The sequence below is a fragment of the Petaurus breviceps genome, unplaced genomic scaffold, assembly GCF_028583685.1.
Source record: "Petaurus breviceps papuanus isolate PSGF00001 unplaced genomic scaffold, PetGlider_PUasm1.0 91133, whole genome shotgun sequence".
Taxonomy (NCBI): Eukaryota; Metazoa; Chordata; class Mammalia; order Diprotodontia; family Petauridae; genus Petaurus; species Petaurus breviceps.
In genome coordinates, this window is record NW_027187419.1 from 10,689,109 (window position 1) to 10,821,304 (window position 132,196).

The 132,196-nt window shown below is 37.8% G+C and overlaps 1 protein-coding gene, 1 long non-coding RNA gene and 1 pseudogene across 2 annotated transcripts; 1 reads left to right on the plus strand and 2 right to left on the minus strand.

Moving 5' to 3' along the window:
• Positions 1–20,894: 20,894 nt before the first annotated feature.
• On the minus strand, positions 20,895–121,669 carry LOC138155371 (uncharacterized). The gene is made up of 4 exons (XR_011166813.1): positions 121,333–121,669; positions 67,649–67,838; positions 21,647–21,824; positions 20,895–21,018 (listed from the first exon to the last, which is right to left on the minus strand). It is a non-coding gene; the product is annotated as an uncharacterized lncRNA (long non-coding RNA).
• Positions 77,107–77,759, minus strand: LOC138155043 (large ribosomal subunit protein eL6-like). Its single transcript, XM_069080071.1, has one exon. It carries the CDS (start codon positions 77,629–77,631, stop codon positions 77,131–77,133), a length of 501 nt encoding a protein of 166 aa, XP_068936172.1. The 5' UTR covers positions 77,632–77,759; the 3' UTR covers positions 77,107–77,130.
• On the plus strand, positions 85,142–85,943 carry LOC138155032 (PRELI domain containing protein 3B-like; annotated as a pseudogene).
• Positions 121,670–132,196: the final 10,527 nt, after the last annotated feature.

Here is a 132,196-nt window from a genome sequence, read left to right on the forward strand (position 1 = left end):
TATTGGACCTTACTTTCACATCTCCTGCTGGACATATCAAACTGAATGTCCTATAGATTTCTTTTTTTTTTCTGGTGTATGTAAATATTATTTTATTTTTTCCAAGTACATGTAAATATAATTTTCACCATTCATTTTTATAAGATTTTGAATTCAAAATTTTTCTCCCTTCCTCCTTTCCCCCTTCCTCAAGATGGAAAGCAATCTGATAAAGGTTACACATGTGCAATCTTATAAAACATATTTCCACATTAGTTATTTTGTGACAGAAGAAACACAACAAAAGAAAAAAAAACACGAAAAACCAAAGTAAAAATAGTATGTTTTGATCTGCATTCAGACTCTATGAGTTCTTTTTCTGGATGTAGATATCATTTTCCATCATGGGTCTTGGATCATTTTTCTACATGGTCGATCCTTCCCCCCTTTTAAACCCATAGACATCTTAAACACATGTGCAGAACTGAACTCATTATCTTTTCCCCCAAATCGCAGATTATTACCTTTAAGGGAATCACCATTTTCCCAGTTATCTAGGCTCATAACCTCCCTCTCCTTGTTGATTCCTCACTCTCTCTCACTTCCATACCCATATCCAATCTGATGCCAAGTTCTTTTAAATTTACTTTTTAACATCATTCTTTTTCTTCTCTGAAATTACCATCCCCTGATGCAGGCCCTCATCACCTCATGTCTGGACTATTGTAATAGCCTGTTGATAGGTATACTTACCAAAAATCTATCCCCAATCTAGTCTATCATTTACTCAGCTGTCAAAGTGATCTTTCTAAAGTGCAAGTCTGATAATGTCACTTGGCTATTGAATCAACTCCAATGATTTCCTATAACCTCTAGGATCAAATATAAAATCCTCTTTGCAAAGGCCTTCATAACCTGGCCCCCTCTTACCTTTCCAGTCTTCGTACACCTTAGCTACCCCTTTCCCCATACTCTACAACCCAGTAACACGAGTCTCCTTGATCCTCTTGCTACAAGAAAATCCATTTGCTGACTCCATGTATTTACATTTGCTGTTCTCTCTGCCTGGAACTTTCTTGATCCTCATCTCAACCTCCCTGCTTCCCTAACTAACTTCAGATCTTAGATAAAATCCCACCTCCTACAGGAAGCCTTTCCCTATGTCCCTGTATGCTAGTGCCTTTCTTCCCTCTATAGGTTATCTCCAGTTTATTTACATATCTTATTTGCACATTGTCGTTTGCATGTTGTTTCTGCCATTAAATTGTCAAGTCCTGGAGAGCAATGACTGTTTTTGCTTTTCTTTGAATCTTCAGTGCAAAGAGCGCTTAATAAATGCTTAATGACTTGTTGACTTGACCTGTAGGATTTTAGACCATGAAATGAGGGAATGAATAAATGAAAAATCTTTAGTGAGCATTTAAGTTCCAAGTCCTGTGATAAGTGCTGGGGACACAAATATAAAATCAAGACTACCTCTGTCCTCAAGAAACTTATATTCTAAGGAAAGAAACAGCACAAATAGGAGAATGAGGGCCAGGGAAGAGATATATAGTCTTGGGAGTCACAAAGATGATGGCCAATCCATTAATGCATCTTTTCTATGGTGGTGGTATTCTGATCACATTTTTCAAAGAAGTAGCTGGACGGAGGGTTTGGTTTGAAGAGGAAGTAAAGTACACACACAAAATCACTGGGTAGAAAATGCCCAGAGTGAAGAGGAGGATGCATGGCTCCAGGGAGCTAAACTGATGTATTCATTGTTAGTCACACCAGTCTCTTTAGACAGTTGCCATTTTCCTTTCATATTTAACTAATTTGCGTGTGGGTATTCTGAATTTCCTTTTTTGAGAAATTTATACTTTGGGGAGCAAATATCTCCTTTGCTGGATCATCCTACAGGTCACAACTGTAGGTCTCCCTGATGGCTCTCTTCTGAAGCCTTTCCTCTTCTCCCTCCATACTATTTCACTTGGTAATCTCATGAGATCAAGTGGCCTAACTTCTCCTAAGCGTAGCCTGTGATGGTCTAGTTTAGATTGGGGAGCACAACAGTGGACTAGACTTCCTAATTCCTTTGTCTAAATTATCTGAAATTTACTGTCCCCAAATCCAGGGCATCACACTTTCTCCTCCTTGCCTATCGTGAACTCTATGATGGCCCTATCACTTCTCTACTCCACTCTCCCCTCCCCACAGTTCTTACCATTTCTATTTTGATAAACATTTTTCCCTTTATGGTCAATCATGAATTTATGAGGCACTTGAGTTTTATCAGAGCGAAGCCTCCAGCAGATGTCCAGATAGATGACATCCTCTATCACTACATTATCATCTTTACTGTCCCACAGCATAAGCCTTTGATTACCATGTTCCATATTAAATAGCAGCAAAAAACTGCTCACTTCTCAGTTTGAATATTAAGGCTCCACAAGTGATGTCCAAATGAGTGAAGTATTAATACATGCTGAAAGAATGATTGGAAAAGTAAAACAGTTGCTGGTAAGGGCATTCATATTGCCATTTGAAATTTGCCAAATAAGGAACAAGGGTTGTTGTTATGTGTAGGTTATATCCAGGAGTATACGAGGGCCAGTTCATGGTGATTAGAGAGAGCTGATTGTTAAATTCCCAGTGTGAGCATTTATGCTTTGGAAATTGCCAAATACTACAAATTAGGGCTTGATTTATTATTTTATTAATTATCTAGACAAGAAATGATGGAGAAAATGTTAAAAATGCAGATTACACTTAAAAGTGTTCTTGTGCATATATTTTTTTCCCTTCTGGAGAGCTGCTTCTTAAATACCAGAAAACCACTTGTCATAACTTTCCTGACCATGTGACCTATCACAGTTGGCCACTGAATGTCTTGGAATGTGGCTCAAGTTAAGCTATATTCAGTTGAGCCTCAAATGGATCCTGCCAAGAATTTTTCTTTCTGACAATGCAAAAATCCAGGAGACACTTAGGACAGTCAATGTCGTTGAAATTCATCTATCCACATTTTGTTACCTGTTAACCAGTAGCTCACAACATTGTTATTTTGTAACTTCACTCATATTAAAAACTTGGAGTGCTTGGTGAATAGCATAAAGTACCTACTGCCTTCTATGGGTATAATTGTGTAAATCATTACTGCTTACTTTTTGAGGAACTGTATGAGGCTGTTCAAGTGTTTCTCCATGGATACCAGAAGCCATAATTTCCTGGGGATCCTAACATGGGGAAAGGGGAAGCTTTAAACGCAGGCTTACACTAAGAAACAAGGCTGTCACTTATAAGTGGGTGGTGAATGTGATTGCTTAAGTATTGTTATTTGGGGCTACCCAAGCACCCCTCCTCTCTTCTTGCCTCTTTTTTTTTTCATTACCAATTGGCTGGGGCCTGAAATTCCACCACTTGGAATTTGATCTTTTTGTGTTCCATTAAAATGCAAATGCCCCTTGAAGGGTTAACCCAAGGTAACATATTTACCATTTAGGACCCCCGGCCTCTGAAATTGGAAAAGGAACAATTTTCAGGTTCTTTGACTTCCAAGTCCACCAGGGGTTTTCCTTGACAATATGAAAATATGACTAATTTTCTCACCTTGGAAACGGTTCTCATATCACCTGCAAGTGTTCAAGTTAGCAACTTTTATTTTATGGAAGATGGACTCATACACAAACTCTTAAACAGTCAGAATTCAATATAAGAATTGTCAGTTATGATCAGATATCAGTTATATATATATCAGTTATGACTGAAAGTTATGATAAAAAATATCTGGATACAATAGCGTAAGAAATTATTAAGGAAAATGGAACAACAAGGTAAAGTAGAAATAGAAAGAATCTACCAATCACAACCTGAAAGAGGTCTTAGGAAGAAAACTTACAGCAATGTCATAGCCAAGTTTCAAAATTCCCAGATTAAACAGAAAAATATTGCAAACAACAAGAAAAAAATTTAAATACTATGGAAAAACCATCAGGATTTCATAAGGCCTAGCAGCTTTTACAGTAAAAGACCATAGGTCTTGGAATAATGGAACAAAGTAAGCTGAGGTGGCATCCAAGAACAACTTATCCAGAAAAGTTGAGTATAATCCTGAATGAAAAAAAAAAAAGTATTCAACAAACTGAAAAGACTTTTGGTAGTTGTAACAAAGAGCAAAACTCAAAGGAAAATTCGATATGAAAGATCCAGAATAAATGTTAAGGAAATCGTTAAAGACCAATGATAAGGCACTGATTAAGATCACACAATTTATTTATGATATATGAAGATGTTATTAATATTAATAATTATTAATTATCATTAGTAGTATTCTAAAAATTCTTTTCATCGCTAAGGTTTGCAAGAAAGCTTGAGACTGAGTTGTATATAATGAGGTGATTCTATAAAACAAAATTAGTTAGGAAAAGTAAAAAGAGAAATTATCTCAAAAACAAGGCATGAAATGAAGAACTAATATGGAGGAAGCATATTGGGGTGAGGGGCTGGTAATATTGGAACCTTACTCTCATCTGGGTTGAAGAGGAAACAAAACATATACATTATGTATATGTATATATATATATGTATATGATTTGACCACTAATCTGTTATAACTTGCATTTTGTGTGTTTATTTGGAAAATAATGCTATCACTACAATTTTAAGTCTGTTATACAGCAGATGAAACATGTATGAATGGTTTTTCAAAATTTTCTTCTCTTCTTTTCTTATGTTTCCATCTCTCCCTTATTTTTATTCAATGCCCCTCATTTGCAACCAAGGTTAACACTACCCCCCTGGATCATTCCAGGAGCCCCTGGAAGTGGTATTAACCTTTGTGTCATGGACCTCTTTGTTGAATCCTCTGTACCCCTTCTCAGAATAATGTTTTCAAATGCATAAAATAAAATGTATAGGATTATAAATTATATGGAAATATCAATTACATAGAAATAAAGCTACCAAAATATTTTTGGAGGGCACTTGGGATTAAGTGACTTGCCCAAGGTCACATGGCTAGTTTGTGTGTGTGTGTGTGTGTGTGTGTGTGTGAAATGTCTGAGGCCGGATTTGAACTCAGGTACTACTGACTCCAGGGCCGGTGCTCTATTCACTGCACCACCTAACCACCCCTACCAAAATATAAAAAAAAAATAATACCAAGTTCATGCATCCCATGTTAAGAACCCTTACTTTAACAGGTCAAAGGAGCTAGTATTAAAACCAAGAATCACCTACCCAGCAAACCTGAGTATAATACTTCATGGGAAAATATGGATATTCAATGAAAGAGAGGACTTTTAAGAATTCTTGATGAGAAGTTCAGAGCTGAACAGAATATTTGACTTTCAATTACAAGAAACAAGAACATGAAAAGGTAAATAGGGAAGAGAAATCATAAGGAACTTATGAAAGTTGAACTGTTTACATTCCTATATGGAAAGATGATATTTATAACTCATCACCCTTTTCTTAGCGTTAGGATAATTGAAGGGAATAGACACATATGTATGCATAGGTAGGTATATATATATATATATATATATATATATATATATATATGTATGTGTGTGTGTGTATACATAGACAGAGGGCACAAGGTGAGTTGAATATGAAGAGATGATATCTAAAAAATAAAATTAAGAGGTGAGAGAGGACTAAATTGGGAGAAGGAGAAAGGGAAAGATAGAATAGGGTATATTATCTCACATGAAAGAGGCAAGAGAAAGTTATTACAATGGAGGGGAAGAACAGGAATGTGAAAGAAAATGAGTCAACCTTACTCTCATTGCACTTGGCTTGAGGAGGGAATAACATACACACTCGATTGGGTATCTTACCCTGAAGGAAAGTTAGGGGGGGAGAGGATAAGAGGGGGGATAATAGAAGGGAGGGCAGATTGGGGGAGAGGGTAGTCAGAGCAAACACTTTTAAAAAGGGACAGGGTCAAAGGAGAAAACAGAATAAATGAGGGGTGGGATATAGTCTTACAACATGAGTACTATGGGAATGTTTTGCATAACTACACTACACATGTATAACCTATGTTGAATTGCTTTTCTTCCCAGTGGAGGTGGGTGAGGAAGGAACAAGGGAGAGAATCTGGAACTCAAAGCTTTAAAAACAAATGTTAAAAAATTGTTTTAACATGCAACTGGGAAATAAGATATGCAGACAATGGGGTATAGATATCCATCTTTCCCTACAAGAAAGTAAGGGGGAAGGTGTTTAGGGGAGATAGGGAGTGATATGAGAGAGGGCAGACTCGGGGAAGGGGTATTCGGCATACTTGCCATCTTGGGGTGTGGGGTAGGGGAGAGATGGGAAGAAAATTTGTATCTCAAAATATTGTGGAAATGAATGTTGAAAACTAAAAATAAATAAATGAGTGAATAAATTCTGAAAAAAAGAACTTTTGCTTTCAAGTATGAAAGAATACAATAAGGTCCTTTTGCAGTTCAACTTCTCTCTGTGGGCTTCATTTTCTTTTGTGTCAGGTAATCTAGATCAGGGATTCTTATACCTTATCATCTCACAACCCCTTTTTTGCTTGATAAATTTTTATGCAACCCCAGCTATTTAGGTGTATAAAATAGGTAAACAAATTAAACATTTACTAGTAATAAATGATAAAGAAATTTATTTAAAAATTCTTTAGTATACATATAAATTTTTACCATTTATTAAAAATTAAAGCAAATTTGCATATTAATGAAATGAATGTTTGTTTGTTTTTACATAAATAATTAAATCTTGTTGGAATATTTGATACTGCAGGATGTAGAACATCTTCAGTGTTTTTCAGAATTGATCAATACTTTGATTTTATATTTGTCAGTACTGAGAATCTTACTTCACATAAATATGTAGTACAAAATGGCAGAAATATCTTTAGGACCATTTCAGAAATTGCTGGAAATTCTGTCTTAATTCCAAACCAAAATTATTTTAACAATTTTTAAAAGAAACTCAAATTATAAACCTGTGTCACTTGATAACTTGACAAATTCTTTGTGAACTTTTAATGGCAGATGACTGGTGTTGTTTTTTTTAACTTCAATTGAGTATGGCTTATGAACCCAACTTAGCTTTTTAGAATCAAAATTTGAAAGGAAGTATTTCTGAAACTGTATCTCCAGGCACCTCAGATGATTAATTATAACTCTTACAACTAAATCTTTGGGAAGTTTTTCTTCAATTATAAAATAATCTGTAGCTGTAAACATTTCTAAAGAACCATTTCCCACACTATTCTTCCATATGTTAACTTTTTAAGTAAAACTTTCAGTTTTAACTTTTAACATAAATATGTTACAACTTTTCCTTGAAGTGATATGTTTAAATCATTGAGTTTTTAAAAAGTATCCTACAATTAACAGAGTTTTGAAAGCCATAAGTCATTATGAAAAAAATGAACAAAATTGAATTTCTGCTCAGACAAAAATATAACTTCATCTTCCAATGTCGATAATCTGCCTAAACTTTGCCCCCATTGAGAGCCTTCTTACCACTGCATATAGTAATAAGCTTTTATAATTTGACACCATGTCTTTCAAAAGGTGTGAAAACAAACAAGTATTAAGGGCATGGCTTTTAATGAAGTTAATGATTTTGATTGTATGGTGGACAGCCTCTAACTCTGGTGATTTATATATATATATATATATATATATATATATATTTGGTTATGAGTGCCTCCAAATGGATCATGCACTGAGTAAAAGTGATATGTTCATTGCCACCAGCTTTAAAATTTTTGCTACAAATCCAACATTCTCATCCATAATTACTCCAGCATTGTTTGTAAGATTCCAATGCAATTTTTTCCTTCATTTATGAAAACTTCATTTATGAAAAATTCATCATCTTTAAAATACATCTTCCCCTCTTTTATGCCATTCCAAAGGGCAACAAAACAATAATCACTTATGTATGCTTCCTTCATAAATATATCTTACATAAAGTAGCAACTGTTAGAAATATCAGTTGTTTCATCTATCTGAATTGAGTGCTTGGACTGCCTGTAAGCCTGGTAATAAGCTGCTGGAATTGGTCATCACTTTCAGAAATTCTTTTTAAACAGTATCATTTGATAAAGGGATCTTATGAATTTCATCCCCATACTTTTTCCCATGAACTATTTTTGACATTATAACAGCAGCAAGTAATACTAGATCTTCTCCTATCATACAGAGCTTTTTAAATTTTTGCAATTAAATAAGAAGTCATGTAAGATGCAAATAAGTGCTTTTCTTTAACAGTAACAAATGTCCCAAAATGTTTTTCTTTGAAGATTTTAAAAATAATTCAAAATATTCCTTTGGTTTATTGCAGTATGCTGCATGCTTGGTATTAAGATGTTATTTTAGGTTGGTTGATTTCATGCTCTCTGAAGCCAAAGCTTCATTACAATTTAAGCAAAGTCGTTTTTCTACACCATCATTATTATTAGAAGTAAATCCATATCACAAAAATGATTTGACATACTGTCTTTTTCTTGTCAATTTAGGTGTATGTTATGGGAATGGGAATCTAAGATCTTCCTTGCCCCTAGGCCCTTTGATAGGCTTAGGTGACTCTGAGAATCTTCCTTGATTTGAAAATATACTCTCCACCCCCTCCCCGCCCCCAATAGACTGAATGTGGTCACATGGAACCTGTGGGGAGGCTTATTTTTCAGGAATGCCCACACCTTGTTGCTTTTTAATTGGGCAGTGAGTCAAGAGGGTTGTGACATTCTCTGAGCCAGGAGAAGGCTATATATACCCTAATGTGAGGTTTTGTTTTGGGGCTCACTTTGAGAAGAGTTGTGTTATTTGACCAGAGACTGTGGGCAGCCATTGAGCCCCCCAGTTTCGAAAGCCCAGATGTCTTCTTCCCTCTCTCGTAACTGACTAGGTATGGATGTAATGGTCATAGAGTTGGAAGCCTGTCTGCTGATGTTTCTCTGTATTTGTTGTCTGCTTATAACTTATTTGTATTCTCTGAAGTTGCTGACCTTTTTCCCCTGAACTAGGTAAATGACATATGCTTGATTAAAGTAAGATTGTTAACCTGAGTTGCTTTCCTTTAGAAAAGCAGGTCTAAGAACCTGTGTTGGCATCCACCCTGGGTATGCTAGGGTGCTTGCTGCTACAGTGTACTACAACCTGGTAGCAAACACTGCCACATTGTCATCAGTATTTTTACCTCCTTTTTCTAAACTTGGCTACTTATCCATAACCAAAATATATTTTGTCCTAAAATATAAAAATAATACTAATAATTTCCCAATACGAGTTTATGAAATTATATTTATGCTTAATTTTAAAAATTGGTGTTCACAGTTACATATATACATACAGCAGTGATGGTGGAGAAATATTATTAAAGGACTTTTGTCTTTACTTGCTGCAATTAAACACATTTCTGTAGAAGGAGATAACAGCAATTTTGATACTCAAACATTCTAACACAATACAATCCAAAGATATACTAATAATTTGATGCTTACATGCTGAGGAATGATGGTAGGAAAATATTAAAAGTTTTATTTTCCATAATTAAAGTGATATGTTTCTGTAATAACAGAAAACTTTGTATGTATAGTAAAAACTCTGAAATTCATAACATATAATAATCTCAAATCTGAGGCAAGGTTTTTTTTTTTGCTGCGTTTGGTGATTGCTATGTCACATAAAGGCATGCTCAGTACACAGTGTGCATGCTGTGCGTTCACAACCAAGACTACAGTGAAGCTGTGTGATGCAACATGGGCAAGCACTGCCAGGAACACCTTGGATTCATTACATATTTGATTTTGAATTAATTTTTGGTTGTTGAGCATTCAGAAACCTTTTACGGTTGCCAAATTTTTCTCAACTCCCACATTCAGTTTTATGTGACCCGATATGGGGTTGTGACCCACAGTTTAAGAAGCACCAGTCAAGATTTCTTTTCCTGTAGCTCAGATCCCCGATAGTCTTCTCCTGGTCTTGCAGAGCTCATTTCTCTGTCTCTGAGTTTTCTTATCCTGAGGGCTTCTCTGCTCATTCTGACATCCTCTCTCATAGGAGGGCCTCTTCTTTGGAAATTTTTCTGCTTTTAGGTCAAATTTCCATCTCTGTTTAAAAGCCAAGTCTAAGGACCAAATAAAGTGTGTGCTAAAGTCTATTGTACTTGGTGTCATGTTAGCATACTCTTAGCTGCTGTGATGAGTGGGTGAGGACTTGAGTAAGAGAAAATATAAAGGACAATGAAGACCTAATATAGAGGGAATTCATGCTTTGTCAAATGAATTCACACTTTGTCCCAGAGGACAGGAGGTGGGTGGAAGCTTATCTAACTCTTTTTGGGCTTCTCCCATCCACAGTAAGGATTATTAGTCATTAAATCCTCATTAAGAGAGATATAATGTCTAGAACAAGGAGAGTAATTGGTCCATCTACTTGTTGTTGTTATTTGTTATTGTTTTCAAAAAAGACCAATGACATCAGAAGGCAATGTCTCGACTTGCCAGTGAATTGGATTTAAGTGAGTCAGAACTGCACAGAGTCATCAGCCCCACTATCTCCTCCAGAGTCATCAGAGTTCAGTGGCAAGACCTAAGTCAAGATAACTGGTGATTGCTACCCCATCTACTTGACCCTCTCTGGACAGACCACATTCAGAGTATTGGGTATAACTCTAGAAACCACATTTTAGGAGGACCATTAATAACCTAAAATACTTTCAGAAAATGGTGACCAGTATGGTAAGTGGACTTCAAATGTAATTCTTTGAGAACTACTTGAAGGAAATCAATACCTTTACCCTGAAAAAAAACAGGGAGAAATATGATAGTTCTTGAGGACTGGATGGACATCATGTAGAAGAAGCATTATGCTGGCTCTGGTGAGGCTGTGTAATATAGAGCTGGATGTGGAATAAGGAGAAATGGGGGTAAAAGTCCTCTTTTTACACTTATTTGCAGTGTGCAGTTCAGCAAGTCAATTCAACTTTCAAATCCTGTTTCCTCAACTACAAAATGAGAATAAAAATAGTTGCATTCTGTACCTCTCAGAGTTGTAAGTAAAATGCTTTATGAAATTGAAAGCTCTATACAAATGTGAACTGTTGCTATTAATGTTATCATCATTATCTTCATCACCACCATCATCATCATCATACTTTATAGTGAGTAGGTTTAAATACTGGGAAGTATGACTAAATCTGAGACACTGGATTCCTAAGGGAAGCAGGGGGTCTGTTGGAAAGGGGAAAATAGTTAAAGAAAAGAGATTGTTTCTAAGCTAAGCTCTGTTTATTTCACAATTTTGCCTTTGGCTAATTCTGATAAGAAACATTGTTATTAGAAAATATGCTAGATGCTAAATTTCACAAAATATGTTCTTTTTCTCTCATTTGCAGTTAGTTATTAGGTATAGTTTTTTTTCCAAATTCTTTAGTCACTTCCTAATTGCATACTATAAAATGTTTGAAAATAAATTTGTCTATTGCTATGCTTAGAATGAAATATACTCAGCTTATTGATTTTGACATATGCAACAGATTCAGACAATCAATCACTATTAATGGGCAAGATAATTTTACATGTGCAATAATGGCATTATGTCCAACCACATATTTATGTATTCCTTTATTAGAATCACTAAGGGCAATTATACATTTATCTATTCAGAAACCTTGGCTGCTCTTGAGTTTGATATTAAATCACTTGAAGGCAATTTCTAGTTTTAAGCCAGGAAGGGATGGATCCAAACTCGGGGGTTTGTCAGATGTTGAATGATTTGGTCAGCATTAAATTCCTTCTCACTTTCTTTGGAGAGGGTAGACTGTTGACCTAAGCAGAGAGGGCAAATAAAGAAAGTAGGTAATGGCAAAAGAGGTATGCAGAAAATTAAGGAAGGTCATAGATTGGGGAAAATATGTGTTAAAGACAAGGTGGACAGATAGACTTTTGAGAGAGATTAGGCCTAGGTTACAGGTGGATGAAAGACAAAGGATGTAGGTACAGTTTGGGAGGAAACAATAAAGGCTGATTGGACAAAGCAATGGTAGAAGGTATTAAAGAGAGGCTATGGATTATAATGGGCAGCTAGTGTAGCAGCAAGCACCCCAAGCATCCTCAGGGTTTGCTGCCAACACAGGTTCTTAGATCTGCTTTGTTAAAGGAAAGCAACTCAAAATGGGTTAACAAGCTTACTTTAATCAGTCAAACATATATCGTTTACCTCGTTCAGGCGAAAAAGGTCAGCACCCTGAACTTCAAAGTATACAGGCAGAATTATCAAGACAGAAACAGATCAAGTAGACAGCTTTCCAAACTGTCCAAACATTACATCCATACCAAATCACCATCTGGGTTTCAACATCTGGGTTTTTCAAAGCTGGGGGGCTCTGGACAACAGCTTCCCATAATCCAGATCAAATCACAGAACACTTCTCAAAGTGAGCCCCAAAACAAAGCTGCACATCAGGGCTTACATAGCCTTCTCCTGGCTCAGAGAATGTAACAACCTTATTGACTCACTGGCCAATCAAGAAGTATCTACTGAAAAACAAGCCTCTTACCCCAGGCTCCAGGTGCACTTTAGCCTAGGGGCAGGGAAGATCTTTAAATTTACATTCCCATTACAGCTAGGTGGTGCAGTGGATGGAATGCCTGGCCTGGAGTCAGGAAGACTCCTTTCCATGAGTTTATATCTGGCTTCAGACATATACTTACTGTGTCCCATGGCCTCTCCTTGAGCCTGTACCTCTACTAGTCTACCAGGTACTGGAAGTTTGATTGACATCTCCTTGGGTCAAGGGTGACCTGAACAATTTATTCCTCCTCTTCCACAATTAGTAAAGGTGGGAGAGGGCAGATAGAGTTGCGAATCATCTTTAACCTATCATAGAAAAGTACAATGGAACATGGATGAGGTAGGTTGAAGATATGGAGGGCTTTTGTGGTTATGTTGATGATGAAAATGACCATCTGAGGGAAGAGGAAGAGGAATACTTTTTTCCTGCCAGAAAAGTCCTACTGGTATTAAGACTGCAAGAGGCTGGTGAGATCTGGTTGCCTATGAGTCCTGTGAGCCCTGGTGCCCATGGGGCCCATGGGAATGCAATGCTAGTTGGCTTTCCCTTGGCATGCCACTTTCGCTATTCCAATGGTACTACTGCAAATAAGTATGTGCTACCTCTAATTCTCTGAAGTAATCATTGGATGAGGGAACTGCAATGGAGACAGTTAGTAAAGGAAAACAATAGGTTAAAAAACTTAAGAAGGGAATGTTCTGGGAAGATTGATTTTTTATTATTTATATCCTGACCAATTTACTATAGTTTTGCTATAGCCAATAGGACGTCTTTCTGAGAGTAGAAGGTGCAGTGCTGAAGGTAATAATGTTCTACCGCTTTGTCACCTTAGTCTGTCTGCTGCATTTGTGACACTATGTCACGGAAAGAATGAAGGAAGGAAGGAAAGGAAGAAACAATCATTTATTAAGCACTGACTATGGTCTAGGCACTGTGCTAAGTGTTTTACAAATCTTATCTCATTTGATCCCTACAACAACCCCGTGAGGCAGGGGCTGCTACCCCCATTTTACAGACAAGGAAACTGAGACAGACAGAAGTCAAGTAATTTGCCCAGGGTCACACAGTTAGTAAGTATCTTAGGACAGACTTGAACTCAATTATCTCTAATTTACTGTGATTCTTTTTGCTGAAAAATCCATTAATAGAGCAGATGAGAAATGTGAGATTAACTAGGTACTTAAACTGGAGGTGATATGAGAAAGCAACCCTCCAGTATGAGTATTGTGCCCATTTAACATTGGGAAGCAGCAAAGTAGAGTGTATGGGGTGCTGGATTCAGAGTCATAAAGGCCAGAGTTTGAATCCCTCCCTAAGTAGCTATGTGACCCTGGGCAAGGTACTTCCCTCAGTCTCAGTTACCTCGTTAGTAAAATGAGAATAATAATAGCACCTATTATGTATAGTTGATAAGAGGATCAAATGAGAAAACATATGTGAAGCACTTTGCAAAACTTTAATTGCTGTATGAATGTAAGCCATCTTGGGTGGAGAACTTGGCCCTGTGGTGAATGTCCTACACTTGCCAGTGGTGGGAAGGCTCTTCTCGAGCTTTCATAGCTGTCAAGTTTGTAGCCCGATGCTATATGAGTGTCTGTTCTTTGAGGATGAGGTTAGATAAGTTTTCAGTCTCTCTTCACCATTAGGGTAGCTGGGTGATGAATTTTTCTACCATGGTAGCACTAAAAGACCATCTAATAAGTCATAGATGGTTTGAAATCTGTACTGGTGAGAAGGTATATCCATATTGACAAAATCACAGATGCTTAAAGTTTTAGAGGAAAGTGTGTGGTTTTATGGAAGGGTTTATCAGAGTTATTCACCCAATACATGTCCAAATATGGCTTTTCATTACAGTGTATCTGCCCAGAGATTGTGACATCTAGGAATATAGGTGATAATGGAGTCAAACGTGATGCACAGCACACCTGAAATTGATTGAGCTTGCAGATAGTATATAAGAACTTTTCCTTCTTAAGTTCTGTTTAGATAGTGCTGGGATATTCTGTTCCCTGACCTCAAATACAAATCTGACTGCAAATAGGTCCATCTCCAGGGCAGTCAGGTGGCACAGAGTGTGGGGCCCAGTCAGGAAGACTCATCTTGCTGAGTTCAAATCCGGCCTCAGACCCTTACTAGCTGTGTGATCTGGGTAAGTCATTTAATTCTGTTTGCCTCAGTTTCCTCATCTGTAAATTTGAGCTGCAGAAGGACATGGCAAACCACTCTGGTATCTCTGCCAAGAAGACCCCAAATGGTGTCATAAAGAGTGATACAACTGAGCAAAAACAACAAAGGTCCATCTCCAAGACTGGTTAGCTCTTTTCTCCACCAGTCAATTTACAAGATAAGTATGTGTAGGGCCAGGATGCAGAGGAGGGTGTTGTGGCCTCCAAGAGGCGACTCCTATGGGAATGTTGCAGGTATCATCTTAGTCTCTGAGAAATTTCTGTTTCTCTGGGGATCTTGTGGACCTCTTTCTTACGGTGTCAGAAAGGCCAGTCCATTTTTGCCAAGTCTTTTTAACTAATTAACTAAGAGTCAATCGGCTGATAGGCAATTGTGTGTATGTATGTGTATGTGTGTGTGTGTGTGCAAATGAGCACACATAACCTCTTCCTACAGACAGGTTGGTAATTAGCCACATTTTCAGTGAGGGAAAGGGTAGGCATTCAGCAGGCCTGTATTATTCCAGTGGATATCCCAAAGGGCTCCTGTTCCTGATCCATGGGGAATCTGTGAGGTAAAGGTTTGTAAACATCTTGGACTGGGCCAGTAACCTTAGGAGGTCATCTGGTAATATTTTAGGGGTTGCTAAGTTTGTAGTTTATGGTCTTCAGAACTCCTAGCCATGCCTTGTAGGTTTTCTACTTCCTCAAAGTTCTGAGACAACTGGTGCCACAATACCATTATGTTCTTTCAGTAGAGATGCTTTACCTATTTCTTGGCTAGATACCTGCCCGACCTGGGCAATATAAACGTTATGTTGGCGGATCATAGCCCAGTCAGTGTTAGCAGAGCACATGCCAATAACCTTTGTGTTGGGTCATGTCTGGGAGCACAGAAGATGGTGTCCCATGCATGTCATGAGGCAATTCAGGAAACTGGGTCTCTGGAGCCTCCTACTTGTGGCTTTAAGTGGAAAAAACAACTCTATCCTTCAATTTTAATCAGTCTCTTTTTGGGGTTAAACTATCTAGGAGTGGGGAAATTGTGGCCTCAAGGTCACATGTGGCTTTCTAGCTCTTCAAGTGCTGCTCTTTGACTGAATCCAAACTTAACAGAACAAATTCCCTTTATAAAAGGATTTGTTCGGTAAACTTGCATTCAGTCAAAAGGCTTTATCTGAGAACCTAGAAGGCCACACGTGGCCTTGAAGCCACAGTTTCCCTTGAACTATACTGTCATCTTGTCTGAGTGAGGACAAAATTGGCCAGTGAATAGGAAAAGCCCTATATGGGGAAAGAGCTTTCCCTGCCTGGGGATAAGGAATTGAGTTTGTTGGAAGAGAGCAAGGTATGTGAATGGATAAGCTAGTCTGGACAGTTATCAGGATGCCTCTGAATCATCAGGATTCAAGAACTGCAGTGAGTAGAAATATCAGTTGCAGGGCAGTGTTGAGGACTAGGGGATTCTATATAAGATGGGGAACACAAGATGCAAGGCCTGGCAGGGAGCTGATCATTTTTATGATGCAACCTGATTCTCTAATACTAAGTCTTCTTATTGTAGTTACTTTCATTTTCCATACCTGGTTGGTCATGATGTTTCAATGGAATTACGGTCAGGATGTGCCAAGCCTCCTGAGTTGGCCACCTCCCCTCCCCCAAGCCCTGAATTTGTACAAGGAACAGCATAGCTTAGTCATGAAAAATATTAAGGAATAATAATACCTCAGTATTGCCATAGTTGGGGAAGAGTATAAATTGAAGAGGATTTCATGGTTGTTGTGTTTCTTATTGTCTTTTCTTTCAGTCCTGTCTGACTCTTCATGACCCTATTACCCCATTTAGGGTTTTCTTGGCAGAGATTCTAGAGTGTGTTTCGCCATTTCCTTCTCCAGTTTATTTAACAGACGAGGAAACTGAGGCAAACAGAGTTAAGTAACTTGGTCAGGGTCACACAGCTAGTAAGTTTCTGAGACCAGATATGAACTCAGAAAGATGAATCTTTCTCAGACTCCAGGTCTGGGCACTCTATCCATTGGACCACCTGGCTGTTCATGAGTATATCATTCAAGATCAGAAATTCAGGACCATTTGAAAAAATGCTCAACATCACTTTTGTGTGTAATTCAGATCTAATGAAATTGGTGTCTCTTCCAGAGTCCTCTTGATCACGCTTCCTTTAAAATACAGCTCTCAGTTGTTTCAGGCATGAGAATTTCCCCATGGCATTTGATCTGTGAACTCTTAGTTATTCACAAATCACATTAACATTTCATTTTTTCTGGGTTGCTCCCCTCCTCCAACATCACGCATAGGTCACAATTCTCTATGATCTTAGACCTGACCCAAGACAAAGGTTATTGACATGTGAGCTGATAAGTGCAATTATGTGTGCTGCTAACAATGGCTGGGCTAAAATTTAACCTGAATTATGATCTTTAGACAGAATGTTTATATTGTCCAGGTCAGGCAGCCATCAGATCAAGAAAAAGGTCAAGCACCTTCTTGGAAAAGTCAATTACATAGGGTCAGCTTAGTCACCTCCAATGACTTTATTTAGTTTTTGTAAGCCCAGTGCTACATTGCTAAGTGTCAGCTGCTGTTAGGATGTAGCCTTGAGCAATATAAAAGCCAAGCTATCATTCTCCTTGTTTCCTGTCTACCTGATAGCCAGCACAATTTAATTTGATTCCTGGTCACATCAGGTAGTAATGAAAGTATACTCATAATGGTTAGAAAGGATGGAGCAGAGCCCAATTGGGAGAGCCAGGAACCATTCCAGGAATACCATTTTATGTTCACTTTTGACTCTGAAAAGGCTAAGAACTCTTATAAACACTGGAAATTAAGTCTGAAAAAAAAAATCCATAGGAACCGACCTCCAGCTCCTTTCTAGAAGATGCGGCAACTTTTTCCAATAATCACCACAGCTGCCCACATCAAATGCATTATTAATCAGGCCTATAAGTGTGTTGGTGGCTTCAGGAGTTGGCTGTTTGTGCTAATGACCAGGCAAACTCCAAAGATGTGACAGGCAGAATTCTTGTAACAGCTTCAGTTTGCAGCCCCAAAAGTTGAAACGCTGCTTCATAATCTGCTGCTGGCCTGCTATCACTCTTGGAGACATGGCCCTATCTCTTTGCCTGTTGGAGTGAGTATATCACACTCCAGCTCCAGGGGGCAAATCTAATGATTTAATGTTGTAAGACTACTATAAACAATCCTTCCCCATGCACACCAAATTCAGTCACAGTTTTTTTTTTTAAATAGTGTTTTATCCCCCCCCCTCCATTATATGTAAAAAACAATTTTACACATTTTTTTTTTTAGATTTTGAGTTTCAAATTCAATCCCTTCCTCATTTTTCTCCCCCATCCCTGAAATAGTAAGCAATCTGATATAGGTTATAGATGTGCAGTCATGCAAAACACATTTCTATATTAGTCATTTTGAACCACAGAACTGGTTGGATTTGGATTTTGTATTTGATACCATCTTGAATTTGATACCATCAGTTTCTAATCTCAATGGAAGTTTCTTTGTCAAATGATCCAAGTAGAGGATTACATTAGGCATCAAGAGAAAAATAACATTCTTGACATCCTGATGAACAACTCAAACTTGGCAAACTTATGAATTGGGCCCTGCTAGAAGAATTCTCTAGCATGGGGTTGCCAGTAAAAGAGATAAACAAATCAGGCAGAAACATCAGCTCATTTAAGACAGGTCATATAGTACTGATACATTGCCACATCAACATTAGCCTCAAGAGAAATTCCTATGGAGCTAGAATTCAGTCCTATTTATAAGTATTATTTTTTTTAAATGAGGTTTCAATTTTTTAAAAAAAGAAGCTTGTTTCAGGGGCGGCCAGGTGGCTCAGCGAGTAAGAGCACTGGTTCCAGTGTTGGGATGACCTGGAGATTGAATCCCGGGCTCAGACACTCAGCACCACACCCAGAAATAACTGGCTGTGTAACCTTGAGCAAGTTACTTAACCCCGATTGCTTTAAAAAAAAAAAAAAAAGAAGAAGCTTGTTTCCTTTGACATTTATTAGATGAATGACCATGGGTAAATCACTTAAGATCTCTGAGTCTCAGTTATCCCATGTGTAGCACAAGGTTTGCCTTGCGAAGTTGCTATGAAGTACCAGTGAGGTAATGTACAGAAAGTTCTTTAGAAGTCTTAAAGTGTTCTATAAATATCATCTCAGTCATTGCTGTGGTAGTCATCACCATTATCCTCCCTGTCCCCCTCCCCCAGTCCCCAAAGGAGATGGGTAGTAAAGTGAATGAAATTCTCTTCTTTTGCTCTCCACCAGATTTAAATAGTTATATATGTCTGCTCGATGGACAAGTGCTGCTTGTGAGACAGTTTACAGTTTCAAGGTTTCATGGCATTGATTTTCAGAGCTGATGCTACAAAAAACCACCACAAAGAAAGGATGGTAAAAGTCGGAAAACAAAAGAAAGCTATTCTGTTTCCTGAAATGTCTATAGCAAATGAATGTGGTTATTGACTGTGTGTGTGAAAATATTAGCATCCAAAAAGTGAAATGATCCCTTACCCATCACTACATTAAAATGGTACACTGTATGTAAAAATATCATCATCATGACTAGGTCATGCCCTAAGGAAATCACCCTTTGGTTAGATATAAACAGAGGCAGGTATCAGTGGACATAGTAGCAGAAGCAGTGATTTATAGATGGACATCCAACCCTTCTGGCTCAGAAGGATCCATGTTTTAACTGCAGTGGGGAGATGCAAGGATCGCTTGCTTGGGTATCAGTTCATACTTTGAATGGCAGGGCATCTCTCTCTCTGCCATTTCATAGTGAGAGGGATCTTTTTTATCCCTTTGATTTCTCCATGGGGCATCTAGCCACCAACCATCCCCTGCAGAGTAAGAGCTGACCAACAACAAGGGAGAAGATCCTGAGGCAGGAGAGAGGGAAGGAGTTGGTATTCTTCATTTGACCATTTTGGTCACTATTTGTTTGGGGTGTGTACATTGGTCTTTGTAGCAAGTGTGTTAAACTTCTAAAGGACAGACAGTGTCTTACCTATTTTTGTATCGATTTTTTTTTTACTTGATTAATTAATGTAAATTATGTAAATGTAATATTTGATTTTTAGACCCAAGGATATCACAGTATAAGAGAAAGTATACTGTATTAGGGGATAGGAGACATAGGACTTAGTCCCTCCTCATCCTAAGTGTCTTGGCTGAGTCACAATATCTCTGACTCAGTTTCCTTGTCCATAGAAAAGGATATAGTAATACTCCCATTACCTACTCCATAGGGTTGATTGCAAACCTTAAAGTACTATATAATGTAAGCTACTTTGATTCCTCCTCTCTGGATCTCAATTGCTTGTGAAATTGAGACACAAACACTTTATTTGTGTCAGGATATTGGACCAGATAGTCAAGTTCCCTTCAAGCTGAAAAGCAGATGTATCAGTCACAATGGGCTTAATCTTGCTTCTTTCTTGTTAACTGCAGAGGAAGTCATGGGTTGCCAAAGGCAGCCAAATTTTCTTCTCTCTAAGAAGGAAGGAAGGAAGGAAGAAAAGGAGGGAAGGAAATAAACATTTATTATGTGCTTACTATATGCCAAGGTACAGTGTTTAGTGCTCTACAAATATTATTCCATTTGATCTTCACAACCACCTTGTGAAATAGAAGCTATAATTATGCCCATTTTATCACTGGGGAAATTGAGGCAGATAATGTTTAAACAATTTGCTGATGGTTACATAGCTAGTAAGTATCTAAAGTCAAATTTGAATTTAGATCTTCTGGGACTCTAGGTCCAGCACTCTGTGCCATTTAGATAAGTCTAAGGACTCTAGGTACAGCTTTGGTGTCAGACCCAAGGACAGAACAAAGTCCTGCGATAGATAAGTACCAAGAGAGCCAAGTCAACTTGCCAGGAGATCCCATTTGAAGTTAAATTGAGAGGCTGAAGTTATAAATTATCATCTGATTTCTTTTTTCTCCAGGTGTATTTCTGGTCAAATGTGTATGCTGCATCTGTATGGGTTGAGAGAGGCAAGCAGCATTGTTTGACCATTACATAGCCAATCCATATTTATCAGCAGCTTCCCACCTGGCTCTGGACATGGCAGCCAAAGTGATTCTGGGCACACAGAGTATGAGGAGTTACGAACATCCAAAAGCTCACCTTGCCAGACTAAGATGTTGCCCTTCTCTTGTTAGTCTGAGATTGGCCACTGAAGCTCCTTGATATTATTCTAAGTTCCTGTAACCAGTGATGCTTGGGTTACAACCACATGATTAGGGGGGTTTCCCATCTGGGTGATTAACAGATAGAGTAGGTTAGTATGATTCCAGTTAACTGTGCTTATGATCCCTTTCACCATCAAATGCAAACCCCCTCAACAAAGCCTTAATGCAAATTACTCATAGATTCCTAATGTAGTGAGACTTTGGAACAACTCCCATTTGCACTAGAACATTGGGTCCCTAGGGAATGAGGTTCTCAGGGAATGTGAGGGGAAAGAGGGAGTATTCCAATGCGCCCTAATTTATGTGCTTCAACCTATGATTATCAGTTGATATCAATTAGCCAACCAGACATAATTAACTTTTAGAAATGGGCATTTATTATGTTGGCTTAATAAGAACAGCTGGTATAAACATCTTCAAAAGTCTGTGACATGGGCGGCTAGGTGGCGCAGTGAATAGAGCACCAGCCCTGGGGTTAGGAGGACCTGAGTTCAAATCCGTCCTCAGATACTTGACACAATTACTAGCCATGTGACTTTGGGCAAGTCACTTAACCCCAATTGCCCTCCCCCCAAAACAAACAAATAAACAAATAAACAAAAGTCTGTGACATGGTCTCTCAAAAGCACATGCAAAGGTCAATGGAAAATGGGTTCAAATTTAGAAAGCACACATTGAAGAGAAGTAACTCACAGTTCCTTGTTGCCAGAAGTCCTCTTCTCCTCTTTGTGGGGAGAAGTTCCCCTTAGGAATGGTGAAGCTTTCTGCTGGTCTTCTTGTAGAGTCTCAAAACTGGCTTTTGATATGTGGTCTAGTTTATTCTTGACTCCCAAAGCAGTCACTGCTTCCAGCCATTGTAATCCTGGGGATGCTGCTAACATGCAAATTGGAAGTCCAAAGTTCGTAAGGTCTTTTTTTGGTCAAAGGAAATGAGAGGAGAGGATACAGAAGTTCTCCACCCCACAGTGATGCCCTCTCAGGGAATCATACCAGAGTGCTTCTGCCAATCACTGGCCAGACATTGCAATGTTCAAAGATAAATTAAATTGATAGTTTTATACAAGCTTCACAGGAGGTGACTGAGGTTCTCAGCCAATCTGAATATATCTCTTGTTACATTTAGTTAAAATGTCTTTGATTGATTGAATAAGGGTGTTTTCACCTGGCTGATGGATTAGGGTGATTGATTCAGTTAAAACCCATACTTACACTAGTATTAGCCTTATATTTATAGAATAATTCAGTTAGAAATACTGCTCCCAGGTAAAATCATGTGTGGTCTCATTAATCTCTGTTGTTAACCTTTTCTCAGAGTAAAAAATCTTCTGGAAGGTGTGCAATACACGTGTATATATGTGTGTATGTGCATATGTGCACACATATGGGACATGTCCATGCACATATGCATATATGCACCTGTGTGTATACACATACAAATACATTTATGTGTATACACATGTATAAATGCACATATGAATACCTAGATGTAGGTGTGTATGTGTGTGTTTATATCTATGTATGTTTTTGACTTTGGGATTTCAAGACAATTTGAAATGAAAAGTCCTCATAAGTAACTTTCTTTTGGTCTTTGATCTCACATACTTGATAAACATTCAGATGCTTTCATAGGACCCCACTAAAAATAAAATCTATATTTGTTCTTCCAAGGTCTTAGGTCCCAGGCTCTGCTGCATCCTCTTTTCCTCATGACAAGCAGAACAGAGAAAAAAGAAAAGGAAAAGTTTGGCTTTAGTATATTCCGCGTCTCCTCCAGTAACAGCTGTAACTACTTGCGTGGAATGAGGAGGTGTAGTTGCTGTCAAGCCTGCCAGCTAAAAAGTGGCCCCACTCCTGTGGCAGATGACTTGAAGCATAACTCTAAAGATCACAAGAACTCAAGAATTTCTGTGAAGGTTTTATGGATGAACATGAAAAAGATTCACACAGGAATGAGTGAACTGTGATCCCTGATGCAGAGTCTACCCATATTGATTAGATTGTGGATACATTGGAGTATAAGGCCACTTATTATTAGCACCTGAAAATTATTCTCTCCATGGTAGGCAGGCATTTATTTTGTGAAGACTCAGTCAACTAGCATTTATTAATTGCTTACTTTGTGTGGGGCACTGTGCTAAATGCTGAGATTACAAAGAAAGGCAAAAGATAGTTCCTATTCTCAAGGAGCCCATAGTCTAATCATGGAGAAGTCAAAAGGCATGTGCTATAATGAAGGCCCAAAACTTCTGCTGGATTTGAGTAATAAAGAGGGAACATAATTTTTTTTAACATAGGAGAAGAAATTTGAAAATTTTGCAAAGGTTGCACAGATGTCCTTTCCTTGCTCTGCACCTAACTGACCTTTTCTGACCCATGTAAATACCTGTCAACAAACACTGTTTAAGTACTTTATATGTGCAAGGACCAGGGTTAAATACTAGGGATGAAATGATGGAAAATGACAGTCTCTGCTCTCAAAGAACTTCTAGTCATTTGGGGAGAACATGCATTTGCATAAATGAATTTTGCACTTTTATCTTTGATCCTCACAAGCTGGATAAACTTTTAGGTCCTGTATGTGACTTCACTTTATTTGCCCTTCCAAGAGCTGAGGTCCTACGCCTTGAATCTTTCACAGGAATACTGACAAGAACAAATGAGGAATCCAGGTAAAGTTCTGTAAGGAGTCTTATGACCTCAGGCCACCCATCACACTTTTGGACAGCTCTGTCATGGGATGAAATATTAGTTTTATTGAGGAAGGTCCCCCATGAAGGTGGAAAGCTGAAGCAGGCACCATCCCTTCCCCACTTCATGCCTATTCTCTGAAGGGTTGTGGGGATCAAAAACCTTGGTGCCTTTCTCTATTCTTTTTTGTATCTGCTCCATTTCATTATAAGATAAGAAATAGAGCCTGTCTCCACTGCAAAAATGGGCAGCACAAAATCAACCCCAACTCACCCAGTATACACTGGGAAACCTAGGGCATGACTCTGCCAGGGGTTACTGGTTGTTACTGATAGCAAAGCAAGAAGGAGATGCAAAATGGATTTTTTTCATTTGTTCTGACAGGTGTGATTGAGTTTTAATTATGATAATACTTAATAGTACACAGATAAAATTGCTGTAGTACATCATGTTAAATTAATCGAATCCCTATAATGAAAGATCTCACTGCAACATTTGGCAGTTTTATCTTTGCAGAAGCACAACAAAAGATGATCAGGTTTTATGTGTGTTTGGGTAATGTGATGATTGCTTGGCAAGGCATCTGCAGCATGGTGTCCTCTCCCTCCTTTGTTCCTAAGGCTGTTGACTTTTAGATATTTGAGTGTGTTCTTCCTCACTCTGTGAGACACATTATCCCATTGGCATCCCAAATTCAGCATGTCCAAAACAGAATCTCCCATACCTCCCAGCTCAATCTGTCCCTCCTCCAAAGCTCCCTGTTTCTACTGAGGATCCCCCTATTCTTCCAGTTACTCAGGGGCACATTCCCTTCTCTCTCCTTGAGTCTTTATAACTGAGCAGCTGCTAAGTCATATCTATTCAATGCTCATACCACCTCTTGCATTTGTCCTCCTTTTTCCTTTCATATGGCCATCGACATAGTTCAGGTCCCTGTCCCCTCTTGCCTAGATTATTGTTCGAGACTGCTAATTGGTTGCTCTGCTTTTGATTTCTCCCGTTTTTAATCCACTATCCACATAACTGCAAGCATAATTTTCCTAAGGCGCAGATCTGACCATATCACTTCCTAGATCTATAATAACACTAATAATAGCTAGTATTTTTAAGGCACTTTATTATTATTTATTAAAACACTTTAAGTGCTTTTTGCAAAGCACTTTACATATTTTGTCTCATTTTATCCTCACAATAACCCTGGAAGGTGGGTGCTATTATTATTATTACCCTCATTTTATAGAGAGGAAACTGAGGCAGATAGTGGTTATGTGACTTGCTCAGAGTCACAGGCCAGATTTTGACTTGACTCTTCCTAACTCCAAGACCAGCATTTTATCCCCTATCTCAGAGTGGGGAACCTACAGCCTCGAGGCCAGATGTGGTCCTCTAGGTCCTCAAGTGTGGTCCTCTGACTGAATCCATATCCAAGCCATCATTTGTTCTGTGAAGTCTGCATTCAGTCACAGGGTCACACCTGAGGACCTAGAGGGCCACAGGTGGCCTTTTGGCCACAGGTTCAACACCCCTGCTTTGTGTCATCTAGCTGCACTGTCAAAAAACTTTTGGTGGTTCCCAATCACCTAGAGAATAAAAGATGAACACTTGACGATTTTTATGCTATTTAAAGAACATCACAATTTTGCTTCAATCTACTTTTTCTACTTCACTTTCTATTATTTCATTTTTACTTTCTACTTCCTAGTAAATCTGTTCTCTGAATTTGAAATGTCATATTCTACTACTTTGCACTGGTTAAAGCCATTGCCCTGTGACAGGAAAGCACTTTCTCTTCATTTCTCATCTTCAATTCCCAACTCAAGTGCCAGCTCCTCTCTGTAGCTGCCTGTGGTTTCCACCTTTAGCCTTCTCTCCCTCCTTGGATTACCTTGTGCTCATTTAGCTGTGCATGTACAATTGGAGTCTCTTGAAGTTTCAGGCTATTTCCTTTTTGACTTTATATCCCCAGAACCTAGCACAGGGCCTTGCATATGGTAGACATTTCATAAATATCTGTTCATTTGGTGAATTGAATGTTAGAACATACAGATCCCAAATCCTTGCATCACAAAATCTGAATTTTTAGGGTCTTAAGAAACAATTACCAAGTTTGAATCATACCTGAACAAGAACTACAAAATCCCTTCTAGTTGGTATCCAGCCTATGTTCAAATATGGAGGATTCACTACATTCCTTTTTTTTTTCTTTTTGGAAAGGGGAAGGCATGGTAATTGGGGTTAAGTGACTGCTTAACAACTAGTAAGTGTTATATGTCTGAGGCTGGATTTGAACTCAGGTCCTCCCGAATCCAGGGCTGGTGCTCGATTCACTGTGCCACCTAACCTCCCCAATTAACTACATTCCTAAAAGAGTTTATTCTGATTTTGGAAAGATAGCTGTATGATTATTGATTGAGCTGAATGAAATCTGTTTCCATGCAGCTTATACCCACTGCTCCTATTTCTTTCTTATGCAGCCAACCTGAATAAGTCTCATTTATCTTTTTTGTGACAATGCTTTAATTAATTGAAGACTGTTCTTGTGTTATGGGGTCTTCTCTACTCCAGGCTAAACATACCCCAAATTCTTTCAAATGATCTTCATAGGGTTTGTTCTCTAGTCCCCTCACTATCCTATCTGAAGTTCCCTGAATGAACCCTGGCACCGGTACCTTTAATACAAGAAATTGAAAAACTGGGGGAGGGTATAGGAGGGTAACTAATATGTTGAGAGGCTTGGGACCAGGCCATTTCTAGATCTGGAGATCTTCAGCCTGGGCAAGTGAAGACTCAGAGAGAGCATAATTGATGTTATAAAGTACATGAAGGCCTGTCATAGAGAAGAAGAAATAAATTCATCCTTCTTGGTCTACTGGCACATAGTAGGAATTGATAAATGTTTAGTAATTGATCAATTGATTGCTGCTTGTGGAAAGAACTAGGAATAATTGGTGGAAGTTGCAGAATATAAGCAGGTAGGTTGCTCAGTGGGTAGAGCTCTGAACCTAAATTCAGGAATACCCAAGTTCAAATTCAGCCTCAGACACTATCTGTGTGACCCTGGGCAAGTCACTATGCCCTTTTGTCTCTGTTTCCTCATCTGTAAAATGAGCTGGAGACAGAAATGGCAAAGTTCTCCAATATTATTACCAAGAAGACCCTACACGGAGTCACAGAGTCAGACGCAACTGAAACAACTGAACAATAACAGTAGAGTATAAAGGAAAAAAAATCCTAACAGTTATAAAAATGGAATGGATTTCCTTGGTTGATACTTAAGTGAAGGCTGACTATTCAGTTAGTATAGTGGAGAGATATCAGATTTAAAGTCAGGAAGACCTGAGTTCAAATTCAGCCTCCGACATTTATTAGCTGTATGACCCTGGGAAAAATCACTTAAATTTTCTATTTCTCAGTTTCCTTATCTGTAAAATGGGGATAATAATAACTCCCACCTTACAGTTCTATAAATTCTAGATATTAGTTTTGGGAATATTTCAAAGTGACTTATTGACTGAATACAAATGGAAGGGCCCTCAAAACTCCACGGAATCTATATGCTCCTCATCTCAAGGAGGTCAGTCAGGGTGAAAAGAAAACTTTGGTGCTATTGGTTAACGTGGTTGAAATGGGAAAACCTGGGGAGACAAAATGAATGTGGAAGTCTGGCAGAAGTATTGTCAAGATAGCAATCTGGGAGTTGAGAGACCAGGGGAGTGGAGCTGGGTACTGCCATAAATCAAGACCAATGGAGTGAACAATAACAACAACAAAAAGAGGTCTGAGGAGGTGGAAAGTCTGAGTCAGAATCATAGTTAAACCTGAAACACAGACAAACAGCCTGAAGAAAAACAACTACAAGGAACAGCCCGGGAGTGCAAGAACCCTTGACCAGCCCATATGGGGTGGCTTCCATGCCTCTTTCAGGGTCTCAAAGGGCAAATGCCTCAGAAGACTCTAGACTTGGTATTTTCCCAAGTAGTTTTGAAAGTGCTGTAGGTTCAGGCTTTCCTTATTTGTCTCTCTAGACAGACACCACAAATGCCTTGCTTATTATAAACAATGGATTTAATCTAGAGCTTGAAGGTATCTTCGAAATTAGCCTTGGTCCAGATTGGTTAAGGTTCAAGGTCGCATGGCTCAGTAGAGTTGGCATTCAAACTCACGTCCTTTGTCATAACTCTAAGTCCAATGATCTCTACCATATATGATGTATTATGCCATGCTTTCTTCATCCCTGAAGCCCCTCGTTCTATCTCTCCACTTCTTTACCACCTCCTAACCTACTGCTCATCATGTTACCTACTACCAGTGCTTTGCACACAGTGCAAGTGATTGTTGACTGATGAACTTTCTTGTTACTGGATGTTATGATTGTGGGTGTTGAAGGCAAGAGAGGAGATGGAGTGAGATACAAAGGTTTGAAAGTGATCCCACTATGCCAGAATGGTGACTGCAAAGAACAGCTGGGAGTCAGTGTTCTTTGTGGGGTTAGGGACTTCTTGTCTTTAAGGTTGGGGAGACAGTTAAATATTAGAAATGGGGGGAAGAGAGACAGCAGCTCTAAGTTTTTCCAGATAGGAGGTCTCAGAGATGGCATTAAGATGATGACAAAAAGAACGAAGCCTGCTGACCTTTGCTTCTATCAACCTCAGAAGGAACCCTGGAGTAGTGGAATCAATTCCAAAATGGATTTAATGGCTTACAATGGAATTAAGCTGAGCTCCTTTGAGCTCTCTGGCATTCCTTTATGCTGAGGTTTCCCATAGAAATAAGGAAGTAAGTTGGCTTATCCAAAGGCTCAAATATAACTCTAAAAGATATCAGAGGGGTGACTGGCCCTCCTGAAAGAAGTGGGATTTCATACTAACACAACCCTTCCTATTTTGACCTCTCAAAAAAATAAAAGAAAGGTTCAAAATTATTGTAATTATTTTGAATTATGGCTAAGATATAATTTTCCATAAAAATACAGCTTTTACTAGGTTGTATTTAAAAGATTGGTGGCTTTCCTCCTTTTCTTCTCTCTTTGTCCTTACTCTTGCCTGTTGCCTAGTAAATAGTTCAAGCTTCTTTGCCTACCATTCAATGTCCTCATGGCTCCAATCATACCTTTCTAGCCTTATTCCATACTTTTCTACTCTACATATTTTAGTTTAGCTAAACCTGATTATTCTCTACCTCATAAAAATGTCCACTGATTTCATGCCTCTGTGTCTTTATTCAAGTCTTTATTCATTGTCCACGTGACCTATGAAACTTGTCCTTGAAAGACTAATTCAGATGTCAACTCCTTCAGACTTCCATTACCTCCCCAGCAGTAAGGTTCATTGTCCCCTCAGCTCTCACAGAATACAAAAAGCAGAACTTTTAGGGCTAAGGAGGTGATGGTCCTGTTCTCTGCCCTGCACAAATCACAACTGTAATTTTGTTTCCAGTGATGGGTGCTGCGTCTTGTGGGGGGCAGGAATTTTAAAAAGGGAGAAAGACAGGCACAATGATAAAGCATCTTGAATTCATGCCATATAGGAATTGTTTCAAAGAAATGGGAATGGCCTGGCAGAGAGAGAAGACTTCTGGTAGGGGAGGAGAGGCATGATTGTTGTCTTCAAGGATTTGAAAGAACTTCTCATAGAAGAGGTATTTAGCCTTGTTCTGTATGGTCTAAGAAAACAGAAGTAGGAACAATGGGTGGAAACTGCAAAGAAGCAGATGGTCCCAATGTAAGAAAACATTTCCTAACTATTAAAGTTATCCCCAAATGGAATGTGTGGTAGGCTTTGGGAAGCAGTAGGTTCCCCCTCGCCAAAAGCCTTCATGCAAAGGCTGAATGATAACTTGTCATGTGAGTTGAATGTTGTAGAGCAGATTCTTTTTCAGGTACAGATTTTATATTTACAACTTGGAGATTCTATGAGAATTTTACAGAGGTCTATTTAGAGCACTTTGCACTTATCTCATGTATATATGTATTATTTTGTTTGTGTATTTGTCATAATTCTCTTCTAGACTGTAAGATCTAAGGGGGTAAGGATTCTGTCTTTCTGGACTTTATCTCTCCATTGTTGTACACTGAGTACAGTGTTGTTTTTGTTCAGTCATGTCAGACTCTTTGTGACCCCATTTGGGGTTTTCTTGGCAAAGATCCTGGAGTTGTTTGCCCTTTCCTTTTTTAGCTAATTTTACAATTGAGGAAACTGAGGCAAACAGGTTTAAATTACTTACCCAGAGTCATACAGCTAGTAAGTATCTGAGGCTAGATTTGAACTCAGGAAGAGGAATGTTCCTGACTCTGGGTCTGGTGCTCTATCCACTGTGCCACCTTAGTAATGTAGTTACTCATTAAATGATTGTCAGGTTAAATTATTCCTAGAGTAGCATCTGTATAGACATTTGAAGAGGGTAATTACACTAAAGTATTTTAGCATTCAGAATAAATGCCTGAATTGGGGATGAGTGACATCTTCCTCTTACTGTTTTAATCAATTTTCCCTTATTGTGGCATTAGTATACACGATTTCCATCTTATTTACTTCAGGGGAAGTTCTATGTTTTGCTCTATAAAAGTCAGTCCTTGTTGATTTCAATGGGGGCATTTTGTTCAGCCAAATGTTTACTTAACGTGCTGCCAGTACATTTACTGAAACCATGTCCACTCATCAGAGATAGTTTCTGAATTCCCAAATTGAGATTTCATAGAACTAATTCTCTCATCTGATAATATCAGTTGTAGCTCAACAGAAAGAGTCAGAAAGACCTGGGTTTAAAGCCTACTTCAGTTAATGACTTATTTTTTTCCAATGCATAGAAACCTTTCTTAGTCTCTTCTGACTTTCCAAGTCTACCAGAAAACACTGGTTGGTACCCTGGGAATCACTTAGTCTCTATGTACCTCTATTTCTTCATTCATGAAACAAAAGGTCACCTTGATGACCTCTCAGTTCCTTCTAGCTTTAAATTTACAATCCTGTGACTTAACCCAGTATTTTCCAGGCATTTTGAACTAGTGTAAATCTTCCATCTTGTCCCAATCTCACTTTGACAAAGCATTGATGTGGCAACATTTTTTTTCAATGAATCTCTGGAACTTCCCTGTGGAATCTTGCATCTCAACAGAAACTTTCCAATTCTTTGTCATTCTATCCTCCTCCACAAATCCCTGTTTCTCTGAATATGGAGTACTTGCTAGTTGCTGGAGACTTTTTTTCTCCTTGTCCAATCTCTTCCAAGGTAACTCTAATACTGCATTTTCCTGCCTTTGTGTTGTTACTTACACTGTAATTTATGCCCTGAATGACACCTCTCCTTCTACCCATATGAACACTATTCATTCACTAAGACCTAGCTCAAATGCCACTTTCTCTACAAAGCTTTCTCTCATCTTCCTCATGAATAGACTATCAGTCCTTCCTCTTTCCTTATTGAAAACTTAGTTTATTTCTGTATCATGCCATCATAAGCTGTATTTTATATTTTTAATTCAATAGTTTGGTAGGAGTTTAATATTGAGTTTCACTTTGATCAATTAGATTTTCCAACTATTTTTATTTAATAAGTGAGTTTTCATGCATATAATACATTTTTAGTCACTTCTTCGATACTGTCATTTGTTTATTACTTTGCAAATGATTCCCCGCTTCTACATGCAGTTTTGTAGTATAGAACTTTGTTTATGTTAGACTTAACCCCTTAAGGGTAGGGGATACATCTCATTCACTTTTTATGCTCCAAGGCTCAGCACAGTGCTTTATACAGATTCAGATAATCAAATGAATCTGATCAATCTGTAATCGATCCATGCATGCACATTCTTTGGGACTTTTGCTCATGACCTTCCACAAATTGACCACGGGAGATTTTCTCAATGTATTATAAGCTTTTCTTACTTTATCATGACATTACTGCACTCTGGTTATCCATATTGTCATCCTTAACCAAGTGACTAGTTGGACTTGTCTTCCTATCACATAAGTCCTTGATAATATCTTTATTCCTGTTCTTAAGAGTTCCTCATTGGTTATATGATACAATCTTCTTAGGACTACCTGGTACCACCCCCTTGCCCTTGGAGTGACAACAATTTTTACTTTGAGTCTGTTTACTTCAGTTTCCTCATCTCTAAAATGAAGATAATAACCATCTCCTAGGAATGTTGTGAAGATAAAATGAAGAAATATTTGTAAAGCATTTAATATAGTGCCTGGCATATAAGTAGGTGTTAGATAAATTACTTGTTAATAATAATGCTATGTTTTACTTGGATAGTTGTATTCCATGTTTCACTACCATACAAAATACTGGTAGAATGTTGCTATTAGAAAGATGGGCCTTTGCTTTCCTGGGAAAATTGGGGTCATTACAGGAGCTTTGTAATTTCTCTAAGGTAATCCAGCCTGCTTTCCACCTATACTTCAAATTTGCAACAAGCTCACTGTCCATATATTCTGTCTCAGACATACATTCAAATGGAGAAGTAATATAGATTTTTCCATCCAAAGGCATATTGAAATAAGGGCAATAACCATTCTTCATGCTTGATCGTTTTCATGTGGAATAGTCATAGATCTCTTCTAGGAGACTGTAATATTCTGGGACTTGATACAGTCAACCCAATGTCATCTGGAAACAAGAGGACCTCAATATCTTATAGAGAATCCCTCTTTAATTTGTATTCTGCACTGGATCTATTCTATCACCGTGGTGCCCACCTTTGTCAAGCATACATCTCCTTTATGTCTCGCCTGAAGTCAACTACCTAAGGGTCATTTAACCTAGTTATTTGTACCATGTCTCTCAAAGAATCCTAAAGGATTTTGATATATGGTTGGGAGACATTTTGTTGTTGAAGACCTTGTAAAGTAACATTTTACTTCAGAGGTAGGGAATAAACATTTATATGGCACCTACTATGTATCAGGCACTGTTCTAAATGCTTTACAAATTACAGCTCTGGGAGTTGCAATGTTTTTGTGATCCTCATGTTACAGTGGAGATAAACAGAAGTTAAGTGACTTGGCCAGGGTTACACAGCTAGTAAGTGTCTGAGGCCAGATATGAACTTGGGTCTTCCTGAGTCCAGGTCTTGTGCTCTCTTTACCACATCATCTAACTGCCTTAGTCTTACTGCCATGGTTTTATTGAGTCAATTCTTTCTTGAAATCAACAAACAATAATTGCAATGGAATTTCATATGCTCTAAATCTTTTCATTAATTGTGAAAGGATAAAGATGTGTGCAGTATTAAAAATCCCCTTTAAAAGTCTAATTTTCTCCTATCAATATCTTCATAGGGAAGGTCTTTAATTTTTCTATAGATGACTGACACATGATTTTTGTATGGGTGGAAGCATATAAGTCAGAAGTTATAGAGGTTTTCTTGGTTGCCTTTATTTTAGGTGTTGTTAAAGTCTGATATTTTTCACCTTAGAACTTTTCCTTCCTTCAGATACTTCATATATCAATCTCCTAAAGCCCACAGAATTATATCATATTACATGTCTCTTTAAATATATACTAGGTCTGACCTGGTTGCTTTTCTATATTTGGATTCTTTAGTGTTTTCTCCTTCTTAAGCATCTTGAGGAGAGTGATATTAGGGTCCAAGCAAGATAAACAGTTACCTTATTTTTGATGGAGAAAACATCACATTATAATGATTAAAAAATCCAAAAAACAAACCTTTTCCATTTTTTTTCCTCTGGTTGTTGTCCTGTTTTCATCCTTAAGCACACTTGGGATGACTTCTTAGTTGGATATCTAGCCAAGCCTCCTTTAAACTGGTTTTATTCTTCTCTGCATCTCTCTGCTTTATAAAATAATATTTCCTATAACTGCTTATCATTCTTCTCCCAAAGATTTTCTAAATGAGTTTATACTCTAATGTGTTGTGACCAGGCATGACAGTTATTAAGTGAGATGTTTGTTGAAAAAGGTATTTTCTGATCTCCTGTTGTAATTTATTTTCATTGGTAAACTAGTTGTATATATTTTAGGCATTTGATAAATATTTGTTGAATTGTATTCAATCAGTGGTTGAATGCTCATGGGGATCCTAGAGTTTTCCCCACTGAGATGTCCAGGTTTTACACTTTCTATAAGGAGGTGAGATATTCAATTCCAGTATTCCTGATGTTAATCAAAGTCAATATCTACTTTTAAAAAAATAGATATATAAAACTGCTTCTCTGGGGGAAGTTCATAGATTTCTTTCAATCATATTTATCAAATAGACCTTAACAATCAGAGAGTTTTAACAGTCATCAGGGGAAACATTCATATAATTAAAAAAATAAATAGGGGTCTAGACCTTGATCAGACCTTACCTCCTGAGGAACACTTCCTCTGATACAAAATAAGTGGATTCTAGTTACTGATGTTTGGCCATCTGCTTACAAACGTAATGAATAATGAAATCTTCAAATAGAGGAGAAAGGTTATGTAGAACAGCAGGTAGAATCAGATTTGAATAGCTCAGATTTCACATACATCATCTCATTGAAGTTTCAAAAAACCCTATGACTGTACTGTACTAATAGGACAAATAGTAGTATTTACATTTTATAGAGGGAAAAAAAACTGAGGCTAGGAGAGATAGATAGGCTTGCCCATGTCTCTATAACTAGTAAGTGGCAAAGGTCAGATGTTCTGACTTCCAGGGTCACTTGGTAATAACGGTGTCTATTTTCCAATCTTTTACAATTGCAAAGGCATTTCACATACTGTTTTAGACTAGAAATACTTTCCGACCCCATATTTCTCTGTCCCACATGCTGCCTATATTCTAACCCCTCCCCATCTTACCTGATGTTTCCCGCTCCCGTCCTTTCCCTTCTTCCCCATTCCTTTTCTATAACTCTCTATATAGGAGTATAGAATCAATGACAAAGGTCATCTGGTCCAAACCCTTTTTTTCACAGATAATGAAACTGATACATAGAGAAGTCGAATAACTTGGATGAGGTCAATGGACAGAGTGGGGATTTGAACCCTGGTCATCTGATTCCATGCCTGGAAGCATCTAGCTTGGAAAACTCCAGTTTTCTGGCTTATTGGAATCTCTCTTCCTGAGTTCTTAGAGGGAGGACAGCAGTAAGTGCTGGCTGAGTAGGACCCAACCCATTCTTTGAGAATGACTAAAATGCCTTGAAGATACTGTATCCATGGGGTGAAGATGATCCAGGAGTCTCTGTGAAGACTTGATGATGAATAGTTGTTCATATATTCATTGTATAGCAATGTAGCAGGTAAGAAAAAGAGAAAGAGGTTTTCTTTCATAAGTGGGGTCCTACTGCAAGCAGACAATGCTCTCTTAACCACTGCAATATGTGTTAGAGACAGCCAAGAGGTTAAGTGCTCTAAAAGAGGAGACTCACTTTAATGAAATATAGTGTAATAAGAAACTGGGGAGTAGCATAAGGCAGAGGGAAATGTGAGTACAGAAGAGTGCAATAATCAGAAAGCTGGCTTGAATATAACCGTACTATGAGCACCACAAGGGTTTTTTGAATAAATGAATTATAAGAATACCATAGCACACATTTTGGTGTGGACAGCACATAATTAAACTTAAAAAATGATCCTCATTTTAAAAGAACTTATTTTTGGACACATTTTATGAGAGTACGTGTCCTTAATCTCCTGTGCATGTACATGAAATGTGTAGGTCCCTATTATTTTTGGAGCTAAAAGGAGGCTTAGTTGAACACTAGTTTAACAGTGTGGAGGAAAGAGGATTTGAATTTAGACTCAGAGGATCTAGGTTGAAGTTCTGCCACTGTCAGTTAATATCTGGGTGTTATGGACTTGTTGACGTGAAAAGAGAGGGCTGAACTGGGAGGAGCTGGTGACATAAATTTAGAGAGACACAAGAAAAGAGAGAGGAAGAAGAACTTTTTGGAAGCAGCACCTTTGGAGGCAGAGAGAGACTGAGAGGATTGCTGAGGGCCACTTTGACTTTTGCCCAGGACTTTTGAGAGCTGCCACCCAGAGCTGCCAAGGACTGAGGAGACATGGCTGTTATGCTGGTATTTTGTCTGCCTGTTTTGATGTTGTTTTGCCAGATCTGTCCACTGGTGAAAGACAGTCCTGTTGTTGCAGAGGCTTTGGAACCTTGCTGTTGGTTCAGAGCTCCAGAGACTGCTCTGCAGACAGAGAGTGAATTCTGTCCACTGGTGAAGGACAGTGCTGTTGTTGCAGAGGCCTTAGAACCTTGCTGTTGGTTCAGAGCTCCAGAGACTGTTCTGCAGACAGAGAGTGAATTCTGTCCACTTGTGAAGGACAGTGCTGTGGTTGCAAAGGCTTGGAACCTTGCTATTGGTTCAGAAGCCCTGAAGAAGGATTTTCTTGTTGTATGTTTACAGAAATCCTGGAAGAGAGTTTTGCTAATGTTTTCAGGGGTCCTAGGACTATTCTGCAGACAGAGAATGAATTAATGAAGAGACTGGCAATGTATCTTGTGGCCTTGCTAAGCTTTGTCTCCCCAGGAACAAAGATTGCTGAGAACTTGCCTCATGTCAAGATGAAGAAAAGACCTCCATTTAGGTATTAAATGCTGTGTTAAGCTTGTTGTAACTCTGGGGTAGATTCAATTGTGATCCAAGGGTGGGGAACTTTTGAATTTTTTGTGCTCTGTGATTAAACAAATGAATGTACTTTACTTATGATTGGAAACTAATCTCCATTTGAGAAGAGGGGCTTTGTGAGGACTAAATGAATGTACAGCCTAGGGGTAGAGTAGTACTTAGAAGAGGGTCTTTGGAATTGACTAAATGCATTATAATGTCCAGGGGTGGGGTAGTACTTGGAGATGACTGAATCACACTTAGTAAATGCTGTATTTTGAATGATGTCATATTTTGATCTTCTCCTTCTTAATTTTTCGCTGAATAAAATGGAGAGCACCTATGCTGGTATTTTGAACCTTGGGAAGTGCCTTTGCTTGGCATTACAGTGGCTTTGGGCAAGCCTCTTTCTGAAAAAGGAGAAGACTGGCTATATGATTGATATAGCAGTATGAAGATTTTCTTTTTATTTATAATTGTGAAATCAGACCCTTTGACAACAACTAGGTTTTGGCATATTTGTCTCAGAAAACTATATGATTACAGTGGTTAAGGGAAAAAGATAACTAAGAGAAAAAAGACTTCCTTGAATCAGGTTTGAGAAGGGAGTCAAACTAAGGCTGAGTGGGGTCCTACTGCAAGCAGACAATGCTCTCTTAACCACTGCAATATGTGTTAGAGACTCAGCCAAGAGACTAAGTGCTCTAAAAGAGGAGACTCACTTTAATGAAATATAGTGTAATAAGAAACTGGGGAGTAGCATAAGGCAGAGGGAAATGTGAGTACAGAAGAGTGCAATAATCAGAATGCTGGCTTGAATATAACCCTACTATGAGCACCACAAGGGTTTCTTGAATGAATGAATGATGAGAAGAATGCCATAACACACATTTTGGTACTTATATGAACAGTTGTTCATATATTCATTGTATAGCAGTGTAGCAGGCATTGCAAGTGGCCTTCTGTAAGATCCATCGTGAACTCTTTCCTCCTGCAGTAGCCTAAAGATCACATGCCTGAGACTCCATGATAAAGTTCCTGGTAGTATCCCTATCTGCTCTCAACCTTCCCAATAATCAGAAATTAGAAAGCGTTTTGGAGTTTTGGAGTTGTGATTCCCCCAGCTCCTCTGTGTGTGTGTGTGTGTGTATGTGTGTGTATGTGTGTGTGTTTTGCTAGTTTAGAGATATTAGTCCTGGCTCCAGTGCATGGGTTCAGACAACTAAGCTTGCTGCCCTAGATTTAGAGGCTTCAGTGACTACTTCAGTTTGGGTGGTGATTGCTGCCCTTCTGTCAGTTCCCTGTTGTCTTTTCCCCATGTGGCCTATAAGTGGAAGCAAAATGTGCAAACCTAACATTGCATTAACTGCAATGCAGACAGTCATGTGGGTAAATCTGCACAATGATTGATTTTCCTATGTAACTGTGATTTATGGGTGTTTGTCTAGCACATGAAGTCGTGCTGGGGATAGCACATAATTAAACTTAAAAAATGATCCTCATTTTAAAAGAACTTATTTATGTCCACATTTTATGAGAGTATGTGTCCTTAATCTCCTATGCATGTACATGAAATGTGTAGGTCCCTAATATTGTTGGAGCTAAAAGGAGGCTTAGTTCAACACTAGTTTAACAGTATAGAGGAAAGAAGATTTGAATTTAGACTCAGAGGATCTAGGTTGAAGTTCTGCCACTGTCAGTTAATATCTGGGTGGCTTTGGGCAAGCTACTTAAATTATCTGGGACTCAATTTCCTTATATGTAAAATGAGGATTTTTGGACAGGGGACATTTATATTGCCAAATCTATTGTTTCTACCTCTAAGACATCTCTGGCGTATGCCACATGCTCTTCATCCACATAGCTACCAGCTTAGCTCAGGCTCTCATCACTTCTTGTCTAAACTACTGCAATGGTCTCCTAATTGACCTCCTTGTCTTATGTGTCTCCCCTTTCCAAAACATCCTTTACATATCCACCAAGATGATATTCTTAACAGTGCAGATCTTATATTATTTTTCTTCTCACTAAACGTCAGTAGCTCCTGATTGCCTCTGTGATCAATATATAAACTTCTCTGGTTTGTATTAAAAGCCTTGAGGGAGCTCAAAGCAGTTGTGATAGTATTCCTAATTTTCATTTAATATAGTTATAATAATAACAATAATTACTAAAGTATATATAGTGCTTTAAAGTTTCTGAAGTAATTTCCAAAATTATTTCATTTGTTGCCCTAACTAACTCCCTAAATAATCAGACAAGGGCAACAGATGGGTCTGAAGAACCATTAAATTGTCCCCAGGATTAATATGAGACGGTTGCTCTAACAGTATATTAAGAATTAAGATAAGGAGACAAGGTCTGGAGAGCTTCCCTGACTTGTTCAAGGTAACCAAGCTACTTCTGGTAATGGTGAGTGAAAAAGAAGACTGGCTACATGATTTTTTTTTTCCTTCATTCTGCTCTTTCCCATATTTTCTCCCATAGCCCTTTCGACTTTTCCAGTGGATCTCTATGCCCCAGTGCCTGTATATCTTATTTACAAATTACATGTAAAAGAGTATTAATAACAGTATATATCTATATATAAATATTTGAATATTTGATTTTAAAGCTTTGAATTCCAGATTCATTCCCTTCCTCCCTTGTCACCCACCCTTACTGGGAAGATAAGCAGTTCAGTATAGGTTGTTCATGTGTGGCTAATGCAAAACAATAACATAGTAGATATATTGTAAAAGACTGACTATATTTCCCTCCCTCTTATCCCAACTCCCACTTGTTCTATTCTCTACTTTGATCCTGTCCCTTTTCAAAAGTGGGTGCTTCCCTCCCCCCAGCCTGCCTTCCCTTCCATCATCCCCCCTCTCATCCCCTTCCCCCCTATTCTCCTGGAGGGTGAGATACCCTATTTAGTGTGTATTTCATTCCCTCCTCAACCCAAATTCAATGGGAATAAGGTTGACCCATTCCCTTTTGCCTTCCAAATCTTCCCCTCCATTGTAACCATTTTCCCTTTCCTCTTCTATATGAGATAGTTTACCCCATTCTGTCTCTCCCCATCTCCTCTCATTATATTCCTCTCTCACCTCTTAATTTCACCTTTTAAGTATCATCCCTTCCTGTTAAATTGGTCCTGTGCCCTCTATCTATGTATACCTGTAAAAATATATACACATATTCACATATGTATTCATATACCCTCATATATAGACATATATATTTCTATTCCCTTCAACTACTGAGAAAAGTTTCATAAGTTACAATTATTGTTTTTCCATGTAGGAATGTTAATTGTTCAACTCTGATAAGTTTGTTATGATTTATTTTCCCTGTTTACCTTCTCATGCTTCTCTTGCTTCTTGTATCTGAATGTCAAATTTTCTATTCAACTCTGGTTTTTTCAGCAAGAATGCTTGAAAGTCCTCTATTCCAATGAATGACCATATTTTCTCGTGAAACATGATACTAAGTTTTGCTGGGTGACTCTTGGTTTTAATCCCAGCTCCTTTGACCTCTGGAATATCATATTCCAAGCCCTTTGATCCCTCAGTGTAGAAGCTGCTAGATCCTGGGTTATCCTGATTGTGTTTCCACAATATTCAAATTGTTTCTTCCTGGCTGCTTGTAACATTCTCTCCTTGATCTGGGAATTCCAGAACCTGGCTATAATATTCCTAGGAGTTTTCTTTTTGGGATCTATTTCAGGAGTTGATCGGTGGATTCTTTCAACCTCGATTTTACCCTCTGGTTCTAAAACATCAGGGCAGTTTTCTTTGAGAACTTACTGATTTCTAGGTTCTTACTTTGATCATGGCTTTCAGGTAGTCCAATAATTTTTAAATTATCTCTCCTGGATCTATTTTCCAGGTCAGTGGTTTTTCCCATGAGGTATTTCACATTGCCTTCTATTCTTTCATTTGTTTGGATCTGTTTAACAGCATCTTGATTTCTCATAAAGACATTAGCTTCCATTTGCTCCAATCTAATTCTGAAGCAATGATTCTCCTCAGTGAGCTTTTGATATTCTTTTTCCATCTGGCAAATTCAGCTTTTTAAGGCATTCTTCTTCTCATTGCCTTTTTGAGCCTCTTTTGCCATTTGAGTTAGACTATTTTTTGAGGTTTGATTTTCTTCAGTCAGGCTGTTGACTCTCATTTCATAATTTTCTTTCATTGTTCTCATTTCTGTTCCCAGTTTTTCTCCACTTCTCTTATCTGCTTCTTAAGGTCCTCTATGGCCTGTAACCAGCTGGTATTTTCCTTTGAAGCTTTTGGTGCAGGAGTTCTGACTTCACTGTCTTCCTCCTGTTCCATGCTTTGCTCCTTTTTGTCACCAAAATAGGAGCCTAATATTGGATTCTTCTGTTTCCTTTGTTTCCTGGTCATGTCTCCCCTCAGTCACTTGACCCCTGGGCTTTTTGCCACAGTAGGACTTTGCCACCAGACAGGGGAGCTTTCATCCCAAATGCTGGGGTTTTCTCAGCTGCTGGAGGTATTAGATAGGTGCCCTCTCTGAGGTCTCCACATGCTCTTGCAAGCTGGACACATACCCCAGGACCTCCACCCTAGACTGTAATCTAGATCCAATAAGGTTAAAGCAAGAGTGATTACCCCTCAGACTGGTGCTTCGTCTCCCTATACTCTGCAGACCAGGAGCTGAAGCTGCCACTTGGTGCTGGCTGGCTGTGCTGGTGTCTCAGGGGCTTCTCACCCCAGGGCAAAAGCCACACACTCCCACTTACTGGGTCCCAAAGTCCAGACTGCACTGACCTCTCACTTTGTCCTTCGCATCTATGTGTTGATAAATCTGGAAATGGCCACAGCTGATGCTGATCTGGAGTCCCTCAGGCCAGTGGCTGCTCAGGCCTGCCCTGGGGCTAAAGCCTTGGCGTCGGCTGGGCTTGGCTCCCAGAGCACTGTGCTGGCCAATTCCTGCCTGCCTGCTGGGCTGTCCTCAGCAGGAGGTTAACTTCTCTGTATCATTTTGTGGGTTCTACAGCTCCAAAGTTTGTTTAGAGTCCCCTTTTTACATAGATTGGGGAAAGTGGAAGCTGGAGCATCGGGGAAGTCCTGCTTCTACTCCACCATCTTCTGGCTACATGATTGATATAGCAATATAAAGGTTTTCTTTTTATTTGTAATTGTGAAATCAGACCCTTTGATAACAACTAGGTTTTGGCAGATTTGTCTCAGAAAACTATATGATTACAGCAGGGAAAAGAGAATTAAGAGAAAAAAGACTTCCTTGAATCAGGTTTGAGAAGGGAGTCAAACTAAGGCTGAGTGGGGTCCTACTACAAGCAGACAATGCTCTCTTAACCACTGCAATATGTGTTAGAGGCTCAGCCAAGAAGCTAAGTGCTCTAAAAGAGGAGACTCACTTTAATGAAATATAGTGTAATAAGAAACTGGGGGGTAGCATAAGGCAGAGGGAAATGTGAGTACAGAAGAGTGCAATAATCAGAATGCTGGCTTGAATATAACCCTACTATGAGCACCACAAGGGTTTTTTGAATGAATGAATTATGAGAAAAATACCATAACACACATTTTGGTACTTAAAGAGGTCTTTGGATTTATTGGTGCAGGTGCTTATTTAGCTAGTGTCAATCACAACAGTTCTTTCCAAGATTTTTTCATCCTTTGTGAATCTTATTCACATCTTTACATATATCTAGAAACCTTCATTTGTTTATTTTAATATATCTCCAGGAAGAGAGTTGTGAGATATAGTAAAGGAAGGAGGTGGGCAGCTCAGGGCAGGAAGCACTGGTTCTGGTGTCAGAGTACCTACAAATCCCACTCTGAATACTTTACTACCTTGGACAAGTCAGTTAACATTGCTGGGTGATAGTTTCTTCATCTATGAAATGAGGGTTTTGAGCAAGACACCAATGAGACATTTGAACAAGACTCCACCTCAAATCCCGTTTAGTTCAAGCTCTATAATTATTTGATTCCAGTGTATGAATGAATAAACATCTGGGCGAAAAGCCCTTTAAAGCAATTACTTTATACCAGATACCACGCTGAATACTGGGGACATAAACTCAAAAGGGAGATAGCCCCTGCCCTCAAAGATTTTACAATTAATAGGAGGAGAAAAAACATATATTAATGTGGTAGCTAGGAAAGGGAGTGTCTCCAAAGTTCCAAGGATAGTTATTTGATCCATAGAGCAATCAATTGACATGCCCTCTCAGTCTTTCCAGTAAATATGGCAGCATTGTTGTGTTACTTTAATTACTGAGACCACAGCAAGAGTGGAAAGTATATATGCACCACTGTGTGTATGTGTGTGTGTGTATGTGTGTGCGTGTGTGCATGTGTGTGTCTTCTAAGGGTATGGGGTATGGGGTGGGGAGGGTCATGGTGCATGGTCTGGCAGAGTAGATGATAAGATGACTAGGTTGATGGCAGTGGGTGGAAGTTTCAGGAAGAGCAACTTTGGGTTTTATATGAGGAAAAGTACCCTAATTTAATTATAAGACGAATGAAAAAGTGAAATGGACTGCTTAAGGAGGTAGTGAATTCTTTTGTTTTCTTGTTTAATCTTTTTTTTCTTCAAATATATTTTAAGTTAAATCTACAAGTACAAGTATCAAACTATATAAACCAAAGGAAAAGAAAATAAAAACAGAACAGTTGTTGCATGTGATTATATGCATAACTGTAAATATTTATAGATTAGAAAACAAAAAGCAAAAAAAATGTTTTTGTGTAACTTTAATAAAGAATAACAAAATGATTCTGTTTCTTTCTATGAACCCTTCTAGATTCTCTGTGTATTTAACTGTGCTATTATTATAACTTAGTAGATGTGTTTATTGTTATGTTGGTTCTGCTTTTGTTTTTCATTTAGTCATTTCCTACATGTATTTGAACTCTCATATTCATCATTTCTTATGGAGCAGTAATATTTCATTTCATTCATATACTATTTATTCAGGAGTTCTCAAGTCATTGGACATCAAATTTGTTTCAATTCTCCCTCTCCCCATTACAGATAGGGCAACTAGCAATATTTTTATACTTATAGATTTTTTTTTTCTTTTCACTAACCTCTTTAGGGTCTAATCCCAATAGTGAAACTGCCAGGTCAGATGGTATAACAGTTTTATAATGCTTATTTTATAATACCATATTGCTTTCCAAAAAGGTTGAATCAATTCATAGCTCCATCAGCAGTGAATTAGCATATCTATTTTTTCACAGCTGCACTCACATTGGATTGGATCTTTAAAGAACAAACAAACAAACAAACTCTGACAATCTAATGGGTATAAAGTAATAAGGCTGGTATATCAGAGTTGTTTTAATTTGCATTTTTCTTACTGTGTGGATGTTTGGATAGTTTTATGAGGCTGTTGATATAATTTCAAAAACCACTTACTCATATCCTTTGATTCCTTATCTGTTGAAAAATGTTTCTTCCTTTAATAAATTTGCATCAATTCCTTATAATTAATTTGTGGCTCAGAAAATCAGCTTTGAATGCACCTGGACCAGATTTGATCTTTCTTAGCTTTCAATAATGGCTCACCTTCCACAAATACAGTTGGTTCCATTAGGCTGCTTGCTCCACCCCAGAATTAGCAGCCAAGTCCAGGGCTAGTCAATAACAGTGGGCTCTTCCTTCTCCTATTGCAAACCAGGCAGCTTGATCAATTTCGGGAAGCCAGTTCTTGCTTATTGGAATGATGTAAACTTCTCCCTTGTTTCTTCACAGGAAACCCTTTTTTCTCAATTCCATCTTCTTTCAACGCCCAGGACTCACAATGCAGGAAATTCCTTTAACACCCTTACATATGTAGTGAGCCTCTTTGACTCTTCATTTGCTGAAGTATGTGTGCATACGTGTGTGTGTGTGTATGTGTGTGTGTGTGTGTGTGTGTGTGTGTGTGTGTGTGTAGGATAGAGGAATGGAGAATAATCTACTGTGTGCAAAACTGCATTTCCACCTCTGTGCATATGTAGCAAACTTTTCTTTTTTTACTTTCTCCCCATCAACAACCTTCTGCTAGATCTAAAGATTCAATGCAATCTTTGATATATCCTAAGCTATAGGTTACCTCATTTACTGTGTTTATCCTGAATCACTATTTTTTTGGAGGGGGGAGGGGGATGAAACCTATGATTCTTAGAATTACAGTGCATGAGTCTGGACTCTTGCAAGTGACAATGTAGGCAGGAGCCTAGGGAGTAATGTACAGTACTGGCACCAGGATTGTTCAGTTATTGGAGGACTTTGAATCCTGATTAGACCATATAATTTTTTTTTATACAGATGTCTGTGTAACAGCAACAATGATGGTTAGAGACAAACAGTGTCCTACTGTGTTGGACAGCAATCATTGTGACTACTAAAACAAGAACAGTATGGTTAAAGAGGCCAGGGGCCAATGCCCAACTGGCATCATGGCATCAGAAGCAGGCACAGGCTAGCAGGAATCAAGCCAACATGAATAGGAAGTGCCAGCCGTGGAGCAACCACATAGTAGATGAACATCAGCATAATGAGCCCAAAGATGGCCACGATGACCTGGCCACAGAGCTGCAAAGACCACAGATACAGATGGGTATGCTGGACAAATGTGCAAACCATGGGAGCAAAGGAATTCTATGGCAGAGACTAAAGAAAGACCCCAGATGAAGGGTCTGTTGTTTTCACTCCTTCATTTCTGTCTAGGCCCTGTTCTTGACTCTGTATTTTTTCTTTACCACTCCCCAGAAGCCTTATCACCTGGGAGATTTCTCTGACCCTGAGATTTCTTCCTCATCTCCTCCAGGAAACTCCATTTCACAGAAGAGTCTGGGTCTTCAATGTTTACTCCATTCTTCTTTGGGCTCTGCTCCTGACTGTACTTCTTTCTTTGCCATGACCCCTCAAAAGTGCCTTTTTCTCTCTACTCCATTCCTGTCCTCCTTTTCATGTTCCTTCAATGCTTTACCCCATTAGAATGTAAGCTCCTTGAAGGCAAGAACTGTCTTATTTTTCTGCTTGTATTTGTATTCCAAGCACTTTGGAACAAACCTGACACATACTAAGTTCTTAATAATTATTGTTTACTTGACTTCCTATTATTGGGATGCTAAAAAAATAGTCCTTTGATACTCATGAACTTTAAACATATTTCAGTTGAATTCATCCAATTTTGTGTCTTACACTCTTCCTTCAAACATACGGAGGGGAAAGAGACAATTCCAGAGCTTCAGTTCACACAGTAGCCTGGCTCAAGACAGTTTTATTTCCCCATGGTGTCTTTGAGCCCAGAATTAGAACCAATAAACCCCAGAATGCCTGTTCCCACAAGTAGGATGGGATGATTGAAAGTACAGATGTGATGGGATTGTGCCAAAATTGCTTGGAGTTTGCTGGGCAATTATCAACAGATATATGACACCTGTGGGGTGATGGGCAAGAATGCCACGCATAGCATTGCTGTTTTTTCTTGTATGGGGCCAAGCACTGCTTTTGAGAAGTGCTGATACCTGATAATACAGTACACATTAAATTTAATTCATCATCCTCAATATGTGACCCATCAATATAGTATTTACTGTACACAACTTTAAACCTATGATGTTAAGTACTAACCTGCACTACTTGTGCACTCAGTACAATTTTCAAGGGATCACACATTTTTTAACTGTTAGAAGAGAATGTTACCAGCACCTCTTGGAGGCTCTGATCTATGGCATCTTATCTAGCCCCTTTGATAGAGACAGAAAAAGCTTAAAGGACAGCCAGCACTCCTACGAATCCCAGTATCACATGGTCATCAAGTTCATTCAATATATGAAAGGAATCTTCAATAAACATTCATTCAGTCTCTGATTGAAGGTGGACAAGAAGATGGAACCTATGACCTCTTAAAGCTTGTCCCACTTCTGGATGCTTTTAATTGCCAGGAAGTTTTTCCTGACATCAAGATTAAAATCACTTCTTTGTAATTCCATTTACTGTTCCTTCCAACTCCATTACTGAACCAAACAGAACAAAGATGATTTCCTTCCCCCCCCACATGACAGCTTTTCAAATGCTTGAAGATACCTCATATCACTCTGAGTCTTCTCCTCAGACTCCTGTTCCCCAGTTCCTTCAACTAACAACATGAACTTAAGTCTTTTCACCATCCTGAATACTCCTCTCTGGACACTCTCTGGGCTTCTTAAATGTCTAGAAAAGGTTTGATGAAAGCAGAATAAAGTGGAATCATGACATCTTTATTTCTGAAGCCTCTGGCTATATACATCCTGAAAGATTTTGAATGCCAAACTTGTATAGAAAATGTTTATTTGAAAAGATTTTCCCTAGTCTGTTTCTTTTTTTTTCCTATTATGTATTCATTGCTTTTTTTTAAACCATGAAAGCTTTTTGTTTCTATATAATCAAATTCATCAATTTGTCTCATAATTCTTTCTAATTCATGAATAATAAATATTTTCTCCTTCCCAGCAATTGTGAGATGTAACATTTCATTACCATCTAATTTTAAATGATTAAAAATATTTAGATCATTGCTTTATTTAGAATTTATTATAATCATCTATGTTGATATGTCTGCCTAATTTCTTCCCCCAGTTCCCCCAGGCTTTTTTTCCAAATCACATTCCAATGTTCTTAATAGTTACTAGCTATTGAATAATGAATATCTCCTCTGGTGTTTTGAGATTATATTTATTTAACATTAATCTATTGTATGTGCATTTGGTTATAGATTATAATTCTATAATCCATTCCATTGATCAATTATTCTAGGTCTAATGCATAATTTTAACAAGTACTACTTTATAGAAAAATACAAGTTGTTTTCTTCTGTTCTGTACCATAGATTCTCTTAATATTTTTGATCTGTTATTTCTCCACATAAATTTAACATTCTTTTACTTCTATGAAATGTCCCACTGGTATTTTGATCATATGGCATTAAAAATAATTACAATAGTAAGTAATCATAATATGCCACTTTAAGGTTTGGAAGGACTTTAATGTCATCTCATTTGATCTTCAGAATAACCTTGTAAAGTGGATGCTATTATTATTCTCATTTTGCAGATGAAAATTGAGGCTAAGGACCTTTAAATTAGTTACCTGGAATCACAAAGCTAGTAATTATCAAAGGATGAATTTGAGTTTGGGCCTTCCTGATTCCAAATCTAGTGTTAACTACTGTACCACCTAGATGTCTTAGGCACTAAGATTAAATGTGCATATTGTCATACTAACTGATAGTCATATATCTTAAGATTTGCAAAAAAAAATATATATATGCATTCATTACCTCATTTGAGCCTTACAACCCTGTCAAATTGACACTGCCAATGTTATTGCCTAAATTTTATAGATATGGAACCAGAGCTCATAGGTGATTTGCCTACAGTCATATAACTACTAGGTTTTAGAGGCAGCATTCAAGTACAGGCCTATCTTGAGTCCAAGTCCCGTATTCTTTCTACTCATAATTCTGTCTAAATCATGAATATTGAAGATTTTCCCTGTTGCAGCAATTGTGAGAGATATGCCATTTCATAATCTTCTAGTTTCTAAATGATTCAAGTATTTATTGTTCCATTTAGAATTTATGTCTGTCTACTCCCATTTCTACCTCTTTTTCAAATTGCTATCCAACTCAAATAATTTTTAAGTGTTTCTTTAATTCAGTTTTAGACCAAAGTGCTTTTCATTTTACTATATTAATTCAAACTAGTTAAACATATTGAATGTCTCCTTATTTTGTTTCTCATTTATTTTTTTAAAAATGTTTTATAGTTATCTTTATATAAATCATATATCGGAAGGTTAATTTCTGAATCTTTGTCTATTTTTATTATTTTAGTTATTATTTATATTTTGTTCATTAATTTACTTTTGTTAATAACCTATAGAAATAATGACTTTATGGGGTTATTACATTCTAGTATTTTATTAAAACTATTTATTATACTTTTTGTTGTCATTTTGTGTTTTCTAAATTAACATATAGAATTATTTCTTGCCCATGCGTATTCCTATAATTTCTTTTTCTTGTCTTTTTGAAATCTAGCACTTTTAATATAAAAATTAGTAGGAATGGTTATAGAATGGAAAGCTTTGATTTATTGTTAGTCCATTAAAGATTGTGCTGGCCTGTGGATTCAGTTAAATTATTTTTGTGTTTTTTTAATATAAATATGTGCTATGTTTTATCAAATGTTTTCCCATATGTATTTATATAATCATGTGGTCATTATTAATATGATTTATTATAATCTGTTTTCTTAGTATTAAACTATCTGTCCCCTCCTGGTATGAGTCAAATTGGAATGCCATCCAAACAGAAAAGTTGCAATAAAAAATTTTAGGCATGTTGATATATTTTATTCACCAGTATTTTATTTAAAATGCTTGCATTGCTAGTCTTTAAGTCAAATAATCTCTGTGTGATTTAGGCAATTCCCAAGAATGTATCTGCCAATATTATTGGTACTAAGTAAATCATAGATAGGTTGCAAACTTTTTGTGGAGGGAGTCCAAGAACAAGGATTTTTTCACACTGATGAATTCATAGATTCTTGATACATTTGTATTTGTTTTTGTAAATATTAATCCAATTCTTTCATATTCTGAATTTTTTGAGACATAACTCTAATGATCTTTGATAATTTTCTTAATTTTTTTCTTTATGTGTTGTAGTCTTGGCCTTTTCACTTTTGACTTGGGAAAGCTAGTTTTCCTTTTTATATTTTATTACATTTATTAGTGGTTTATCCATTTTATTGGTCTTTAAAACTTCATTTTATTTCATTTATTAATTCCACTATTGGTCTTTTACTTTCAATTTTGATAATTTGTTTTATGCTTTTTATGCTTATTTCTAGCATTTTAACTTATAAGCAACTTAATCTTCTAATTTTCTTGTCACAAATAAACTTTCTTGGATATAAATTTGCTTCTTAGAATGTCTTTACTCAATCTCATTATTTTGATGTACATTAGTATTATAATTATCTTTAATACAAGTGTTTTTTAAATTTATTTGACCTGTAATTCATCTCTGAATCTCAATAAAGACCTTCATCTATTAATGATATTCTCTTCAATGTTTGTCATTTTTATGGTGTTATGGTTTTTAAAACTAATACTTATCATCTCTGTGTTTCTGAATTTATTTTTAAGTTCTTTTTCCATAGAGGTAAGTCAATTTTTTGTGGAAATTCCATGTACATATGAACAAAAATATTCTATTATTCCCATGGAATTCTCTCCATATAGCTTTCAAATAGTTTTAAAATCCATTCTGCTCAAATATGCAATTTCTTTATTGTCTGCTTTTCATTTTAATTTGTCATATTCCATAAGTGGGGCATTGAAATCTTCTATTATTGTTTTTAATTTAAAAGTTTTTGCAAATCAGTTAAGTTGGTGGTTCAGTAGAATGAACCCTAACTCTAGATTTAAATGACCTGGTTTCAGATTCCACCTGTGTGACCTTGAGCAAGTCCCTCAGTTGGCTCATATTACCAATGAGAGCATTGAACTACATGGGCTCTGACATCCTTGCAAGATTTATAATTCCATGAATGTTACCTTTAAAACTATTGATACTTGGAAATGAAATTATACATATATATACACATACATACATATATATATATACATATATTATTGATGCTTTTTCATTGTCAATGATACCTTTAAGTATGATGTGGTTCTCATTTATCTCTTTAAATGGTTCCTAATTTGAAATCAGGCTTTTTTCTTTGTCATAGCTGCAACTCCTGACACTTTGGAATGTGCTGAAATATAGTATATTCTAACCTCTTATTTTAAATTTCTAAGTTTAGGGTGTGTTTCCTATAGTCAAGTCTGCTTGGTTTCAAATCTGGAGAACAAGACGCCTCCCCCCCCAAGTAGTTACACCCATTTGTGTCTTTTCCCACCCTTTCCACTTTTCCTTTTTTCTTTTGTTTATTGTGTTCTCTCCTTAGATTCAAAATTCTTTGAGGGTAGGTCTATCTTTTTTATTTGTATCCTTTTATTTAGTATTCACTCAATAAATATTTATCAAATTGAATTATTGCTTTATATTTTTAAAATATATTTTGCAGCCATTTTCCTTATATAGGTGAATTTAAATCACTTATATTCAGTTCAAGTTTAGAGTTAATTAGCATGATTTTTCCACTATTGTACATTCTACTTGTTTTATTAGGAAAAAAAATACATTTCCTCTTTGTCCTCTTCATTCCTTGTAGTTCACTCACTTAGTCTGTGCTGCTTGAATGGGGACACAGAGAGCTGGGTAACTCAGCTCATCCTCTCCCTCTCCTTTTCCTCTCCTTACTGACTAGATTTCTTTTTCTTTTCCCTTCCTTCCTTCCTTCCTTCCTTCCTTCCTTCCTTCCTTCCTTCCTTCCTTCCTTCCTTCCTTCCTTCCTTCCTTCCTTCCTTCCTTCCTTCCTTCCTTCCTTCCTTCTTAAACCCATTTCACTCTGAAGTTCCCAGATTGGACCACAGTAGGTCCCTGCCCAAGTTCCACTTAATGGCTATATTTTGGGCCCTCCTGGCTTACAGTGAATGTTGATGGTAACTGTTTCTCTTTGGAACAGCAACCCTGAGGATCTTCCCCTCCCAGTTTGATTTTTTTTTCCTTCTTATTTTTCTAATTAAAGGGGCCATCCCTTGACTCACTTCTTAAAGAGGCCTATTCACTGAATGGGCCTTACCTCACTCAAAGTGAGATCCTGAAAGGGTCTCAGCCCAAAGGGGCTCTGGAGGAGAAAGTGAGAGGCTGGTGACCTTGCATAGCCTTCCTTCCCTCAAATCAAAGTCAACTGCAAATCATGTCATTATTTCTCTAATGTCATGGTCTTCTTTGACAATGAAGGACAAAGAGCTAATTTAGGGAGTAGCTAGGTGGCTCAGTGAGTAAAGCTCTGGCCCCTGAGTCAGGAAGACCTGATTTCAGTTCTAGCCTCAGACACTTAACACACACACACACACACACACACACACACACACACACTAGCCATGTAACTTTGGGCAAGTTACTTAACCCAAATTGCCTTCCAAAAAGCAAAAAAAAGAAAAGAAAGAAAGAAAATGAAGGAAAAAGACAACAATAACAACCACCTTGTAGTTCAAGGGCATAGTTTTGAGTATCTAGAATGATGAGAGACATTTAAATGGAAGTCAATTTTAATAATTTAGGGAAATATTCTGTATGATTTTCTGATTATAATGGTCTGATTTTTTCCTTTATATTTTTGAGAAAGTCCAATAATTTAAGTTATCTTTCTGAGCTCTGTTCTATACTATTTGATAACAAAATCAGCAAGTTTTCTTCCAGTTGCTTTGATTTTTGAGGTTGTCTTGCTGATTTTTTCCTGTTATGTTTTTTCTTCTAATAGCACAATTCTGTTTCTTATTGAATCCATAGATTTCTATTTTTTCATGAATAATTCCAAGTAATTTCTTTATTTTGTTTTGTACCTTCTTAAATGATGTCAATTCCTTCTTTATTAATATCGAATCTTCCCCTATTAAGAAGCATATGTGCTTATGTATTTTTGTATCTTTCTTGAATGAGTATGTCAACACATTTTTTATATTACCAAAACAAACAAATGAAAAGCAAACAACTCTGTAGTTTGATCAACTTATTCTGAGGTTTTGTTTCTATTTGATCAAATGAAAAAGTATTTATTAAACACTTATTTTTCTAGTAAGTATGCTAAGTGTGGGAAATACAAAAACAAGGAAGCTAGACAGTCGGAGGAAGCAACATGTAAAAGGCAACTAGATTTCAAGAGAAAGTATACATGGAGGAAGTCAAAGAGGGCCAGCGTATAGGGTAGTATGGTTCAAAAATAGCTGAGTGATGATATGGTGGCCTAGCTCCAGGTAACATAATATAAAATTTCACCTATCAGAGAAGAGGGTGAGTCCAAGTTCTGATAGTGGCAGGATGAAGAGAATCAGAGTATGAATGTAATGGTTTGAAAATAGCTAGGAGTGTAGAAACAGGACCTCCAGGTGGCTCCAGCTCCCATCACCTCCAGTTCATGTAAAAGGGGACTCTGAACAAACTTTGGAACTACAGAACACACAAAATGACACAGAGAAGCTAACCTACTGCTGAGGACAGCCTGGCAGGCTGGCAGGAATCGGCCAGCACAGTGCTCTGGGAGCCAACCCCAGCCTCACACAAGCCAGAGGTTTTAGCCCTAGGTGGCCTGACCAAGCACCGGCTGGAGGGACTCCAGATCACCAGCAGCTGTGGCAGTTTCCAGAATTATCAACACATAGACGCTAAGGACAAAGTGAGAGGTCAGTTCAGTGTGGACTTTGGGATCCAGTAGTTGGGAGTGAGTCGGCCTCTTCCCCCAGGGCAGGAAGCCACTGAGGCGCCATGGCGTAGCCGCCTCAGGGCAGCTACAGCTCCTGGGCTGCAGCATGTAGAGGGACAAAGTGACCAGTCTGAGGGGTAATTGCTCTTGCTTTAAACTGCTTGGATCTGGATTGCAGTCTATGGTGGAGGTCCTAGGGTGTGTGACCAGCTTGCCAGAGTGTGTGGAGGCTTTAGAGAGAGCACCTGACTAATACCTCTGGCAGCTGAGAAAACCCCAGCATTTGGAACGAAGCCCCCCTGTCTGGTGACAGAGTCCTACTCTGGCAAAAAGCCCAGGGGTCAAGTGACTGAGGGGCAACATGACCAGGCAAAGGAAGCAAAGCAAACAGAAGAATCCAACATTAGACTCCTATTTTGGTGACAAAAAGGATCAAAGCATGGAACAGGAGGAAGACAGTGAAGTCAGAACTCTTGCACCAATAGCTTCCAAGAAAAATACAAGCTGGTTGCAGGCCATAGTTGCAGGCCATAGAGGACCTTAAGAAGCAAATAAGAGAAGTGGAGGAAAAATTGGGAAGAGAAATGAGAACGGTGCAAGAAAATTATGAAATGAGAGTCAACAGCCTGACTGAGGAAAATAATACATTACAAAAATAGACTAACTCAGATGGCAAAAGAGGCTCAAAAAGCCAATGAGGAGAAGAATGCCTTAAAAAGCTGAATTTCCTAGATGGGAAAAGAATCTCAAAAGCTCAATCAGGAGAATCATTGCTTCAGAATTAGACTGGAGCAAATGGAAGCTAATGACTTTATGAGAAATCAAGATGCTGTTAAACAGATCCAAACAAATGAAAGAATAGAAGGCAATGTGAAATATCTCATGGGAAAAACCACTGACCTGGAAAATAAATCCAGGAGAGATAATTTAAAAATTATTGGACTACCTGAAAGCCATGATCAAAGAAAGAACCTAGAAATCATCCTCCAAGAAATTCTCAAAGAAAACTGCCCTGATGTTTTAGAACCAGAGGGCAAAATAGAGGTTGAAAGAATCCAATGATCACCTCCTGAAAAAGATCCCCAAAAGAAAACTCCTAGGAATATTATAGCCAGGTTCCGAAATTCCCAGATCAAGGAGAGAATATTACAAGCAGCCAGGAAGAAACAATTTGAATATTGTGGAAACACAATCAGGATAACTCAGGTTCTGGCAGCTTCTACACGGAGGGATCAAAGGGCTTGGAATATGATATTTCGGAGGTCAAAGGAGCTGGAATTAAAACCAAGAGTCACCTACCCAGCAAAACTGAGTATCATGTTTCAGGGGAAAATATGGTCATTCAGTGGAATAGAGGACTTTCAAGCATTCTTGATGAAAAAACCAGAGTTAATAGAAAATTTGACATTCAGATACCAGAAGCAAGAGAAGCATGAGAAGGTAAACAGGGAAAAGAAATCATAAGGAACTTATCAGAGTTGAACTGTTAACATTGCTACATGGAAAAATGATAATTGTAAGTTATGAAACTTTTCTCCATATGAAAATAGTTGAAGGGAATAGAAATATACACACACACATACATGTCTATATCGGAGGGTATATGGGCATATGAATACATATGTGACCAAGTGTATATATGTTTACAGGTATACATAGATAGAAGGCAAAGGACCAATTTAATAGGAAGGGATGAAACTTAAAAGGGGAAATTAAGAGGTGAGAGAGGAATATAACAAGAGGAGATGGGGAGAGACAGAATGGGGTAAACTATCAGAAGAGACAAGGGAAAATGGTTGCAATGGAGGAGAAGAATAGGAAGGCAAAAGGGAATGGGCTAACCTTATTCTCATTGAATTTGGCTCGGGGAGGGACTGACATACACACTAAATAGGGTATCTCACCCTACAAGAGAGTAGGTAGGAAGGGGATGAGAGGGGGGGGATGGAGGGAGGGCAGGCTGAGGGGGAGGGAATTTGGAAGCACCAACTTTTGAAAAGGGACAGGATCAAAGTAGAGAATAGAACAAGTGGGAGGTGGGATAGGAGGGAGGGAAATATAGTCAGTCTTTTATAATGTATCTACTATGGTAATGTTTTGCATTAGCTCCACATGTACAAACTATACTGAATTGCTTATCTTCCCAGTAAGGGTGGGTGACAAGGGAGGAAGGGAATGAATCTGGAATTCAAAGTTTTAAAATCAAATGTTTAAATATATATGCATATATATATATATATATATATACTATTATTAATACTATTTTACATGTAATTTGGAAACAAGATATAAAAGCACTAGGGCATAGAGATCTACCATGCTCTACTAGAAAAGTCAAAGAGGGTATGGGAGAAGATATGGGAGAGAGCAGATTGGAGGAGGGGATATCCTGTGGGACTGCTATTTTGGGGCGGTGGGTAGGAGAAAAACAGGGAGAAAATTTGTAACTCAAAATCTGGCAGAAATGAATGATTTAAATCAGAAGTTATTAAAGCATTTGAAAAAAATAAGATAAAATGAGAGAAGGCTAGATCCAAAAAAAAAAAAAAAAAGAAAAGAAAAGAAAAGAAAATACCTGGGAAAATTTCCTTGAAATCTTGAATCCAAAATAATATGTTGAATTTGAAAATGGGGTAGTTCAGAACTTTATTTTCTATAGCACCTTGGTCCTACTCAGTGAGAATTGTGATAATTCCAGCTTTCTGGGGCTAGAGGGTTTTGGGTACAGTGTTGATGTCATTTATTATTTTCCCCCTCTGCTACCATTCTCTGTTTCCTTCTAGCCCACAATATCTATTGAGTTGGAGGATTGTGGGGTATTTTTTTCTTATTGTTGCTGTATTTAATTCTCTGTAGTCTGGTTTCCAATTTCATTCCACTGAAAGTATTCTTCTCTCCAGCACTGACAGTCACCTCTTAGTTGTCAAATCTACTGGTCTTTTTCCATTTCTCTTCCTTCTTATCCTTTCTGTAGTCTTTGGCACTATTTATCACCCTCTTCTCTTTGATATTCTCTTTTCTCTTGTTTTTGTGACATGACTTCCTTCTTCTCTCCTGGTTCTCTTCCTACCTGTCTGACATTCTTCCTTTGTTGATCTCCATCCAAGTCAGGTCCGCTATCTATAGGCATACCGCAAGGCTCTGTCCTGGGCTCTCTCATCTTTTCTTTCTCACATTCCATGAAATTTCACTTGGTCATCAGCTTCCACAGATTCTGTTATCATCTCTATGCAGATGATTCTCCTTTTTTTAATGAGAATTTTTAAATCATTTTTTAATCTAACCTTTCTTGATCTCCAGTCTTTCCTTTTCAACTGTCTATTTGACATCTTGAGCCAAATATCTTGTATACTTCTTAAACTTGATGTGTCTAAAAATGAACTCGCCTTTCTCCAAATCTTGTCCTCTTCCTACTACTGTTGAGGGTACCAGTATCCTCCTGGTTAATCAGGTCTACAACAGGTGCCATCCTAGATGCCTTGCCTTTCATATCCAATCAACTGCCAAGTCCCATTTGGTAATTTTTTACCTTTATAATATCTCATGTATGTGACCCCTTCTCTTTTCTGGCCTTGCATCCCTTCTGGTGTAAGGCCTTATCCTTTTTGTTGCATCCAAGTAAACATACATTGAGTGACTGGCTCCATGGTCTCTAAGGTCTCTTCTAGCCCCAACCCTGGGGTCCTATGATTTTAAAACCCTACATAATTATGGTTTTGACTTTACATTTGGAGTAAACCCATAAAGGGGGAACTTTTCTTCCTACTCTCCTATAGAAATTTAAGACTAGTCCATTAGATTGAGTGGATTAAAAAAGCAATATTCTAGTTCCAGACATCTGTGAAGGCCTTAGTCTTTTATCTGGTCCATGAATTTAAATCCTCTGTTGGGATATAAACCAAAATGAAATAAACATCCCACTTAGAATTTCAATTAAATTACTGTCACAAATCAGTACTTAGGAAAGCCTCTGAAAATTCCAGATGCTTTTCTTTAGGTCACCACCTTTTCCTCCAGAGAGGATGAAAGCTCCTGCAATCCTTGACTTAAGCCATTTTAGGCAACTCGCTCTGGAAAAAAAAAATACAGCACAGCAGTCCGAGAAGTACAATCAGGGGAGTATAGTGACTTTTGACACTCCCGTGGCAGCTATTATGGTCAGATTCAGAAAAAGCATGAAAAATTGAAGGTTTCCCAAGAAAGACAAAGATTAATAATGAGCCTATGCAAAGAGATGAATACCGTACTAAGGACCTTTAACAGACATATGGGAATGAAGTTGAGCAAGAGGGAGGAGGGGCTGGATTTTAGGGACAGGAGAATAAGATTCTAGTTGCATATCATGGAGGAGTAGGAAATGGAAAGAGACGGGGTTAAGATGGTACTTTTTTAATGTCATGATCCTCTAATCCAATTCTCTTGCCCAAGGATGGTATTATATTTAAGTTTTCTTTTTTCTCTTTTTGTATCCTGATTTAATGGGAGAACAAGGGCATGGAATAAAAAAGAGATTATGAACAGTAGTAGGAGTTATTGAGTATTATTATCTGAGCTTCATGTATATGCATGTTGTTATTTCTAGGCTTTGCAGAAAGCATTTGCAGCAAACTACCTTACAATGCTGGTTGCAGATTAGAATTATTGCCAATATCAAATGGGCTTATGACTTTTATTTTTCTGTATGCATCTCCCAGACTCCTTATTTTTATTGTGTTTACACAAAGAATGCTTTAATTTCTGCCTAGAGCAATACAATTTGTTGTCTCAGCTGCTTTTTGCAAAATGTAAATGAGAGAGGGGGTGTTTGGCTGTTGCTTTGGCCCTGAAAAAGCACAAATGTGCTCCATTTCTGAACTCTAAGCACACCTGTAGTAATTTTCCAGTTATACAAAGGGCAAGTGAATAGGGAGGATGGGGGCCCAAAGTATCACTGATTATCTATAATTGCCATTCACCCTCCTTAGGTGTAGCAACATGGAAAAAAAGGCTAGAAAGCAAGATTAGAGAGGGAAGGATGACATGTCTCATATGTGAGCCAATGTATCAGGCAGCATAGCATCCTAGAGAGCTAGCCTCAGAGCCAGGAAGATGTGGGTTCAAGTCCTGCTTCCAACATAGGGATATAATAATAAAAATAACAACAGCAACAGCAATCGTGATAATAATTAGCATTAGTGCATAACTTTTGGGTCTATAGAATGATTTAAATGTTGTTTCATCCTCACAATAGCTCTGAGTTAGTTGCTATTTCCATTGTACATATAAGGAACCTGAAGCACAGATTGATGAACATAACTGGGTTACGAAGCCAGTGTCTGAGGCAGAATTCAAACCCAGGTCTTCCTGACTCCAGCTCTGGTTCTTTATTCACTGCACCAACTGTGCCACCTACATTTTTTTTTTTTGCCTTTTGGCGGGCAATTGAGATTAAGTAACTTGCCCAAGGTTACATGGCTAGTTTTTTTTTTTTTAATTTTGTGTGGGTCTTAAGTGTCTGAGGCTGGAATGGAACTGGGGTCCTCCTGACTGCGGGGCCGGCGTTTTACTCACTGTGCCACCTAGCCGCCCCTACCACCTACATTTTTGATCAATCATGTTACCTCTTGGTTCGGAGAGAAACTCTTCAAAACCATACTTAGCAGAAAAAGTGTCAACCGGCAGTGTTGGAGGGATTTTCCTCTCCTAGGAATTCTCTATGCCAGTGAAAACACAGGCCCCATACATCTTTCTATACTGTACGACCCAACATCGAGTATTTAGTCTAAGTTGTGATTCCCTCGTAAAGAGAAAGACTCTGAACTTCAGCATGTCCTACTTCTAAGAATCCTTAAGTTAAGAAGAGTTGAGGTTCAAATAAGGTATGAGGAAAGAATTTCCTGGCATAGGAATAACTGTTTTACTCGCCTAATCTTCGATAAAATTCTATTCAGTTGGTATGGAGGCAACTCTGTGTTTTCAAGATTTATTCCAGCAGAACATGAACTCTATCAGGTCCTAGAGAGCTGAAAAAGGGTTTATCTTTTGCCTGAGAACCAGCCTAGGAAAGTGCAGAGAAGTGCTGAGTTGTATGTGGTAAATTCCCCTTCCCTTGCCCCCACTAACTCTGAAAGCCCCTATATGGAATGGTACAGACAGGAATTGCTGTTGGGGGTCAGTGGAGAGAGTACTCAATAAGTCAATAAGAATTTATTACGTTCCTGTTATGTGCCAGGCATTTTGGATTTAAAAATCAAAGTGAGATAGCTTTTGCCCTCAGGGCTCTTACAATGCACAGGACATCACCAAAATCAAAGATCCTTGAGGCATTGAAGTATTATCTGACTATTAACAATAATTACAAGAACATCCCATTCCCCACCAACATTCTTATCCTTTATGTGACAAGATATTGCCACACTAACTCAAGGACAATAGGACATGTGTTTGCTGCCCTTATTTGAGTAGTGATAATAGACTTGCGCTTGACCTGTGCTCTGCTCAGCACTAAATGACACAGCCACCCTGGACTTGAGAAGCGGCAGGGCATAGAGGCTAAAACATTAGATTTTGAGCCAGGAAGATTTGGATCCTGCCTCTGTGTGATCCTGGACGAGTAACATCTCAAAGCCTTCTGTAGAATGAATGACTTGGATTAGATGGACTCAGAGGTTCCTTCTAGTTCTAAATCTTTGATCCCATTGTCCAGCAGATTAGGTTAAATCTGGGTAGGCTGAGGTTGATAAAACTTTGGCATTTTACTCCTATACCAATATAGGTATTAATAAGGAGAAAAGGCATAGTTATGAATTTGTACTTCCTTGAACATTTTTATGGATCTATTATCTCAAACTTAAGTTTTCCCTTCTCTGCTACTTATAATCAACCACTTATCCAGGTCTTCTCATTATATGCAATTCTTGCTTTTGTGCTTCTACAAATTCTCCCCAGAGGATCTGCCTGATGTATTAAAGACATTTCCCCTGCTATTTGAAATATTCTGTGGATATCACTACAATGCTTGGGTTGTCTTCTCACACTCTTGTTACATGAGGAGCCAACCTAATTCCTTTCCTGATGACTTTCCTTTTCTATGTCCTTGATTATGCTTTGTAAGCTAGCTCTCATAATTAGCAATATGATGCAAACCACCGTGAACTTGCAAAGGGGAACAACATACAGGTCTCCTCTAACTCATGACATTTTGTGATTCCAGAGGTTGAAGAAATTCTATAGAAAGTCTGGAAAAAGAAGATGAGATTAAAAAATAAAAAGGAACAGTTGGCTATAGAATCTCCCAATTCACTTCTCCTTTTCTGGGATCTTTTGTTCCTAATATTTCTTTAATGGAATAGACAATTGTGAGATGTGGGGGGGGGACTGTCAACTAATAAGTAATGGGAAAAGACAAAGTCATTGGGAAAGATGTTTACTGTCTAAGACAGGCCAGCTGTGCAGCTAAAAAATCGCTCTTTTACATTTCTTTCTTTTCTCTTAAGTGACTATATTCTTTGTCCCAGGTGTAATCAGGCAAGGCTGAAGCTGTTTCCCTACTTCTATCATTGCAACTCTGTAGCTATATTCCCCTCTCTTCCATGTTCCCTTCTGTGTTTTAGACCTTACTACCAGCCCTGTGTAAGAGGCTAACAGAGGCAGTCACAAATGCTTGGCCTCAAAAATGTCACCTATAATGAGAAAAGGAAAATGATTTTTAGCAGAACCATTCATGAAGGCCCGTGGGATCCCTCTTTGTCTCCCAGACCTTGGAAGCGCAGCATGACCAATGCATCAGCCAAAACTGATTTACAGAAGCAAGACAACAGTTAGACAGGGATGATCTGATAAGTGCATAATTGATGCTTGATGAATGAAAGGATCCCAAAGATTTTATATCAAGCACTGGTCACCTAGGTAGTTAGTGACAGAACCAAGGCTTGAACAAATGTCTCCTTTCTTAGTAATTTCAGGACTTTTCTCTCAATCTTTATACTACATCAGGTGGTCTTGTGTGTCCCCTATCACTTCCCCTTCCCTTCTGCTCCTAAAACAAGACTGTTCCGGTTTGATCCACAGTCTCACCCCACTTCTTCTACTCCCTCATTAATTAATCCCTTTCCTGAATTAGCACCGATTTCATTTTCTTCCCTTTTCAGTGTCATCAGTCAGAAATGGTGATTTCCCAATTAATAAGGAATTAACATCCCACTCCCAGCTAAGTCCACAGAGCATTTAATAGAATTAGGTCACACTAAAGTACTTTGACCTGAATACAAAGGCAAAGGCATTAACTTGAACTATTTCATCAAAATATCAATGGTTCCATAGAAGTGGTTTGACAAACCCTGTTTTTTTTCTTCCTTTTTTGTTGTTGGCCTAGGTTACTATTCTTGCCTTAGATTGGAGGCCACAAGAAAGCTCATTGCATTTTTTTCCCACAGGTACAATCTATGGAACACATAAAAGGTGCCTCACTATGCACTGTCCCTTCTTTCTTCTCCCATAGAAATAATTGGCTCAGTAGCTAAGATATGGCTGGAGAGGAAGAAACCCAGTCTATAATTTGAAAAGTTGCCTATGGCAGTTTTTTTTATTATTGGAGGTTGTATGGTCATTTGTCATAGATGTTATAGAAGGGATTCTTCTTAGATATGGGCTGGATAAGAAGGTCACCAAGAAGTTTTATAATTCTGAGATTTGCTACTAGACACTCCTTTTTCTTTTATGTCATTGACACTGTGCTAAATGGTAGAAATACAAATCAAAGAAAAAGAAAATTTCTTCCTGCCTTCAAGGAGCTTACACTCTAATGAAAATACATAAAAAGGAGCTCAAAAATGTGTGTGTGTGTGTGTGTGTGTGTGTGTGTGTGTGTGTGGTGCTCATGTGGAGGCATGGTGTTGAAATCTAAATAGTCAGAAAGAGAACTAGAAGGAGAAAAAAGGTTGTGAACTGGGGCCCCTCCCTAAAATGGAGGTGAAAAGAGGAAACCATCAATGGGAGAAGGAGGCTGGCATAGTAGGAGGATGTTCTAGGGTGAGAAGACATAGGCACTGAGGAAAGTTATAGGGTAGACCTACAGAGTCATGCAAAATCAAAATGGCAACTAATTTTTTCAGAACCAGGAAGCAAGGATCAATAGTGAGAAGAAAGAAACTTCTAAATTTCTCATTCATCTATCTCACTGACATTGATGTAAATAAACCTCAACTCACAGTGTGTGTATGAATGTGAGTACACGGAGTGAAAACACTCTGTTCCTGAGTGGTTAAAAAGAGAAAGGAGAAATAAAGGGCCAGAATTTGTGACTTGTACAATAAAAATAATGGGCAAAATCGAAAAACCTAGAATCTGTGATGGTTTAAGTCTCATCGAAGAAACAGATAAGAAAACAGCATATACAAATATACAGAAGTGAAGGATGCTATAGGAAAAAAAGAAGCAAAAACAGTAACATTAAAAGAAAATATGCTCACTATGCAAGAAAATCACACTGATCCTGAAGACAGGATGCATAAGAACAACTTAAAGTTTATAGGTCTCCTCGAAGAACATGACCAAAACAAACGAACAAAAAAAAAAACTACTGTATAACCAAAATACAAGAAATCATAGACAGAACTGCTCAGAACTTCCAAATGTAGAAAATGTAATAACAATTGAAAGAATTCATAGATCACCTGAAGAAAACAAAAACAAAGCTGCAGTCTCCAAGACACATAATGGTTAAATTTAACAATTCAGTTCAGAAACAACAAATTCTGTAAGCAACCAGAGAAAGATTTTCTAATACAAATGAAAGGAAATTGAAATAAAACAATACTATTCTGCAACCACCATAAAAATGTAGGGGGAGTAGAATAATAGGTTTCAAATAGTGATGAAGCTAAGGATACAGCTCAAGGCAACCTACTCTGCAAACCTGAGCTTAACCATAGCAAAAAAAAGATGTAGTTCATTAATGAAGAAGCATTTGAAACATTCAGAAAAAAACATCAAAGTGAGTAGAGCATCAGCCCTGGAGTCAGGAGGACCTGAGTGCAAATTTAGATACTTGACACACTACTAGCTGTGTAACCTTGGGCAAGTCACTTAACCCCAAATGCCTTGCCTTTTCCACCAAAAAAAAAATGAAATAAAAAGAAAATAAATCAAAACTGAATAGATTACTTGCTTTTTCAATACCTTAGAAAACAGAAATGTAGAAGTGAATAAATGAAGCAGGTAAGTACAACCACAGTGACAGCAGACACCTATCAGAATTCTTTCTATATGTATACAAGGAGACAGAAAAGAATATGTAAGTCTGGTGCAAGTAAAAGTGAAGAGACAGGCCTGGAGCATTTTGGACAGAGTCTGGTGACATCTGGCTTATAGATAAATCAATTGTGTGTGTGTGTGTGTGTGTGTAAGTCTGCATTTCAGCCTGGGAGAGTTCATGAAGGTGGGAAGGGAGCAAAGGAAGAATGTGTGATGTATCAGGATCAAATCAAGGGCTAACAATGAAGGAAGGTGATTCCTATAATCTCAGAAAGCTAAGAGCCTACCAGAGACATAGTGAGAAGAGAAGGATTGAAAAAAGGGTGGAAGAAGGAAAGGAAAGAAACCTTTCTTTGATGGTGGGAAGACTTTCACTGATGAATGCTCCTATGGATGAAGAGAGATGTTCTTTGGTAGCAAAAGAAGACCTTAGACTAGATATGGTCTGGGGGATCTGAAAAATCTGGGGACAACTGGAAGAGTGAGAGACTATGAACACAGAGAGAAGATTTTGAGGAAAATAGGGAGAAAAGGGTAACCAGGAGGAGGGTATAGATTTGTGGTGGAATGCATAATCAGGGACAAGGTGGGGGAGGGGGTATTGTCATGGGTCATAGTCCTCTCTGACTCCTGCAAAAAGTGAAATCATTCTGTGAGTGAGGCATAACATAGAAGGGGAAGCCGTGGGGCAAGCTTCATAAGGTAGTGTCACACTGAGAGGAGAGAGACTAGAAGATACTTCAGGAATTTTATTGCATAAGGAGTACAGAAAATGAAGGGAGACCAGATAATTATAGGGGTCATGACTCAGAGAATGAGCCTCTAGAGTAAACATACATAGGATGGCTAATGAAGAGAGAAAAATCCTTTTTGGAAAATATGCAACTCCCCCCCCCCAAAAAAAAACCCAGCAAAGAAAAAAAAATCTAATGGCTAATTAAAAAGGAAGAGAGGAAAGGGGAATCTACCTGATTAACTGAGAGCATAAAAGGGAAGAAGAATTATATTACCAGACAAAAGAAGTAGAGGAAAAGAAATTGATAAACAAAACTAAAAAGGGAAGGGGTAACAAATGAGAAGAGGGGCAATGAAAACAGGATCACCTTAAAAAATGTTACAATAAAGTAACAGAAGGAACCTAATACTGTATTTATAGCATAAGAGAGAAAATCATAAACTGAAAAAGATTGCCCTACTGTAGACAAATGGAATAAAGTTTAAACCTAACTCTCATAACTTTACATGAGAAGAGATTAAATATCCAATGAAATTTTTAAAAAATGACAAATTGGATAAGAAAACAAAACTCTATAATTGGTTGCTTACAAGAAATGCTTGAAAAAACAAAGACATAGACAAAATAAAACTCTAATGGAATGGAAAAAATACTAAGTGTTAAGTGAATTTTGAAAAAAACAAGAATTGCAATCATGCTATCTGACAAAGCAAAAGCTAAGATTCAAAAAATAAAATGGTATAAACAAAGTTAGTATATTATGCTGAAATGAATAACTGACAAGAGCCTAATATCATCAGTAAACATATGTACTTCAAATGTCTTAAAATCCAAATTCATAAAGGAAACATTATCTGAGATACAAGAAGACATTGACAGTAACACGATAGTAATAAGAGACTTTAATATCCTTCTCAGTTTGGGATAAATCTAACAGAAAGATAAAAGAGAAAATATGTAACTAAAGAATTTGCTCAAGAAATTAGTTAAAAAAAGTCTTTTGGCATCTTCTAAATGGCTCTGCAAAAGAAGTCACATTTCTCAGTATCATATGGAACTTTACAAAGAATTGATTATGTGCTAGAAGAATAGAGATATATCAAACAGATGTAAAAGGGCAAAAAGATTTTATACATCTTTTACAGATCATAGGACCAAAAACAAAAAAAAAATGCAGACCCAAATGGAGACTTTAAAATGAAATCCCAACTTATGAAAAGTTCAAATAACAAATCATATAAACATGTAAAAGAAAATGATCATGAGCACTGTTTCCGCTTTAGAACTGTGACCAGAGTCACTGCTCCCATGCATCCACAAACTTCTCCTCACTCTGGGACTGCATCCTAGGAGTACGACCTGGATCCACATATGGACAATCACTGGACTATGTGTGATCCATTCTCACCCCAGGGTGAGATCTAAATCATGTGCTGATCTAAATCATGTATCCATTTGACCTTATCTTCATATATGGTGGGAATGTTGATGTGTGCCTAGTTTCTTCCAAATTGTTTTCCAGTTTCCTAAGTAATTTTTGTTCAATGGTGATTTCTTACCCCAAAGCTTGGATCTTTGGGTTTATCAAACACTATCTTACTATGGTCATTTATTATTATATATTTTGTACCTAATGTATTCCACTGATTCACCATTCTATTTCTTAGCCAGTACCAGATTGTTTTCATGATTATAGTTTGAAATCTGGTATTGCTAGGTCACCTTTCACATTTTTCTAAATTGATTTCCTTGACCTTTTGTTCTTCCATAGGAAATTTGTTATTATTTTTATATAGCTCTGTGAAATAATTCTTTGGTAGTTTGAGTGGCATGGCACTGAATAAGTAAATTAACTTAGACAAAACAGTGATTTTTATTACATTGACTTGGCCTATCTATGAGCAATGACTATTTCTCCAATTTTTTACATTCATATTTATTTGTGTGAAGAATGTTTTACAATTGTGTTTATATAGTCCCTGGGTTTTTCTTGGCAGGTACATACCCAAGTATTTTATATTGTCTGTAGTTATTTTAAATAGAAATACTCTTTCTATCTCTTCTTGCTGGGTTTTACTGGTAGTATATAGAAATGCTGATGATTTATGTCAGTTTATTTTATATCCTGCAACTTTGTTAAAGTTGTTAATTGTTTCAGCTTGATTCTCTAGGGTTCTCTAAGTATGCCATCATATCATCTGCAAAGAGTAACAGTTTTGTTTCCTCATTGCGTATTTTTATTCCTTCAATTTCTTTTTTTTTGACTTATTGTTATAGCTAGCATTTCTTTTTTTTTAAAGCAATTGGGATTAAGTAACTTGCTCAAGGTTACATGGACAGTTATTTCTGGGTGTGGTGCTAAGTATCAGAGCCTAGATTCAATCCCAGGTCATCCCGACTCTGGGGCCAGTGCTCTTACTCGCTGTGCTACCTGGCCACCCCATAGCTAGCATTTCTAATACAATATTTAAAAATAGTGGTGATAATGGACATCCTTGCTTCACTTCTGACTTTACTGGGAGGGCTTCAATTTTCTCCTCATTATAGATAATACTTGCTCTTGGTTTTAGATACATTCTAGTCACCATTTTAAGAAATGCTATCTTGATCCTATGTTTTCTGTATTTTTTTAAATAGCAATGACTTGTATTTTGTCAAAAGGTTTTTCTCTATTTGTTAGTAAAATCATATTATTTTTGTTGTATTTGTTATTGATATGATCAGTTAAGTTGATAGCTTTCCTAATATTGAACCAACCCTGAAATCCTGGCATAAACCCTTCCTGGTTATAGTGCATGATCTTTGTGATTTATTGTTGTAATCTTTTTGTATTGTTTTATTTATAATTTTTGCATTGATTCTCATTAAGGAAAGTATTGCATAGTTTCTTTTTTTCCCTTGCTCTCCCTGATATAGGCATCACATATTTGTATCATAAAAGGAATTTGGTAGGACTTTTTCTCTGTGAGAAATGAGAAATAATGGCACAGGTGTGCCCATATCAAAGAAGACTACTGTATTCTATGAGCAAAACAGAATTGTAGAAGAACAAAGGAAAAATGAGCTATGCAAAACCAGAGCCACTTCTACTCTAAATATTCTAATGTACCACTCGTGTCCAAGATGGTAGTGTCTTCTGAACTCATATTGCACTTATCAACCACAGCCAATCACATTGTTCTCTGACTCCAACATTGTAATTTCATTGATCTTCTTTGAGATTGAAGGATGAACAATAAACAATTGTCTTTCTGTAATTTTCATATCCTCTAATTTCTTTACCTATTTTATCTCTACCCCTCTTATTTGATTTTAAAAATTAACTTTTCAGCTCTTCCAGGAATTTCCTTTGGACTTGTCTCTAATTCACTTTTTTTTCCCTTTGAGGCTTTCCTTGCAGCTGTTTTGGTTTCATTATCTTCTTCTGAGTAGGTGTCTATGTCTCCCCTGTCATCATAGTAGATTTTTATGGTCAGGTTCTTTTTTGTTGTTGTTTGTCCGTTTTCCAAGACTATTTCTAGACTTTGAATTTATGTTAAAGATAGGCTTTGTTTCTGGTCTATGTGTGTGTTGGGGGAGGGATAGGGGGCAGGGGGATTGTCTTAAGCTTCAGAATTTTTCTATACTGCTATATTCTGAGCTAAATCTGGGGGTTTGGAGGGTTTTGATCCTTCCAAGATGATGTGATCTGAACAGAGGTGTGGTCACTGCTTTTCTGGTTTGTGCTCTGATCCTTAAACAGGATGGTGCCCTGATCTCTTGGGATTGCAATTGATACTGCTCCTCAGGGTCCCTGTTCCCTTGGAATCAAAACTAATATTGCTCCTTTCAGTCCCTGACCCCATGTAACTAAAATACTCCTCTTTGCCCTTGAACTTTGACCTAAGAGTGAGTATAGGCAATGGCGTTGCTAAATAGTGTCTAGTCCTACATCCTTTGCTATCACAGCAGTCCCCTGTAATCTATTTCTGACCAGTTCCCAGGTCCCCTTACTATCTCTGGCTTTAGAGCTAAGCTGCTCTTGCTTCTGTTGCCACCACATAGTAACCCCCAATTGGTATTACAACCATGTGGGCTCTGGACCGACCTCCACCCTTGTTTCTACTTCTAACCTCCCAGCTTGCCTTGGACTGGAAGAATATCTTACCTTGACATTTTGTTGACTCTGCCACTCCAGAATTTGATTTGAAGTGTTATTTTAAATTTGTTTTGAGGGGAAGGTTGTGGGGGAGGTGTTGGTTGAGTGCTTCCTCTGCTCCTCCATCTTGGTTCTACTCCCAGAAGTCCCCATAAACATTTATGAAGTGCCTCTGATGTGTCAGGCACTGTGCTAAGCACTGTGGATACAAGCAAAGGCAGGAGACACAGGTTAAAAATGAATGTTTGTCTATAATCTGTAGCTTTATATCTAATTCTTTAATCTGATCCAATTCTTGGACAGATATTGCAGATGAACAATTAGGCTGGCCCAAAACTGAATGAGGCCAAAGAAGAATGGTGGTGAATTCATTTTGGAAAATATGTCCTCATCTTAGGGAGCTTAAAGTCTAATGAGGGTGGGGTGGGGACATAAGACATGGCTCCTCCAACTGACTACAATCTAGTTGAGAAGATAAGAATAACACAAAGACAGCAATTTGGAATTAACGATTGATCCATGTGGCACAGCTGATGATGTCAAGGTTTCAAGATCTCTCTCTCTCTGTATACGTATGTATGTATGCATGTACACATACATACACATATACACACATATGTATATGTATGTGTGTATACTCTTCACATTCCAATGTGTGACCTTGAACTAAGACCATCATTGTGTTTTGTATTTTTATTTTCATCTGACAGTCCACTTAACATGTTGTAAATTATTTCTTCTATGTTTTCATGTTTTTTTAAGTTTAGTAGCTAAGCGAAAGATGTAGGAAAAAAAGGAAGAAATAGAAAGCTTCCCTCCCCTCTCAAAACTCTTGATTATTTTTTATTAAAAATATGTGCCACTGTTTGTAGTTTATGTACTCTGTAGGTTTGTAGCAGCAAGCACCCCAGCATTCCCAGGGTGGCTGCCAACACAGGTTCTTGGATCTGCTTTGATAAAGGAAAGCAACTCAAAATGGGTTAACAAGCTTACTTTAATCAGTCAGACACATATCGTTTACCTTGTTCAGGGGAAAAAGGTCAGCACCCCGAACTTCAAAGCACACAGGCAGAATTATCAAGACAGAAACAGATCAAGTAGACAGACCTCCAAACTGTCCAACCATTACATCCATACCCAGTCAACATCTGGGTTTCCACATCTGGTTTTTTTAAAGCCGGGGGACTCTCAACAACGGCTTCCCAGAATTCAGATCAAATCACAGAACACTTCTCAAAGTGAGTCCCAAAACAAGGCTACACATCAGGGCTTATATAGCCTTCTCCTGGCTCAGAGAATGTAACAACCTCTTGGACCCACTGGCCAATCAAAAAGTATCTACTGAAAAACAAGCCTCCCCCACCCCAGGCTTCAGGTGCACATCAGCCTAGGGGCAGGGAAGATCTTTAAAATTTACATTCGCATTACAAGGTTGTAAAGCACTTTATCACAGAGGTAGCATATATCATTATGTTGCTAAGGTACACAGGCATCTGAAATGTGTCATCTTGTGCTGCATTGTTTTTTACATTTGGCTGATGTCCCCAAAACTCTTCTTAAAGTGGCGATCTGTTCCCCTGTTTCACTTTGCAAATCTGGTCACCCAACTGCAGAGCACTGGTCTGCTAACAGCAGACATGTCTCATGGGTGAGCATGTGTTAAAGCACCTCCGATGTACTTATCAGCTCAGAGCTGATGATTGTTTCTTCTCAGGGCCGTAGGCACTGAAACATGGATATGCATTTCCTGCTGCACATGCTTCTTGCTCTAACCGCCATCTGAAGAATTTAATGAGTGCCCTACATTTTGCAAGATTTTCCAAGATGTTGCCAGTAAAGCATGTATGAAACAGTCATTGAAAGTAGGACTCAAAGTAATGCAATTTATGGCTTAAAGCAGTTTAAAAAAACCTTTTAATATAAAAGTAATGATCATGAAAATGCTAACTAATTGAAAACAGACAAAAAGGGGAAAAAAAAAAACCTTACATTTACTTCCCCTCCTCTTTTTGAGGGTGAAGGGGTCCAGATCTCTGTTTTCATCCGCAAAGGCAACTTTCAATATAGTAGTTCCCTTCATCAATGTATATTGTCAACTCTATTGTAATTTTTGGTCTTAGGGAGTAACCTGAGGCACTGAGAAGTTAAGAAGTTGTTCTTGGTCACACAATTTGGTATACATAAGAGCCAAGATTTGAATACAGGTCAGCCACCTCTCTTATACTTAACATTTAATAATGTAGAACAAAAAAAATCCCAACAAAATATAATCCTGTCTAAATTAATCTAATTTTACCTTTCAATATACTTATTGCCAAAGATTATCCATCTTTTCAACACCAATATTCCTCTGGTGACATATAGATTGTATGTCATGGCATGTTAGCCTCTGAAGTACTGAAGTTGAGAATCACCCAAAAGGTAACAGAGAAACACATGGTAGATATAAGTGGGCTTCAATGCATTAGAAATAGTTAATGACAGAGAGCAAACTTGTAAAGTGTGTTGTCAGAGAAATGCATGACCAGATAAAAAAGGTGTAGTGAGAGCAAGGTACAGCTTATGGAGAGTTCATGGCCTTCATTCATAACCATTCAGTGTTAAGAGAATGAAAGGAAGATTCCTAAACTCTTTATGGACTCCCTGTGACTTATGGACAGGCATCGACAAAAATGACAAAGGATGGGCAAGGAGGAATGGACTTTGATGTGCATTGTTGAAAGGGATACTCACATCAATGAGGGCCAAAGGTTCACTAGGATTTTGTAATTGTAATCGATATTGTGTTTCTGTGAAATCTATTTTCATTACTTGGAATCATAGGATTCAAGATGGAAAAGACTTCAGTAATAATTTATTTCAACTCTCTCTTTTCATATATGAGGTAACTGAGACCTAGAGAGGTTAAATGATTTACCTAAAGTCATGTAATGAAATAGCAGGCCTTAGGATTGTATTGATGTCCCCTAACTCCAAATTCAAAGTTATTTTTCCTACTCCCTGGGTTTCTTTCAATAGCTCCTCTTTATTTTTTCTTTTGGGAATTGTTTCTCTGGTTTTTTTTGCCTTTTGGAGGGCAATTGGGGTTAAGTAACTTGCCCAAGATTACATGGCTAGTTTTTTTTGTGTGGGTGTTAAGTGTCTGAGGCCAGAACTGAACTCGGGTCCTCCTGACTCCGGGGCAGTGCTTTACTCATTGCACCACCTAACAGCCCTGGGAATTGTTTCTCTTAATGTCTTCAGAATCTCCTTCTTAGGAATTCCCATGTCTCTTGGTCTGACTTTCCTTAGAGAATTTTAGGCTGTGGAAACTTACTTCACCCCACTCTGAACCCTTTGACTACTTCTTAGGAACCATGCCTACTGGGATATACTGAGCTTTCTTCTCCCATGGCTGTCTAACCTTATTGCTCTTTGGCAGTGTTGCCAGACAAATGTATAAGTATTCTCCATATTTCCTTATATTCTTAATTTTATCACTAAGATACAGTAATATTCCATTGCACTAATTTATCATCACTTTTTCAGCTGTTCTCCACTTAATGGAGATATGTTGTTTTTAGGCTTTGGCAACTACAAGTAATATAGTTATGAATACTTTCCTACAGACAAATTCTATTTCTCCTTTTATATTTTTACAATAAAATGTCAGTAATGTAAAACTATGATCATCTTTGTTATTCTCATCATATAATGCCATAATGCTTTCCAAATATTTGCATTAGTCTACATTTACCATAACAAATGTATTAGATTGCTTGTTTAGTCACATCCATATCCAACAGTGAGTTTTTCTTTTTCTTTCTTCTTTTTTTTTTTTTTGCTTTATGGAGGGCAATTGGGATTGAGTGACTTGCCCAGAGTCTCATGGCTAGTTTTTGTGTTAAGTGTCTGAGTTTGGATTTGAACTCAGGTCCTCCTGACTCCAGGGCTGGTGCTCTATTCACTGTGCTATCTAGCCGCCCCTTCTTTGTTCTTTTTTTTACCATCCTAGTGGGTATAAGGTAACCCATTTGCCTGATTTATAAAAATGTGCAACTTTTTGATAGTTGAGACAAATAAAGTTTTCTTTTTGATGCTTTCAAAGATTAAAAATGTAGATTGCTGATTTAGTATTTATCATTGGCAGCAAGTGCTTAAAAGCCCATAATGTTCCTATGTGGAAGGGGATACCTGAGTCCTTGGGCCCAGATTATATTCTTCCTGGGCCTGAGCATTGCAACATCACTGTGAACCAGGTGTAGTTCCTTATCTTATTCCTGGGTAGTAGTGGGGCTGGACTTGTGTACTTGTCAAATGCCCATGTATATCTGAGGTTAAGGAGAACACCTGAAATCTCTCACTGTTGGAACTTTTGTTTCTAGAAGGAAGAAACATTTAATGCATCCTATTTCCATCCTGTAGGTAAAAATGTCTTTGGGGGAAAGTTGGCTAAGACATATACAGAGGGCAAAGAAGTTATTTTGCTGTTAAGCCTTCAGCAATTATGACAACACTCTGGAAGAAAGCCCTTTTAAATACTTTTACCATCCCATTCACTGTCTTTTGTGAATAGCACTGATAAGGAAGAAGTACCTGAAGATAGATCCTCCTAGATGTCATTCAAGGTTAGGTTGAAACTGGATATTACAGCTATTTGAGAGTAAAACATGAACAAAAAATAATTCTTCAAAAAAGAACTTAAAAGTGATGAGAATTTGCCATATATGTGATAGCACTCTTCAACTGAACTTTGATGACTTGAGCTGAGTTATGAAGGAGCCTAGGAATTCCATGAGATGGACAAGAGAAGACAGTACATTCTAGGCCCGAGGGACAGTTAGGACAAAGGAATAGTCTAGTAGTATTTATTTAGTGCCTTCTTTGTGGCAGGCACTTGGCTAAGTGAACTATGTGCCAGATTCTGTTCTAAGGAACAGACAGGTAAAAGGATGTTGTGTGCAAGGAACATCAATAACTGTTGGCTTACGACCTCTCCAATACAGATTAATTACTCATCTCTAACTTATAATTATAGGGGGTTGTCTATGATACTAGGAGGTTAAATGACACAATTACCATCATGTGACTAGCACTCATGAGAGTCAGATCCTAAACCTAAGTTGCATGAGTTTTAAAATTAGCCCCCTATTCATGAATTTTTTGCTACTGTTAAGTCATTTTCAGTTGTGTCTGACTCTTCATGACTTCATTTGGAGTTTTCTTGACAAAGATGCTGAAGTGGCTTGCCATTTTCTTTTTTTTTCTTTTTTCTTTCTTTATTTCCCCCCCAAATATATTTATTTATATTTAGTTTAATATTCACTTTTATAAGAATTTAAATTTTAAATTTTCTACCCCTCCTTTTCCTCCCTCACAAGATAGCATGCAATCTGATATAGGTGATACATGTACAATTATGTTAAATATATTTCCACATTAGTAATGCTGTAAAGAAGAATTATAACCAAATGGAAAAACCACAAGAAAAAAAAAGAAAATGATATGCTTCGGATCTGCATTCAGACTCCATAGTCCTTTCTCTGGATATGGATAGCATTTTCAATCATGAGTCTTTTGGAATTGTCTGGTATCATTGCATTGCTAAGAAGAGCAAAGTCTATCAAAAACTCGTCATCAAACAATGTTGCTGTTACCGTGTACAATGTTTTTCTGTTTCTGCACACTTCACTCAGCATCAGTTCATGAAAGTCTTTCCAGGTTTTTCTGAAGTCCACCTGCTCATCATTTCTTATGGAACAATAATATTCTATTACATTCATATACCACAATTGATGGGCATTCTCGCAATCCCCAATTCTTGGCTACCACAAAAATATCTGCTATAAATATTTTTGCACATGTGGGTCCTTTTCCCATTTTCATGATCTCTTTGGGATACAGATCTAGAAGTGGTATTTCTGGATCAAAGGGTATGCACAGTTTCCTAGCCCTTTGGGCAAAGTTCACAATTGTTCTCCAGAATGGTTGTATCAATTCAAAACTGCACCAACAAGGCATTAGTGTTCCAGTTTTTCCACATCTTCTCCAACACAAAGGCCATTTTCAAAAGACTGTATCATCAGCTCCAATGTATTCAATCTTTTTGTTTGAAAGTGTCAGCCTCAATCCTCCATCCTCCATCATTCATTTCAGGGACCATACATCCAACTCAATTCAACAAGCTACTTTGAATTCCCTGGAATGACGATGAATGTTTTAAGACCTGTGTATCAAAGCCATTGTTGAGACTCAGTGCAGGACATGACTAATATAGAAAAGTTTTGCATGACCTCATCTTTATAATCTATATTAAATTGCTTGCCTTCTCAAGGAGGTGGGAGGGATAAGAGAGAAAGAATTTGGAACTCAAAATTTTAAAAAATGAATGTTAAAAAATTTTTATATATATAATAGGGAAATACTTAATGAAATAAATAAATATATTTAAATGAAAAAAGACTCAGAGTTCATTGCAGTGGGAGAGGCAATTAGGATCCATGCAAACTGCTGGATCTTCCCCAGTCACCAGAAAGTATTCTGGAACTAGTAGTGTGCACCAGTGTGTCCAAAGTTCTGCCAACCTGTGACCAGCCCCCATAATAGGTACAAGTAAAGGGAGAGAAATCCCTTTCATACCCACCCCACCCCCAGTCCTCTTCACTCTAAGTCTGAAGGAGAGAGCTTGAAGGTAGCCTGGAAGATTAGTCAAGTTAAGGCAACAATTAAAGATTGGTCTCTGAAATATATACTCTCCAATCTGGAATTATGCCCAAAGAGATATCAAACTGCCCATACCCTTTTAAAACAGCAATACCACTACTAGATCTATTTCTGAAAATAATTGGGGAAAAAGGAAAAAAAAAACCCTATATCTTCTAGAATATTTTTTAGGAATCTATTATGTCATTTTGTTAGAACTTGCAGGTATGAACAATGACAAAAAAGAGATTGACAGTCCTAGGTACATCCAGCTTAGCTTGCTTCTTTATAGGTCAAGAAGACAGTTGCTTCTCAGTTAGGTGAAGTTTCTTGTGTCCCTTCACCTTAGACTGGAGACTCCCCTGATCTATTCTCTAATATTCTTCCCCCACATATAGTCTTGTTTTGTTGAACAAGTCACACAAGAAGTCCTTTGGGTACAATGACAAAGCAAGATGAAGGATTGTATGAGAATGTCTTTCTCACAATGATATCCTTTCATAGAATAACTCAAAATGAACATTCCTCACATTATGGAAAATTTTTCATTAAAAATAGACACTCAGATATCTAGAAATCTGAAGTTCTTGGATCTGGTATTTTGTGTGTCAGTTAGAACGCCCAGGATGTCAGCCAGATTGCCAATAGTGTCAGTTAGGTGTCCATAGGGATCAGCCAGATATCCCTAGGTGAGTAAGCAGCTGTCCCTGGGTGTCAGTGAGGTGTCTCTGGAGGTCAGTCAGATCTCTCAGGGGGTCAGCCTGATTTCCCAGGGGGTCAGTCTGATTTCCCAGGGGGTCAGTCTGAATTCCCAGGGGGTTAGTCTGATTTTGCAGGGGGTTAGTCTGATTTCCCAGGGGGTTAGTCTGATTTTGCAGGGGGTTAGTCTGATTTCGCAGGGGGTCAGCCTGATTTCCCAGGGGGTTAGTCTGATTTTGCAGGGGGTTAGTCTGATTTCACAGGGGGCTAGTCTGATTTCGCAGGGGGTCAGCCTGATACCTCTTCAGGGCAGGAAGATGTTCCTGAGGGGTATAAGTTCCCTGGGGGACAGTTAGATGTCCATCAGGAAGAGGCAATGTAGATCCAAGCCCAACAGTTCTCTTTGATACATCTAGGCAATGCAGTTCTTGTTGGTTAAAAGAAAAGAATGATTCATATGAATGTTTTTTCTTCACCCCTGGTGGTGGCAGTGTCTGGTCTTGAAGCTCCTGTGATTGCTGTCCAGGTGAGGTCAACTGTTGTCCCTGAAAGGTGGGGTCCTGGGGCACTAAGGACTGCAGGGATGATAGGCGATGGAGGTGAGGCTGATGGGAATAGTTCTGCTTGAAGTGGGGTTGCTGGGGGTAGTTTTGTTGGGGGTGTCAATGCTGCAACTGATGTGGGAGCTCCTTTGCATACCCAGAAGCTGATGGGTGATTTGATTATATCTGTTCCATTGTCCAGCCTTGCTCCTGAATATGTGGTGGTGGCTCCACTCCTCCATAAAAGGAGCTCTGTGTGTTATATTTCTCTGACTCTTGGATCCCCTGCAGGGCCCCTGAAGATGCCCAGTGGCCTGGAGAGCACACAAGGCTGAATCTCAGTTGATGGTCCCATGGTTTGGGAGGAACCAAACTGATGACCTTGGAAAATGCCATGTCCACATAAACCAGCAGTTTCAGTGACTGAAGCTGCAGTCCTCTCAAAGCAGCAGCCACTCCTTGGGCCAGCTTCCTGACTAGGCTTGCCTGACCAGGAAGGACACCTGGATGCACTGAGTGCTGTATGTTCTTGCTCAGAAATGTGCTCTTCCAGAATTGGACTTGGGGATACATCTTCCAGGCACATCTGTCGTAAGCTGGTGGAAGCCTCAGATGTCCGCTTTTTTTTTGTTGTTGTTGTATATACTGTCTGGCTCTTCTATTTTGGAACCATACATGTATTCAAGACTCAGGAATGCCAGTCATCCTAGAAAGTTCCTCTGTTTCTTCGATTCCAGGATAGAGGTTCTTTTTAAAAGACTTAAGAATAGTTATTTGTTCTTTAGTGTACACCGTTTGTTTTCTTCTCATTGTTTACTTAGAATTGCAATTAAAGGAATCCTGCTTCTTCTCCTCTGGTGGTGGGTTGTTGGCCATCTTTCTTGGAGAGTCAAGAGATCAGATCCAAATGGTAAGAAGTAATTGCGATTTCCTTTTCTGGCTCATTTTACAGATGAGGAAATTGAGGCAAAGGGGATTAAGTGTTTGCACAGGATCACACAGCTAGTAAATGTCTAAAGTCAGGTTTGAACTCAAGAAGTGTAATCTTCCTGACTTTGGTGTGTTTTATCTATTGCACCTGGTGTTTTATCTGCTGCCCCATCTATCCATGATATCATGCTGCCAATTAAAATGTCACCAGTATTATTATCTCTATTTTGCATATGAGAAAGTTGATGTTCAGAAACAATAAATGACTTCAGGGTCACAGTAAGTAGCTGAGCCAAGATTTAAACTCAGAGGGTCTCCTTTCTCCAAACCTAAGTCTCTTTCCACTAGATCTCATTGTCTCTAGTCTCTTATGTATATTAAGTTACTTTTCCATTTCCTCACTTTCTTTTTTTTTAGCTATTGCAAATATTTTAATAAGTGTTCTCTACAAGGCATTTAAAACACCAGGTTGTGAGGATAAACTGCACTGGAGAGAGAGAAGACCGAACACAGGTAGCCAGGGAGCTGAGGAATTTTCTTGGTTTGGAGCAGGATCTGAGAGTCTACTGCTTTCTGATGAGTCTTGCGCTGCTCTGTAATCTCATATTTCTCTTTTTCTGTGTCAAAAATCTCTCCTTCTTAGTGTCTAGGTTTACGGAGCCTCTTCTTCTTGAAGTAAGCATCAATAAGATGATTTGGAATTTTCACACCTGAAAGGTTAACCCAGGTAGAAGTGGCAATAACAAATTTCTGATGGGTCATTCTCAGAGGAACACAGTTGATGGTCAGAGGTCCAGTCACCAGTAGCAAGCCACTAGCCAGTTGCTTCAGGAAAACCACTGGCTTGCCCCTGTGGCAGCCAGTGAGCATGATCAGAATGGTACCTGGCTTGATGCTAGCTCGGAGTCTCCTCACATGCTGGCTAAAGGGCTTTTTTCCATGACTTAGCAGCTTTCTAGGCACATCCTCAGTAGGGTAATACCTAGGCATTTTGCGAATCTTTACCACTCGAGTTCCTCCATTCTTATCCCCACCAACAGGCTTTGAGATAGTAGCAGGCACTTTTTCTTTCTTCTTCCTTTCAATCCGAGTTTTTGGGGCAGTGTATTTCTGCTTGTACGTGGCTCTCTGGGAACACATTGCAGACCTGGAGTATCTACCAATCCCTCAGGCCAGGACTGGGTTCTGACTGCAATGCTGTCAAGGCTTATTGACTTTTTCAGCTACATCTTCCTTTTTGTTCTCTTTTTTTTTTCCTTTTTGACCTTCTTTTCTTTGGGTGGCTTTTTGTCCACCATCTTGAGAGACAGGAAAGAGCCCATTTCCTCAGTTTCATCACCAAATCTTACTCCTTGTAGGAAGGGGGTACTGGAACAATATATCTTTACTACATTTGCTGTCTACTGTTCTTAGTCTGCCTGCCTTTTTCTATTTAGCCACGACTGACCTAATACATTGGGGCTATAAATAGCAATATTCAAAGTCTGATTTAAGTGGTGCTAAAAAGACCCATTTCTCTACCAGTTTGTTGATGATTGATGAAATATCATTTGTGATTTACTTCTTTATGTTAATAAGATTTTACATTTCTATTGACCTTTGGACTTTATAGAAGCTTTCACATATTATAATCTGCAAGGCCATTTTTCACCAGGGAAGAAAGCCACAGAATATCACAAGTGGGGTACATGGGGCAGAGAGGGAGATGTGAAGACAGCAAAAATGTCACCAATCTTACGATTTTGTTGACCCTGCTTTTACTCTCTTACTTCCTTAATTTTGTTAACACCTCTTTCTCTCTTGACTCTTTACTCTCTCAACAAAGACTTTCTTGGCCCAGTGCTCCATGCCCTTTTATACCTCTCCTTTTGACCTCAGCTCTTGATCCCTTTTCATTTGGCAACTTATCTACTTCTATCCCCATATGGAAATGCCCATGTATTCTGGACAGTAGACACTGCGTGAAAAGAAAGATTACTAGAGGGACAGATGTAAATAAAGACTCTCCATGGGATAAGATTTAAATCTCAAATGATGGTTACCAGTGCTCAGGAGTGCTCAGAGTGCTTACATATGCCACTAATATTGATTTTCCCCATAGAATGACAATAAATGGTACCCAGAATGACTGTTAGGATGAGAAATGCCCATCAAGGAATTTTTGTTGCAAGGAATTTTAGTTGAGTTCCATTCTGCTTAAGATTCCCCAAACCAGTAATCCATGTATATACCTAGTAAATTATATTAATTAACTGAAACAGAAAGCAAAATTTTATAACGCACAGCAATTCTAAAATAAGATTGTATAAAATTGTACTCCATATGTTTAAAATTTCATAGAGAACATGATTCCTCTGAACAGAGGTGGAATTGTAGTCTTGCTCTGCCATAAGACTGGCCGTATGCCAGTCTTGATTGAAAGGCTGGTTCACTCCAGCAAAGTAAGCAAGCTGCCAGCACTGGAGGCCCCATTGCAGAAACCAGTGACCAGGACTCTAGACCCTAGCACAAGAAGTTTGGGACCGTGCCCCCTGTCTCTCAGGCTGGAGGTGTTTAGTCTTTAGAGGAAACAAACCTCATCCTTGTATTTTTCTCCTGATCTTCTCAAATTGTCCAAGAAAGACCCCTGTTGCACCCCTATTCTTATTTATCTCCACCCACATGTTGTTCATCCTAAGGTGCTATTTTAAGTCTTTTGTGGGGAAATATCTTGAGAGATTAGAATTTTCTGACCTACTCTGCAATCTTCCCAGAATCCTTTCCCTGCATAGGCACTTCTATGAGGACACTAGACTGACTTAGAATATCTGACCTTAACCTGGTAGCACTAGATCGAATTTCTTCTGCCACATTTACTTAATTCTCTGTCAGTTGAGTGATGAATTCTACACTCTATACAAGTTTCATTGCTCTCCTTTGTTATGGTTTTTGGGACATCACTCCAAGAAAATGTGTTAAGTGTACTGCTTTAAAAGTACACTTCAATGACTTCTAGAGATATTGCTTCAGCTGTTGGTCTGGCAAAGTCAAACATTTCTTTTTTTTTTTTTTTAAAGCAATTGGGGTTAAGTAACTTGCTCAGGGTTACACAGCCAGTTTTGTGTGTATGTGTGTGTGTGTGTGTGTGTGTGTGTGTTAAGTATCTGAGGCTGGAACCAATCCCAGGTCCTCCTGACTCTGGGGACAGTGCTCTTACTCACTGCATCACCTGGCCACCCCCAAAGTCAAACATTTCAAAGACCATACAAGGCAAGTTCATAATGAAACAGGATTAGTTGCAATGAGAGCAGAGGAAAGTATAATCAAATTTAAAAAAAGAACAATTATTCAATTATTGCTGCAAACAGCCTATTTAATACTCAGTGAAAAAGCAAAAAAAAAAATCTTCAGAAGAACCTGGCAGCTAGAGGAGTCTCTTCTGAAACACACCATAGGTTTCCTGAAGTTAGAAGAACAGTAAGAGCACTGGTAAAAAAAAAAAGCTACTCAATATGGCTGGGTGAATGAATGAATTGAACAGCATTCATTAAGTTCCCACTAACACCTTAAGTGTGTTAAGCACTGGGGATTAAAATACAAAAGCAAAGATGGTTCTTACACTCAAGTAACTTATATGCATATGTGTTTATATTCATATATGTATGCACATGCATATGAATACATGCACATACAATGCACATATTTGCACAGCACAATATATATATAGACACACACATTCATATTACATGGTAGATTCTTATTCTACATATACACATCTATATATATATTATATACATATATCTTATAAGTAGCTTACATCCCACCCTTGATTATTTTGCATATGTACAAGCACATATATTTGTATATATGTGCATATATCAATATAACACTCAACACATATACATATGTTTATATGTATTAGGGTGTGCATATACATATGTATCCTCAACGATGTTTATTTTACTTCTGACTCAACTCATTCTCTCGACTTCTCTAATCCTTGCCCTTAAATATACTCTCTTTCCTCCAGTATCCCTTTAAGTGTCATTTTCATTAATTTGCAGGTAGGAACTATCAAATTGGGTTGTATTTGTATTTCCAGGCCTTAGTAAAGTTCTTGGCTCATATCAAAAACTAAATAAATGCTCTGTGTATCTAACAACATTTATTATCTCTCCTAATATATATGGAGATAGAGATAGACAGCTAGAGATATAATTTGTATACATACATGAACACATATGTAGTCAGAGACATTTTGAATGTGACCAGAGAGGATTAGATTGGCATACCCCATTGAAAAACAATGACAAAGTTGTTTTGATTGTGGTTCATGGTTCTTGAACTGGAGGGGGGAAGTAGAAAGAAAGGGATATAAACACATATAAATGGACACACTCGTGTGTGATGGCAAAGTGGATGCTGTGGTTGTAATAGCTAGAGAGTATACGATGTGGCTGAGGCTTTCCTAAAATATGGGTGCAGAAGAAGCAATCACCAATCAGGAATGCAGCAGGGAGTTAAGTTCTGGTGCTGAGAGTGTTATAACATATAAGACATGTTCTCTTCTATGTGTGATAGCTTGGTTGGTGTAAAGACAAGCAAAGTAGTACTTTGCTGCTTCTTCCAGCTATTCAAGTGCCTTTGAACCTCCTCTTTGATTTTGTCAAGTCTTTGTTGGAAACAGTATACATTGTGTTGCCCTTTATAGACCTAAGGGAGTTTGGAGACATTCCCTATCCTTAATAGGCCTAAAATCATCACATGGAACCCATGGTTGGAGGAGCTTACCTAAAGAATAGAAAAGAAAGGGTGGAACAGGAAGGAGCAGAGCAGAGAAAAGCTTGGGCATGAGCTGGGTCCAAGCAGAACTGAGAGAGAATGCTTGTGATTTTGGCATAGTGTAGCACTCTGTTGGTTTGTCAGACAAAAGCATGCTGTCTGTCATTTTTAGACAGAAGTCCTGAAAGAGGACTTTACTGCTATTACAGAAGTCCTGGGACTTTACTGCTGATTTGTGTTTGATTTCTCAGACAGAAGCTTTGTTTGTTGATTTGTGTTATTTAGTCAGACAGAAAGTGATTTGAGATGATAGTGCCAGCAATGTGTGTAAATATTGTTGTACCTCTGTGAAGTCTTGTCTTCCTAGAAATAGAAACTTCAAAGAGAAATCCCTGTAAGCTGAGGTATGAAACAGGAGTAGAGAGCTGCGTCTGTGTAAGTCTAGGCAAGACCTGGGAGAGATGCTTACCTGTGAACCCAGGCAAGAACTGGGAATAGTCAGCCCATGTAAGAGGCACCTTGGAATTTGGAAGTCAACCCTGAGTTAAGATGAAAGAGGACTTTACTTGGGTACTCTGAATTGACTGATGAGATTGTGACTTACAGTGACCTAGGGGTGGATGGTGTTTGTACTTTCTGCTACCCCTTAAGGATGATTACTACTTAAGGATGATTGGCTTAAGAATGATTGGAAGCCAGCCTCTACTTAAGAGAAAAGAAGATTTTTTTACTTGGGCACTCAATATTAACTGATGAGATTATAACTTACTGTGACCTAGGGGTGGATGGTGTTTGTACTTTCTGCTACCCTTAAGGATGATTGGCTTAAGAATGATTGGAAGCCAGCCTGAAGTCAAGAAGAAAGAAAACTTACTTAAGTACCTTATGTTGTTTGAGGAGATTGTGACTTTTGTGTTTTGTTTAAGACCATGTAGCCACCTTAGTAATAAGTTGTTATGTTATATTGTTGTGAATGTTGTATTTTAGTTTACTGAATATTTTGCTTTAGTTTATTGCTGAATAAATAGAGAGTTTACTATACTATGCAATTAGATCCTTAAAGTTATTCACAGCAGCAGTCCATGGGAGAGATGCTTGTGATTGACTTTACAGTTGGCCAGGCTGGAGAAGCAAAGGATGGAGAATGAAAATGTGTAGAAAAAAATGCTTGTTGTGGCAAAACAATACAAAGACTAAAGTATTGAAGGTTGAAGAAAGGTAATTTTTACTAATGAAACTTACTCTTTCCTTCTAGGATAAACCAAAAACTTTATCAAGGAATTCTGAGTAAATTTGTAATATTTCAGTATTTTCATAAGATGCCAAAAATGTTTGGGGAATTTTTTTTTTACTTACAGTGGATTTGAAAGTCTTGTCTGTTTTGGGGAAATGATGGATTCTGAAAAATTTAATAATTTTTAATTAATTGATTGATTTTAATTAATTAATTTAATTACACCAAGCATCAGAATTGCTCCAGAATTATAGAAATTCCCCAATGGAAATGTTATACTTTGACCAGGCCTTGCATCTTACCACATATCAAGACAGATTAAGCAATTTATTCAAGAAATGGAAATAAACATGCTTCAATGATCTGGGAACTAATCTGATTTAAAATCTGTTAAAAACTATGAGCTATATTTAAGACTAGACTGAGAAAAATGTACTATTCACGAAAGGTCTCCTTCATATCTAGTATAATAATTGTGTGGTTTCACAATGAAGAATCAGAGACTACCTGTTAAAATCTTATGAACTCAATACTAAATTATGTAAAACATTGTCATAGAAAAAGGAGAACATATTTCATAGTAAAAGTTTGTTAAATATGTAAAAAGTTGTGAGCTTATTGTATAAGTCAATCCATTGCATTATTTTACTTTTTCACAGCTAATTTTCACACCATTGCAAATTACTTACCGATTGTTAAGGTGTTAAAGAGAGCAGACTAGCTATTGAAATTCACCTACAGTCAGTTCTTAACAGAATGTTTTGTTTTCTTTTTCCAAGACCAGAAGTGCTTAGACAGTTATAAGTTGGCTTGACATGTAAAATCAGGAAGTCTGCTGCCTTCCTGGGTCAGGTATTAGGTACATAAATAGAGAAACTTTTGAGACTTGTCAAACCTGGACCAATATTCACTTCTAGCTATTTGTATGTGAAGAAATAATATTTCCAGAGTAAACCTAGAAAACATCTCTAGGGGATTATGAAGACCTGGTCAAGACATTACAACAACAGTGTTTTCAACTTTGTGACAGATTGAAGGGTTAGAAATTCAGAAGAGATGGGTGGATATAGAAAGTGAACAGTTGGTTAAAAAGATGGTGTCAACAAATGGGATTTGAATTTCTGGACCAGGATTTAAGATACAGGGATAACAGGTTTGTGACCATAAATGGATTATGGCTAGTGCAGAGTAAAAAGACTATGTTTGCCTGGAGACACACAAGTCTGATAAAAAGTGCATTAAACAGAAAATTTAGGAGAAAGGAAGGGAGAAACCTGTTCACATACATCATTATATACTTATGAATCAGCAGTTATAACAAAGGAGGAACAGCATTAATTCACTGAACTTATGTGAAGTTCAGTTCACATAAGTTCAACAAAAACTAATGTAACTTTAGATGTCTACCCATAAGTACATGGATTATGGTTAATGAGAAAAGGAGTGACATAAAAGCGATTGCTAGAATAGTTCAATTAATGATGCATTATGGGGCCAGAGCCAAGATGGCAGAGTAAAAGCAGGAAGTTGCTTGAACTCCTGCTCCAACTACCTCTAATACCTGTAAAAAATGACTCTACACAAATTTTAGAGCTACAGAATCCACAAAGTGAAAGAGACAAACAAATCTCACACTGAAGGCAGCCTGGAAGGCCAACAGAAAGGGTCCATCACACCAGGTTGGGAACCAAGCACAATTTTGCATGAGCCATGCTGACCCAGACTCACAGCCCAGACCAGCCAGAGCAGACTTCAGGAGAGTGAATTACCAGCAGCTGTGGTGGTTTCCAGACTTCTCAACCCATGAATGCCCACGAAAAAGTAAAAGATCAGTAGGGAACTCTTTTGGAACTAGGTGAAAGAAGAGTGCAGCCTGGCTCCTGCCACTGGGGTGGCAGAAGAGGCAGCAGCACAGCAGCAGCAGCTGCTGTCGGGTGGCTGCCACTGGAACTCCTGGCTCATAGACCTTAGGGAGACCAAGAGACCATTCAGAAGGTAGTTGCTCTTGCTTTGACCTGCTTGTATCTAGGTAGCAGTCTGGGTGGCAGTCCTGGGGTGAGGAATGCTAATGTGCCAGAGCTTGTGGTGGCTATAGAGAGGGTGTCCTCCTCCTAGCTCTGACAACAGCTCTGACAATATATGTACAAACCCCCAGAAATTTGGGACACAGCTCTCTCACTCTGGAAGCAAAGTTCTACCATAGCAAAGAGTTCAAAACTCAAGTAATTGGCTGTCAAGATGAGCAAACAAAGGAAGTGCAATCAGACCATAGAATCTTTATTGGGAACAAAGAGGATCAAAACATGGAACTAGGAGAAGACAAAAAAATCAAAACACCCACATCAAAAGTCTCCAAGAACAATATGAATTGGTCGCAGGCCATGGAGGAGCTCAAGAAGGATTTTGAAAATCAAGTAAGAGAAGTGGAGGGGAAATTGGGAAGACAAATGAAAATGATGCAAGAAAATCATGAAAAGCAAGTCAACAGCCTGCTAAAGGAGACTCCTAAAATACTGAAGAAAACAACACCTTGAAAAATAAACTAATTCAAATGGCAAAAGAAGGCCAAAAAGCCAATGAGGAGAAGAATGCTTTAAAAAGCTAAATTGGAGTGTCCCTTAGCACCTCCCAGACATCATGCTAATCACTGGCACCATGAAGATTTGGACATCAGAGCACATTTTTGACCACCCATGGGAAACCGTTACAACAGCTGCTATGCAGAAATATCCAAATCCTATGAATCCCAGTGTGGTTGGAGTTGATGTGTTAGACAGACATATAGATCCTACTGGGAAATTGCATAGCCATAGACTTCTCAGCACAGAGTGGGGAATGCCTTCTATTGTAAAACCGCTTATTGGTGCAGCAAGAACCAAAACATATGTTCAAAAACATTCTATAGTTCATCCCAAAGAGAAAACAATGGAGCTTAAATCCACTAATATTTCATTTACAAATATGGTTTTCAGTAGATTAGAAGACCTATATATAAACCACATCCCCAAGAACCAGGAAAGACCATTTTGACTCAAGAAGCCATAATCACTGTCAAAGGAGTGAAACTTAGCAGTTTTATAGAAGGACTGATGGAAAGTATAATATCATCTAATGCTAATAAAGGTCATGAAGCAATGGAGTGGGTAATTAACAAATTAAATGTTGAGATTGAAGACTTGACTGCTTCAGCAAGAGGAATCATGAGGACACCTATGGCCATAGCAGCATTTGTAGAGAAATGATAATGGCTGTTTATATGAAACATTAATAGGTTCACCATGGTCTCTCTAGGCTGTTAACATATTTATTCATATTTGGTATTTAAGAGGCATATCTGTATATTAGATAGGTATTCAGTTAGGTTGGAGAAAGACTGCAACTTTTGATGAAAAAAGAGAAGGTCCAGGGCTTCCTAGCATATGGGATCAACTGGAATTAACATTACCTGAAAATACCATGCAATGTCAAGTTTCCAATATTTGAAGATTTAAAGATATTTCAAATGGATACCTTGACCAGAAACTGGCATGATGAATCTCCATAAGGTTGAATGTTATAGCATTTAATTCATAAGACTCTACTTGGTTTTGGGCCAATTCCAAAATGAAGCATAGCTGCCTTTTCTAGCATGATTGCCCAAGCAGTTTTCATGTTGTAATAACTTTCTTTGGAAAGAAGGAAAGTATATTACTCGAAATCCAAATGCAAGCCTTTTATTTGCACAAAAGTAGCTGGCTTTGAAAATCTATGGCATTCTGAATTGGCACTAAAGTGAATTTTTGTAGTGAACACTATCATTAAAGTAATATAACTCCCAGTGTAAACCTGATTGCATTATATTACAGAGTATTGTATTGATTTGCCAAACTTTTGTGATATAATACAAACTATCTATCTTGATTTTGCATTTGTAGGAGTATATATGATTTAGGATGCTGAATGGTGGGCCTGTGATGTTCACTTTGAAATTTGAAGAGGAACCAACATAAAAAGTAAAGTTATTACCTGAATTTAAAAGCATCGTAAAATTGAAACTAACAACTATTTGCATCTTTTAAACATTTCATGTAAGGCTTAATTAGCTTAGGCAAAAAATGCCATGTGACTGAGTCATGCATCAATAATTGTATAGCATGATATGTCAAATTATTTAATTGTAAAATAGTTAATTGAATATTTTTATTGCAGTAATTGACCACAGTCTTTTTTTTTACAATGCATATCCATGGATCATTTGATATAATTTCTAGTCTGATTTGAAATATAGATCCTAAGTACCTAGCTCTCTTTATAATCCTATGGTGCCATTGCCAAAAGAAGAAACAATGACAGCTAACCACTAAGGGAAATTGAACTGAAGCTTTTATTTGTGGGAAATCCATAATTTTCGTACTGGAGGGCCAACTGGAATACCAAAAAGCTATTCCAGAAAATGTTATATTTTCTTGAATATTTCAAAGCAGATAATTGTTAACTGCTAAACAGTTTTAATTCCAATTCTTGTAATTATTTCTATGATACTAAAGTTGCATATGGAATATTTTAAAAAGCAGTTAGATCTTGCTTTTAACTATGCTTTACATAAGTTGGAACTTCTGTAAAGGTTTCCTATATTGTAAAGGTTTCCTATAGAAAAAAAAACTAGTGTATTATGTACATAAGTCACAGAAATATAAGTTTACCAAACTATTTAAAAATGAGTATTTTTTTCTATTTAAAATATTGTTTAGCTTGAGACTTTGTTGGTACATTTGTAAAAACAATTCTAAGATCCATTAAGGTTTGTGATTATTTTTTGTAACAGGAGGTTGTTTTTACAATTGAAATGATATTTCAGCTAAACAAAATATAGTAAATGTTAATACTTGATAAAAGTTGGCCATGAATAATTTCTGTTCAGAAAAGTTCAAAAGAGATGAAATGCTCTAAGGATAAAATATTTCTAAACAAGGAGTTAAATTAAATTTCTAAACAAAAAGTTAAATTGGCCAGATGGGAAAGGAATTTCAAAAACTCACTGAAGAGAATAATTCCTTAAAAATTAGATTGAAGAAAATAGAAGTTAGTGACTTTATGAGAAATCAAGATACTATAAAATAGATCCAAACAAATGAAAAAATAGAAGGCAATGTGAAATATCTCATTGGAAAAACCACTAACCTTGAAAATAGATCCAGGAGAGAGAATTTAAAAATTATTGAATTATCTGAAAACTGTGATCAAAAAAGAGCCTAGAAATCATCCTTCAAAAAATTCAAGAGGAGCATTGCCCTGGTATTTGTAATAGTAGTGGGATTTGAAGATCCCCATTGTATTGGAAAGTACTTAGCACCTTGTTTCAAACACATAATTGTGTGGAGTATTAAGACCCAGAACTTGTGAATCCCACAGTGGGATGGGCTTCCTGATGTAACAATAAGGGGATGGAACAGGGAGGAGCTAATACCTTATATAAGGAAAAAGCACAAGCTGGAGAGGCCCAGGCTGGAGAAGGTGATTTTGATTTTGAAAACAGAGCTTATGGTAATGGAGCTTCTTCTGAGAGTCAGCCAAAACTTCTGCTGAGAGCTTCTGAGAACCAGCCAGAGCTGCTGAAGACGTCTGAGGGCCAGCCGGAGCTGCCAGAGGAAGCATGACTGTGGTGTCAGTACTTTGTCTGTCTGTTTTGGGTCTATGTTAATTTCACAGGCAGAAAGTGAATTGAAGAAGATGACAGCAATGTGAATGAATATTATTGTGGCTTTGTTAAGCCTTGTCTTCCCAGGAACAGAAACTGTGAAGGACTTGAGGTGGACAAGACACTGTGAACTTCAGTACGGAACAGGAACTGCATGGAGAGCTGGACAAGAAACTGGGAGCTGTCTACCTTTGAACTCAGGTGGTGGTTGCTTAGATTCAGGCAGGAGCTGGGACCATGGAAGAGGAATCATGGAAGCTGAGAGCCTGCCTCCAGTCAAGAGGAAAAGACCTCTCCTTGGGTATTTAATGCTTACTTGAAGAGATTGTAACTTACTTGAGACCTAGGTGTGGGCGGCCTTTGTACTTTTCACTACCCACTTAGAGGGTACTTAGTAGTGACTGATGATATTGCAACTTAATTGCACGGTATAGGTGGAGGACTTTGACCTTTGTACTTTGTGTCAATTAAGGTGGCTTGGCTCCTTAAGGGTGATTGAATTAAGGATTTACTAAATGAAGGACTTACTAAATGAAAGTTATCTTTTGCTTAATACTATGTGACCACTTTGGTGAAAACTATGTGGCCATATTAGTGATAAGTCATGAAGTTAAAACATTCTTAATGCTATACTTTGTTTTCTCTGAATGTTTTGTCTTGGCTTGTTATTGAATAAATAGTGAGTTCACTATATTGTGTATCGGAACTTTGAAAGGCTGTTCACAGGAACAGTTCTCTCTTTTTTCCTTTCTTTTTTTGGTCTTTTTTAGTTTGTTTAATTTTGGTTTACAAGATTCATTACCACAGTTCCTTGAGTTTCAAATTTTCTCTCCCTTCCCCCCTCCATGATGGCATAAAAATCAAGTATAGTATCTGCAAATACTTTCACATTAGGTATTACTCAGGTTATAAAGAAAGATTGTAACAGGTGGAATGAAGAATGGGAAAGAGGAAACAAAACCAAACAAGAAAACGAAAAAGGGCAGGTAGTTTGCTTCAATCTGGGTTCAATCTCAGTTCTTTCTCTGGATGTAAACATCTCTCTCCATCATCAGTCTTTTGGGTTTGACTTATGACTCTGGATTGCTGAGAAGAGTCCAGATTATCAAAGTTGGCCATCACACATACGTTGTGTCTGTAATTCTGTACAAATTCCCCTGGCTCTACTCTTCTCATGCAGCATCAGTTTGTATAAACCTTTCCAGGTAAATATGAAGTCCATCTGCTCCTCATTTCTTATTGTGCAATAGTATTCCATAACATGCATATACCACAACTTGTTCAGCCATTCCCCAATTGATGGGCACCCCCTTAATTTCCAATTCTTTGCAACCACAAAAAGAGCTGCTATAAATATTTTTGTACATATGGGTCTTTCCCTCACTTCTATGATCTCTTTGGGATACAGCCCTAGAAGTGGTATTGCTGGGTCAAATAGTATGAAATAATTTATAGCCCTTTGGGCATAATTCCAGATTGCTTTCCAGAATGGTTGGATCAGATCACAATTCCACCAGAAATGCATTAGTGTTCCAATTTGTCCACATCCTCTCCAGTATTTGTCCTTTTCCTGTTTTGTCATTTTAGCCAATCTGACTAGTGAGATGTGGTACATCAGAGTTGTTTTTATTTACATTTCTCTAATCAATAGTGATTTATATCTTTAATTTCTTCCTCTGTAAACTGCCTGTTCATATCCTTTGACCATTTGTCAATTGGGAAATGACTTGTATTCTTATAGATTTGACTCAATTCTCTATATATTTTAGAAATGAGTCCTTTATCAGTGACATAGATTGTAAAAATTCTTTCCCAATTTTCCACTTCCCTCTTAATCCTGGTTACATTGGCTATGTTTGTACAGAAGCTTTTCAATTTAATGTAATCAAAATTATCCATATTGTATTTTATAATGCCCTCTAATTCTTGTTTGGTCATAAAGTCTTCCCCTCTCCACAAATCTGACAGGTAAACTATTCCTTGCTTTCCCAGATTGCTTAGAGTATCAGCCTTTATACATAGGTCATGCACCCATTTAGACTTGATTTTGGTATATGGTGTTAGATAATGGTCTATGCCCCATTTCTGCCATACTATATTCCAATTTTCCTAGCAGTTTTTGTCAATAGTGAGTTCTTATCCCAAAACTTGGGGTCTTTGGGTTTATCAAACAGTAGATTACTATAGTCATTGACTGCTGAGTCTCATGTACCCAATCTATTCCATTGATCCCCTACTCTATTCCTCAGCCAGTACCAAGTAGTTTTATAGTACAGATTAAAATCTGGTATAGCTAGTCCACCATCCCTAACATTTCTTTTCATTAATTCCCTTGATATACTGGACCTTTTGTTCTTCCAAATGAATTTTGTTACTATTTTTTCTAGCTCTATAAGGTGGTTTTTTGGTAAACTGATTGGTATGGCACTAAATATATAATTTAATTTAGGTAAAATTGTCATTTTAATGATATTAGCTCTACTCAGACACGAGCAATTGATGTCTTTCCAATTAGTTAGATCTGACTTTATTTGTGTGAAAAGTGTTTTGTAGTTGTGTTCATACAGGTCTTGGGTTTGTTTTGACAGGTAGATGCCCAAGTATTTTATAATGTCTGCAGTAACTTTAAATGGGTTTTCTCTTTCTATCTCTTGCTGTTGAATTTCATTAGAAATATACAGGAATGCCGAGGACTTATGTGGGTTTATTTTATATCCTGCAACTTTGTCAAATTTATTTATTGATTCAAGTAGCTTTTTTACTTGATTCTCTAGGATGCTCTAAGTATATCATCATATCATCTGCAAAGAGTGCTAGCTTGGTCTCTTCTTTGCCTAATTTGATTTCTTTGATTTCTTTTTCTTCTCTAATTGCTAATGCTAACATTTCTAGTACCAGATTGAATAAGAGAGGTCATAGTGGACACCCTTGATCTTATTGGAAATGCTTCTAGTTTCTCCCCATTACATATAATACTTGCTGATGGCTTTAAATAGGTGCTACCTATTATTTTAAGGAAGACTCCATTTATTCCTATTCTTTCTAGTGTTTTTAATAGGAATGGATATTGTATTTTGTCAAAAGCCTTTTCTGCATGTATTGAGATAATCATGTGGTTTTTGCTAGTTTTGTTGTTGATATGATCAATTATACTGATGGTTTTCCTAATATTAAACCATCCTTGTATTCCTGGAATTAATCCTACCTGATCAAAGTGTATTATTCTTGTGATAAGTTGCTGTAGTTTTTTAGTTTATATTTTATTTATAAATTTTGCATCTATATTCATGAGGGAGATTGGTCTATAATCTTCTTTCTTTGTTTTATCTCTTCCTAATTTAAGTATCAGTACGCTATTTGTGTCATAAAAAGAATTTGGTAGGACTCCTTCTTCACTAATTTTCCTGAATAGTTTGTAGAGTATTGGAATAAATTGTTCTTTAAATGTTTGATAGAATTGACTAGTAAATCTGTCTGGCCCTGGAGATTTTTTCCTAGGGAGTTTACTGATGACTTGTTAGATTTCTTTTTCTGAGATGGGTTTATTTAAGTAATTTACTTCCTCTTCAGTTAATTTGGGCAACCTATATTTTTGTAAATATTCATCCATTTCACTAATATTGTCAAATTTATGTGCATATAACTGGGCAAAATAATTCCTAATTATTGTTTTACTTTTCTCTTCATTGGTGGTAGGTTCACCCTTTTCATTTTTGATACTTATAATTTGGTTTTCTTCTTTCTTTTTTATCATATTGACTAAGGGTCTATCAATTTTATTTTTTTTCATAAAACCAGCTCTTAGTTTTATTTATTAATTAAATAGTTTTCTTAATTTCAATTTTATTAAACTCTCCTTTGGTTTTCAGTATTTCTAATTTAGTATTTAATTGGAGATTTTCAATTTGTTTTTTTTCTAGCTTTTTCTATTGCATGTCCAATTCATTTATCTCTCTTTTCTCTAATTTATTCATGTATGCACTCAGGGATATAAAACTTCCCCTGTGAACTGCCTTTGCTGCATCCCACAAATTTTGGTATGATGTCTCATTATTGTCATTCTCTTGAATGAAGTTACTGATTGTTTCTATGATTTCTTGTTTGACCCACTCATTCTTTAGAATTAAATTGTTTAGTTTCCAATTATTTTTTCATCTTTCTTTCCATGGCCCTTTATTGCATATGATTTTTATTGCATCATGATCCAAGGATGATACATTTATTATTTCTGCCTTTCTGCACTAAATTGTGAGGTTTTTATGTCCTAGTACATGGTCAATTTTTGTGTATGTGCCATGTACCTCTGAGAAGAAGGTATATTCCTTTTTATCCCCATTCAGTTTTCTCCAGAGATCTCTCATACCTACCCTCTCTAAAATTCTATTCACCTCCTTAACTTCTTTCTTGTTTATTATGAGGTTGGAATTATCAAGCTCAGAGAGGGGGAGATTAAGGTCTCCCACTAGTATAGTTTTGCTATCTATTTCTTCCTCTAATTCCCTTACCTTCTCCTCTAGGAATTTGGACACTATACCACTTGGTGCATATATATTAAGTAACGATATTGCTTCATTCTTGATCGTGCCTTTTAGCAGGATATAGTTTCCTTCCTTATCTCTTTTAATTAGATCAATTTTTGCTTTTGCTTTATCTGAGAAAAGGATTGCTACCCCTGCTTTTTTTTTTTACTTTAACTGAGGCATGATATGTTTTACTCCAGTCTTTTACCTTTACCCTGTGTGTATCCCTGTTTCAGATGTATTTCTTATAAACAACATATTGTAGGATCATGAGTATTGAAAACTAAAAATAAATAAATAAATTTTAAAAAAGAATGCTTTATACCAGGATAGCTTTATTTTTTGCTATAAGTTTGTGTTCATCTTCCCCCAGGCAGGGCATTGGTAGGGGAGTGTGTCCCAAGCTTACAATTTGGATGTCATATTATTTTTTGCCTTCTGATTAGTAAATGCTTGGGATTAAATGTTAATGGAGGCTCTCTCTCTCTCTCTCTCTCTCTCTCTCTCTCTCTCTCTCTCTCTCTCTCTCTCTCCCTCTCCCCCTCCGCATATATACACACATACACATATATGTATGTATATACATATGTATACACTCACACACATATATGTATGTATATACATATGTATACACACACACACACACACACATATATATATATATGTATTTGTATATATACAATTTCTAATAAGGAAGCATACCAGTAAGGGCTCTGAAGCTAGAGTATACAGCAGTAGGAATATAACCATCCTACCAGCTTTATTGCTAGAGTCTGAGGGAATGAATTGAAGCAGTGACCACTCCCTCTGGGAACATTTGTTCTACAAGAAATGGTAAAGGCTAAGTGACCAAGCCAGTGTCATGGGGGAGAGTGGAGGAGAAGGAGGAGGAGGAGAGAGAGAGACAGAGACACAGACAGAAAGACAGAGAGACAGAGACAGAGAGGGAGATAGAGACAGAGAGAGAGGGGGAAGGAGGGGGGAAGAGAGAGAGTGCTACTGCTACTATGCTTAGATCATAGCAGAGCATAAAAAATATGTGATTCTTCTGGACTAGATGTCTAAATGAATACCTTAAACTTATATTGGAGAACTGAGTAGGAGTGGAAATGAACAGCATGCTCCCTACTCCCTGCCTATGTTGTTTGATACTGTTTGTCTCTGAGTTTTTATATTTAGACAGCAGGTTTATAGGTTAGTTGCAACCAATATTAGTTGCTTCTATAAAAATACAGTATGTAAAACAAGTTTTTAGTGGACACCAAACCTCAGAGAGTACACCAGGAAGCTAAGTGCCTCAGGGGATAGAGTGCAGGACCTGGAGTCAGGGAGACCTGAGTTCAAATCTTGCCTCAGAGACTTACTAGTTGTGTGACCCTGGGCAAGTCACTTAACTCTGTTTGTCTCAGTTCCTCATCTGTAAAATGAGCCAGAGGAGGAATGGCAAACCACTCCAGCATCTTTGCCAAGAAAACCCCAAATAGGATCATGAAGAGCTGGACGTGAATAAAAAATGACTGAACAACAAAAACTATAATGCATCAAAATCTATACAATTTACAGGGGGAAAGAGTCTTAGATATTATCTAGTACAATTTCAATTACAGTGAAGGAAACTGAGGCACAGAAAGAGAAAGACATAGTACAATGCTATAAATGGAATATATAGTTTATGGTGGGAAAGGTAATTCAAGAAGTAATGGGTAAGAGCAGTAATGAAATTGAACTAGTTAGGATGAGGAAGGTTTTGTGGAAGAAAGTCTAGAAGATGGCAGAGGGAGGTAAAAGCTGGGAGCCACAGAGGTATGAACAAAAGGAGAGGTGGAGATTTTAGGCTGGTTAGAATGGCAGTAGCTTAGTAGAACTAGCTAGAGATGGAGGGGATGAACTGGTGATTGGAGAGGGCTTGGTAGGACTAGCTTGGTCTTGCTTAATTGAGTGAAAGATGATAGTAGGATCATAGATTTACAGCTGGAAGAGATCCTAGAGGTCATAAAATCTCATTTTACATATGAGTGAACTGAGACATGGAGAGGTTAAGTGAATGGCCCAGGATCACCTTACTAGTAAGTGTCTTCAGGATCTGAACCCAGCTCTTCCTGATTGTACATTCAGCACTCAATTCATTACACCATGCTGTCTATTGAATTGATAAATAAATTAATGAATAAATGAGGTTATACATGAGTATCATGGTAGTAAGAGTTTGATCATAGTATCTTGCCAATGAAATTGTTGATGTTTGGGACACTGTTATGTACATTTTTATATTTCCCTATTTCATTCCTGTCTATTTTTTCACTTATTCTCACATATTTCTATGAGAGAGAGGTATAGACATTTTCCATTTTGTAGATAAATAAAGAAAGGGATAGGTCAAAGATAGCTTGCTTATAGCACCGAGGTATCAGTGACAGAGCTAGGAATAGAAACTGAGTCTCTATTCTGTTTCCACTCATTCAACTTGATTTATGAAATGAGACTATCTTCTAGCATACTCACCTCTTTAATCTCGAGCTCACTGCATGCCTCAGCAATGCAGTTTGTTATTTCTATGGTCTGATGCCCTAAGTCATCCTTTTTCCCTTTGTTGGAAAAAGTCCCAAATGGGAGGAGTCCTGTCTGTTTCTCCTCCAGGAAGTGTGAAACTACATAGTTAGGAAAGTGATAGGAAAGACTCAGGCATGATATTTGACACTCCCTGGGGTTGGAAGGGTTAGATGAGTGAGAGTCATTGGGAAAAGGGGGAGGAGGGTTGTCTATAATATTCAGTTCATTTTTCTTTTCTGTTTTGTAATCTCCCAGTTCCTTCCCCCATTTCTTTCTTACTGTAATTTTCCATTTTCATATTTCAATGACTTCACTTTCAGAAGAAAGGTGTAATAGGAGACTAACGAATGAATATGTTGCCCTGTTTGCAGAAACTGGGGTGGGCGTGTTTGTGATATAGTGCCCTTGCTTACACAGTGTCTGGGTCAGATCTAATACTCTCCACTTTCATAGGAATAATAACATTTTCAAATTGTGTAAAAATTCTAGGCTCACTGACATCTTTCTTCTAGGACTCCCTATGGTCAGATCGCACAGGTCATTGAGCCAGAGGCATGTTCGAAAGAAATGAAAACTCTTAGGTCCTGAAGAAGCATCAGAAGTCACCTTGGCTATCAGTGTACTGCTTTCTGGAAGCACAGAGTAGTTGCTCCTTTTAAAAGACCCTCATGTCAGAACCTGTTTTCCTTTCCTCTTTCGTATATTCTAAGAGCATATACTTCGAGTTTTACTTCTTTCCCTTATACTGATATCATACCAGTTTTCTAATTTTCTATTTTTGGTGGACATAGAGGTTAAGAGACAGACCTAGGCAAATGGATGGTACTTTTCATTTTCTTTTAGCATTTCCCTCCATATTCTGCCCATTCTGTATAATGTCTAGTAATAGTTAGCATTTATTTAGTACCTAGTATGTTCTAGGAACTGTGCTAAGTGTTTTACAAATATAGTTTCATTTTATTCTCACAACAACGCTGTGAAGTAAGTGCTATTATTATTTCCATTTTTAGCCAAGGAAACTGAAGCAGACAGAAGTTAAGTGACTTGCTCAAGGTCACTCAGCTAGTAAGTGTTTGAGGTTGGATTTGAACTCAGGTCTTCCTGGTCCAGACCCAATACTCTGTCTGCTGTCATATCAGTTGCCAGTGTAAGATTCCCTCTGCATTCCCTCTCACCTCCCACCATGTCTTCTTTAGTTTATCTTTCCTTCTTTTTGAAGCCTTCTCTCACAAAACAAAGAATTAAAAAAATAGACAAATGAACAAACAAACATAAGCAAAACCTTGTCTGTCCTGGTTTCTATTCCCTTATGGCCTTGGTAAGTAACAGCTGGGTACTAATGGATTTCTGTGTCATCCCTTCCAGGAAATATTTGTGCTTTAACAAGCTCCTTCTGGAAATACAGCCACAATACAAAGGAGACATTCAGAAGGTTGCAATTTTAAGTCCTGTGACAAGTTACTGAGGGAGATATTTGGGAACAGGCTTGTTATTAGATACATACTGCACTGATTAAGTGTAATCCTGCAGTGACTCTGCATAGTTCTAGTTAGAGAGAGAACAACTGGCACTATATTCTGCCACTTAATACTTGTGTGACATTGGCCAAGTCCCAAACTTTCTAGGTCTTGGGTTTTTCATCTGCAAAATGATCAGATAAGACTAGATGACCCTGTGGTACAGTTGAATGAGCTTGGAATTTGGGGTCAGAGGACTTGGGTTCAAATCCCAGCTCTGCTTCTTAATACCTATGTGACTTTGGGCCAATCATTTAACCTGCCTGGGTCTCAGTTTCCTCATCTATAAAATGGAGTTGTTTATTCTTGATAGTCTCTGAGGTTTCTTTCAGCTTGAAAACTTTAACCCTAGAATCCCATTAGATATTTGGAAATATATCCTTCCTCTTCACCAGTTTAAATAATTTCTCTTATGCCCCAGCCTCCTTGATTTCAATTATATTTGTTTTTGTGTTGGCAGTGTGATACACTGTAAACATTATGAGACAAATGACCTAGAAGATCTTAGTTCAAGTCCTAGTACAATAATTTACTAGCTGTGTGATCCTAAGCAAATTATTGCATTTCTTTGAGATTTAGTTTTCTTTAAAACAATTAAATTAATTAATTTACTTTTAGTTCACAACATTCAATTCCACAAGTTTTTGAGTTCCACAATTTCTCCACCTCCCTATCCTTCCCCCTTCCCCGCGTAGCACCATGCAATCCAATAGGTTCTACAAATACCTTCACATTACACGTTAGTCAAGGTGTAAAGAAGGATTATAACCAATGGAGTGAAAAAGAAAGAAGGAGCAAAACAAAACAGAAGAGAGAGAGCAAGTAGTTTGCTTCCATCTGCATTCAGACTCCTTAACTCTTTCTCTGGTTGTGGATAGACCTTTCCATCATGAGTCTTTTGGAGTTGTCTTATACCCTTGCATAGCTGAGAGGAGTCTAGCCTATCAAAGTTAGTGAGACTTAGTTTTCTTATACACAAAATGGGCGTGATGATAATTGTAGCACCTACTTCATAGGATCTTTGTGAGGATTAACTAAGAAAATTTATGTCAAATGCTTAGTAAAGTGCTACTTAAGGGTATGAATTCCATCAAACAACTAGTATTTATTAACTGCTAGCATTGTATCAAGCCTTGGAATCACAAGACAAAAGTGAAACAGTTACTGCCCTCAAGAAGCTTATATTCTAATGGAAGAGACAACATATACATTTCTATAAAGGTACATGCAAGGTGCAAAATAGATACTAGATAGGGCAGGGAGGCAACATAGTGGATAAAGTAATGGGCCTGGAGTCAGGAAGACTCATCTTCTTGAGTTCAGATGTGGTCTCAGACATATACTAGCTGTGTGACCCTGGGTAAGTCACTTTCCTTTAGTTTCTTTCCTCTTTTTCCTTCAGTTTCCTTATCTGTAAAATGAGTTTGAGAAGGAAATGGCAAACCTCTTTGCCAAGAAAACCCCAAATAGGGTCACAAAGAGTCAGACATGACTGAAAAATGACTCAGCAACAACAGCAAAATCAGGTAACTTTAGAGGAGAAGGAACTACCATTGAGGAGGGAGCCCCAAGTTGATGCCTTTCCTGTTGGCAGGGGATCAGAAAGGCAATATTCTTTCCTCCTCCTCTGCCTATCTCCTGACCTTACCTGACTGGAACAATAGGAGAGAAATCCTATTCCATTAGCCTCTCCTATTTGTCACCTCACTTGTGTTGCCTCATGCATTAGGAGAATACCCTTCCTGAAATCACTCAGCAATGATTTACAGACTCCTACTTGGTTAGATACTCCACATCCCAGTGATCACTAATCCCTATCTATCATTATACAAACTTCATACTTCAGCTACCAATGTCCACTCCCATATTTCTACCCACATCAATTCATCTCCTCCCCATGTCAAACTCTGAAGCTAGTCACCCCTTCCATTGTGTTCTCTGGAATGCCTTCTCATAGGTTACAGACTTGTTTTCATCTTTAAAAAGTTCCTTTCCCACTCCTTTCATCTATTAGTTCTCTCAGAGACCTGGCTCCCTCCTGATAACAAAGCCTCCTTGGTTGAACATTATTTCCACTCTCATGCATTCCTTGCATACCGTGTTTCCCCAATAATAAGACACTGTCTTATTAAATTTTTTGGAAAGAAAAACACCAGAGGGCTTATTTTCAGGGGAGGGCTTATGTTGTCCTGCCTCAGCTCTCCTCCGCGGCACTGCTCTCAATGGGGCCAGCAAGCAAATCACTGGGGAAGAACAGGATGACGCGCTCACTGCTGCAGCTCTTATTGGATGCAGCTCGGAGCGCGGCGTGCATTTCATGGGGGGGGGGGCGGTGCATACAAAGGGTACCGTAATGTAGCATGTAGCGCAGGGGATCACCTTCACTACAGTAGCAATCTCAATAGGGCTTATTTTGGGGGGAGGGCTTATTTTAGAGGAATCTTACACAGTAAAGGCAGGGCTTATTTTCGGGATAGGTCTTATTATCGGGGAAACATGGTAGTAATACTCCTTGTACCCCATGGCCACTTTTAGACTCTCTTTCTACTTAAATCATTCAGTAATCTCTCCTCTTCTGGGGTTTATCTAACACTCAATGAAAATTCTGGTAGCTATTGTCTGCAGACCTCCAGGACACTCCCCCTTTTTCCCCTCAATGAGTTCAGCATTTGGCTCACAGTCTTTCTCTCTTTCCCAACTATTATCCTCATACTAGGGTATTTCAACATACATATCAATTTTTTTCTCTAAGGCACTTATCTCTCACTTCCACAACTTGCTTATTTCCCATAACCTACTCCTCCACCCCGCTTCAGCTATACACAGAGACAGTCATAGTCTTCATTTTGTCATCACTCACAAATGCTCCAGTTTCACGTTTATGAACTCTGAACTTCCCCTATCTGATAAAAATGTATTTTCATTCCACCTCTCTCTACCTCATAACCTCAAAACCTGTTCTTCAACCCGACTGTGATCTCCAATACCTTGAAGCTCTTAGTTCTTTCTCAGGCCATCACCCCTGTACTGACTACACTTTTCTCCTTTCCTTGTTTACCTCTTGGTGAACCTGTTCAACTCCACACTGTTTTATTCTCTCAAGTCAATGCCCCCTTATTCTGTCACTAATCTTACCCTACCAAGTCTCACCCTTGAATAATTGCCACCATCTGCTGTCTTTATTCCTACTCACATGTTGCCATACAAAGCTTCAGAAAAATCACCAAACCATACTGACCGGATCTACTTCAAGTTTATATTACATAACCTCAACTGGGCTCTCACTGTGGCAAGGGAATAATTTTATACTTCACTCATTGACTCATTATCCCACCCACCACAGTAGTTTCTAAATCTTTTCATCCCTCCTCAAATTTCCCATGGTTCTCCCTATCACCCTACCTCTCAGCTGAGAATCTTACTTCATATTTTACAGGAAAAAAAATGAGGTCACTCCAAGAGTACTCTCTCTTCTTCCTCTCTCATCTCATATCACCCAGATGCCTTTCGCCATTATCTTCTCCTTCACTCTGGGTTTAACACGGAGAGCTGGTTCTTCTTGCCAAAACTAACCCCTCCACATGTGCAAAGGATCTTATCCCATCCAATTATATCTAGCATATTCCCCACTCTATCATCCTTACTCTCTCACACATCTTTAATTGTTCCCTGTCAACTGATTACTTCCTGACAACCTACAAACAAGCTCATGTCTCCATCCTGTTAAAAAAAATCCTTACTATATCCATCCATTCCTGCTAGCTAATGTCCTATAACTACCCTCCTTTTTGTGGCTAAAATTCTTGAGAAGATTATCTATAATAGGGGCCTCCACTTCCTTTCCTCTCTTCTTATATATATTTCTAATTTATTTATTTATTTTTAATTTTCAACATTCATTTCCAAAAGTTTTTTTTGGTTTTGCTTTTTAGAGGGCAATTGGGGTTAAGTGCCTTGCCCAAAGTCACATGGCTAGTAAGTGTGTCAAGTGTCTGAGGCCAGATTTGAAGTCAGGTCTTCCTGACTCCAGGGCTGGTGCTCTATTCACTGTGCCACCTAGCTGCCCCTCACTGTGCCACCCAGCCGCCCAGAAAAGATTTTTAGTTACAAATTTTTCTCCCCGTCTCTCCCCTACCCTCCACCTCAAAATAGTGAGCCTACTAAATGCCCTTTCCCCCAATTTGTTCTCTTTTATTTTCTCTCCCATCACCCCCCTAACTTTCTAGTAGGGCAAGATGCATTTCTATACCCCAGTGCCTACATATCTTATTTCCCAGTTGCATGTAACATGCATTAACATTTGTTTTTTGAAACTTTGAGTTTCAGAGTTTTTCTCTTCTTCCCTCCTCACTCACCCCCACTGGGAAGACAAGTAATTCAATATAAGTTATACATGCGTACTTAGGCTAAACAATCCCATAGTAGTTATATTGTGAAAGACTAACTATAATTCCCTCCATCATATCCTGCCCCCTCACTTACTCTATTTTCTACTTTGAACCTGTCCCTTTTCAAAAGTGTTTGCTTCTAACTACCCTCTCCCCCAATCTGTCCTCCTTTCTATCACCTCCCCTTATCCCCTTCCCCCCTGCTTTCCTGTAGGATTAGATACCCAATTGAACATGTATATTATTCCCTCCTTAAGCCAAATTCAATGAGAATAATGTTGACCCATTCCCTTTCACCTTCCTTCTCTTCCCCTCCATTGTAACAGTGTTCTCTTGCCCCTTTTATATGAGATAATTTACCCTAATCTATCTCTCCCTTTCTCCTCCCAATATATTTCTCTCTAACCTCCTAATTTTATTTTTAAGATATCATCCCTTCATATTCAACCCATCTTGTGCCCTTTGTCTATGTATCCATATACACACATATGCACACGCTCACATATATATTTATACACAAATACACCCTCCTATACATACATATATATGTATGTATAAATATATACATATATATTTACTTCATCTATTCTCATATTGAGAAAAGTCTCATGAGTTACTATCATTGTTTTTCCATGTAGGAATGCAAACAGTTCAACTTTAATAAGTTCCTTATGATTTCTTTTTCCTGTTTACCTTCTCATGCTTCTCTTGCCTCTTGTATCTGAGTGTCAAATGCTCTGTTCAGCTCTGTTTTTTTTTTATCAAGAATACCTCAAAGTCCTCTATTTCATTGAATGATCACATTTTCCCCCAAAGCATTATACTCAGTTTTGCTGGGTAGGTGCTTCTTGGTTTTAATCATAGCTCCTTTGACCTCCACAATATCATATTCCAAGCCCTTCGATCCCTTAATGTTGAAGCTGGATCTTGTTTAATCCTGATTTTGTTTCCACAGTAGTAAAATTGTTCCTTCTTGACTGCTTACAGTATTTTTTCCTTGACCTGGGAACTCTGGAATTTGGCTAGGATATTGCTAGGAGTTTTCTTTTTGGGATCTTTTTCAAGAGGCAATTGGTGGATTCTTTCTATTATTTCTATTTCTATTTGCTCTCTGGTTCTAGAATATCAGGGCAATTTTAGTGGAGAATTTCTTGAAGGATGACTTCTAGGTTTTTTTTTTGATCATGACTTTCAGGTAGCCTAGTAATTTTTAAATTATCTCTCCTGTATCTATTTTCCAGGTCAGTGGTTTTTCCAATGAGATATTTCATATTGCCTTCTATTTTTTTTATTTGTTTGGATCCATTTTATAGTATCTTGGTTTCTCATAAAGTTATTAGCTTCCATTTGCTTCAATATAATTTTGAAGGAATAATTCTCTTCAGTGAATTTTTGAAATTTCTTTTCCATCTGGAAAATTTGGCTTTTTAAGGCATTCTTCTCCTCATTGGCTTTTTGGACCTCTTTTGACATTTGAGTTGGTCTATTTTTAAGGTGTTATTTTCTTCAGTATTTTTTGGGTCTCCTTTAGCAGGCTGTTGACTCACTTTCCATGATTTTCTTGAATCATTCTAATTTCTCTTCCCAGTTTTTCATCCACTTCTTTTGGTTGATTTTCAAAATCCTTCTTGAGCTCCTCCATGGCTTGTGACCAATTCATATTTTCCTTGGAAGCTTTTGATGCAGTTCTGACTTCACTGTCCTCCTCCAGTTCCATGCTTTGATCCTTTTTGTCCCCCAAAAGGATTGTATGGTCTGATTGCACTTCCTCATCTTGCCAATGACTTGACTTTTGAGCTCTTTGCCATGGTAGAACTCTGCTTCCAGAATGGAGAGAGCTTTATCCCAAAATGCTGGGGTTTTTGCAGCTGCTGGAGCTATTAGTTTGGTGTCCTCTTTAAAACCCCCACAAGGACTGGCACACTGGCCACATACCCTAGGACCACCACCCAAGGCCAGGATCCATATCCAGGCAGGTCAAGGCAATAGTGATTCCCCTCTCAATGGTTGCTTGATCCCCCTGTAATCCGCAGGCTAGAAGCTCTGAAAGCAGCCATGTGGTGCTGTGGTGCCTCCCTACCACTTCTCATCCTGGGGGCAGGGGACAGCATTACCTAGTTCCTTCACCCTTATAACAGAGTTCCCAAACTGACCTTTTATTTTCCCTTTGGCATTTATGGGTTGAGGAGTCTGGAAACTGCCACAGCTGCTGGGGATTCACTCTTCTGAAGTCTGCTCTGGCCAGTCTGGGCACTGGTCAGGGCTGCCCTGGGGCTGGAATTGGGGCTTACTGGGGACTGCACTTGGCTCCCAGGGCACTGCAATGGACCTTTCCTGTCAGCCTGCCAGTCTTTCTTCAGTGGGAGATTTGTTTCTCTCTGTGTCTTTGTGGGTTCTGTAGTTTTAAAATCTGTTTAGAGTCATTTTTTTAAAAGGTATTACCAATGGTTGAAGTCAGAGCCCACACCAAGTTTGTGCTTTACTCTACCCTCTTGGCTCTGCCTCCCCTTTCCTCTCTTCTTAACTCTCTACAGTCTGGCTTCTGACTTCACTATTCAACAAAACAGCTCTCTCTGAAGTTACTAATGATCTCTCAATTGCCAAATCTAATGGTCTTTTCTCAATTCTTATTCTTCTTGACTTCTTTGAAACCTTTGACACCACCAATCATCTTCTCTTTGATAGTCTCTCCTTTCTAGGTATTCCTGACACTACTCTCTTGTTTTTCTCCTCCTACTAACCTCACTACTCCTTCTTAGTCTCCTTTGCTGGATCTTCATCCATGTAACATTAGATTACCATAAGAGATCCACAGGGTTTTGCCATGGACCCTCTTCTCTTTTTCCCCAATACTATTTCATTCACAGATGCCTATGGAGTGAATTAGCATTTCTATGTTGATGATTCTAAAATCTAATTATCCAGTCCTAACTTCTCTGCTCACCTCCAATTCGCTACTGGACATCTAAAAACTGGAGGTCCTGTAGATATCTTAAGCTCAACATGTCAAAAACTGAACTCTATTTTCTCTTTCACCAAACCATCTCCTCTTCCTTATTACTATTAAAGATTCCATCATCCTCTCAGCAGCCTAGGATTGCAACCTGAATATCAGCCTCATTTCTTATTCCTTTTTACCCTTCATATCAAATTTGTTGCCAAGGTCTGTTGGTTGATTTCATTGTGGCGACATTTTGTGTATATATTCCCTTTTCTCCTCTGACATTACTACCATCCTGGTACAGGTGCCTCATGCCTGTACTATTGCAATAATCTTCTTTTGGTGTCCCTATGACAAATCTCTTCCCACTACATTCTTCATCCACTCATATGTCAAAATGACCTTCCTAAAGTGCAGGTCTAATCACATCATGATCCATTCCCCCTGCTCCCACACTCAGTAAACATAATAGACTCCCTATTATTTTCAGGATCAAATATAAAATCCCCTGTTTGATGTTGAAAGCCATTTATGATTGTCCACTTCCCTTTTTCATGCTTTTTATTCATTATATCCCCCATGTACTCTGTGATCAACTGACACTGACCTCTCTTGCATAAGAAATAATATATCTTATAAGTTATGGTTCTGATAAGAATCTGATTCTGAGAATTTTCACTGGCTCTTCTTTTACTTATAATTTTTCCTCTTCTTATTTCTATCTCCTGATTTCCCTGCTCGCCTTCAAGTTCTCACCTACAGGAAGACTTTCCCAATCCCCCTTTATTCTAGTGCCTTTCTTCTGTCATACTTCTCATTTATCTTGTTATATAGCTTGTTTGTCCATAATTGCTTCTGTGTTGTATTGCTCACTAGACTGCAAACTGTAGAACAGGGACCGTCTTTCACCTTTCTTTGTATATAGGGTGCTTAGCACAATGCCTGGCACATATGAAGGGCTTAATACATGCTTATTGACTCACTGACTATATAATGGCAGCTATATATATATATGCTTTGAAACCTCACACCTTAAAATGGGCAAGTTTGATTATATTAAATTTAAAAAAGCTTTGCACAAACAAAACTAATGTAGCTAAGATTAGAAGGAAATCAGGAAACTGAGAAAAAAATTTTGACAACAAGTTTCTCTGGTAAAGGCTTCATTTCTCAGAAATATAGAGAACTGAGACAAATTTAGAAGAATATGAATTATTCTCGAATTGATAAGTGTTCAAAACCTATGAACAGGCTGTTTTCAGAGGAATAAATCAAAGCTATCTATAATCAAATGAAAAATGCTCTAAATCACTTTTGATTGGAGAAATGCAAGTTGAATAAACTTTGAGATACCACCTCACATCCATTAGATTGACTAATATGACACAAAAGGAAAATGACAAATATTGGAAAGGATTTGGAAAAGTTGGGACACCAATACACTGTTGGTAGAGTTGTGAACTCATCCAACCATTCTGGAGAGCAATTTGGAACTACACCCAAAGGGCTATGCTTACCCTTTGACTGAGAAATACCACTACTAGGCCCATATCCAATAGAGATCAAAGGAAAAGGAAAAGGACCTATTTGTGCACAAATATTTATAGTAGCTCTTTCTGTGGTAGCAATGAATTGGGATTTGAGGGGATGCCCATCAACTAGAGAATAGCTGAACAAATTGTGGTATATGATTGTGATGGAATATTATTATGCTAGAAAAACCTGGGATGACTGACATCAACTGATCCAAAGTGAATTGAGCAGAAACAGGAGAACTTTGTGCATAGTGACAGCAGTATTGTATGATAATCAACTATGAATGATTTATCCATTATGAGCAATACAATAATCTGAGACTATTCTTGAGGACTTATGATGAAAAATGTCATCTACCTCCAGAGAAAGAGCTTATGGAGTCTGACTGTAGATTAAAACATTTTTTTCACTTTGTTGGTCTTACTTTTTTCCCTAACAACATGGCTAGTATAGAAATGTTTTGCATGATTTCATGTGTATAAATGATATCACAATTTCTGCCTTCAAATGAGTGGAGGAGGCATGGGAGGGAGGAAAAAAATTCAGAACTCAAAATTTTAAAAATTAATGTTAAAATAAGCAAACAATAAATTAAAAAAGGAAATCCACACCTCATTAAAATTTTCAGTGTTACTCTGTTACAAGGAATTATTTGAGAGCGATACTTTATATTATGCTGACTGTGATTGATGAGAGTTTCAGACATTAGTAATCTATCTGCTTTTTTACCTTTTACTTCTTATATCTTTTGATGGTTGTTTTTGTTTGTTTTGTTTTTGTTTTGATCTTGTAGTTGGGAAAAATTCTGAGTGACCATGGCTGACACAAAATGGAAAGAAAAAAAAAAACTGGATTGTAAATTAAGAAGTTGTATTCTAGTTCTAATTCTTCCATTGACTTGTTTTGTGACCTTCAGCAAATCACCTTACCCTTTGGTGCCTTAGTTTATTCATCTGTAAATATGAAAGTCATCCTGGGAAAATTTGTACTGACTACCTTGTTGCATGAGGTGGAGCAAAGTTGCTAAAGACCCTGTTCATTGTACATCTTCCTAGCTCAAGAAGGCAGAAATACATTGAGAGATCAATCTAGGAATATAGAGTTTTACATATTTCTGGAGAGAAGAATTCCATTTACTAAAACTGTTTATGAACAAGGCTCTGGGGAAGACATTCTTTTTTTAAATTTATTTTTATTTATTTTTTTTTTATGAAGCAATCGGGGTTAAGTAACTTTCTCAAGGTTACACGGTCAGTTATTTCTGGGTGTGGTGCTAAGTATCTGAGCCCGGATTTGATCCCCTGGTCATCCCGACACTGGAGCCGATGCTCTTACTTACTGAGCCACCTGGCTGCCCCTAGGGGAAAACATTCTAAAAGGATAATGCAGGACCTCCCCTGATCACTAGAGAGGTACCTAGAATTTGGAACTATGGGCTTTGCCAAATACCCTCTAGTAGATGAGGAGAGTTAATATTAAACTGGGATTGGGGAGAAGCATAAGAGTGGATGTTGATTGAATCAATTGACCAATCACCCCCTCCCACTCAAAGTAATGAATGAAATATTTTAGCCCTGATACCTTAACCAGATGAGAAAACCTGTATTACAAGAACCAATCACAATCAAAAGCATTAAGCCATATTTAACCAACCTGGTTAATCAATTTAGAAAGAAGGCCATTGGATAAAGTGAAATCATGCTATAGAGAAAGTGTATTAGTTTTGGCAGAGTAGAGTTGAAAGAGCAAGTCAGTTTAGAACCCAGGATTCAAGAGGAGATCCAAGAAAACAAAATTCCAACCAAGTCCCAGAGAGCAATATGGAGAAGACAGTTGAAAGCAGAAAGCTGGATGGTGAGAGATTGAGGGAAAGGAGTGGAAACTTCAGAAGCTGAGGTGGAAAGAATTGGTGGTACAGGGGCAGCAGGTCAAAGGAGAAGTAGGACTAACATGTGACAGGGAAAGGAGAGATCAAGGAGGATCAAGGTGGCCCTACAGTCACATTAGAGGAGAAACCTCTTCTTGGATCCACCACTTATATTTGCTTCTTCAAGGATTGAGGGAAGTTCCATGAAAAAGTCTACTCTTTCCCCAATTTCTCCTCCCAGTGTCAATTTATTTACAGATATCACATCCTACATTGCAAGCCTTTTTACCTGAATGAGCCTTCAGTCATTTTCTATTCTAATTTTTCTTCAACCACAAAGAAACTATGGGTTAGTTACAGATTATATATATGTGTGTATGTCTATACATACATATACATACACATACATATACATATATACATATGTATATATGTGTGTGTGATAGTAATGGCAATTAAAGATTCCTCTGTATTGGCTTGGTTTTCAAACTGATTGTGTTAAAACCCAGAGCTTGTTAATCCCACCTGTGGGATGGACTTGTTGATGTGAAAAGAAAGTCCTGAACTGGGAGGAGCTGGTGATGTAGATTTGGAGAGACAAGAGAGAGGCGGAAGATCTTTTTGGAAGCAGCACTTCGTGGAGAGAGAGAGACTAAGAGAATTGCTGGGGGCCACTTTGAATTGCCCTGGACTTTTGAGACCTGCCTGCCCCCTGAGCTGCCAAGGACTGAGGAGACATGGCTGTTTTGCTGGTACTTTGTCTGTCTGTTTTGATGTTCTTTTGCCAGATTTGTCCACTGGTGAAAGACAGTCCTGTTGAAGAAGTCCTGGAACCTGGCTGTTGGCTAAGAAGCCCTGAGACTATCCTGCAGACAGAATGAATACTGTCCACTGGTGAAGGACACTGCTGTTGTTGCAGGGGTCTGGGAACCTTTCTGTTGGTTCAGAAGCCCCGAAGAAGGATTTTCTTGTTGTATGTTTACAGAAATCCTGGGAGAGGGTTTTGCTAATGTTTTCAGGGGTTCTAGGACTGTTCTACAGACAGAGGATGAATTAATGAAGGGACTGGCAATGTATCTTATGGCCTTGCTAAGCCTTGCCTCCCCAGGAACTAAGATTGCTGAGAATTTGCCTAGTGTCAAGATGAAGAAAAGACCTCCATTTGGGTATAAAGTGCTGTGCTGAAACTTGATGTAACTCTGGGGTAGATTCAATTGTGATCCAGGGGTGGGGAACTTTTGACCTTTTTGTGTTCTATGGTTGAACTAGTGAATGTATTTTACTTATGTTTGGAAACTAATCTCCATTTGAGAAGAGGGGCTTTGTGGTGGACTAATGAAGGTATAGCCTAGGGGTGGAGAAGTATTTAGAACAGGGACTTTGTAATTGATTGAATGATTGGAAGGTCCTGGGGTGGGGTAGTACTTGGAGATTATCTAATCACACTTAGTAAATGCTGTATTTGGAATGATGTCATGTTTTGACCTTCTCTGTTCTTGGTTTGTCACTGAATAAAATGGAGAGCACCTATGCTGGTATTCTGAACCTTCTTGCCTTTGCTTGGCATTACATTACAGTGTGTGACAGTGTCAATTGTCTACCTAAATATTATTAATTTCTCTAAGTGGGAACTCAGTGAATGTTATAGCATTTCTAACTTTTTATTAAACGTGAAAATCTCCAAAGACAAAGGGGTTAAGGAGGAAGGAGCTGTGATAATTCTTTCTGGTCACTTGTAACCACCACAATTGACAGCCAAATCCATTGATGTTATATAAACATGAAAGTATTCAACCAGATGATTCTTTATGTCTTTCCAGCTTTAAGATTCTGGGATTTTATGAGTTTGAAACAACCTAGGCAATGAAGTTGGTCCCCCTTTAATCACCCTGCTATGGTAGCTAAGGAAGAGGTTTTTTTTTTTTAACAAGATTGAAGATTTGTGTGAGTTTTTGTCTTTTATTGGTGTGTTGGTGTGTGAGCATGCATGTATTTTCTTCCTACACAGTTTTACTTGTGATCAAAATGTTTTAGGATTGCTGAGTTCTTACAGAGTATACAATTAAATAACAGATGCTCAACTCCTGAAAAATATAACGCAAATGAGATGCCTGATATGTTCTTTTGGACAGTCTCTGATAATTAGGAGAACTGCACACATAACTCGAGGTTCACCTGGATAGGGCTCCTTCCAGACAGACTCCTGGGCCCATATATGGGGCCTTCTCTGAATTCTATGAAGTGGCTGAATTAGTGTGAGGATGAGATTTGGCCTTTCTTCAGAGGGCAATCAAATGAAATCCATCTGTGCCCAATGTTTAGACTCTGATCTACATGTAAACAGCAAACAAAATGCAAAGCAAGACAATGGAAAACTGATGACTAACAGGGATTCCGTCAGATCCTGTTATATGTTCTTTTTCATGCTTAAAAGATAATCCTGGAGTAGGTTGAAAGAAGGCAGAATTTTGAAGCAGTGCCAGTGTATGTTTTCAGAGAGAAGGGCTGCTATTCACAAACATTTAATGATGTCAGGTACAGAACAAAGTAGGCCCTGGGGGAAAGTCAAAGGTAAAATGCATGGTTCCTATCCTCATGGAGTTTATAATCTAAATTTTTTCATAATCATAAAAGCATAGAATATCAGCCCTGAGGGGACTGTTTTGTTGCTGCATTTGTTTTGATATAACATTTGTTTCCTCCCCTATCCAGTGAGTTATATTTCGTAACAAAGATTTAAAAATAAAGAAGAAAAGAACACTTAACAAAACCAACCAATATGTCAACAGGATCTGATAGTATGTGCAATATTACACAACTATAATTCCCCTACATATTCAGTGAAGAAAGGAATTCTTCACTAGAACTAAACTTGGACATTATAAATAAAAGCCATTTAGTTTTATTTTAGTGTTCTTCCCATTTACATTGTTTGGGTCATTGTGTGTACTGGTTTTCTGGTTCTCCTTAATTTGCTTTGCATCAAATTGAATCAATTTCTCTATTCTCTGAATTCTTCATATTTGTTATTTCTTATGGCACAGTAAGTTCAACTGCATTTTTGAGGAGTGGGCCTGATACTATAATCCTATTAGTTTGTATTCTACATTTTGATAAAAATAAGGTATCATAGGTCATTGAGCAGTTAGCTAAAAGACTTTACTTAGCCACAAAATAACAAGGATATTTAACAAAGATATAATAGCCCTTCTGATCTTCAGTAGACACTGCCCCCTCTTCTCCATATGGGTACATGTCTGATGAGGGCTAGTTCAACATGGGTGGGATCTATGAAACTCCTAGACTAGCTATCTTGAACTGGCCCTCATCTAACATTGAATGAACAAGAGACAAAAATCACTCCAGTCAAGGACTAACAGAAAGATTCATCAAGGATGACACTGCCTGAGCTATGCCCCTGTCCTGGGGACCAATCAAATACTCATTTTGCTATGTTTTGTGAAATACCTAGTTTAACATACAAAGGGAAGCCGGGTTACTCTAGTAGATATCAGACCTCTGTCAGAGATATTTAATGCAGAATTTTCTTGGTAGGGTATCAAGATATTATCTAGTTCAATCTTTTTACTTAATAGATGAGGAAACAGAAAGTTTAGGAAAGGTTAAATAACTTTCTCAAACTTTGCTGATATAGATATATACATATATCTATTTATGTGCTTAAGGGACTCTCTAAACTGTATCATCTAGAAGATTTTCACAGTATTCCTGGGAGAGAGTTTTATGATGGATGGAAACTAAAAAGAAGATAAGAGAGAAAAAGATGATTATTGTGACTTGGCTGCTGAGTGCTTGCTTCATCAGTTTTCTGTGGAGGAGTATTTCAAAACCTATACCTACCTATCAGAAATCCATCTCTCTCATGGTGAAGCATGTTTATTTTTAGGATGTTACTTTGGGGTTGCAAACTCATTATATACTCTTCTCAGCATATCATACTTCAGAACATACTTTCATTTTTAATGATCAATAAATAGATTTTCATGATTTGTATTGACATGTGTTGCTTTATAAGCATTTGCCCCTTCCTGGCTACTTGATACTGAAGGTGTGGAACTTAGAAGAATTTAAAGGTGTGGAACTTAGAAACTACATTTCTGGTCCAGTTAAAGGTGGAATTCTTCTGTGATGGTTGTCCATAGATTCTATTGATATATGCTTCCCCCCACAATACTTCTGTAATATTTCCCCAGACCCTCAACTAAACTCTCACATTTTCCATCTTTCTCTATAAACTGGCTCCTTCCTTACAGTATACAAGCATGTCCACGTCTTCCCCATCCTTAAAATTTTTCACTTGATCTGATCATCTCCTCTAGCTATTATCCTATATCTTTCCTTCTCTTCAAGGCTAAATTCCTTGAGAAAATAATCTACAATACATGCCTCTACTTTCTTTCCTTACACTTACTTCTAAACTCCTTGAAATCTGGCCATTGACCTCTCATTTAAATGAAATTGTTCACCAAAGTTGCTAGTGATCTCTCTTAATTGCTAATGTACTCAGAACTGATCACCTTTACCTCTCTGAAACCTTTGTCATAGCTGGTCAATTTCTCATCTCTGGGTTTTTGTGACATTGCCTTCTCCTGGTTCTACTCCTATTCCTCCAGTCACTACTACATCTCCTTTCCTGGTTCTTCATCTAATGAATGCCTTCTAACAGTCAGGGTACCTGCCAAGGTCTTTCCTGGTCCTACTGTTCTTTTTATTCAATACCATTTCACTTGAGAGTCAGGTAAGAATCATTCATAAAGGACATACTATGTACTAGTCCCTGTGAGAAGCACTGGAGACACAAATCCAAGTAAAAAGTCAGACTCTGCCCTCAAGAAGCTTATATTCTAATGACAGATGACAACATATAAGAGACATGAGTGACTTTCGGGGTATAGGGGGAGAAGTGAAGGTATCCATGTAGACTCATGGTGTCAAAGTTGAGAGAGACAGGACAGTCAGGAGAAGGAATAATCTTATCAACTCCTATAAGTTCAATTATTATCTTTATGCAGATGATTTCCAGATCTATATATCCAGATAGAGTTGTACATCTACAACTGCCTCTTGGGCATTTTGAACTGGACATTCTATTAGTATCTGAAACTCATTATGTTCAAAAGAATTATCGTTTCCCATGATTTCACTCCAATTCTTGACTTCCCTATTATTGTTGAGAATCTCATCATCTTTCCAGTCACACGAGATTTCAACCTTGGCATCATCCTCAATGAACCATATTCAATTCATGGCCAAATGTCATCATTTCTAGAGACAGGTATGTGGTGCAATGTATAGAATGCATGACCCTTGGCAAGGAAGTTAACCTATGTCTACCTCATTTTTCTCAAACACAAAATGATGATAATAATAGCACCTATCTACCAGGGTTATAGTGAAGATCCAATGAGGTAAAATTTAAAAAACACTAGTACAGTACCAGTACCACCAGTAACCACTAGATGATTAACAAATGTTTATTTTCTTCCTACCTTTGCAATTAAGTAGTACAGTGAATAGAATATTGATTGCACCTGGAGTGAAAAAGACCTGAGTTAAAATTTGGCATCAGACACTTGGCCAAATCTTGTCATTTCTAAAGGCAGTTAAATGGTGCAATGAAGAGAGTGCTTCATTATGACCCTACACAAGTCACTGAACTTCTATATACCTCAATTTCCTCATCTGTAAAATGGGCATTAATAATAGCAACTAATACATACCAGGGTTAAAATAAGATGATACTTTAAATTGTTTTGCAAACTTTAAAGTGTTATACAAATGCTAGTTATTATTAATATATTCTCATTTATGTTCTCCTCTCTCCACTCATGGAGTAACAACCCTGGTTCATACCCTTATCATCTACCAACTGAACTAATGCAAAAGTCTTCTAACTTTTCTTTCAGCATCAAGCCTCTCTCTATGCTTTCTATCCCCCACTCAACTTCCAAGGTGATTTTTTTCTAAAATCTGACCATGTCTCCTCCCTGCTCCAGTGGCACACTATTATTTCTAGGATCAAAGCCAACTGATTCCTACCTTTTAAATTTTCTTACACTTTACTGTTCTGTAATACCCTATTATCCAGTTACAATGGCCTACTTGTATTTCCTCAAACTCAACACTACATTTCCTATCTTCATGTCTTTGTCTCCTATTCCTGGAATGTTCTGCCTCTTCCCCTCTGTTTCTTAGTTAACCTATCATCCTTCAAGGGTGAACTCCAATAATACCTTCCCAGGAGGTTTTCCTAGTTCCTCCCCTATCCCCAACTGTTAGTGTTTTCCTCTTTCAGAGAACTTTCATTTACCTCATGCATATGTGTGTATGCATGCGTACATATATACATACATATGTACATATATGTGTCTGTCTGTCTGTCTATCTATCTATCTATCTATCTATCTATCTATCTATCTATCTATCTATCTTCTATGTACCTATTTACTTGCATGTTGTCTCCCCCATTAGAATGTGTTTCTTGAGAGTAGGGATTATTTTATACTCATGTTTTTTTTTTCTAGGAGTTAATCTTTGCCCAATTGACTCACAAAGACCTTTCTTCAAAGACAGTTGCTTTAGGATACAGAGAACACCAATATTCCAATTTTGCTCTCTTCTTATTTTTAAAAATAATTTTTGTTGTCCTATTTTTGTATCCTATCTCTATCATTCTTCTTTTGAGACTATTGCTTTATTAAGATTTTCCAAACTATTGGCTCTCTGTTTCAAGTGTTCTTTAAGAGTTTGAATTTCCATTTAATGGCTATGAATTATTTTATTGATCTTCTAACTCACTCTCAGGGATCTTATAATTGTAACATTATAATTTTGGGAACTCTAGTTGCTGTTAGTAGAGTATTTCTCCTTCTGGACATTTTGTTTTGTTTTTATGCTATAATTATTATTTATTGAATTGGAGGTACTTCCGTTTATTAATTTTTTTCTCTAAGCTTATCTGCTTTAACAGTGAAATTTTGTTCATAAAGACTACTTTTATTTCACATGTTTTGTTCTTGTGGTCATTCTTTTATTGTATTTGGTGTGCTTTTTGTTACTTTGAGGTAATGAAGGGAAGCGGTGTTTAGAGAAAGCCACTTAACCAACTTGCCAAATGGGGTTCTTGTGCTGAGACTAATATTGTAAGACTCCATTCCATGCAGGTTAGAATAGTTTTTCATTGAAAAATATTGAAACCATCCTCAAGATTTAGTTGGTTCAGGGCACTAAGACTTAGGCTTTTACTGTAGCTTTCTAGTTCTCCTGAGTAAAAAAAAAAAAAATAGCCAGCACAAGTTGGTCTAGAGATTCTTATTCAGGTTTCTCGTCACTAATCTTCAGCACAACCAACATTGGTACAGGAAGGCAGCACTCAGCTGAATCAATGATCTATCTTAGATGAACATATCATCCCTCTTTTGAATGACCTTCCATCACCATAGTTAATTAAAGCTCAATTTGACTACAAGTTATATGGATTAGAAGTGTCCCATTTCATTCCAATTTCAAACTTGAGATACTGACTGATCTGGTTAAACCTGACCTATAACTTGCCTTAGGAGATTTTTTCTTTACAAGAGTTACAGAGAGTTAAACATGTCTTTGTAAATAATAGCCTTGGATCATGGATTAAGGGTTCAAAGGAATCTCAGAGATTATTTTATCCAATCCCCTCATTTTGTAAAAGAGGAACTGAAACCCAGAGATGTTAAGTGATTGCCAGATGTCTCACAATTGGTAAATGGAAGAGCCAGGATTTGAAATTAGTCTCTGTAGTTCTAAGTTTAGGATTATTTCCGTTGTAGTACATACATAAAAAAGTCAGAGGAGATGAATTTTCAGTTCTCTTTTAACTCTGGCCTTCTATGATTCTGTGACCCGTGGCCAGTGTGTAAATATTGAGAGCAGTTACTAATCTGTCATGCACTTAAGCATGCTGCTGTATAGGAGGTAAGATGTAATTACTGCAGCATCCAGGGAAGGCCAGAGACAAAATCGTGGAGTAAATCAAAGTCATCTTTGGTGTTCACTTATCTCTTACTTCTGTGGCCTTTTCCCTCTCCTAATGCACATCCATCCAATCAATTCTCTCTTTTCTTCCATGATTTCATGTTGTGTTAAGTTCTTCCTGTCACTAAGAATAGTGAATAAATAAATTAAATTGTTATGCTCATAGTGATTTAATGAGTTACCTTTCCCAATGTTTGAATTTTATTTCATTTAAAAATTATATTCTATCCTTACTTTGTCCTCCTTTTTCAAGTTATTTCTCCACCTCACCTAATCAGAGAACTGTTCCTTATAAAAAAGTATAAAAAACAGGAAAAGCAGTAGTTCATCAAAATTAATCAATACTTCATCTAAATCCAATATTATGTTTAGTATTTCATGACTGTAGTCCCCAGACTTTACAAAGAAGGGCGGGAAATGCATTCTTATATCACTTCTTTGGAGAAAAACTTGATCATTATAAATCACATAGCACTCAATTTTGATTGTATTATTGTTGTTCTTTCCATTTATATTGTAATGATTGTGTACTTATTTTCCTGGTTCTACTTACTTTACTTTATATAAGTTCATATATGCTCTTATGCTTTGCTGTAATCTTCCTCTTGGTTTTTTATGGAATGATAATATCTTATTATATTCACTTCCCACAATTTATTTAGCTATTATCAATCATTATTCTTACTATGCTTATTCCCATTCCCTAATAGAGAGATCTATTTTATTTTGAGTCCTTTGTTACAGTAAAAAGTGTTCCTCTGAATTTTTCTGTGTAGATAGAACCTTTTCTTTTAGCTATGACCTCCTTAAGGACTTCTGGGTCAAAGAATAGGGACATTTTGCTCACATTTGTAGCATAATTAAAAAGTGTTTATATTCTTTTTTTTAAGCAACTGGAGTTAATAACTTGCTCAAGGTTACACAGTCAGGTGTTTCTGGGTGGGTGCTAAGTGTCTGAGCCCGGATTCAATCCCAAGTCATCCCGACTCTGGGGCCAGGGCTCTTACTCATTGAGCCACCTGACCGCCCCTAAGCAATTGGGGTTCAGTAACTTGCTCAAGGTTACATGACCAGGTGTTTCTGGGTGGGTGCTAAGTGTCTGAGCCCGGATTCGATCCCAGGCCATCCCAACTCTGGGGCTGGTGCTCTTACTCGCTGTGCTACCTGGCTGCCCCAAGTGTTTATATTCTTAAAGAGCAAGGCAATCTTGGATGTATAAATCAAAGGAATTGACAGGATTTCAGGTGCAGGGACACCTGGGGAGTTCTGGGGGAAAGGAACAATGTCAAACTATAACACATTGTCCATCACCAGCTCTCTCTTCAAATAAAATTTCCACCAATGAAAAGTTTAGCATTATCTTCTGAATCTACCTAGTTATCTGTAGCCACTGGTTAACTGATCTGAAACCAAATGGTACTGAGCTCATAAAACCCAGCTGGCGGTTGACTATAAAATGCATTTCACCCAATCATGCCTTTATTAATAACATCCAGTCCAATTTGTCTAACAATATGATTTCATGAACTTCCTCCCACTTGCTTCCATTTATCTGAAAATCAGCTTACATGGGAGATTTTATTGTCTATTTTAATCATGTTAGGTAAGCTCTCAGTAATAAGCAATGTATTGTCTTCAGAATCTTTGCATAATAGCTACAGGCCTGGAGAGCCTATGGAGAGACAAAGTGAGTGAAACTCAGCTCAATTTATTTGAAAAATAACGTTTCTGGAATATAGGATTGCTGCCATTCCACTCACACCAGGAACTGGTCATAGGAATTAATGACACCTCACCTCTCAGCTTTGATTTCTATTTGGTTATGCCTGCCTGTCCTGAGTCACTGAGCAGCTCTCTTCAGCTAGAGAGAAGCAAGGGGAATTTGAGGACACTTTGTACTTTTGCTTGAGAGTAAACAATTCTTGTTTGAAATGTAAAAGGTCATAGGGTACTCTTCCGAGGAATTGTTTTTCTGGGGATAAAAAGTGGAATGAGGAATGGAATGGGTGCATTGTGGAGCTGCCCTACCAGCTTGTTCAGGGTCAGGCCTCCATGTCAAAGGATCATAGAAGTAAAGATTTAGAGCTAGAAAGGTCCTTTGAGACCATTTATTTTAGTCCTCTCATTTCACATATGAGGAAACTGAGGCCTAGAGAGATGATATTATTTGGCTAGGATCACATAGATAATATGTGGCAGAGTTGGCATTTGTACTCATGTTCTCTGATTCCAAGGTCCCTTACCTCCTTGTACCTCAGTTTTCTCATTTGAAAAATGGAATGATAGCTAGTAGGGATTTATCAATTGGAGAAGCCCATAGTTAATATGAATGGTGCTTAAAGAAGATGGCAATGGTCTCACTCCCTTGAATTCCCTGAACAGGTTGTCAACCAGTTCTTTTTAATATGGCTTTTATTATTTGTCTTGCCTTTATATTGTCAAGATCAATTTGATTTTGAGCCAAATAAAACCAGGGTTGAAGCCTAATTTTAGATTTTGTTCAGTGTATTGCAAAATGATACATGATGTTTAACATCTATTGAATCTAAATATATGTTAAAAAACAATAATAAAGTGTTAAATTGTTTTAAAATAATGCTAGAGCTTCTGGAGTAATTCTTAATTTATTTGCTTCCTTTTTGAGACAGAAATTTATATGGTTATGGAATGTCTCCTGTGGGGAGAACTCTGGGTGTTCCAGAAGGTCCTTGGGGTAATGGTGATTCATTTAGTAATTATATAACAGATGTACTTTGCACTTCAACCAAGCATATTCAAAATAGACTAAACTTTTGGTATAAAACTTCTTCCTTCCTTCCTTCCTTCCTTCCTTCCTTCCTTCCTTCCTTCCTTCCTTCCTTCCTTCCTTCCTTCCTTCCTTCCTTCCTTCCTTCCTTCTTCCCTCCTTCATTTCTTCTTCCTTCCCTCCCTCCCTCCCTCCCTTCCTTCTTTCTTTCCTTCCTTTTTTCTCTCCTCTCTCTAATAAATTGTATTTCTTTTCTTTTGCTTTTTGGAGAGGGGGGGTAGGGCAATTGGGGTTAAGTGACTTGCCCAAGGTCACATGGCTAGTTTTTTAGTCAAGTGTCTGAGGCTGGATTTGAACTCAGTTCCTCCTGACTCCAAGGCTGGTGCTCTATTCACTGTGTAACCTAGCCACCCCAATTCCATCTCTTTTTATAGTTTAAGGGCAAAGAAAGAATTTATGCCATGTGAAGTAATCTTGGGAAGGCAGAATAGTACACTGGTTTTGGGAGTCAAAGGCCCTAGATTAAAATCTTGGCTCTGCTACTTATCACATGTGTGACCTGGGACTAGTTATTTAATGTTCCTGGGCTTCAGTTTCTTCATCTGTTCTGTTCAGTAGAAAGGCCAAGTATATTAGATGGCCTCCGAAGTTATTTCTAAATCTATGATCCTGAGTCAACAGGAAAATGGGAATGTTTATTTGATAGAAGAGAAGACTTATATGGATACATGATAGTCCTTCAAAAGAACTTTGTATATACATTTTGTATTTACTTATTTGTGTATATTGTTACCCATAGTAAAATGTAACCTCTTTAAGGGTAGGATCTATTTCATTTCTCTCTTTATATTCCTAGTGCTTAGTATAGTACCTGGTATGGAGCAGTTGCTTTCCAAATGCTTAGTTAGAGGAAATGAATTTAGTTTAATTGAATGGGTGTTATGGGAAAAGGTTCTGGTTTTATTGTGCCTGGGCCAGGAGGGTAAAAGGAAGAAATTGTAGATAAAGAAATTTTGGCCAGATGAAAAAAAAATTAAAACTTCCTGACAATTAATGCTATCCAAAAATGGAGCGTGCTCATGAGGCATTTAGCACTCCATTGCTGGAGGGTTTCAGCGGAGGCTGGATGACTCTTTTAAAAGAAATGTTATGAAGGGCATTCTTGTTCAGGTTCATGTTGAGCTAAGTGGCCTCTAAGGTCCTTCTCCACTCTGGGCTTCTGTTAATTTTGTAACTTGAAGTAAGCAAGCCAGTGTGTTTGGAACAGAGGGTACACAAGGCAGGACCTTATGAAATAATGAAGCCTGGTAAGGTTGATTGGAGTCGACTTGTGCTAGATGTCAAGCTAAGGAATTTGTATCTTATTCAGAAAACTAAGGAATGTCTCTATTCCTTCGTCCTTATCAGCTCTAATCTCTGGTCCGTTGCTCTGAAAAAGGGGCATCATGGATAAGGTGTTCATGACACAGGACTTCCTACGATCTCTGGATCTGAGATAGGCAGGAATTCTAGCTAGCTCTCTTATCATAAGCATTAATGGAGCCAGATGTTTTCCTCTGGCTGCCTCACCATATAATACTTCATTTTTTCTTTAGATTTCTAATACATTGGGTAGGCAGCCACTTGGTGGAGAATTTTTGAAGCTTTGGCCATAAATATGGCTTAGATATGACCACAATACCATCAAAGCCATCTTCTGTCAGGTACATAATATGAGAAAAAAATAATTTCCCTTTCTCGAACAATGACCTAAACTCAGGAACCTGCTAGAAATGAGCAAAAATCTTTGTGCTCACATCTTTGCAATGCAATTTTGTGAAGGAAAAGAAACAAAGTTGAACTGGGATTTTTAAATATGGAAACTGCTGGAAAACTTATGACAGGTGTCTATGGCAAAAGTACTCCTTCTTTGTCTCCTGGATTCAGGGTCAAAAGGCACAGGATTTTATATCTAGTGCTGGAGGAGACTCAAGAGACAATCTCACCTAATCCCCTGCCTTAATTTTATAGATAAGGAAATTGAAGCTCAAAGAGAGTGACTTGCCCAAAACATGCAAGTAGTAAATGACAGAACTGGGATTTGAACCTAGCTCTTCTGTGCCCTAATTTAGCCTTCTTTCCATTGCATGGCATATTTTCTATGTGCCATTTATTACAGACTGTAGCCTTACATAGGGGGAACATGAGGCCTAGAGAATTTAAATAATTTCCTGTAAGTAGTAATTGGCAGAGCCAAGATTTGAAACTAGGTCCTCAGATTATAAATCTAAGATGATTTCCACTACAATACATTGTCTCCCTTGTATTAATTTTATTTGAGTATAGCTATCCTCAAAACTTAGTCTCTCTCACTTTGGTGTTTAAACTAAAAGAAGAAAAATTCCGTCATTGTCATTAACCTCACCATATGTGTCTCAGTTTAAAAAATGTGCAAATATCCCTAGAAATTATAATAATGACCTGGAGGACAATTAATAGAATTATTCCTGTGCTACTCTTTGCAATAACAATAACCATTTGCATTAATTTGGCATTGGTGTGTACAGCGTTCTATTCCCTGGGCTCTTCACCATAATTAAGATAAATGATCATTTACTCTGAAACAGTCTCACTGAAATTTCATAAGACATGAAGACAAACTCATGTGCCACCTGAACACTGGAGGAAGATTTGGGCTCCTGAAATTACCTAGGTTCATAGCACAGTGATCCCTTTTTGCAGGTGCTGATCCCATTATCACCCTCCCAGCTGTCCAAGTTTTCTTTAGTCTCTCTGTAGCTTCCACTTCTAAGTCACCTGACATTTCTCAAACTTTTTTCTCTTTTCCCACCCACTACTTGTCATGTCTTGCCAGGTACCATCTCTCAGCTACTGTGATTCCGAAATTATCTTTCTTCCTAAGCTAAGCAATTTTCTTTTTTTCTTGGAAAACTACTCACCAATGAAATGATACATAGAAAGAATCAAGGAAATTTCTCTGATGCTCCATGACACAGAAGGAAAAACATCCAAACAATTAGGTAGACCCCCAAAATGGAATGAATTACCTTGGGAACTAGTAGGTTTCTCTTACCTGAAGGTGTTGCAAAGAAGGCTGAACAGCTGTTTGTCAGACATGATGTAGAGGGGATGTTTGTTCAGGTATGACTTGAACAAGATGGCCTCTAAGACTGTCTCAAATCTTAGATTCTGTTATTCTGTTAAAACTACAACAATGAAGACTCAATCAATTAATTAACAGGCATTTATTAAGTGCCTACTATGTTCCAGGCACTGCCCTAGGTTCTAGTAATAGAGAATTTGTTCTTAAGTAAGCAACTGAGAGAAATAATTATTTTTCTCTTGTATTAATAACTAATTATTGCATTAGGAGTAAGGCTTTCCCCTTTTTCTACTTCCTCATCCAGAAATCCACCAGTGTGGGAAATCTTTCTGAAGCACTTACCCAGACAGGATGGTTGAGATCTAATCAAAGATAGTGAAAGAAATTCTAATTTTAGGCTAATTGGTGCATTCCTGCTAATTGTGTTTGCTCAGAAAATGTGGATCCTCCCTTTTGTCAGACAGGTGATATGGAACTTGATAAGTTTCTTTGACCAAAATTTGGGTGATTGTAATGGAAATGAAAATTTAAAGATCTTCCCTGCCCTTAGGCCCTTTGATAGGCTTAAGAGACTCTGAGAATCTTCCTTGATTTGAAAATATACTCTGCCTCCTAATAGGCTGAATGTGGTCACATGGAGCCTGTGGCAGGAGGCTTGGTTTTCAGGAATGCCCACACCTTGATGCTGTGTGATTGGGCAGTGGGTCAAGAGGGTGGTTACATTCTCTGACCCAGGAGAAGGCTATATAATCCCTGATGTGAGGCTTTGCTTTGGGGTTCACTTTGAGAAGTGTTCTGTGATTTGATCAGATGAGACTCTGGGAAGCCATTGTTGAGAGCCGCCTAGCTTTCAAAAACCCAGATGTTGATTTGGTATGGATGTAATGGTTGGACAGTTTGGAAACCTGTCTACTTGATCTGTTTCTCTGTCTTGATAATTCTGTCTGTATACTCTGAAGTTCAGGGTGCTGACCTTTTTCCCCTGAACTAGGTAAACGACACATATTTGACTGATTAAAGTAAGCTTTTTAACCCATTTTGAGTTGCTTTCCTTTAACAAAGCAGATCTAAGAACCTGTGTTGGCAGCCACCCTGGGGATGCTGGGATGCTTGCTGATACAGTGATCCATGTCACGTATCCCAAGATCCTTGTTGTAATATAGTCTAGTTTTTCATTGCAGTATCCATTCTTTCGTGAATTGTTAATCAGTCACAGTTGATTGTCACCCTCAGGAACACCTTCTTTTCCAAGGGCATATAAACTGCGAGCCCACCACCATGAGGTATCTTTTGTTTAAGAGACAGATAGCCAAATGTCTATCCTTTTATTAATAAAAATACTGGCCTTATTTTAAAATGATTAAATTACCTAGAAACTATGCATCTGGAACCTTTTTAAAGGCCACACAGCTTACATTCTACTGGAGAACACAACATAGACATTAATGATCTTGTGGAGAATCATCTTAGTTCTTGTAATAGAAGGACAAACCAGTTGACCTTTTGGTGGAAAAGTACTGCTATTGGTGACCAGAGATAAAAAGGAAACTTTTATGGTACCTTTATGTCTAAACCCCTTACAGAAAAATGGAAATGAATGAATCAGGGTTGAAAGAGTTTGGGTAGCTGGTTGTTGACTAGCAGACTGCTGTTGTTCCCTCAGCCTTAATTCATCAAATGTGAATAAACAGTAAAGACTTTTTTTACATTAGCTTCCTTGTCACAGCACTAGTGATGGCAATGATTCCAAGGGAAAGCAGTTGCTGATTTGGGAGAAAATGCATTTTTGAAAATCATGCCACAGAACAGAACAGTGTTTTCAAGCAGCACTTATGTTCCCGCAGGAAGGATGTTGTTAGGGTTCGGGGACACATTCTTGAGATAAGATATTATTCTACTTAAAATAAGTCATTGACATGACAAATGCTGTATTATAAAAGCAAAGAGACAGCAAACATGAACTTTCACAACCAAACAGTAAGTTTATTCTCTAATGATATATTTTAAAGGGGAAAATAAGGCAGAACCAGAAGACACCATATATTCCAATCATCTTATTTCATAGATGAGACAAATGAAGTACAGAGAGCTTAACTGTCTTGTCCAAGGTTAGATAATGAGTGGCAGAACCATATGTGAAAGTTTATTCATGCCATTATTCCCTACTAGTTCATTATGAAAGTCCTGATAGAAGGGTATAAATATATCAGAGACAAGGGAGGTATATGTATGTAGAGATTCTAGACTTTGAACTTAATCCTTCAACACATAGGCATACTAGTACTTGAAATCTCCAGAGTCAGGTTCTATTTACCCTCAGGGTTCTAGGGGTGTTCCTGAAGGACAACCAGATTTTTCTAAGGTTTTATACTCAAGTCCTTATTCCAGTGTGTTCCCTTAATATCATTACCAGTGATTAGTGCCCCAGTATCTATTAACCAAAGAATATCTCCTTGATATAATTGATAAACAATTAATATCAATAAACTTTTCTGAATAGCATTTTATCTTTTCCCCAATTATATGTCAAGAAAATATTTAGCATTCATCTTTACAAGATTTTTAGTTCCAAATTTTTCTTCCTCCCTCCCTTCCCCTCTTCCTAAAATAGTGGGCAATTTTGTATATGTTATACATGTGCTTTCATGTAAAACATATTTCTATATTAGTCACAATTGTGAAAGAGGAAACAGATCAAAAAGAAAAAAAAACCCATGAAAAAGAATAAGGTAAGTGGAAAAAGTCTTCTTTGATCTGCATTCAGAGTCCATCAATTCTTTATTTGGATGTTGATAGCATTTTCCTTTGTGAGTCCTTTGTACTTGTCTTGGATCATTGTGCTGCTGAGAAGAGCTGAGTCATTTATAGTTGATCATCATGCAGCATTGCTGATACTGTGTACAATCTTTTATGGTTCTGTTTGTTTTAATTTGCAGCAGTTTGTGTAAGTCTTTTCAGGTTTTTTTGAAATCTGCCTGTTCATCATTTCTTATTGCACAATAGTATTCCATTACATTCCTATGCCGCAGCTTGTTCAGCCATTATTGATGCCCACTTGATGGACATCCCCTCAATGCCCAATGTTTTGCCACCATGAAAAGGGCTGCTAAAAATTTTTGCATATGTAGGTCCTTTTACCTTTCTATGATCTCTTTGAGATATAGACCTACTAGTGGTATTGGTGGATCAAAGGGTATACACAGTTTGGTTGCCCTTTGAATATAATTCCAAATTGTTCTCTGGAATGGTTAGATCAGTTCACAACTCCACCAACAGTGCATTAGTGTTCCAATTTCCCCATATCATCTCCAACATTTATCATTTTCCTTTTTCTCTTGTCATATTAACAAATCTTATAGATATGAGGTGGTACTTCAAAGTTATTTTAATTTGCATTTCTCTATTCAAAAGTGATATTAGAGAACTTCTTCATATGCCTATGAATAAAAAGCTTTAATTTCTTCCATCTGAAAATTGCCTCTTCCTATCTTTTGATCATTTATCAATTGGAGTATGGCTTCTATTCTTCTAAATTTGGCTTAGTTCTCTCTCTCTCTCTCTCTATCTCTCTCTTTCTCTCTCTCTCTCTCTCTGTATATATACACACACACATTTTATATGAGGCCTTTATCAGAGATACTTATTGGAAAGATTGTTTCCCAACTTTTTTAAAATCTTGATTGCATTGGTTTTGTTTGGGCAATTTAATTAAATTTAATATAATCAATTTACATGATATAATATATACTATATGTAATATGATACAATAAAATCAATATAATAAATGATATAATCAAAATGAACAATTTTACATTTTGTGATGCTCTCTCTCTCTTGTTTGGTCATGAATTCACTTAATTAATTCACCTAATTTCTCTTTTAAGATTTTAGATGGAAGATGGCAGAGTAGAAACAGGACTTGTGTGGCTCCCACTCCTACCTTCTTCAATACATGTAAAAAATGACTCTAAACAAACTTTAGAGCTTCAGAATCCACAAAGTGACAGAGAGAAACTAACCTCCCGCTGAAGACAGCCTGGCAGGCTGGCAGGAAGGGGCCAGCACAGCGCACTGGGAGCCAAGCCAAGCCCCGCCATGAGTCTGAGGTTTTAGGCCCAGGGCTCTCCGGCCAGCCATGGCTAGAGGGACATTGGGAGAGTGGACTACCAGCAGCTGCAGTGGTTTCCAGAATTATCAACCTATAAATGCCAAAGACAGAGTGAGAGGTAAGTGGACTTTGGGAACAGGGAATCCGGGAGTGCGGTCCGGCCTCTGCCCCTGGAGGAAGAAGTGGCGGAGGTGCGGGACCACAGCCGCATGGCTGCTTCAGAGCTCCTGGCCTGCAGATAGTAGGGGGACCAAGCAATCAATCTGAGGGGTAACCGCTCTTGCTTTAACCTGCTTGGATCTGGATCCCTGTCCTGAGTGGAGGTCCAGAAGTGTATGGCAAGTGTGCCAAAGTGAGTGGAGGCTTCTGAAAGGGCACCCAACTAATAGCTCCAGAAGCTGAGAAAACCCCAGCGATTTGGGACAAAGCCCTCCTCTCTGGAAGCAGAGTTCTACTGTGGCAAAACGCTCAAGAGTCAAGTGGTTGAGTGTGAACATGAGCAAGCAAAGGAAGCAAAGCAAGCACAGCAATCTGACATTAGACTCCTATTTTGGGCACAAAAAGGATCAAAGCATGGAACAGGAGGAAGACAACAAAGTAAGAACTGCACCAAAAGCTTCCAAGAAAAATATGAGCTGGTTATAGGCCATAGAGGACTTTAAGAAGGATTTTGATAACCAAATAAGAGAAGTGGAGGAAAAATTGGGAAGAGAAATGAAAATGATGCAAGAAAATCATGAAAAAAGAGTCAACAACCTGACTGAAGAAAATTACGCCTTAAAAAATACACTAACTCAAATGGCAAAAGAGGCTCAAAAAGGCAATGAGGATAAGAATGCCTTAAAAAGACAAATTTGCCAGAAGGAAAAAAGAATCTCAAAAGCTCTGAAGAGAATCATTTCTTCAGAATTAGATTGGAGCAAATGGAAGCTAGTGACCTATGAGAAATCAAGATACTATTAAACAGATCCAAACAAATGAAAAAATAGAAGGCGATGTGAAATATCTCATTGGAAAAAAAAACACTGACCTGGAAAATAGATCCAGCAAAGATAATTTAAAAGTTATTGGACTACCTGAACCATGATCAAAAAAAGAACCTAGAAATCATCCTTCAAGAAATTCTCAAGGTAAATTGCCCTGATATTTTAGAACTGGAGGGCAAAATAGAGGTTGAAAGACTCCGCCAATCACCTCCTGAAAAAGATCCTAAAAAGAAAACTCCTAGGAATATTATAGCCTGGTTACAGAGTTCCCAGATCAAGGAAAAAATATTACAAGTAGCCAGGAATGAACAATTTGAATATTGTGGAAATACAATCAGGATAACAAAGGATCTGGCAGCTTCTAACTGAGGGATTGAAGGGTTCAGAATATGATATTCTGGAGGTCAAAGGAGTTGGGATTAAAACCATGAATCACCTACTCAGCAAAATTGAGTATCATGTTTCAGGGGGAAAATATGTCTATTCAATGGAAAAGAGGACTTTTAAGCATTCATGATGAAAAAAACAGAGTTGAATAGAAAATTTGACATTCAGATACAAGAAGCAAGAGAAGCATGAGAAGGTAAACAGGGAAAAGAAATCATAAGAAACTTATCAGAGTTGAGCTATTTATATTCCTACATAGAAAAATGATAATTGTAACTTTTGAAAATTTTCACAGTATGAGAGTAGTTGAAGGGAATAGAAATGTATGTGTGTGTATATGTATGTATGTATATATGTATATGTATACATACATATAGATGTCTATATAGGAGGGCATATGGGCATATGAATGTGAGTTGTTGGTATATATATGTACAGTTATACATAGACAGAGGGCACAGGACCAATTAAATAGGAAGGGATGATACTTAAAAGGTGAAATTGAGAGGTGAGAGGAAAATAATGAGAGGAGATGAGGAGAGACAGAATGGGGTAAATTATCTCATATAGAGAGGCAAGGGAAAACTGTTACAATGGAGGGGAAGAACAGGAAGGCAAAAGGGAATGAGTCAACCTCACTCTCATTGAATTTGTCTTAGGGGGGAGATGACATACACACTAAATAGGATATTCACCCTACAGGAGAGTAGGGGTGAAGGGGATGAAAGGGAGAATGATGGAGGGGAGGGCAGGTTGGGGGGAGGGAAGTTGGAAGCACACACTTTTGAAAAGGGACAGGGTCAAAGTAGAGAATAGAACAAGTGGGAGCAGGATAGGATGAAGGGAAATATAGTCAGTCTTTCACAATATATCCACTATGGAAATGTTTTGCATAGCTATACATGTACAACCTAAATTGAATTGCTTATCTTACCAGTAAGGGTGGGTGAGGAGGGACAAGGGAAAGAATGTGGAATTCAAAGTTTTAAAATCAAATGTTTTATATATATATATATATATGTATTTTTTTTTCCATGCAAGTAGGAAATAAGATATACAGGCACTGGGGCATGGAGATCCAACATGCCCTACTGGAAAGTCAGAGGGGAGTCGGGGAGAATATAGGAGAGAGAAGATTTGGGGAAGGGGTATTCAGTTTGATCGCTGTTTTAGGGTGCTTGGTAGGAGAAAGATGGGGAGAAAATTTGTAACTCAAAATCTTGTAGAAATGAATGATGTAAACTAAGAATAAAAATAAAATTTAATTTAAAAAAAGAATAAAAAAGGGAGGAAAAAATAATTTAGATGCTATACCATTTGGTGCATATATGTTTAGTATTACTATTACTTCATTTTTATGGTACCTTTTAGCAAGATGTAGTTTCCTTTCTTATCTCTTAATTCTATTTTTTTTTGCTTTATCTGAGATCAGGATTGTCACTTTTTTTTTAACTTCAGCTGAAGCATAATAGATTCTTCTCCAGCCCCTTACCTTTAGTACATGTGTGGCTCTGTTTCAAGCATGTTTCTTGTAAAAAACATATATAGGTTTCTAGTTTTTGATCCACTTCATATCTGCTTCCATTTTATGGGAAAGTTCAACACATTCACATTCACAGTTAGGATTACTAGGATTACTGTGTATTTCCCTCTGTCCTATTTTTCCTCCTGTTTGTCTTCTCTCTTCTTTCACCCTTTCCCTCCTCACCAGTGTTTTGCTTCTGTTTACCACATCCCCTGATCTGTCCTCCCTTCTGTCTGCCCCCCTTCTTTACCTAATATCCTTCCCTCCTACTTCCTTGTCAGGTAAGATAGATTTCTACATTCAACTGATTGTGTATATTATTCCCTCTTTGAGTCAATATGATGAGAATAAGGTTCAACCAATGCCCATTGCCCACCCTCCCAACTTTCCCTACAACATAACAGGTTTTTCACACCTCTTCTTGTGAAAAACTTTACTCCATTCTATCCCTCCTTTCTTTCTGTACCCACTGTGTATTTTTCTTTCTCATCCTTTAATTATTATTTTATGTCACTCCCTCAAATCCACCTTATACCAAATACTCTCTCTGTTTATTCCTTCTAAATGTAGTATTAGTAGTACATGTTGAAAGAATTACAATCATCTTCCCATGTAGGGATGTAAACAGTTCAAATCTGCTGAATTCTCTTTGTTTTCTTTTTCCTTCTAACCTTTTTAGTCTTCTCTTGGGTCTTGATATCAGAGATCAATTTTTTGTTCAATTCTGGTCTTATGAATGTTTGAAATTCTTCTGTTTCATTGAATGACCATTTTCCCTTGAAGTATTATGTTTAATTTTGCCAGGTAGGTTAATTTTGGTTGTAGTCCTAGCTCCTTTGCCTTCCAGAATATCAAGTTCATGACCTCCACTCCTTTAATGCTGCAGCTGCTAAGTCATGTGGAATCCTAACTGTGGCTTCCCAGTTTTGAATTCTTTCTTTCTGGCCACTTTTAGTATTTTGTACTTGACCTGATAGTTCTGAAATTTGACTATAATGTTCTTTGGAGTTTTATTTTGGGGTCTCCTTCCTGAGGTGATTAGTGGATTTTTTCAGTGCTTATTTTGCCCTCTGGTTGTAGAACATCAAAACAGTTTTCCTTGAACATTTCTTGAAAGATGCTTTCCAGATCTTCCTTTTGATTCAGGCTTTAAAGTAGGCCAATAATCGATTCTGACATTGTCTTTCCAGGTCAGGTGTTTTTCCAATGAGATATTTAACATTTTCTTCTATTTTTCCATTCTTTTGAATTTGTTTGATTGATTCTAATGTCTCATAGAGTCATTAGCTTCTATTTGTCCAGCTCTTACTTTTAAGGAGTTGTTGACCTTGGTTTGCTTTTGTATTACCGTTTCCATTTGGGCAATTCTAATTTTTAAGCAGTTGTTCTCTTTTTTCAAGCTGACTTTTTTTTTTTTTTTTTGGTAACTCTCTTTCTCTCTCATCACTCTCATTTCTTTCCCTGATTTTATTATTCCTGTCTTATTTCACTTTTAAGCTACTGTTTGAGTTCTTCCATGAGTTCTTTCTGAACTTGAGACCACTTCCTGTTTTATTTTGGGGTTTTGCTTATAGGTGTTTTGACATTGTTGACCTCTTCTGAGTTTGTGTCTTCATATTCCTTGTTACCATAAAAGCCCTATGTGGTTAGATTCTTTTTTTAAACTTTTTTTTGGCCTTTTCCCTTTATTTTAAATTTGAACTCTGCTTCCAGGTGGAAGGGGCACTGTCTTAGGCTTCATGTGTTAAGGGTTGCAGGCCTTGAGTGTTTACCTGTTGTTGCACTGATATTGCTCTAAACCCCATGGGGGTTCTCATATCTGGTGCTGAATTGAGGGGTTGCGGTGGTGGGTAACTGGCACTGCTGGAGGCCTTAGGGGACTGGCAGTTTACCTGGTGCTGAGATGATGTCCTCCTGGTGTCTGGAGTATACTGAGGCCAGAGGGGTGTTTCTGAGTTTCCCTGGGGCTACACTGAAGCACTTGGCAGTTTGTCCTCTAGAGCTTGTCTATTTACCCCCAGGTTAAGCTGAAGTGCTTGGCACTGGATTCTGCCCATTTCCCTGGTTATGCTGAGGCATGTGAAGGGTCCTGATGTTGACTTTTGCCTGCTCCACTGCACTGGGTTTCAGGATTTTCCACTGGTTTGTTGAGGTGGGGCTTGTTGGGATGCTTCCTATCCTGGACTGCACTCCGCCTTTACCAAGTGAAACCAGCCTTTCCTGCCGATTTTCTAAGTTTCTTGGGCAATTGTTTTCCCCCATCTTTTTTTTTTTTTTTTTTTTTTTTTTGCTGATTTTGCTGTTCCAGGATTTGTTTTGAGGCACTATTTTATGGTTGCTGGGAGTTGAATATGGGAGAGTTATGGCAATTTACTGCTTACTCTGCCATCTTGGCTTCTTGAAAAAGAGCTATATCAACTAACTTTTACAAAGGGATATTTACTGAAAAGATATAGCAGGAAGTAAATTACTTTAACTGAGGTAGACTCTCCTCTATCACTTTGGTGCCTAGGGAAAATGGGCTCAAACTTAATATTGTGGCTACAAAGCATTTGCTCCACCAAGTTCACTTCTGGATGTAGCATGATCAATTGATGGAGTGGTTTCCTTGCTTTTAGGTCTGGGCTGCCAGGGTGATTTATTGTTGGACTGGGTCAAACAAATCACTTTTTAGTACTGTGGCATCTTAAAATATGAGTGAATTCTGATGGTACTTTTGACATTTCAAAACTCATGAGTCATTTTCTCCCCAGTTATCCTTCATTTAAGAACAGGAAAGAATAGATACAATAAAGGTAGTATATCAATGTAGATATTATGTTTCAGGCTCCCAAGTGGAGGCCCCTCTCCCACCAGGAAGTCCACAGCAGTTCTTTCCTCACTTGTCATGATGGAAGAGAGAACTCAATTTTACTGCTTAATCCAAACTCAGTTCTGCCTCTACAGCCAAATAGTCTTTTCTTTACCATGCCATAAGAGGACATGAAACAGTCACAGAATAACTATGTATGTTCTGGTCAAGAACCAGGTCTCTCTATCATATGTCATAATACACTTTTAAAGCTAAGTGCCCCAACTTTCCCCTCATGGTTTGGCATCAGGAAGAGCTCCCCTAGGACTGGGATTTTGTGGATCAATTCCAACCCTGATCCCATTACATATGGAAAGTACTTATCTACACAGGAAAATGAACAAACAACTCTGCTAAGTTATGAATTTTACCCACTAGAACTGCTAGCTATGAGACAATTCTCATATTAAATAATAAATTCATAGTAATTTTTATTGCTATGAGACAATTCTCATATTAAATAATAAATTCAAAGTCATTTTTATTGCTTTCAAAGAACTCCAATGAGAGGTAACCTGAATTGGCTGTCGTGTGTGTGTGTGTGTGTGTGTGTGTGTGTGTGATAAAGTATTACACTTGAATGAAGACTTTGTGCCTCTTTATTGATAAATATTTACATAAATAGTAGAGGTATTTGAAATCACCCTACCAAGTATTCCTTTCCAAAGTAGAAAATGTTACTTAATTTATAAGACATGCAATACTCTCTTGAATCTCCTTTTTCATTATGTTTCTCCTTCATTCATTCCTCTACCCATTCTTCTCTCCTACCAATATTAAGAACAATTTTGGAGATGTCCCAAAATGGTAGTCTGAAGGATATATAGATGAAATGCTGAGAGAGAGAAAGGGAGAGGGAGAAGGGACATTTATATATATATACACACACACACACACACACACACACACACACACACACACACACAGAGAGAGAGAGAGAGAGAGAGAGAGAGAGAGAGAGAGAGAGAGAGAGAGAG

Coding starts and splice junctions, on each gene's coding strand:
- LOC138155043 (XM_069080071.1), bottom strand. CDS start 77,631: ATGTGTTCCCAGAGAGCCACGTACAAGCAGAAATACACTGCCCCAAAA.